The sequence below is a fragment of the Drosophila persimilis genome, unplaced genomic scaffold, assembly GCF_003286085.1.
Source record: "Drosophila persimilis strain 14011-0111.01,24,50 unplaced genomic scaffold, DperRS2 tig00000653-arrow-arrow-pilon, whole genome shotgun sequence".
In the NCBI taxonomy this organism is placed as follows: Eukaryota; Metazoa; Arthropoda; class Insecta; order Diptera; family Drosophilidae; genus Drosophila; species Drosophila persimilis.
This window is the reverse complement of record NW_020825330.1, coordinates 295353-433910: the sequence shown is the minus strand read 5'-3', so window position 1 is coordinate 433910 and position 138558 is coordinate 295353. Positions and strand designations below refer to the sequence as shown.

The following is a 138558-nucleotide window of genomic DNA, read 5'->3' as shown; positions in this document are numbered from 1 at the left end:
TTCGGCTTTAATTCGTTTCCCCTTGAACACCCTACCAACCCAACCCACACAGCGTTCTTTCCATTTCCATGTATTACAATGTATTCAGCAAAGTCCAGTATATACCGACCACACTTTATTGAATTGGAACTGACGCGACGTGTTTTATGAGTGCACACGTGAATTGATGTGAATGTGCCGCCGGTACAGTAAATCTCCCGAGATTCCAGTCAACGATTCTCTGGAGAAATTTTGGCAAACTTGTTGCACAGCATACAACGAGCTGTCGTCATCAAATATTACCAGCTCCTGTGCATCGCCGCCCCACAACTGTCCAATTAACATCTTAGAGATCTAAAGGCTTGTGGCTCCGGCCATCAACCGCGTTTTGGGCACGTGATGGTAGCGACCTCCCACAGGGGCTCATTTGCATGAAGGGGTTCCATGTTGAGTCCTCAAGGAATAGCAGGCCAGACTCGATAAAGTCTCTGTATGTGGGTTCCAAGGATGGAAAATGAAAATTGCGCATTAGCATAGGACCTTACTTGTATTTCGGAGCTGTGTCCTCCCTCGGAATTAGAATGAATTATCGCAGCACATGAGACACAGGACAGTCGGTTGAGGTCGTTTGAGTGCTGCTGGCTCCGCTCGTACTCGTATCCTGCTTAGGTGGTTGACCTCCTCTTCCTGCTCGGGAAGGGACCAGGACCTTCACAATCGAGAAGCTACCATCGCCTCGGTCTCCTTTCTCCGTTCTCCGTTCTCCGTCCCAAATAAAAAGGGTCAAGTTAAGTGCTGTAAATTATGCACGAGACAGCATTTAAGCGCTCGTTAAGGGCCTTCATCCCGCTGCTGGGCATCCAAATTTAGGGGTTGCACATTTTCACATACTTCCTTCAGACTCGAATGGCGACTGTTGAATGGCGAATGGCATGTGACAATAAATTTGATTTAATTTTTAATCTTTTCGCTTCGTTTACGGGCACTGCCTTGATAATTTCGCCGTAAATTGCCATGGTCTGGGCCCGTCCCGCGAGTCAGTATATGCATCGGCAGATGCCCCCCACCAGATCCGAGCTGGTAATTTGCATATCCTAGTGCCATGTAATTAGAGCCAGCCCCGTATTGCTTGCCACTGCGCGCTCAAACTCATTTGTGCCCCCACTTCAGGCTGGCGTTAGTATAAGTTTTGGGGTCCCAACCCAGCTGATCCGCCAATGATTTCCTAGAGATTGATTTATTTAATTGGAAGAAGGACAGACAAAAAGAAAAAGGAGTTACGCGGCACGGCGCGGCGCGGCGCGGCGCTAGCGCTTTTGGAGCTGCAGCCAAATTCCGTGCTTACTGGCCGTCAGGAAGGTGAGCGGCGAGACCTGAAACGGATCTTGAGCTTGATCTGCGAGAGAGAAGGAGTAGTCCCGGAGCAGGGTAACCAGTGCCGCCTTTGTCTGGGCCAGTCCCAGCCGCATACCCGGGCACATACGAGGTCCGGCCCCGAAGCCGAGGAAACGGCAGCCCATCGGAGACGTGTTCATAAAGCGCTCTGGCTGGAACTTTAGCGGATCGGAATAGAGATTCGGGTCCCTGAGAAAAGGAAAGATTGCTGTACAAATATCTAGATTGGTGCTGCTTGTGGGTTGAGAGACTTACATATGTATGGCCTGGACTGGGACCACCAAGACCGTACCCAAGGCAACCTGAATGCTGCCATGACTTCCAACAGCCGTGTCCGTGTCCGACCTTTGTGGTGGCAAGGTAAAGGATTTGGTGCAGCGCTTTTGCAGTGCCTGCATGGCCGGGTGCAGGCGCAGTGTCTCAAGGAGGGCAGCTTCCGCATACCTCAGCTCCGCCAGCGCGGCGTGCCCCATGAGAAGACCGCCATGCCGCTGTGCCACCTCCTCCAGTTCCGTCTGCACACGACGCTGAGCGGACTCGTTGCGAGACAATTCGTAGAGGGCAAATGCGAGGAGCATGGCCGAAGTCTCGTACCCCTCGAGCAGCAGGGTGGTGGCGTGTCCCGCCAGGTCTCCTTGTTCTCCCTGCTTGTCCCCGAGCCAGTGCAGAAAGTTGTTGGCTCCGCTCCTGGCTCGCACCAGATCACAGAGCCAGTCCTGCAGTGAAAGAGGCACGTAGCTGAAATGTTGAAGGCGTAGAGCTAAGCCGTGAGTGTGCCCCCTCAAATAATATCTCCAAACAACTAGTTGAATGAACACAAGATTTATGTCCTTACCCACCGATGTTGCAGAATGTTCGCGAGGCGCGACGAGTGCAACAGTGCAATGGTTTCTGGCAGGCTCCACGCACTGGGTTGAAAGAGCGGCAGCAGTCTCTGCAGCCACTGGCTTCCTTCCTCCTGATCTTCGTCAGAGAGGCAGAGGCAATGGGCATCCAGGCCAAAGACGGCCGAGGCAATCACCTGGAGCGTGTATCGGGTGGCCAGCGCCTTCGCCTCGAAACGCTCGCCGGTCAGACGCCTTGCGACAAACTCCTGCAATTGCTGGCAAGCTGCAGCTACGTGGGGGAGCGTCTGACGCAACCGGCTGGGAGTGAAGAGGGGCACCAGGTCGGCGCGCAGTATCCGCCAGCGATCGCCGCTGGCAATAAACGGATTGCAGGTGGCAAGGACATCGCGTTGGGCGTCCACATTAACGGCGTTGTCGGCACAGTGCAGAAAGCTGTTTCCAACGAGGACTTCCCGCACCAGCCGTTGGTCCCTCACCAGTATGGCGGGCTCATTGAACAGACGATAGAAGCCCACGTAGCGCAGTTCTGGATGCTGTCTGATCCGATTACGGCTAAGGTTGATTGAGTCACTTGATGCCGCTGCTGCTCACCTGTATATTTGTTCGTAGACCTCGCCATATGACCGCTGACCCAGAGCAAAGCTGGCCATGTTGCCCACCAGCGGGCAGCCTTGGGGACCGGACACTACGCGGCGTCGCCAGTGGCTGTTTGACCAGGCCAGTCGTCGCCACAGGGTCCCCAAAAAGAAAAGCAGAAGCAGTAACAGGAGTAGCAGAAGCAGCAGCATCGAATCGATTCCAGATGGGACTGAACACTCAGCCGAGCCTCGCAGTGCTTATACGTGTTCGCTTCAAGCACCAGACTGCCGGATTGTCGGATTGTGGGATTGCATCGTGACTGCACTGATTGCATGTTCAGTGTCTTCACATTTTGGTTGCGTGCTGGAGAACTTTCCACTTTCGTGGAGTCGTTAGCCGCATGCTAGTTTCTACGACTATATTCATTCATTAAGTGCTGTGATTGATGTACTGTAGGTACATGCAATAGGCATACACTTTGTGTAAGTGATTTAGGCAGTTAACTATACGAGTATATTCTATATTCTTCAAATCTGATTCTTCCGCAGCGGACAGCTACTCCCATGGCGGCAGCAAGAGGAAGCTCCTTGGGGGCGCCTGCGAAGGGCGCAGGCATCTCTACTGCATGCGCAGTGCATCCGTGAAGTCCCTGCGGCAGCAGCAGCAGCACTCTCAGCTCCCGCCGATCAACGGGTGTGCCGGCGGCGGGGGCGGTGGCGGTGGCGGTGGTGGAGGTGGAGGCGACTGTTGCAGTCGGGCCCAACGGCTGCGGCATCAGTTGCAGCACCAGCAGATCTGCATGGGCATGGGCAATGATGAGTCGCGGCGCAAATCGCTGTCGCAGCCCAGCCTGCGCATCACAGAAGCGGGGCTGCGAAGGTAAGTCATCCTCCCCTGCATCCTCTTGAGCTGCACTAGCCGCATTAACCAATTTGAATGTACCCCTTTACCTTTAGCATCGTGCCACGCCGCTCGAACGAGAGCAAGAGCCTGGAGAGTAAGAAGCGGGTAGTGAAGATGTTGTTCGTGCTAGTCCTGGAGTTCTTCATCTGCTGGACGCCGCTGTACGTGATCAACACGATGACGATGCTGATCGGACCTGTGGTGTACGAGTATGTGGACTACACGGCCATCAGCTTCCTGCAACTGTTGGCCTACTCATCCAGCTGTTGCAACCCGATCACCTACTGCTTCATGAACGCCAGCTTCCGACGCGCCTTCGTGGACACCTTCAAGGTGCGGATGTGCGATGGGGGCCGCCTATGCTTCTGGCGGCGACGTTCCAAGAACGAGACCAACCTGTCCGTGGCCGGAAACTCGATTGCCCTGGCCAATTCGGTCATGTCCAGCCACACCATTCTGGAGAGTCCTCGCCTCTGAGCCGCCGCTCGTTGCAGGGAGTCCGAGCGGCGCCAGTTAAAGGTAATGGAGACGGAGTCGCTGTAGGAGCGAGTACGAGTATGTCCCTACGAGGTGTCCACCCAACAGGCAGCAAAATATGTGATGATGCAATGTGAACGAAACTGAAACTGAAACTAAAGGAACTGTGGTTGTCAACGGCTCTACCGCGTTGTGAATGTAAATGTGCGTGGATAGACGGATGGATATCTTTTCTACGCATGGGCGTCCCCCCCCCCCTTCCCGCTGTTACTAAATATGCATACAATATGTGCAACTAATGTTTTAAATGTGAATCTAGAGTTACTATCATTCGAGTTGTTAAATGTGAATTGTTAGACTTAACCCCTGCTTACACCTGCTACACGTTTTCCTATACATTCATTAATGTATTTCGTATGTGTGTGTATGCAATCAATCAATCAATCAATAAATCAAAGGAAATACAGGACCCAAGGGTAATACAGCGTTGTTAAAGTGTCCTATTTAGCCACTAAAGGTATTGCTCTTACCCCGTTTCCCGTTTCCCGTTAACCGTTTCCCGTACCCCTTCCGCTGAGAGCGAACACTTTTACTTATTGTCACGCACAGCCAGGTTTCACTGAAGCATGCATTTGACATGTAACCAACCTCCAACCTCCAACCTCCAACCTCCGACCTCCCATGGGGGGTGGTGCAAGGCTGGTCGCAGGCTGAAATTACAGGGTAAACATAAACATAAATATTTACATACATATATAGATTCATGCATAGATAAATCACAGTTGGATGGGCCGCTCTAGGGTCAATCAACAGCAAAAAAAAAACCAAACAAAAACACAAACAACAACGTTTCTTTCGTTCAAATAAATGTCAAATTCAATTTTAAGTAGTTGATTGTAGCTGAAAATGCATTAAATGTAATTAGTATTCTAAAATAAGTGCAACCTGCAAGGAACATATACATACATATATATGTACATGCACACACAGACCCAACCACTGAACCACCTACCCCACCCACACAGACAGACACAAATACATATTATATAAGACATATGTGAATTCTTTTGCTCCTGTACACTTCAACGAACTTGACAATTGCAATTACGAGTATTCTAATATCAATATGGTCGTCTCTAAATGTTTTTATGCAAATAAATTAAAATAAAATCAAAGAAACCACACACCGAATTCACTTAATAATCACCACAGACGGCATTTGCATGGCCCAAAAACACCCCCGCTCCCTCTGAAACCGTAGAAGGAACCCGAACCCTGAGCCGGAGCCGGAGCCGGAGCCGGAGCCGGTGCCGAAGTCGAAGTCGAGCTCAGAAGTTAATTGATTACCTGCCAGATTGACTTTGCGTCGTCATTAGCTCAGAGATGGCCTCAGACGGAATAATGGTACCCCATACAGGTAGACAGCTATACAGCTATGCTTGTATAAATGGGTGGGTGTTGGACACAAGGCAAGCAAATGACCAGAGGACTTGGCTTGGCAGCTTGGCAGGAGATTACAGCAGTCCTGCACCCCCCTGAACCCCCCCACATAGGTTGGCCATTTGCAGCTAATGAGCTGGGAATAAATTTCCTTGCAGCATGCGATGAGCTCCAGCTCCGTAACCAGCGAGCCAGAGCAACCACCCATCCTGCCAGCCCTGCTCTGGCCTGGCCTGGTCTGGCCGTCACTGAGCTGTCAGACACAGAGACTGAAGACCTGAAGCCTACCATTTGCAGATCCCTCACATGACATGGGGGGACCATGTGAGAGGGAACGCGGTTAGCTAGAGGGGGACTCGAGCTAGGCCGATGCCACAAACCTTAATTAATTGAAAACGACTTTAAAATACCTGCTACTCGAAGTCTAACACTTCTACGGAACTTTTACATGAATACCACCCACTCACCAAAACACTGAGAAGAATCAGGAATCCTAAGAACTGAGTATTTTTTTAATACAAAATGTGACACAAAAATCGTTTTCAGATTTTTATTTAAATTGAATTGAAAATAAAAATTTTCCTCAAAATATCACCTCAATATCAAAATATCATTTACCTCAAATGTCCTTGAAGGACCCCATTCCGTTCAACAGTTATATGAGTTCAGTTATTATTTTTCATTTATATATTAATATTAGAAGTTTATTGCGTCTTTTCAGACGAATGGGTATACTTTGCGGTAAGAAATACTGGGTAATAATTAATAATGGCGGCCGAGCTACAAATGGCCCTGGGAGGTAGAATGTTTGACTGTTTCCGTGCTCGTACAGGACACAGGATTCCACAGAATTCCACGGATCGATGGAATGCGAAGGTAGTGGGTAGTGGGCGGGCAGTCCGAACATGCCAGCACTGCTGTATCGGTCAGGATAAATCAATTTCCATTCGGAGGACAACAAATGAATCGCACGCAATCAACCAACGTAACCACTGCGGTGGATGGTCGTGTTGAGGCACCACCAAGGAGAAGGAACTGAGGCGGCTCTGATTGATATACCACATATCGCAGCAAGCAAACTGCGATCCTTGTAGCATGGAAGCCCCTTCCAGGTTCGAAACTTGTCTGGCGAACCAATCACTCATGATTTTCTACCCCACGGCGCAGTGGCCCACCACTGACCAATGTGTAATTGCTGATAGTACCTACTGCTGATGGAGAATGGATAATTGCAGTTGGCGTTGAGTAGCCACCCAACTGCATGCGAAATCAAGCCAACAACGAGGCTTGGCTGAGCAGTAAATGGGGAGTGTGGAAGGATTTGATCGATTGAATTTGTACTTCCAGCCCCAGGGAGCACAGCACATGGCCTGGTCTCAATGGACGACCTTTCGTAACAGCTGCAGGGGGAATGTCCCACGAGGGTGGGCTTCGCGCTAGCCTGAGCGTTCTTAGTTGCTTTGCGCTCGTTGTGGCGCCCGTACGTGACAAATACCGCAACTATAACGTATAATGAGCGCCTCCACAAACAACAACTGTCCAGGCAACACATCATTCTTGTATTTCTATTCCTACGAGCATTAGTTCATCCGAGCCGGCCCCAGGAATGACTGAGAGAGAGAGAGACAGCCCTGAATGCATTCCAAAATCCGGACTGCCTGTCTGGCATCAGGTATTCGAGCCATGCCCTGCAGAAGTTTTGCTGAGGGCGTAAGCCCATTTTGACTTTCAATCAGATCATGGTCAACTGCACTGACAGTCATCCACTGACCAAGTAGAGCGTGCTTGTCGGGTCACGTACGCCTTTCTTGGCTTGGACGATCACTGTCGGCTTCCAGCCCCCATCCCCCAATCCCCCCGTCCCCCAACCCCCTCTGTTCGTCTGTGCCCCAACTGCCTGGCAATAACCAACAACTGGTCCGTTGGCGAAAATTCCCAGGCCATTCCGACAAAACTGCCAACTGCCGGACATGAATAGAAAGAAATTTATGAAGTATTTATTGCTTACCAAGTGTCAGAGTTGCTGACGGCCCCAGGTCCCAGCTCCCAGGTCCCAGGTCCCAGAGATTGATGCTGGGGAGTTTGGGCTGTGGGCTGTGGGCCCTCGCTCACAGAGGGGTTTCTAACAAAAAATTACTTCATCGATGACTCGTCGGACAACTTTATTGATGTACGAGGGAGCTGTCGTTCCTAAGCTGAGCAACATCTGTAGAGATGCTCGAAGCATTGACTTGACCCATTTAATCAAGCCAGATAAATGATGGTTCGATTAAGCAGTACGTAATATTGCGGTTACTCCGTAGGGGAGCTTGTGGATTTCGTCTTTTTGTTTAAACAATTTAAACTCGAGTGCGTTTCCTATGTTCAGCTGCTAGATTGCTAGATAAAATTCAACTACGAACTGAATCGTAGAAGCCCTTTAAACTCCGACTAGAACCCGCTTTTCTCATCATTATTCAGAAGCTCTGTCGACCTTTCACTGTATACGTATACACATTGTACATATGTATGTACTGCGTGTACTCGGACATATTCATGTTCATCCTCACTAGCCCTCTTTCGGACACTCCTTCCTTCATAACGGATCCAAATACCATTTCGATAACTCCACCGCTGACTCTGGGGGATAGCACACGTGCCCGACCGAAAATACAAAAATTAAATTACATTTACAGCCAAAGAGCTCGGCGGCCGGACTTGGTTATTTGGTTATGCAATTTGCCCGACACTGTCACTAAGCCGGGACCATGACTCGGGGTACACGGTGAGCGTGGGCATGGACATGGGCATGGGCATGGGCATGGGCATGGGCATGGGCATAGGCATGGACATAGAGTACGCAGACATACATTGGGGAGCTTACACTAGAAAGGAGCACATTCATTTTTGACCATTTTCGTGTCCATTTTGTATTTTCCATTTCTATCCATCAGGAATCTCCAACTGAGACCCTGACAATAGAACTGTGAGATATCTTACATGCGACACAATTATACTTCCAATAACGTAATGAAGAATAACGTTTTAGCGTAACGGTAGATCCCTTCCTGCATTGTCCGACTCCTGATATAGGGTATTCGAGCATCGGCACACCGAAACCAGCTGCTGGGTAGCGACGACAACGGACGTAAAGGCAACGGTCGCTTTGGATGTGGTGTGCGGCGGCGGCGGCGGCGGCGGCTAAAAGGCAAACAAAGCCAGATAGCAACAACAATGACAGCAACAACCAACAACAGCAAATACTGTGAATATTAAAACCACAATCGAATTGGAGTTAATTGAGCTACTGAGCCGAGTGCTTAGCGCTTAGCGCCAGACGCCTAACGGTGTGTTTGTCTAGGCTATCATCAAGTATACGCACAGTGGCCCAAAATCGAATTGGCATCGACCTTGACCAGATTTCGGTCGTGGTTTTTGTATTTTCTTGTTCCTTTTTTATTTTTTGGGGATTGTAACGTCTGCGATGGCATCGCATCGATGTTGGTAACGGCAACGGCAACGGCAACGGCAACGGCTGCTTTGCGCAATGCACGCGCCCTTTTTGCCCAAAAATTATACAATTGTCGGCGAGCGGTTTACTTAACGGGGTCTCAGCCGGAACGGGTTTCGTATTGGATATTAATTTTGCTGATTATCTGGCTAAATTTCGAAATGCTCCGCTACCCTGCGATTGGGTGAAGTTTCGCGACTTGGCTGCTTGTTCAGTTGACCTTCGCTTCGAGCGAGGCAGGCGAAATTGTCGACAGCTATACAACCACATATAACTTTGGATTTCTCGAGCGAACTCGAATTACTCCAATTTGTCGCCTGTGATCCATGAATTTCAAGTGCTTGTCACTCTGCAAATGCTTACAAAATTGGGTGAAAGTTTTCGGGCCTACTCGAAAATGGGCCTGGCAGATACTCGCACATATTTCGACTCGCATATGTGGCAACAGGCACATTGCATAAAGGTGCGAGTGGGTGCGTACTGTCAATAGCAAATCATACAATATCTGGGGAAAACGGTTACGGAGCCCAGCCCAAATCGGCCTGAATATAGGCAAGAATATACGACACATGGCAATTCTACATATTTCTTACAGCCGCCCCAAGCGGATGTTTGCGGAACCCTGTCTTGGCTTAGCCGAGACCAGAACCTTAGAGCAGATCAGCGATCACCTGTAGAATGAATTTCTGAATGAATGACTTCATATCGTGTCGTTTCTGAGTGCTTCTTGAACCATCGTTTTAGCACATTTTGTCTGCGACAAGTAATAATTATCCAGAAGCAGACCGTAATCATTTTGGAAACATAGAAAACATAATAAAACTTAAGTTTATGTTTTAAGGATATTCTTTGGACATAATATGTAATTATTAGCACGCATTATCTATAATAGGTACAAAATATAATAGGTAAAACAAAACAGAAATACATCAGAAAAGAAAAGATTAGTTGATGATGCCGTCGTTCATCATTGCGTATTAGTAATGTTGATGAAGGTCCTTCGTCCCGTCAGACCGACCCTTGCTGTTCTTATCACATATTGTACAAGTGCAATAGCATGTGATGATGGCATTTGCAATTGCAAGTGCAGCTGACAGATCCACCTAATCAAATCAGATTAGAAGCACCGGTGCGCCTGCCCTTTGGGGCTTAAAAATGCTAAATTCCCCAAAAATGCTCAAATTGAAGTATAAATTCAATTAAATGGCTGACTGCATGCAAGGCATTTTTTATGTTGTTCGTATTGTGCTTATTGTGCGGGTGCACATGTCGACTTAATCCGATTAGGGAGAACAAACAAATTAATATGGAATCCAGGCTCAGCCTCTTCCAAGAGGCTGCAACATTTCGCACTGGCTGCCCGCAGAGAACATTCAATTACTTACATATTTCTTTCTTATACGAGTATGTTTGGGCAATGGCAATGCCCACCCTCATTTCATTTAAGGCTAAAAGGATACTATTTGCCCAGCTTTCGCTTTCGCTGTCTCTCCAGCACCCGATGGATGCTTCAGGCAAATTACTCAGGCAGTCTATGACGCAGTTGATGCGATTTGTTTGCGCACTCGTTGACCGGCCAATCGGCCAGATAAGAGCCATTGGCTTGATAGCAGCATTTCCCACCGAGAGTGTCGCAACTAACCCTGGGGATCGAGTAGTGTAGTGGCGGTTGGGTTGTGGCACTGATCTGGCTCGCATTATCCTCCAAGTATTGGCTTCCACTCAATTGGCACTGGCTGTGCGCTATTGTGGGGTCAACGGTGGTGCAGCCCCACACCCACACACACCCCACACCGGAGCCTCGTGATTTGCGCCCCGTCTGCGAGAACGGAGCGACGTGCCTACGGTGAGTGAGTGAGTGCAGCTTTATGTTGTGCTGGGCTGTGCACTTTGCTCGGTCCCCGCCTCCATTGCATAATCCACTGATTGACAACGGTGACTAAGGGAGCACCATTTCTAGAGCCAGTACGAGTCTCAGTCCCAGTCTTGGACTAGAGCTATGACTCATGCGAGGCTTGCGAAATGCGTCCTAAATTCGCAGTTGCAATGCAATGGGAATGACCATCCGTCCAGTTCTCGCTGATGCAGCAAATGGAGGCCCGATAATGGTGTAGGGGAAGGCATTTCCAGCAAACAGCCAACAGATACGATTCCTTTGACCGTTTATTGGCCCCACGCAGTGGCAAAGGGGCTTCCAAGGCGGCTTCCAGAACGCAACCATCAAAGCCCGAAAACACCAAAAACTGACAAAAGCAACGCCTCTAGCTCCCCCTCCCGACCAAGCCGAAGCTCATTTGCATGCTTGTAAAACCAAATAGGTCAATGGACATGAAAACAAGAGTAACCTTGAATGCCAAAATCTACCTATAAAAAAAAAACTATCAGAAGCAAAACGTAAACACTTCAGATACAGATAAAGATACTCGTATCCGCAGCCGTGGGGGAATTGGGATCGATTGTGATGTGGCACGGGGCGGGGGGGAACACGCTACTGTCGTTCGTCCACGCGGCCTCTGTTTTGTTCTTGTGGCAGTTTGATGTTCCTCTCAGTTTTCTCTCTCGGTTTTTACAATCTGCCTGATACGAGAAGTTTCAATGGAGCACGAACACTCAAGAAGTCCGATCTGGTTCCATGCGGTTGTGGGATGGGGATGGGGATGAGGAACGAGCACTATACCATTCAAAGAATGTGGCAAAAAACCCAGAGAACATTTCAGTCATGTTCATTTTGGCGCGATTCAAAATTCGAACGATAGAAATCTGCTGATGGCATTTCGCAGATGGCTGGCAGGTCGGTCGTAATCCGGAAATCTACGAGCGGGCTGGGGCTGGGCTCATTCACAGGTGCCAAATCAAGTATGCCCGATCTGCCCCGATCTGGCCAGCAGAAGCTAGCAGAAGCTTGTTTTGTTTTCGACTTTGGGGGGAAACAGGAATCTGAAATGAAATTGAATTTCATTTGTTTTGCCAAAAAAAGAATTTGCATTCTATACTATTGTTATTATCAGTGGCCCGATCGCGATCGCTGCCTTTGATCATCGCTACGAAGATGGTGATGGAGATGGGGATGGGGATGGTGAAACCCCTCCTCCATTAGCCAAACCAATTGACGCAAATTGAGCGGACTTAGGACTTGGGCAGATACAGATTCGATACAGGCACAGGTACAGGTATAGATACATATACAGGTACAGGTGGAATATTTAAATTTATTCTTGAGTAAGTTCCAGCGGCAGGCCAGTTACCACCCCAAAGGTGCTTGAACCCACAGCCCCCCACCCGAGAGCCAACCCACACCAGACCACCCCATTCCAGCCCGCTATGGCGCAATAGCCAGAATAGCCACAGCCACAGCAGCAAGAATGATCAACGAAACCGCTTGGGATTGAAGCCGCATTGACGTGTTGCCAATTCTGGCCACTGAAGCTCATGCTCATGCTCTTGCTCGAAACCGAAGCTCAGCTCAACGGAGCCGTTGATGATGATGATGACGATGACAATGATGATGATGCCTGGGCCGGAGCGATGTCAGCGTACGCGCTCAAGGTTGCTCGTCTATGGAGTGGCGCATCGCTTGGCATTATATAATCGGCGGCAGCTCATTTGGTAATTATAATGAGACTCTTTCGGAACCACCACCACACACCACACACATGGGGATGGAGATCACAACCGGGAATGTTTCGTTGAAATCGTTGGAATTTTTCGAACCCGTTCGAAAAGTCGTAGTCAAGACGCACCAGCCCAGAGGTCATTGCCACCACCACCCCATCCATCTCATCATCTGTAGGTGGAATACTGAACATGCTTTGCTGGCAGAACGAAACAGCTTGACATCTGAGAAGGTTAGCGCGATCCACCTTCCCTTTCTTTGCTTTCTTTGCTTTCTCTGCTTTCCTTTCAGTCAAAACAATTTTTTGCTGAATGCCGATGCCCATAACCCGAAATCCCATAATCCCAATAAAAGATATACGAACAGAACTTCCGTGAACTTCCGAAGCTCCAGCTTCTGCTTCAGCTTCAGCCGCGTGTCGTACGTAGTAAACACGCACAGCTGAGAGATTGCGTAGGACTGGGAGGCTCCCCCATGGCATGAGTCAGCCGCAGCCCCAGCCCCAGCTTCAGTCACCAGGCTGGCAACAGGTTGAACAATGTTCCGCCCCTGCCTGCCCTGCCCTGAACTTCCCTACCATTCTCCTCCGTTCTCGATCGCAGCCCCCGATCGGCGAGCGAGCGGGTGGTCGGGCCCTTTGGCTCTGACCCTTCTGTTGTTGTCGAACGTTTTCTGTGTTTATCGATCGATTGAGAGCGTTCGGTAGAGCACGAAAAGTCGCAGTTTCTTGTTTTCGGTTTCAGCCGGGCCCTTACGAACCGATCGTCAACAGTCAAAAATCGATCCGTTGATGGTTTAATGAACTCCACTCCCCGACAGTCGACAGCCGACGGCAGCACGCACATTCTGCGCATATTTACGGTCATGCTACTGTGGTTGTTCTTCTTGCCTCCTCCTCCTTCTCCCCTTCCCAGGGCCTCCCAGGCAACAAAGGTTACATCATGAAGAGCATACTATTTTCCAGGTTTGTTTCCCGCCATTACGACGGGTTCAATGAATTCAGAGAATTTTCGCTTTGAATGGGGCTGGAGTAAGTGGTGTGTGGTGTGGGGCTCGTATCCGAGTTCTCTTGATTCAAGACAGAAATCTGAGCAGCTGGGAAACGTGATGGCAGACAGGAGGGGCCTACGCCAGCGAAATCTGCTAACACTGCGCTTTCCGGGTGGGTCTTTCACGCCCGCCATGAATGACTCCACTCCAGTCCCCAGTGGCCACAGTTTTTGGACAGGCACTTACGTAAAACAAAATTTTTGCCCTTCGTGGAAAAATAGCCGCTCACTGGAGGCTCGGGCACGGTACGCCAGGGTCTCCGTTTCCGTGTCCGTTTCCGAGTCCGGGTCAGGCTTCCATCTTCCAACCGAGTCTTAGTAGACATTCTGGCATATATAGACTCATTTCAGAATCCGATCTTGAGATACAGGATCTTCGCTGGAGTGCATCAAGTCTGTCGCGAGAAGAAATACAAGCAATGTACGTCTGAGATAATCCATATTCCGAATAGTTGTAGTTGATGGGTTGATATTTATCAGCTATTACGGTTCGGTGTTCCGAGTATCGCACCTGACAAATAGACAGAGGGCAGGCATGCCAGCACGAACCAAACCGAACCGAACCTCTTCACATTGCTGTTGTCCCCTCAATTGCCGTGAAATTATCAAGCTGTCTCGAGTGGTAGTGTTCTTTTTTTTTGTTTTTGTTTCTGCTTCTGTCTTTCTGGGTTCTACCCCCCTCCCAGATTCTTCTGCGTCGTCACTCGCGATATCGCGACATCCGAGGGTGAATGAATGCGAGTGAATGGGAACTAATGAATTTTCAAGGCCAAAAGGATGAACTGAGCCGGGGGCGTGGGGGAAGAAACTCAAAAATATGTAGATGATACGCAAATCGATCGATCCAGCGCCGGAGGGCCGGACGAACAGACGGCCAGTGGTCAAGATTTATGTTTGTTTTCGTCGCAGATTTCATAATATTCCACTCCATTCCATTCCCGTTCGGCCGAGTCCAGATCACAGGCACCCGACACCGACACCGACACCGACACCGTTCATGGGAAAAGGTGGGAGCGAGGGAGCATGGGAGCGAGGTGCAGAAGCACGAGGGGCGCTGTGACGGTGGTGTGACGGGGGTGGCACAATGGCTACTGCGTCGTCTTCTGGCCAAGTTAGCCAGTAGCTGCGTTGTCATGAGGCTCGCAGTTATTTCTATATGTGGGTATCCGTACATATGTATGTATGTATTTTTTCTCTTTTCTTCTTTGTTGTTTATGATTTCGTGGCTTACCAGGAATTCGTGTAGTTTTTCAAGTTCAAGAGCACCATAACCATAAGCCATAGCCATAACAATAGCCAAAGCCCGATGAAAACAATCTATTTGCTGTTTTTGTTGCTGTTTTGCATATTCATGTGCCACAGCAGCAGCAGCAGTAGCAACAGTACCAGCAGCGTGCCTCTGTGGGTGTCTGTGTGCTGCTTGGGTCTGCTCTGCTCTGTTAGGACTATTTTACGCATTCTTTAGCGTAGAACTTTCGGGAAGCACAGCAGGAATTGTTTACACCTGACCACTGAATGTTTTCGGAACACAGAACAGCGCAGAACATTCCCCAGGCAGGGTCCAAGGGTTCCAGAGTCATCCCGAAACATTGTGGAGAGCTCTGCCAGGATTAACGCTATCTGCCACGCCACTGCCTCTGCCCCTGCCACTGCTACGGCCAGCATGCGAGAGTGCTTCAGAGCGACTCCATTGCCTGCATCATTTATTCATTAAACCTTAATTGTTTTTTCTAATTTTAAATGGAATTAACCTTGGATGACATACACATGCAACAGCAGCAGCAGCAGCAGCAATAGCAACCGGCACATTCGAGTGGAAAGTTTTCATTGTACGATAAATAAAATATGCCAATGTTTGTCCTGTCCGTCCTGTACTGTCGTTAAGCTGCATTTTGTTTAGGTAATCATAAATCATAAAACATGAATACAAATCTCTATTAATTACATATGCCAGGTCTTTCGTCCTGCTCTAAACTGCGCTTCCCACGCCCACGCCCACGCCCACGCCCACGTCCACGCCCAAATATTCATTAGCTGCATTAACGAGCAATTCCTGCATACATATGGAATTAATTGGCGAATAATGAGTATCGTATCCCTTAATAATCGAAATGCCTATTGTTTGGCTATTTCCGTACTGAAACTACTCTAAGCTCTCTCTGGGATGGATTGCAATTAATTGGCATGTGGGGATATTCGTCAATCCCCATTCCCCCATCTCGAGTCCCATCCCGTTCGCATCCCAATCAAGTTTTGGTAGTTAATGCCGGGTATTTTTTGGCTGATGCCGGTGCTTGTTCTGGTGTTGGTGCTGCGGCAAATTTGTTATTTATTGCGTTTTGTGCTTAAGTATAGAATGCTGCTTTGTTCGGCTGCCCAAGGTCGCGCCGCGCACTAAAACAGCGCGGACAGCAGCGGAAGGTGGGTGGGGCGAGGGGCGAGGGGGCAAAACAATTCTAAATATTGCATCACGAGTGGGAAGGAACACAACAAGCAACGCGTGTGCATAGGCGATAGACAGCCGATAGCGAAGAGGCGATACTCTCTCCGCCATCCAATTTCAGGCAGCGCGGCGCATAGAAGGCTCCGTTTTTGGTTGGGGATCCCATCCCACCCTTCCACTCGATTTCGATGCTTCAAGGAGGCAAGGGAGACCCCCTGGAGAAGGGCTGGAGATTTCAATCGCAAAGAAGAGTATGCCGCTTTGTCGGAATGCGCCACACAGAACAGTGCACAGAAATGTAATCAGCATTGGAATACGAATAACGAAATAATTGCGTTCACAATCGCTGGCTGCGCCACAAGGGGGATAGGGGAGGTGACAGCAGTGAAATCACGTTATTTATAGCACATACATACACATGTACATATATGCATATCAAATTAAATCAAAAATTGCGTACTTAGAGACAGAAAGTGAGCAAGTCTCGTTATCAATCGAAAGTGTGGCCCCACAAACGATGATCAAATGATGATTTTTCTTATTTTCGACTCCTGCGTGCAGCGAGTGCGAGTGCACGCGTCGAGTGCCTCAGGGAACGACAGCCAGAGCGCCAAACCAGTCAGTCGATAGCAGTAGTGGGAATTGCCCACGACGATTCCTCGAACCGATGACTGGTGACTGGAACGGAACGGAAGCACAGCACGCACTCGCCGTTTATCTGCTTGCAGGCTCCGCATCACCGCAGCACCGCATTCCAGACCTACTCTGGTGCCCTGCCATCACTAGAGCAGTCTTCAGATTTCCTGATTTTATACATATTTCTGCACTGAGTCATATCCTTGACGTAGACCCAAACCCAAACCCAAGCCCAGGCCCAGGCATTTCGTGACTGTACGCCCAGACCAGTGCCCATGGAAACTACTGCTGCCGCCTGCCGCCTGATGCCTGACGAGTGCTGCATGCTGCCTGTTGCTGCTTGCCTGCGTCTGGCTCCACCTCCACCTCCACCTCCGACACCATCTCAACCGAGTTTCGCCTCTCGCATTGCGCATCTCTGCGGCATCTCGCCTAGCAGTCATTAGCCTTTCGGCAGCAGTTCCTGGAAACTTCTTCGGAGTCAAACCCAGCGCCATTGACCGCACTCAAGGCCATGGAGAGAGAGAGCACGAGGCATGATATGAAACAATTTTCCTGTTCTCGTTTTTCATTTCTCTGCTCTGTTCGTTAATCCTTACTCCGCTGAGCGCTGCTGAGTGGACAGGTCCTGTTTCCCCCGTGTCATTGACCTCCTGGGCCATTGTCTCTGTTTCAAGTGCTTTGTTTTTGATTTCCTAGGCAATATTTTAGCTCTACTACGACTGCGGCTGTTGCTGCGGATGCATCTCCGACTGATGTTCTGGCCTGAGCCACTTGAAGTGTCCTAGGCTGTAACTGGAGATCGAGTTCAATGACTGTATCTCACAATCTCGATCCCAGCTTGTATCTGTATTTGTATCTGTACCTGTATCTCTGGTCTCTGGTTCGGCTGCAGCCATTGCCCTTCCCTCTGGGCTACGTTCCCTATCCGCTCCTTCCACAATATCCAAATGGAATATGGACGGCATATTTTGGCTCGTGTTGGCCTTGATACTAGCAGCTCACATTTGGGACTGCGATTCTCGACAGGCCAAGCTGTGAGCCCCAAGACTTCTCTGGCGATCACTGACTTCTTTCTAACGAACTCCGATCTGGAAGTATCGAAGCATCTCCTCTCCCTCTCCGAGCATTATTTCGCTATGCTCGATGCCCAATGACCGATGACCGGTGCCAATGATGGGCATTCTAACGAAAATACAAAAAATATTAGCAGATGCAAATTAGTTCATTGGCCGCATTCAAAGGCGATGCGAAAAGTATATAAATTGTTCAGAACAGAACCAACAACAGAACCCATACAAAAAGTATAATCTGTTGCAATTTGCATAAATATTTTGTTGAAATTTTTCTGGATATTGCGACCAGTCCGCAACCACAACCGGATCATAGCTGTGCATTCAGCCTATGCTACTTGGAAGTCAGTATTTGAATTCTGGAACACAATTGATCCACTGACAACGTACTGAATCAACATTCTCAAAAAGGTGTTGGAATTTTGTAATATGCAAGATACAGTGATCTCATAATTATGTACCTTTCGATTACTGATGCCCAAGCAACCAATCTTCGATCCAATCTTAGCTTTGCCTCTGCCTCTGACTCTGCCTCCGCCTCCGATTTCTCTTGAGAGTTTGAGAATGGGGCCAAAGGCACAGAAATTTCTAGGGCTTCCAGAGAGACACGACCACGACCTTCGCAACATCATTTTCATTCCGATAATGGTCTTGTCTTGCCTTGTCATGTGTTGTTGTCCAATCTCTTGTCCAATCCAATTCCAATGCCAACATTTTCATATGCATATTCGTACAAATATTTCGAAATTTCTTGGCCTGTTGGCTGTACCGCTTTTTTCTGTGCGTATTTTCCGTATTTCGACGTCAATGCTGAGGGTTGGACCTTGTCCTTTAGCCAAAAGAACCGGCATCTTTATCGCTCTGGTTGTTTCTTTTGCTCTTGGCTTCGCAGATGAATATTTAAACCCAATCCGAACCAAAATAAAATCCAAATCGAAGCAACAGAAACTTCTGCAGAACTGATAACAAATGCATGCATTTTAATTTCAATTTCGAAAATAAGATCTTTCGATTCTTCGATGGGACTGTGCAGCGGACTAGGGGGGACTGGGATGTTGTTTGTTTCAGATTATTAGTTACGTTTTGAGCTTTAATGCGTTACGCATTTGACGTCAGAGTCAGATCAGAGCCATAGCTTCAGCATCAGCCCCAGCCCCAGCATCAGCACCAATTTTAATTGATTTGATTGCGTGTAGGGGAGTGGAGTCCACGTACAGCCCTAACCTGCCGATCGGATCCCAGTTTGCAAGTTATTTTCAAGCGCACCGAAGAAGAGTCTCCGCTCTAGATCTTAGATAACTCGATGAAGGCTTCGCTATTGACCCAAAATGCAAATTTTGCATCGGAATTCTCTGTGTGTTCGATTCCGACAACAGATCAACAGAAGCCACAACAACAATGAGCTGCAGACAGTCTTTTGGTGAGACATCCACAGAATGAACGAGTGCAGCAGCTTCCGCCTTGTGGCCCGCGACAATTTATAAAGAAGTCAATTCACCACTGGACGCCAAAATTCAATCCAGATCAGATCGGATCGGATCAGATCAGATTAGAACGAATCGAATCGGCCAAGAGCAAGAGCAGGTGCAGTGTGGAGTGCAAGTGTTGAAAGTGAGTCTTCTCCGTCTTATCGGAGTCATTCGTTTCATTGATAAGTCAGCGATGGGCTGGAAGAGAAAGAGAGAGTGAGAGTGGAAAGAGCGCGGGCAAAAGATCGGAGCATGTGTAGCGTCGTCTCTCAAACATGTTGGCTCAAGCATGTTGCCTGCGGCTCGATGCTTGGAAACTTGTTGAACCGTTGGCGCTGCTTCGTCTGCAGAGCCCAAAATCAGCCAGCGAGTGGATGGGGGAGGGAGGGGGCCAGCATCAACGGTTCAAGCACGGGGAGGTGGATGGTGGGAAACCGGGGGTCGGATAGAAGAGAGCCTTCTCTCAGGCTGACATGAGCACGATGTTGGCATCGGGAGGTGGGCGGTACGGGGAGGTGAGGTGAGGTGGGCTTTGATATGGTGGGGGCAGGGCGGTGAAATTGAAGCTGTAGCAGCAGCAGAGGATAGACAGACGGGTGGAGCCCGGAGCGGGAGCGGAGCGCCAGCTGCTGTTTCTGTGGCCGCTGTCTTTGCCGTTGCCGCTGCGGCTGCTGCTGCTTAGCCTGCGTTGGGGCTTCTTCAAGTTTGGAGTTCTGTCGATGTCAGCGACGACAGCGACGCCAGCAGCGATGCTCAAGCTTCGTTTTCTCTCGGCTCAATTCGGTTTCTCGAAGTCATTCCATGAAACGCAAAACTGAGCATTCGGCCTCTCTTTTGCTGTCTCACTCAAATTGAGTGTGATGACTATGCGTCCCAATACAAATAGTCATAGCACTCAAAACATAAGAATCCCACTCAAAATCCCAATCAACAACGCCAACGACGACAGCGACGCCAGCAGCGATCAGCGATCAGCGACGGCGGTGGTGATATTGGTGGGTATAGGGACTGTGCATGCCTCAATATTTCAATATCTCGGCCGCGCGGACAACGAAAACAACAAAGGCGCTTGGGGTTTGGGGTTTGAAGCCGAGCCCGAGCCGCGAGACAGAGCCCGAGACCGAGCCGCGCCGCCGCCGTCGATCATTCGTTCGGCGCTCTGCCGCTCGCTCGAAGCGGGCTCGAATTGTTATAAAAGTGGCAAGGACATACGGTCGAGCCATTAGTCGAAATTTATAAACGCTCGACGCGAAATCGTCTCCGGGTCTCCGTCTCCGACCAGCGCCCCGAGCACGCAGCAATTTTTTGTTTTCAACACCACCAAAGCAATTCATATATTGCGATTCCAAAGATTCCCAAAAAGAAAAGAAAATTTAATTATAAATTTTTTTTGGCCCAGACATTACTTGAGAAACATTTTTTTAAGTGCCAAGTCGCAAGTAAAATACAAAGTGATAGACAGACAAATGGCCGAGCAGTGCAACAAATAAAAGACACTTGAACGCCCGCCGCCCGACCGCACTCACTGCAATCCTCGAGATCGAGAACAAGATCGCGCACCAAAGCCAAGATCCCAGGACCCTAGGATCTCCGTGTGAGATCGATCAACGTGAAATCGTTCGTCCAGTCAAGTCCAAGCCAGAGGCTACAGAGGCGACAAGATGCTGGCCGACTCGTATCTGATCAAGTTTCTGCTGCGGCAGCTGCAGGTCCAGCAGCAAGACGCCGGCGCCCAGCACCTGTTGATGGTCTTCCTCGGCTTCCTTGCTTTGGTCAGCCTGCTCCAGTGGATGCTGCGGCACTACCGCGAGCTACGCAAGCTCCCTCCCGGCCCTTGGGGACTCCCCGTCATCGGCTACCTGCTCTTCATGGGCAACGAGAAGCACACCCGCTTCATGGAGCTGGCCAAGCAGTACGGATCGCTCTTCTCCACCCGTCTGGGCAGCCAGCTGACCGTCGTCATGAGCGACTACAAGATGATCCGCGAGTGCTTCCGGCGTGAGGAATTCACAGGACGACCGGACACTCCGTTCATGCAAACCCTCAACGGTTATGGTGAGTGTTAAACACACAAAATCTAAAGGACTTAAGACCTCAGACTCAGATACAGATACAGATACAAGGGGGAATGAGAAATACAGAAATCGAGCTGTTTAATCTGATTGATCGAAAATCAGAAGGCCCTAAATCCCGGGCGACCTTTGGGCTACACTCTTTCGCTGATATAAGCGATATAAGCGGATATAAGGCGGCACCTACCTTATTTTACGAGTGCTCGTTCGCGTATTGTGGAAATGAGTCCCTTCGAGCTGAACCTTTACGACTGCTATACTACATACCACATACTACATAAAGAATCCCGACTACAGACTACAGACTACATATGAGATGATGGGGATATGCACCTTTAGTTGAGGCTTACAGCCTCTTCCATCAGGAAGAAGAAGACTTGGGGCCCTCTGCCTCTGCCACAAAGTGAAGGTGCAATTAAGCTCGAAAGTGCCACAGCCACAGCCGAAACAGCGAAACAGTGAAACAACGAAACAGCAGGTCGAAAATTGTAAAATAATAATACCACAAAATGTTTAATACTTGATTAACCGAAGAAATTCCGCGTGCATTTCTTTGTTGGGGCCGTTTACTTGATTTTATTTTGTCTTTCTTTTCTGTCTCTCTTCTTTTCGGCTTTTATTTGTAATTTTTAATTTTGTATTTTGATTTCGTTTTCGACTCTTTCCCTTTTTGTATTTTTGTTTTGTATTTTTTTTGTTTCGTTTTGCAGCTTAAGCTGCACTTATTTTATTCCAATGATAATGCATTGCAGAATTTTTCCCTTATGGTTGCCGATTCCCCATATAACCATATAGCCATATAACCATTTTTCTTTTTGTTTAATTTTTGTATTTTGTATTGGGCTGTGTTTTTTGTTTTTTTGGGTTTGCTTGAGTGTTTTTGTTGTTCATTATGTATTGATCTCCGGCTGGGATGGGATTTCTTTTCTGGTATTTCGTTTTGCTTGAACCCAAACAATACTCAAAAAGTAGGGCAACCATTACGACCCATCCTCCTCCCCACCCCCGGTAGCAGCAGAGGGGAGAGCAGAGCAGAGAGAAAGAGCCTACCTCAATTAAATGATAATAAAACACGACACGACAAAAATTACACAAATTAAGAAAAAGAAAGATAAGCGCTCTTCTGTGCCGCCTCCTCCCAAACCGATCATAAGACAATCACTCACCGCCTCAACCTTCCTCTCTTTCCGTCCTTTTCTGCGCGTAGGCATCATCAACAGCACTGGGAAGCTGTGGAAGGACCAGCGCCGCTTTCTGCACGACAAGCTCCGGCAGTTCGGCATGACCTACATGGGCAATGGCAAGCAGCAAATGCAGAAGCGCATCATGGTGAGTGTACCTCCCGACCCCTGCACTCCCCCACAGGATACCCGTAGCCTCCCCCCTGGCGAGCAGAACAGAAATCTCTAAAGATCCCCGCAACCCTTCTGCTTCTCCCTTCTCCTTCTCCTTGCTTCGTATAGACGGAAGTGCACGAGTTCATCGGGCATCTGCACGCGAGTGACGGTCAGCCGATTGATCTGTCGCCCGTAATCTCAGTGGCCGTGAGTAACGTGATCTGCAGCCTGATGATGTCCACACGGTTCAGCATTGACGACCCAAAGTTCAGGCGCTTCAATTTCCTGATCGAGGAGGGCATGCGACTGTTCGGGGAGATCCACACGGTGGACTACATACCCACCATGCAGTGCTTCCCCAGCATCTCGACGGCGAAGAACAAGATTGCCCAGAACCGGGCCGAGATGCAGCGGTTCTACCAGGACGTGATCGATGACCACAAACGCAGCTTCGATCCGCACAACGTCCGAGATCTGGTCGACTACTACCTATGCGAGATCGAGAAGGCCAAGGCCGAGGGCACCGACGCTGAGCTTTTCGATGGCAAGAATCACGGTGAGTGCCAGATCCAGACCCAGCCAAGAATCCCTGTCTCAGAAGAACAACTCCCGCCGTGCAATGCCCTGACCCTCCTGAGCATCCTTTCACGCATATCCTTGTTCGTTTCCTTGCAGAGGAGCAACTTGTCCAGGTGATCATCGACCTCTTCTCAGCTGGCATGGAGACCATCAAGACCACCCTGCTCTGGATCAACGTCTTCATGCTACGCAATCCCAAGGAGATGCGTCGCGTCCAGGACGAGCTGGACCAGGTGGTCGGACGCCACCGCCTGCCCACCATCGAGGACCTTCAGTACCTGCCCGTGACCGAGTCCACCATCCTCGAGTCGATGCGCCGCTCCAGCATTGTGCCGTTGGCCACAACCCACTCACCCACAAGGTAAGCACTCAAGCTCTCCAACCCCCAACCCCCAGTCCCCAATCCCCAGTCCCCAATCCCCAATCCCCAGTTCCCAATCCAATTCACAATATAAAAGCATCGACAGCCCCTTGGAAATGCTTACGCACTTACGCGAAGTCCGTTCATTCACACCAAGATCTCTGATCTACGCTATGCCATGCGATTGCCATTCATTGTCGTGGCTTTTCATTCAATGCGGAATTTTCATTGTCCCCCTTCGTTTCCATCACCAGTGGCCACCAGTGGCGCAGTGGCCCACTTTGTGGGCACGCACTTGGCTTAGCAGATTAGACTGTAGGCCCCCAGCCGCAGCCCCAGCCCCAGCCCCAGTCCCAGTCCATACCCTAGTCCAGCCTCCAGCCCCTCATAGCTCGCGTGTGGTTGCTTTGCTGGTAATCAGCAACCACCAGCGATTATCAGCTGGCATTTGTGGCACGCTCCTACTAATCACAATCTCCCTTTTCCTCTACTTGATTCGCTTTACAGAGATGTAGAATTGAATGGCTACACCATACCGGCCGGCTCCCATGTCATTCCCTTGATCAACAGTGTCCACATGGACCCCAATCTGTGGGAGAAGCCCGAGGAGTTCCGCCCCTCGCGGTTCATCGACACAGAGGGCAAGGTGCGCAAGCCAGAGTACTTCATACCGTTCGGAGTCGGACGGCGGATGTGCCTGGGCGATGTTCTGGCCAAGATGGAGCTTTTCCTGTTTTTCGCCTCGTTCATGCACTGTTTCGACATTGCCCTGCCCGAGGGCCAGCCGCTGCCCAGTCTCAAGGGCAACGTGGGGGCCACCATCACGCCGGAGGCATTCAAAGTGTGCCTCAAGCGTCGCCCCCTGGCACCCACTGCCACCGATCCCCACCATATGCGCAACGTAGGCTCCAACTGATTGGGCGCGCGATCTGGATCGGCTTGGATCGGCTTGGATCGGCCTGGATGAAGAGCACGGTTTTGTTCCTATATAAAAAAAACCACAAAACACACACACAAAACGCAAAAGCAAATGCCACCCACGGGAAGCACGTTAAGCCGCTTCCATCGATGACTATAGCTATTGCCGTATAAATTAGCTAGTAATCTGTCTTCACGACGTGACCCGCCTCCCCCGTGTGGCAGGAAGCCACTCGAAGGATACTCGCGTGTCCATGCAGAAGAGAAGGAAGGCGCCCGGAAGTGCCCGGATGCCCTGATGCACCCACCATCAGATCGACGACTGCAACCAATTCTATTCTTTCACCCCCAAGAAGCTGTGTTCAATTAATTGTAATTCTACCCCCTAATGAATACCTTAGTTACGATCCACTATCGTTAATGTTTTTTTATTATTATTATTAATTAATATTAATTAATATTATTATTATTATTATTATTATTTGTATGCTATTGCTATTGCTATGTTTTGCTGTCGTCCAGCTGGCTTAGGCAACCTTAGCTGATGGGTTAGCTAAGGTTCTTGTTTATTTCATAGCATTAGTCCTAGCTTAATGTCCAAACAACAAAACAAACTGTGGTTTAGTCTTACAAGCTCACAACAAAATAGGAAACAATTCGAAAATAAATCAAATAAAATACAATTATACTATAAACAATTTTATCTTTCAATGAAAGCTGAGAAGAAACACAGAAGCTTTAACCTTTTCAAAAGAGGCTCACAAAAGCCATTATTCGGTCCAGAAACGTTCTGTGTTCTCACAACAGAACACAGATCGGAAACTGTTGGGAAATGGGAAGAAAAGTAAAACGGAAAATTCGAAGAAATTTCACATCCCTGAGTAACATTCTTTATCCTTATTATGCATATTCTTCTCTGATAATAATTGAATTTTTAGCAAGCAAAACAAAGCGTCTCTATTTTATTTTAATATGAAAATATGCAATGCTAAAAATCCCAACTCCCCAAATTTGCGGACATTAATTCGTGAACAACATTCCCGAGCCCCATTAGTAGAATATTTATACATTTTGTATTCTTTCCTATAATATTGTATCCCCAGAGCATTTAATTCTGCTGCAAGGGAATGCATTCCAAGGGAATGATTCTGCGGTCCTTGATGATTGTTCCCTGGTTTCTTATAGTATTTTAATGAAAAGAAAACATTGATAAAGAAGGATAACATCACCAATTAGCAAATATATTTCAAAAGATTCTAAATACAAAATAAAACACACTAATATGTATGCATAAAAGGGAAAAAGAGCCATCACTCCATCTCACTCTCGCCTAGCCCTAGGCCTGTACCAGTGGCTGCTCCTCCACTTGCAATTCCATGGGCGGAAGCTTCGTGAAGCGCAGCTTGTAGGGGGCGGGTGCCAAGGTGATGCCGCACTCGCCTTCCATGTCCGCATCGCAGCCGGGGACCATCTCCACGTGAAAGCGTCTCAGGATGCGACCAGCGAAAAGGGTTAGCATCATGCGGGCCAGCTCATCGCCAGGACACATGCGCTTGCCCGTCTGGAAGGGGATAAACTGGGGCGGCGCCGAGTAGTGTCCTTCGGCATTGAGAAAGCGATCCGGACGGAACTGCTCCGGCTCCGGCCACACCGCCGGGTCCATGTGAATGGCCCACTGAAGTGAGACGATCATGCTGCCGGCCGCGATTCGGTACTTTCCCACAGTGAAGTCCCGCTCGGCTCCGTGCGGAATGCCTAGCGGCACCACGCTGCGTATACGCTGCACCTCCGAGATACAGGCCCGGAGGAAGGCCAGCGGCTGCAGCTCCTCCAGTGTGGGCGTGGCACTTAGGGGAAGGAGTAGCTCGTGCAGACGGCGCTGGGAGCTCTGCTCGCGGGCCATGTAGAGCAGGAACCAGCGGAGCGTGGCGAGGGAGGTGTCCACACCGGCGCCGAAGAGGTCGGCGAGGAGATGGCGCAGCTGCTCGTCGCAGTATAGCTCCGAAAAGGGCACTCGGTTGATAAGAAAATGCTCCAGGATACAAGTAGGTTCATACACGTCGTCGTCGTCGTCGTCGTCGTCCTCCTCCTCCCCCTTCTGATCCTCTTCTTGCTCAGGGCCTTGCTTCTGTTCATGCTCGGTGACCCGGTCCCCTACTTGGTTCTGTTCTGCGTGCTGATTCGGATCTTGATCTTCCTTCTTTGCTGGAACTTGTTCATGTGGCACTTCTTGTGCTGCTGCTGCTGCGGCTACTGGCTTCTCCTCTTTTTGTTCTGGGCTCTGCTGCAGACTCTGCTCCGATCCAGATTCAGGCTCTGGATCCTGCTGTGGGTTCTGCTGTTGGTACTGCTGTAGATCCTGCTGCTGTTGGCGCTGGCGCTGCTTCTCCTGATATTGCTCTTGCAGCTCTTTAAGCTTATTCTCGCAACTCTCGACGATGCGGTCGTAGATGGCGTGCGTCCTGGACTTGCCTTCCATCAAGAAGCATATGTTGCGCCGATTCCACGGCAGGCTTCGCAGCCAGGGCAGGAAGTTGACCACGCCCGAGACGCCGATCAGTTTGACCCCCTCCTCCTGCAGTCGTTGCAGGTACAGCCAATCGGGGTCCTGCCGCTCGTAGGTGACACCGAAGACCAGATCGTTGATGATATTCCCAAGCGTGTGCTGGAGGGCGGGCACCGGGTCGAACTCCGACGAAGGACTCACATCCGCATCCGTTTCGTACAGCTTTGATGGAGAGGCAGAGTCAGAAAGCGAAAGGGAAAGAAGAAGCGAATGAAGGAATAAACAAATGGAAAGCGGGAGAAGCAAAAAAGCACGCAAGAAATTAGCAAGTGATAGCCACAGCAGAAAGTGAGTATTCACTCATTCATTCTTTTGGCATTCACATTTACACATTCCCCGCCGAAAGAACACACAACACAGAATAATTGATCGATCTCACTGTGCCCAGGGGAAGGACCTGGACATTCGCCTTCTACACTCGAGGAACTGGCCGCTTAGTCACTCTTAGGCTTAGGCACTCACCTGCACACACTCGTCCACACCCCTCCCGATCCGCTGCTCGAGACGGCTCCGCGTCTCTCCCGGTCGCCGCGTCATCCCCAATGCCTTCAGCCAATCGATAAGCTCTCGACGCTGATGTTTCCAAATGGGACCCGCGGCGCAGATGATGCCTGCAGAACAGTCAGACGTTGGTCAAAGTCAAGCGCAAGGCAGATGTTCATATCCATATCCTTACCATATCCGCCCATGATGCCGTGTGTGAGGTAGAGCGGCGCCCGAGCCGCCATCACCTCGTGGCGGAAGAACTCCCGGACCAGGGTCACGTCCGAGAGTATCACTGCCTTTACGCTGCCCATGCGCAGTTGATAGATGCCCCCGTAGCGGCGGGCCAAAGCCTGCAGCGATTTGTGGGGTGCCCGGCGGCTTAGGAAGAGCAGGTAGCCCAGCCACGGCAGACCCCAGGGCCCTGGGGGCGGACGTCCTAGTACTCTGTCGTACTGGTGGTCGCACAGCCAGAGGATGATCAGGATAAGCAGCCCGGGCACCACCAGCAGGCAAAAACTGTGTCCCGACAGGGGCAGCCAGTCGAAGACGGAGGCGGAGGCGGTGGCGAAGGACGCCGACATCGTGGATCACTTTTGTTTTCACTTGCTCTCCAACAGGAAGAGGTGGTTCAATCGTGGCGCTCAATCCCTCTCGAATCCACGAAACGTCCAGTCGCCAGCAATGCTCATCATTTACTGGAATTTCTTTAGAATTTGAAACGAGTCTCGGCCAGAAATGCAAACGTCTGCGTCTGCGTCAGCAACGAGGAACAGAGGAACCAAAGAAACACAGAGGAACGAAGGAAAGGAGGAACGGAGCAACGGAGCAACGGAGAAACCGGCGAAGGCCATCGCCGGCAACATCAGCAATATCTGACAATAACAAAACAGTCAGTCCAGAGTTCCATTCGGGTTCGCTGCGGGATAGGCGGCGATAGAAAGGTTCGGCGGGCGGGATGTTATGGGATCTTCCAGGGAGCGAAAGTAAAATTTGAAAATAAAATCAATGCTGGGAAATCAGATGCACATACATTACACCCAACAGATGTCGCACACACGCTGAATCGGATTTGGAATCCGATTTGGAATCGGAATCGGACTATAGCGGCGGAAGTGATGATCTCTCCGGCTTAGACCTGCTAACAGAGGGTATTCAGCAGCCCTTCTGGCCTGTAGTAGACCGCTGGCCTTTACTTACGATCATCTTCGGGTAGATCGGGTAGATATCGGGTTTTCCCCAGTCCTCATGAGAACATGCATATAGATGGGACACACAGCACACACCTCAGGCAATCAGTCAGACAGACATAGGTATGTGGGTACAAATATATGCATATTAAGGCCGATTCGATTTGGAAAGATACATTTATTCCATTGGCTGCGGCTGCGGCTACCCCTGTCACTGCTCCCTTTCCATCGGCCATCGTCTATTTCTGCGAAATTTGCGTTTTTGTTCTTTCGAATTTCTTGCTGCTGCTGAATTTATTAGCTTTTCTCCTAGCTAGCCTACCAGCGAAATCTCCAAGGGCATTCATCAGAAGATTTGAAAATGCCCACAGAAATGATTGCCTCAAAGAGTGTCCCCAAGCGTTTCTTTCTGGATGTTATTCTGTTTCCTCAATGTCATGACGGGATTTTCCCTGCGAAAATTCGAGAACCTGTTACCTGCAACGCGACGCTCGATCGATCCCTTGGGATCCCTGGAGCGGCAGGGATTTCCAGAATCCAGAACTGAGTCATGGCAGGCCGACAATGGGAGATGGAACTATGCAAGTGGAGTGGAGTGGAGTGGAGTGGAGTCACAGGCCTGGACAAGGGGCCAGGCCAGCAAACAAGTTCAGGGCCAATGGCATGTGCTAAAATAGACCCGCAGGCCATTGACTCCTCCTCGCCATGCGACCGGCACAAAGGACCGGCAGCACCAGCAGCAGTAAGAAGATGTACGACCGCCATGGCAACGACTCTAGAGCTCCATTTCCAGCTCAGATACAGCTTTAGCATTTAACTTTGAAGTTACCTTTACATTTTAATGACCCGCCGGCAGTGGCAGTTGCAGTGGCAACAGCCCCAACAGTCTGCCCTGCCAATGAACCGCAACTGCAACCGCCGCTGCATCTCTCGGCAAAGGGCCAGCCTGCTACAGAGGAGCATCGGGATAGCAGATGGAACTTGGCAGGGTACGAGGGCGAGGGCGAGTGCGAGTGCGAATGCGGCAGTCGCCGAACCTTTTTATTATTGCTGTCCAGAGCAGAGCAGCCTCTTGCAACCAATCTAGACACTCAATGCTCCTGAGGCCCAAAGGCGAGTTCAACAGACGACAAGATCATTGGCCTGCCAGGGCAATATCCTATCGAAAGGACATGAACCTGAGCGACGACCGACGAGCGGATGCTGGCTGTCAACGCCGCCTATACAGGGCCCCCGCACCAGCCCCAGCCCCCCTCCTCTGACTTATTTTTAAACCTTTTCGCAATCGTTGGCCTGCCAAGTGGCCGAGTGGCCCGTTGGTACAAGTATGTGATCGCGCGTCTGGTCAATAAACCCAGTGGCAATGGTGGCACCCGAGGATGGTTCTAGCAGATGAAAAAGAGAATGGAGATTGGATTGGAAATGGGAATGGGAATGGGAATGGAGAGGGCTCATGCTGATTGCTGCGCAAGACGCAGTTTCCTCCGCCCCACCCACCACTGGGCATGACTTGCACTTGCACTGATACAATATTGCGTATAATCAGCGGACCGCACACGAAATTTTGGGATGGTATTGGAAATGAAATTGGAACTGGAATCGGGGGCAACTATTGATGTGGGTACGGGTATGGTCGGAGCCTACAGCTCACGTGGCGTGTATTCGCGTTCCCTTATCATTTCCAAATAGAGACAGACGGACACACATTGAAATATATACTCGTATATTTCGTAAAGCTATTTTTATTACAGTTGCAACAGATTATTGATATGAGGTACGGGACACTCAGCTCGACTCTCTGAATGCCGGATAGATGGCCAGACCACACCTCCATCTCCACCTCCACCTCCACCTCTACCTCTGGCTATGTTCCTGCTTCCCCTCTGCGCTTCCACTGTTTGCTTTGTGCTTTCGAAAGAGTCCAGCGCACATCCAGCCCCAAGCCGTACTCCATGCCATACCATCCATTGACCACTCCACTCCACTCCACTCCGCTTCGGGGAAAATGTGTCAAGGTAGTTTGCGTGCTTTATTTTTTAACCCAATTTTCACACTGCGCTCTCGCTGATGATGTTTATGCCCGAGTGTAAACATCTCGTGTGCCTGTTCATGTGCCTGTGCCTGTGCATGTTCATGTGAATGTGCCTGTGTGTTTGATTGGCTTTTTTTGTGGCGTTGCTGCTGATATTGCCGCTTCTAGTATGTCGAGCCATGTGGTATATGGCACACAACCTGCGAGCGGAATGGAATGGTGCGAGTAATTCAAGCTACCCCCTAAAAAATGTGCTGCGTCCGATCATTTTGCGCCATTAATGGAGCATCTCCAAGGTTGAGCCCCAGAACCAGAACCGCAAGACTCATTCCAGAGTGCCCTTTCACCGGCTGTCAGCTATTTCCCACTCGGATTCCCACACACCCAGAGAAAAAAAGAGCCCTGAGAATTGAATATTTATGCCATTATATTGTCACCGAGAGCGGATATTGTCAAAAGCTAAACTAATTTCACCTACATTTGTACACTAATATATTATCGAAATAAACATATATTTTTCTTAGTTCGATTAATTATCAATTCCTACAAATTGAATATATTAAAGTGTTTTTTACTTAGATTCGACTATTTGAATTCTATTTATTTTCTTTAGATTTGTATTGAAAAACCGAATATTTAATTGAAATACGGATGGGTGTGTATGTTTCCCCATTCTTTAGTACTCCAGTTTTTTCTCTGAGTGTAGCTGACAGCTAATTTGTCCCTATGCCATGCCATTGTGGAATTTGTCGAGCTGGACGAAATAAAAAAAAGACACCGCCATATACATATGTACACACACACAGTGGGGCGGGGATAAAGTCCGATCCCGTCCACCAGCCTGCAGACCAACAGACCCACACATGACCCAAAAGAGTGTGCGCTGGAAAGCTCCTACTCCTCCCCCCTCCCCTGCGACAGATCTTCCTCCACCTCCATCAGACGTATGTATGTACATCGGGTGTCCAATTGCCTAATTAGTCGCTTGGGATTGCTTTATGTTTTTTGTGTGTTTATGTGCATGTGTGTTGTGACGACTTGTGATTTGTGTGTGTCTGTGTATTCGAGCTGCGCGGCTCCAGTGTTGGCGCTCGTTTGTTTGTACAAAGTGGATGTGATTGGCGTACGAAATCAAATACAAATTTTACAGATACCTTGACATCTTTCATAGACCAAGCGAGCGTTCATTTAACCCCTCCAACACAGCGCAATAGCAATAGAAATAGCAACAGCAGCCGTCGTCACAGTCACAGTCACAGCCAAAAGAACGTGCCAGTGGATTCCAGTAGCTGCCAGAATCTAAGAACAGCAGCACCAACAGCAGCACCAACAGCAGCACCAACAGCAGCAGCAGCGGCAATACAATTAAAATAATTTACATTTGGTCACATTTTCATTTCATTCTCGATTTCAACGGCCACAGCCGTAGCCACAGCGACAACTACAACTACAGCCCCAGCCACAGCCACAGTCTCAGCCGTAGCTCAGGTCTTTTAGCCGGACTTAGAAGTATCACCCAGTCAGAGGGTACCATGAGCATGACCAGACCCACAGAGGGGAGCGCAGAGGAGAGAAGAGTAGATTAGTGATGATGAAGGGACAGTTACCTCTTCGTTTCCCCATTTCCTTCCCACTTCAAGGCCACGTCCCATCGAATGTGGGGTATGGATGGGTCGAGTCTTGGCCAAGTGTTCTTAGAGCCAGGTTCTTGGGTGTCTAGAGTTTTTGCGGGCTGCTGGAATTAGCATACAACATTTTGAGCAGCAGCAACGGTCCGGAGACTGAGGCAGAGACAGGCCGCCGGTCCGGCTGTTGAAGTCTAAGCAGTAGCCAGCAGTTCAACGGCTTTTGAGCCATTTTAAGAGCAATGCACCCCACGGCTGCTGCGGCTGCGGCACCGGCTGCTGCTGCTGTCGCTGGTAGCGGGTGGCCAATGGCCATAGATCAGTTGCTGCTACTGACTCAAAACCGACCCGATCAAAAACCTTGCGCATGAACGGATCCATGGACACACCAGCCCACAAGCCCACCGACCCACTAGTTGGCCAAGTGGGGGGCCTGGGCCCGGTCCAAAATCAAAAAATTTGTGAGCTCACGGAAATTTGTGTCGCCTGGCGGTTGAGTGTTGTTTTGCCTCTGTTTTCGTTTCTGCTCAGTTTTTTTCGGTTTCTCATATGCAAGAAAATGCATTTCGAATGCAAAGTGGGGGCATTGGGAAGGGGATGGGGCGACGGGATCCGGCCGCGTGTCTAGCAGCCGGTTGCCGGTTGACAAATTGCCTCCTCAACTTGTTCTGACATTTTTATTTGAGAGATTTTGTTGCTGGCTCTACACACAAATGTGGCAACATTCTAATTAAGTTGCGCTCCACACATTGTTTCGACACCTGCCCAGCGCGCACACACACACACACACTGCCTGCCGCTCACAGATGCAAACAGTGGCTATGGCGATCTGAAAGATACGCGTTCTGAGGCAACATCGAGGTGCGTTTTGGCGCCTTAATGAAGTCATCGCAAAGAATACTCGAATAAGCGCATGTGACTCTCTCAATGCGATCCAATATATGATTGCTGCGGGGATTTCTGAACTGTGATTTGTGATTTCTGATCGAAAGCGAAAGAAAAACCAGCCAGGGGGAAGTACATAGATCTTGGCCAGGGTCCAGTTTAAGCCGTTAAGCCACATGGGAGTACTCTGATCGACACTGATACTGATCCGTCTGAACCATTAGCAAACCATCCCCATGGAGTCCCAATCCCCTATCCTCAATCGCAGTCCCAGTCCCAGTCGTCAACCAGTCAGAGCTGATAGAGAGCAACAGTAACGTTTTATGCTAATTCCAAGGTTCTGCATCGCTTGGGTCAACGAATCGAGTGGATGCCGCGTGCCGCGGCAAATCCAAACGAGAGCTGAATGGAACTGAATGGAATCGAAACTGAATCGAAGTATTATCGCTAATAACCAGCCCACTAATTATGGCATTTATCAATAGCAGATACCCAGATACCCAAATACCAGATACCAGAGATACTTTAAACAGAAACCAAAATACGAGTAGCAATGGAATTGGAGACGAGCGATGATGACAACGAAGCAACAGAGACAGACACAGAGACAGAGCCGTGATTTCATTTCATTTTTAGATTTCGATTTCAATTTCGATTTCCTATTGAAAGCGTTCATTGATCTTATGAGCTCTGCTCTGCCGTGTCTCTGCTCCATTGGCAGCTCGCTGGAGTTCTTGGATCTCTTCTCGGATGGGGCAGCCGGCAGCCAGCCTCTAAAGCCACCTCTTACAACAAGAAATGAGAAATCCCCCAAGGTTGTAGCGTCATTGTGGCTCAGCAGAAAATTTATGGACATTTCCTACTGGGGCAGTGGAAAATATCCGAAGGTCAGTCGCGACGAGGGCAAGGGCAGGGCAGGGCGCTGCCGGGCATTAGAAGATCGAGATGGAAAACTACCTACCCAACGCAGTCGCAGTCGCAGTGGCAGTCGCATCCAACCAAACGGATCGGATCTCTCTTGCGGATTACGCACTCGCATAGCTTCTATAATAATAATATGATAATTTCGAAATTGTAAATATGACTCAGGCCTTGGACTAGGCATTGGATAATGCCAGTGCCAGTGCCAGTGCCAGGATCGATCGGTTGAGCGATCGATCGATCTATCGTGCGAGCGACTTGCTGACTGACAAGCTCAATGAAACTCGCCGATTCTGATTCTGATTCTGACTGTGTAACGCTCCACGGACTCGCATTGAACACGCTTTGAGGGCAGAGGGAGGCATAGAACATGGGGGTGGGTGTGTTTGCGAGAGACGGGGGCGGTTCGACTAATGAGAGGGGGCGGAGATTAACGCATCTCATCTCGATCACTTCTATTTCCATTTTTCATTTACATGAATTGCGCTTGAGCAATTACAATGCCACCGATTGGCAATTGGCAATTCAATTACGGCGACAAATTTCGATTTAAATGGGAGGGAGACGCTTGAATAACTCAGACAGACAGACGGACGGATAGACGGCACGAGTCAAGCACGTCCATCCATGTAGATGGAGCTGCTCCTACCCTAGCAAGGGGGTCTCCATCGAATGGGGAGAGTAGATCGAGCTGCAGCCCTGAACTACGGGGAAGCACTGAACCTCTGCCGCTGCTTCTGCTTCTGCTGCTGCTGCTGCTGCTGCTGTGGCAGCAACAACAGGCGTTGACAAATGCGTCGCATTATATAAAGTGACAAACATCAAACGACGGTCGACTGTCGACTGTTGACTGTCGGTCGGTGCATGCTAATCAGCATCAGCATGCAGTTGGGATTCAGCTCGATTCATGCCCCGCATGCAAATTCTGCAGCCGCAGCCCCAACCGCAGCCGCAGCCTGGACAGAATTGTGGTGGGTGCTTCGATGATTTTGACTGCTGCTAGCCGTATGACCGTTGCCATTGCCAAAAACGTAATGTCCCACAGCCCGTCGCAGACACGTGACCGCATCAGCATCAGCAGCATCACCATCGCTCCTGCCACAGCCGTGTTAGGTGCGGCTCTTCACACCTGCCACCGTGAGTGGGTAACGCACGCATCTCTGACTGGCCGCGTGCCGAGCCGACCGGAGCGTAATGCAAAGTGGCAAAGTGGCGCAGTAATTGATACATAAGGCAACCAGTTCTGCCGCTCCGCCGTGCCGCCATACCGCCACACCACGATGGGGTTCCCATTCTTGGGATCGCATGGCCCTGGGGCTTCAACAATGTTGCATTAAATGCATAGACGCCACTGACCCCAGGCGGAATTTTATTGCAGTTGACCCCGCAGTGACTGCTGGGGTTGGGGCTGGAGCTGGGACTGGGACTGGGACTGGCAGCCACTCCAGGTTTTCACTTGGTCGCAGAACTAAGGCTTCGATGTTGCCACGCTGCTTTTTTGAGGCCAAATTTAATAGCCACAACAGCGGGCACCGGCAGCGGCTGCATCTGCAACTTCATCGTGAAATGTGGAAAATTGGTATTGGGGCAAGGCTGGAAGGCGCGAGTCGGGAGTCGGGAGTCGAGAGTTGGGAGTCGGGAGTCGAGAGGAACAGAAGGTAAGAACGGCACCCAAGTGGCAGGCACCCGAGTGTCCACCGTTCAGTTTCCAATATCCGAATCTCTGAGTCTGAGCTCGATCTGTGTTTATGCCCGTGGTTATGTTTATGGCTTTTGAGCTCTGATTTCTTAAGGTACTTTCCCTCAAAGCCTTCCCCATCTCTCAGAGCTTTACAGGGAAGAAAAGCACCACAAATTGAACTGGAGCTCAGAAAGCACATCCCGCGGATGAGCGCCAAGAGGTATGCTACGGGTCCTATACGGGTCCGTATCGAGCTGCATTCAAATCAGACTCCAAGCAGACAAGCTGGAAAGGTGGCAAGGTGGCGATGGCACTGACAAATTGCTGAAAGGCCATTAGCTGGCTCCGACTCCGAGAGGGATGCGTGTGTAATTGCCTCTTAACGGTAATGGCCAAAGATGCCATGGGGCAAGCTAATTATGACTGCCTCCCGTCTCAGGATATGGGATTGTGATTGGGGATCGGCTGGAGCAATGGAATCGGTGTTGGCGGTGGCGGTGGCGGTGGCGGTGACGGTGCAGCAGCTCTCGGCGACATGGTCAAATGACAAGTTGGTTCAGTGGGTCGTTCAACTGGTTGGAGCCGAGCTGCTGTTTTTTTTTTTCTGCCGCAAAGCGGCGGCTGCTACTTTTTGTCGTTGCCGCTGTGGCTGCGGCTGTGTCTGTTGCTGCGACTGCCGGTCGTTGACCGCTGGCCTACAACCGTAGGCTATGGCAGCAGCAGCAAAGTACCGCCAGCTCTGCCTCGCCGCCGCCCACACTCATCTGAACGTATGGGATCGAAAAGAGGGGCTTGACTCGGCCTCCACCAGCAGATACTTGGCTTGCATTCTAAGAGCAGGGCATTGGCAGGGGCCTGGGAAAGGGCAGGGGCAGGGGCGGGCTGGGCAGGAGGAAGCATTGATTTTGAAAAACAAAAAAAACTCTGTCATTAAGTCAATCTGTTTTCCGGTCACTGTGCCAACGACATTGTGTCATGCAATCCCCACACACACACACACACACAAAAGGCACACACACACACACACACACTCAGAGAGAGTCAGTGGCCGACACGGACACGCACACACGCGACCATCCGGAGTGAAGCCAAGTATTCGCTTGGTCGGACTCAATGGCGAGAGATCAATGCACTTAAGCGGGCCACTATGGAGCTGGAGCTCTAGAGCTGCGCCAGCGGGGGTAGGTGGGGCAGGTGTTGACAGTGAGGCGGTTGCCTAATGCATTGCAAAAAGGTTAGAAACAGCAACAACAATCCGGCTGGCTGGCTGGCTAGCTGGCAAGTGGCTTACCTACATTCCCAAATGCATCGGTGTTGGTGCGAATTCCACACACAATCAGCAGCAGCATCAGCAGCAGCAGCAGCGGGAGCGAGAGCAACGTAGCCACAGCTACAGCAGCAGCAGCAGCAGCAGCAGCATCGGCGAGACGCCCCCACGGCAACTGCTTCTCCGCCGCTGCAGGCAGATCCGATCAGATCCGATCCGATCCGATCCGAGCATCAGACGGGAGCGGGAGTTCATTGACTTTTGCGCAAACGCAAACGTAAACGCACAAGCCTCCAACTCCAAATCAATGCAATGCACAAAACGCGGCGAACACTCACGTAGGCCGTCAACTTGTCCAACAAGTTGGGTAGACGACAACATCGCTGCTGTCGCTGCAGCTGCGCAGAAGCAGAAGCAGTAGCAGTAGCCCCGGCAGAAGCAGAAACAGAAACAGCAACAGCTAATGTTGTCGTCATCAGTGCTGGGCCGTCGTTTGGCCCCCACTCCCTCACGTGTCCATCTCTCTGTCTCTGTCCCTGTCTCTGTCTCTCCCTTTCTCTCCGGCAGCTTTTGCCCAAGTTAGGTGGCAGGATAACAGCAACATCGACAGCTACGCAGCAGCATCTGCAGCAGCAGCAGCAGCAGCAGCAGCAGCACATCCGCGACATCGACCATGCCAATGGCAGCGGCGTCAATGCGTCTCAGCCGCAACGGTCAATGACCGACCGACTAAAAAACAGCATTGGTATCACATACGCAGACACGCACACACAAACACATTTGCTCAAGTTTCTTTCGCTGTCGCTGTTTCTGTTACTGCCAGCGTCGCTGCTGCTGCTGCTGCTGCTGCTGCTGTCACTTCCGAGGCGAGTGCATGGCGGGGCCAAAATCCTTGCTTCAATGCCAAGGAAGTTGAAGCACCAGCGCCAGCGACTTCCTTGTGCACACACAAGCACGCCACTGCCACACGCCGCACACTTCCACGAAGACTCAATGACTCAACCCCAACAGCCAGGCAGTGGCAAAGTGGGCCCTGGCTGCGCGAACGCTGTACGCAGAGCCCACATTTTGAGGGAGTGCGCACTGGTCCCACTGTACGTTAGCCGCCAGGTGGGTTCGTGCCTTCCTTCCTTCTCCCTCCCTCGGCCCTCTGTCACGGTTTGGCCTCTCTCTGTCTCTCTGTCTCTCTGCTTTATCTGTCGGCCCGTGCGTGTGTGTGTGTGAGTATGTGTGTAAGAAGCATTTGAAATGTGCGCAACAGTGTATTCGTCGTCGACGCCGGCGTTGCCGGCAACAGCTACGTTGACTTGTAAACAGAAAAGTTCGTAAACCTTTAAAAGTGAAAGTAAAATCGGACGTAGACCTACATATACAAATGCAGAACCGCGGCGACGAAGACAGCGCGATGACGGAGCTGGTGAGCACGGCCTGCGTGTGTGTGCGTGAGAGTGAGTGTTCCCGAGAAGCAGCAGCTGCCAAACCAGAAAACTCCACACAGAAAGCGGGAGCTGGCAGAAGAAGGGAGATGGAAGATGGGATAACACCGCAGTGGAGATAGAGCTGGAGATGTTGATGGAGACAGCGACGAAGACGGAGACGAAGTCCATCTGCGTTGGCAACGGGCTCGAGCTGATTCGACATCTCCCTCCCTACCTCCCTACCTCCCTCCCTCCTATGGGAGCTAACGCTCGAGAACATTTAGCGCTCCGCTCCCAGTCTTTTCGCCATGCAAACGAAAGACTTCAATGGGACGAACTTGCCAAACACAGCCACAGAGAGCAATATGAGCGATATGTCGTGTCGCAATCAGAGATCTCAACGATATAAGGGCTGCCCTATTGGAACATCCCGTATGGCCCCAAAGATTATTCAACTTGGGGACTTCCTCGTGTGGCGCGCTCGCCAACCTTGAGGCCGCTAAACAGCCAGCACGCAGCACGTGCTGCATGCTGGCCGGAATCACAACAAACCCGGCAACGACCCCGATCAAATCAAAGACCGACACGGCGACGGCAACGACAACGACAACAACAACAACAACAACAACAACAACAGCAACAGCACGAAACTGGAACCGGGAGCCGGCATTGAATGAACTCCTGCGACAGCAAACCGCATCCACAGCAGCGGTAGCGGTAGCGGCAGCAGCAACGACAACTTCCTGTCGATACCGTTACGTATGCATTATGAGCAGCAACAACAACTGCAGCAGCAAAAAGCAGCAGCCAGAGAGAATGGCAGCAACAAAAATACAAAAACACAAGAAAACTGGCAAAAAATGCAAAGAAACACAAAAAATAACCATTACCCACCCCAACAATAATGCGTTGGGATCAAAAGTCAATAAACTTTATGCCGTATTCAATGAATTTTTCGACTGCTGCCGCTGTCACAGTTGTAGCCTGTTGTTATTGTTGCTGTTGTTGCTTTTGTTGTTGCTTTGGTTGTTGTCGTTTGTTAATATATATCGGGTAACTTTCTCGCTGGACGGGCAGACAGGGGACAAGGGGATCGGAGATCGATGATCGGGAACCAAGACCGTTGCCATCCGAGGGTCGAAAACTTTCATCAATCGATGGTCCAGCGCCAGCGTCGACTTCGATGCCTGCAGCATCAGGAAAGCCGACAAACAAAAACAAAAACCCCCAAAATAACACACACCGAACTGTGCAGTCAATAAACTTAAAAAAAATTCACACTCTGGATTGCGTGGACTTTTTGAGTTACATAATAAGCAGAAACGAAGCAGCAGAAACGATGGCGAGCAAACAGCGGGCACAAACAGCTGATCGCAGGTCCGAGAGAGCGCAGGGTTTGTCAACCCCTGAAACTGAAAATCGAAATCAAAAATCAAAAACCAAAAACCACAAAAAAAATCCCATAAAAAGCGAATACAAATTGTCACATTTGTGTGGGTGGGTGGCGAGGCAAACACAGGGGAAGTAAATACCAAAGGGCCGTCGACGCCGCGACGCCGCCACCGGAAGAAGAAGCGTGCCAAAAATATCTAAGCGCCGCCTCCAAAAATAGCCACCGAGAAGCCACCACACCGCACAGTTTGATATTGTTGATCGTTCATTGAAGAGACGTTCATTGATCTGCCTCCCTATCTCATCTCAACACGATGTCCGGTCCAGGTCCGGTCCGGTCCGATCTTAGCGCCGCCCGCCGCGAGTGTTTAGTTAGGCGAAAGGCAGCGAGCGGCCCAGACGAGGCATTGAACGGAGCCAAGGCGGAAGCAGTCGGCAGTGTTGGTGTTGTCGTCACTTAGAACAGCTGACGGAACAGCTGAGCGGCTCATACGAGAGAGCAAGATGTCCCACAGGGGGCAGAGAGAGTGAGAGAGCTACGGCAACGGCTACGGCTATGTTTTGTGGACTCTCTGTTCCTGGTTGCATATTTGCCATGTACCGAAAGCGGGGCCAAGCGGACAGCGACCAAACGCAGCAATAAACTTCAAAAACTTTGCCGGTCAACGAACCCACCTCATACGTATACTTATTCAACGCTTGGCTCAAAGCCAACACAAACCCAGCAGCAGCTTGCTGCCCAGTCGTCAACGTGCAGTCGCTGTCGCAGTCGCAGCTGACGTTGCCGCTGCCGCTGGCGTCGCTGTCGTCGTCTCAGTCGTTGGTGAGCGGCACTTTTGCCAATCGCTTGGGCTGTCTGTCTGTCCGCTGCTGGAACTTCTAATCAGCTGCTCAGCTGCTCAGCAGCTCCCAGCTGGTGGTGGGCTAACAGCAACAGCAGCAGCAACAACAATTAGAAAGCCAAGCCGCGTCAAGAGCCCCGTCAGAGCCAACGTCATCGCCAACTCTCGCTTCTTCACTTTTTAGTGGGTCTCGGGTTGGTTTCCAACGAAACTTTGAATATGAAAGCAATCTGCCTCTCAGCTTTAGGTCAGCCGAATTGGAGCACGATCGGGGGACTGTGACTGTGACTGCGACTGCGACTGGGACTGGAAATGGGACTGGGACGCAGAGAATATTTTACTCGAAACATCTGTGAGCTTGGGAGAGCAGCCGCAGTCAAAGCCTAGGCATATGAAAATATCATTTAGCACCCTTCTAGAATTTAGATACAGCCCCTTGGAAATCGATTTATGGCCAATAGAAAGCGTCCCAGGCATAAAAGCAGCAACCATTGTCAGTGCCGCTTCATACAATACTCGAATACGTATAGAATCAAAGTCAAAATCAGTTTGAGCTGGAGCTGATGCTGGAGAAGGCCGACAAAAACGAAAGCTAAAGTTCAAAAACCTCTAGAGCAGCAGCGGCAGCAGCACCCCCATCTCCAAGATTCTTTGTGGAACCATAAAGGTTGATGGGTTGTATGATGATGTCTTTTGGTTTCTGATTACTTATTGCCGGCGATGGGTAAATGGGTAGATGGGTAGAGTGGCAGTAAGCAGTATGAGGCATTTCACCTGGCGAGAGCGAGAAAGTTTCGGCTCGATTCGGAATCGGAATCGGAATCGATTGTGCACTGCCACTCTGCCACTTGGCGAAGACAAATGACACTCGAATGGGGTATCTGAACTGAGCAGAGCGGAACTGAAGTGAACTGAACTGAACGACCAGACCGCTGAACCGCTGGCTGGACCATGTGTATCCTATCCTGTGCAGGAAGTCAATGGTGGGGATGGCTTGCCAAACGGGTAATCTCTGCCAGTCTCAGTCTCAGTCTCAGACTAGTGTCTTTCAAAATGTGCGCACAGCTGCAGCCCACCATGCGCCATGCGCCGGCGACTACCAGTAGAGGGTGGACTGGGAGTCATTGCACTCGCTGGCCAGAATGCCATTGCTCGACTGCGGAATACCCCTTCCAGCCCAGGCCCCGACCCCAATCCCGCCACGGTCACGCATCTTGTGTTTTGTGTGGGCTATAGACACTATATACATCGCGCATACGCAACGTGGACTCGGACTCGGACTCGGACTCGAACTCGAACTCGAATTTTGATTTGAATTCGGTCTTGGATTTGGGTTCGGATCGATATACATATTATTCTCATTCTCTGGGCTGTTCGCTCGGCTAACTCGAGGCTGTGGCTGTGATGGCGGTGGCGACGAGTGGAGCTGCTCCCCCTGCAGCTTGCTTGACAAGAACTGCATTTTGCCTTACACCTTACTGCAACAGCAACAATAGTAACAATGTACACACATGTCAAGCATACATACCGGGTATATCTGTCTATCTGTCGCTGGGTGTGTGTATGGTGCATGCGTCTGTGTGTTTACCTGTTTTAAAAGACACTTTTTTAGTTTATTGAACTTTTGTGCACTTTGAGCGTCACCTCGCAGCACCTCCACCTCCACCTCCACCATAACACCGCACCGCATCGGATCGCTCTCCATCGACTTCTCACGCGTTGGCGTTGGCGTTCACGTTCGCTCAATGAGCGGCAAGCGGCGAGCGAGTGGCCAGCAGCAGCTCCGCTATTGCGCATGCCTAGCCTCGTTCGGCGATCATTTTCATACCGAAATGGCCTTCAAAACGATAATTCAAGCGCTTAATTTGTATCCACACTCTTTGCAAAGTTTGTTCAACCCGCTCTGTGCTGTGCTGTGCTGTGCTGTGCTGTGCTGTGCTGAGCCTTGCTTGGACTGACTCTGACTGTGACTGTGACTGTGACTCTGACTCTGACTGTGACTCTGAATATGTGGAATGACTCGGAATGGAAATAGGAATGGACTGAGATAGTCATGGGATCCTGTCTCCTTACTGTTCCATGTGTTCCCCTTGGCAATGCCTTTCACTGGGTAGAAGACAGACCTTCCAACCGTTTGCTGAAACTGACAAATCATAAATCATCATAAGAGCCGTGCGACAGACTCAATGCGGATGTGGGTCAGTCAGTCCCTTGGCTTATTGCTGTCTGGGATCTAGGGTTCGCCAATCTTTGCGCTTTGATTACTCGAAAAATGTATAATTTCGTCAAACAAATATCTCAAACCCAAGATATCCCATCTGCTGCTTGTTAAACGGTTTCGTTTTGCTCACACATGTGGCAATATCTGGCACATTTCCAATATCCAATACCCTTTCAAAGTTACACAGTCACAACCCGAAGCGATTATTTAATTTAATTTTAATTGGAGAAAGTGCAAAGCCCCTTAATATATGTACCTATATAAAAAAAAAGCCAAAAATCACATGCACACAGACAGAAACTAAAATTAAGTCGGCCGAAACCCAAAAAAAATTAAAAACCAAGCCAAACAAACAGAAAAAAACAAAAAAATCAAAAAACCAAAAAAAAAAACCAATGAATACAAAAATGCTTAATCACTTCAAATTACAAACGCATTCGATGACAAATTATGAATGTTGACAGCGCCCCAAACCCAAACCCAAAACCAAGTCCAGGTCCAAGCCCAAGCCCTGGCCCAAACCATGGCCCAAACTCAAGAGCAGTCGGGAGACTCAACGACAAACAACAGCAAACACTCGCCAGCGCCCAACAGCCTAACAGCCCAACAGCCCAACAACCAGTTTTGATTTAAAAACCGAAAATAAATAAAATTAATGACCGCAATGGCAACGAAATGCAAATAAAACACAAAGGCAAACCAATCCAAGCCAAACTACAAAAAAACCAAAAATTTCTACTTATGCAAAGTAGAAATATTGCCTAAAAAGCTGCCAGTGCCAGTGCCAGTGCCAGTGCCACTGCCACTGCCGGGGGCGACCCTAAAAGCATGTCACAATCTACTACCCGAAAAAGTGCCCTGGCGGTGGAGGAAGGGGGAAGAGGGGAAGGTACGGACTGCCTGATACCCTCTGCCTCTAGGTGTCCCGACTGTACCGATGCACGGTGGTATTTTTTCCTGGGATATAGAAGAGATCCGATCCTGCTTGGACATTGGTGATCCCGATCTTCCCACGTTCTTGTCGTTCTTCTGGGCTTACGATCGGGTGGATATACCCTTCAAACAGCCAAAGGCATAGGCATTGCAGGCGCGCATCCAAGCACCAGTTACATTTATTTCTGTCTAATGATTTGTCTGTCGTTTTGTATCATTTCGTTGGTAGGCATTTGTATTATGCAAAACATGGAAAATACTGAATTTTAAATCGTCAAACTATAATTTAGTTTTTTAGATCCAGTTCGGCCGTTGATCTGGCACTTGGAGACCAGCTTGGAGCAGCTTGGAGCAGCTTGGAGCTGCTTGGAGCTGCTGCTGTGGGGGTTGTGCGCTTAACGATATAATGGGTTGGGATGGATAGCTAGCTGCTGGGGCGTTGGTTGGACAATATCCAACAATCAAATTAAATTCATGCGCATTGTGCACAAAGGGCTCTAAGCCTTAATGCGGCCGCGCTTCATTATTGTTGGATCGGATCGGATCGTTTCGTTTCGTATTGGATCAGTCTTTACGTAAGGCCCTTGAACGTGCAGCGATCGTTAACGTTAAAGCGGTGAAATTTTTTCTACTCTCTGTCCGTATGTCCGTATGTCCGTTTGTTCGTGTATGAGTGTGTGTTCAACCTTTTTTTTCTTTTTGTCTGTAACGACACTTGAATCTCTGTCCGTCCGTCTGTTCCGTCCGTCCGTTCCATCACTCACTAGTCACATAATCGATTGCGGGACAGACTGTCCGATATCCAATGTCCAGACCTCATCAGACCGACATCCGACTGCTGAATAGGCTCTGATCCTCATCAGATACTGAAGCAGCGGCTCTCGGTTCCTGTGCCCTGCCCCCCACAATCTGATCGCGAAAACGGTCACGTGGATGCACGCAAAGGGCCCCTGTGTCACGTTGTGTAATATGGAGGAGAGGGGGAAGCTCTCTGCTTATCACGCAGACAAAAGCTTAAATTACTCCCTTCCTGGGGGCTGGGGGCTGGGGGCGGGGGGCTGGGTGCTGGGGGCTGCGACTCCAACTCTCACGTTGGCCAGCTCAAATATTTGTGGTGAACATTTTGACCGACTTTTTGGCTGACAGTCAATGGAGCGTTCACTTCAGTTGGGCACTGATAGCAGCTGATAGTAGCAGTTCCGAACAAACAACAAACAAGGAATTCCAGACCGAAGAAGGCGCCAGAATCAGTCAATATACAGCCTTCCACCCCCACTGCCACCCCCACTGCCACCCCCACTGTCATCCCCACTGTCCTGCCACCGATCTAGATTGAATCGATAAAAACTGCAGATTCTTCTACGACGCCAGTCCACTCCATTCCCGGCAGGGGGGCGGGGCAGTAGGCAAACACTCGGATACTCGGCTGACGACTGCGGAGAAAGTCTCGTGCGTGATGTGATGTGATGTCTGTCGTAGAGCGTACCGCGTAGAGCGGTAATGATAATGAGTATGGGGTCGGTCGGTCGGTAATAATGATGAATGATAATAATGATGACCAGAGCAGACCAGCAGAAGCAGCAGCTACCACCGACCAGCTGAGAGCCAGCCCAGAACCGTGAAAGGTTCAATAAACTCAAAAGTTTGCTAAAAAAATACACACACACAGACACAGACAGACACAGAAAAAAGAGCCGAAAATCCAAACCAAAAACCTCAGCTGCGGCGCATGCGTCGACCGAGCGACCGACCGGGCAGCGGCGGCACCATGAGGCAACGTGCAACGTTTGTGAAAGCCGCAGCCAGCGCAAAAGAAGCGAAGCAAAACAAACCCAAACCCGGTCCCCAGTCCCCCATCCCCCATCCCCATCCCCAGTCGCAGTCCCTAGTCCCAGCAACAGCCCGGGATTTGAGCCAGGCGGAAAAGTTGTAAGTGCGTTTATATTGCAATGCCGACGACGACGACGTCGTCCAGTGACAGTTCCCAGTTGCCAGTTCCCAGTTCCCAGTGCCAGTGCCAGTTTGAGTCAAAGCTTTTTCTTGCTGCCACAGCCAAAGCCACAGCCAAAGCCGCAGCCTCAGCCTCAGCCGCCGTCGATGTGGCCGCCGTTGCCGTTGCTGTCGTGGCCGCTGTCGGCGTCTGCGCGACTGCGTTCGTTGACTTAACGCACTACTAACTCAGTGCCACAGTCACCGACTTTTGAAATGTGTGTTGTAAACACACACAGATACAGACAGCACACAGGCACGCAGCCACACAGCCACACAGCCACACAGCCACACAGGCATAACAACGGCCAGAGAGACAGAGCCGCAGAGACAGATACAGATGCAAAGCCACAGAGGCACACACCACACAGATACACGTAGACAAGTGCCTGTGTTCCCTGTGTGTGTGTCTGTGTGTTCATTTTTCACCATTATTTATGCTAATGATCCACACATTCACGTTTTTGCTTTTGCTTTTGCTTTTGCTTTTGACTGTGGGCTCTGAGCTTTGCCTCTGCCTCTGGGACGGATTTGCACCTGCCCCCCTACCCTGCCTTCAGGCGAGCCCTCGTCTTCTGTGGCAATAGAAGCCCACACACACGACCAATTGCTGCAGCATCATCAGAATAGGAAGCCGCTGGGAAGCAGCTTCCTATCAGCATATGGATGGATGAATGGATGGATGGATGGCCGCGTGTCAACACTTTCGTTGCATCTCAGCCAGTCAGCCAGTCAGCCAGCCAGCCAGCCAGCTTGTTAGCTGGACCATCCAAAGTGCTAGTCAAACAGCGTCCATGCGGATGCAGCATGCAAATGCTGCAGCTGAGACTCTTCTGCTGCTGCTGCTGCTGCCGCTGCTGCCTCTTCATACGGAAGAAGCAACCACTGGGAGCGGCAGGCAGCAAGCAGCTGCCAAATTGTTGGCATGGAAGTGAAAGCATCTCCGAAAGTTGTTAAATATGAATGTGCTGCAGACTTGCACAGCGGGTGAGACTTTCGATCCGATCCGGGTGCCAGGAGAAAAGGCTGCCAGCCGTTTCATGGTATCGTATCTAGCTTGGATCGCATGGATAGAATACGATCATTTCCCACAGAGCAATCCAGAGAGACTTAAACACTCTCGCTCTTGGGAGAGCGCTTTTCAGCTCGAATTCATTTCATATTCAGAATATACATATTTAAGTCGGTTTAAGGCCTTCTTCTGAAGGTAGGTCATGACGATGCTTTCGCTCTCCCGCACGCACACACACACCTACACACATGCCGGGAACACAGAAGGAAGAGAAATTTCGCGCTTCGCCGCTCCGCTACCCCCCACCCCACTTCTGTCCGTCTGTCTGTTTGTATCCGCCTCTCACGCCCTCTGCGCCATCGCCTCTGCCACTGCGCCTGTTTGTGTTGACCAAATAAAAACTGAAGCGCCGCACAAACCAAGCAAAGCAAAAAGCAAAAAACATTTCAATTCATCTCTCGATTCAATTAAAGCAAATCAAACAAACCCCCAGCCTCCAGCCTCCATCCAGCACCCGGCACCTGGCACCAGAGGGAAAACAATTTTCCGCAATTTTCAGTGCAAATTGGCAAGCAATCAGCCACGCCCACTTCACACTGATTGTGCAAATGCAACAGAGGAGGCACAAGTGGCACTCGAGTGTGGCACGCTTTTTCCCCATGCCATGCCATGCCATGCCCTTTGCAACGAGCGGATCTGATCGAGCGGAAGAAAGCCAGCGCCCGCGGTCTGCGGCCCAACCCGATCTCATCATCTCACGATAGGCCTATACAAATCAGGGCCCACATACACATCTGGCCAAGAAGACAACGGTACATTTTTGGCCAAACAGAAAAAGCCGTAATACAGTAATACACACGACGGACAGACAGACAGACGGACAAAAAGACAATCGACAACGCAGCTCGACAACTTTTAAATTGCCCTCAAAAACCCGACTCCAAAACTCAAAATCTCAACAAAAAATAAAATTTACAAAAAAATTAATAAGAGAGGGGCACTTAGAGGGGCCGCGGAGGAGGCAGCGGCTGCGGCAGCTCCGCATCGTAGACGGTGGCCCTCAACAACGACAAGCCACAGCAACAAAAACAACAACACCGAAAAAGCCATCGTTTCAGATAGGCCGTACAAATTTCTTTCTGGTGTTGCCTGCCCCTGATGCTCCTGCTGCTGCCCCTGCCGCTTCCGCTGCTGGAGCTGCAGATTCTCCGCGCAGCAGCAGCCAACAGTTTACGAGCCGCACCGCGAGTTCTTGTTTAATTTTAATGCTTCTGATTTATTTTTTTCTGTTTCATTACTTTTTCACACTTTAGAAAGTTTGCTTTGCTTTGCTTTGCTTTGCTTATAAATTTGCCTACAGCTGTCAGCCGATGCCGATTCGGATGCTGATCTTTCCGTTTCGGAAGCAGCTAACAGTGTCCTAAAAGTAAAAGTGGCGTCGCAGATGATGGACTGTTCATTGTGGAGGCAGTGTACATTATACAACCGCGCTACGGCATGTCCTCGTCCATTTCGACGTCCAAATGTTGCACCTCGCATGCAACAGTGCTACAGCGCGCACCACACTACAGCGCGGCAGCGGCAGTATGTTTATGTCAATTTTTATTCGAATTTGAATACAAGTAGGTGAAATGTCATTGAACTCGCAACCAGCACCAGCAACAGCAGCCAGCAGTAGCACCATCGGCACCTGGCTGGCTGGCTAGTGTTGCTGCCGCTGCTGCTGCTGCTGCGTCAGCGCTAACGCCGGCAGCAGTAACAGCAGGGACAGGGGCAGCGGCAGCAATCAACCGGCATGAAAACCGCTTGAAAAGCGGCAGGATGCTCTGCCCCGAAGTTTATCCTGCTTGCCGCCGCCGCTTATCCAGCTCTTGCTGCCGCAGTCGCAGCTTCAGTCGCTGCCGCAGCTGGCTTCGCTGCCAGTGGCACTACCTCTGCCTTTGCAAGCAGCAGTCGTGGCCCCGCTCGAGTTCAATGCACTTGATTTGGCATACATTTGGCATTCGGCTTGTTATCAGACGCAACTGGTGGCAGCGGCGACAGAGGTGGCAGCAACCACCGTGGCGGTGCAGTGCCTGCCTGTTGCCGATCTGTTGCCGAACGAACAGCCCGCTTTTGCATCGTCTTATCAACGATATACATATGTATATGTATTTATATACATATATTGTTCATCATATATTTTTAGCTGAATGGGTATCTTGTTTTTGAATAGGGGTTTTCCTAACTGCAGAAATAAAATTCAACACTTTTTTGCTGTGGTCCCCAGTGTTTCCACATTTTCACAAAGTTTCCCATATAGCCGTCCGCCGTCCGGCGTCAGCCCGTCAGCCATTCAAGTCGTCGAGTCTGAGTGTGATTGCTATTTTTTGAGTGTGATTGTTATCATTCAGCTTCGGCTGACTTCGGGTTTGATGATTTCGTATGAACTGCTTCGTGTTTGATGTTGGGTTTGTTCGTTCTCTTGGCTCTTCACTCTCAAGAGAGCGTCAACACGCTAAGAGCGTAGCCGAAGAGCCAAAGAGCCCCAGAGACCGACTTGCCAGATCTAAGAGAGGGAGAGCAATCGCAGCAGCAGGCGAAACAGCTGATCGCCGGAGCACGCGGCGTATGCGCAATGCCTGGGCCAGCCTGGGGGCAGCCGCCGAAAAATGCACAAAATGGGGCAGACTCGGGTTCGGGCTCGGGCTCAGACAATGGCCATAGCCCGAACGATGGTTAGGTAAGGTGAACTTTGCTGCTCATTTGGGAGGCAAGTGCAACAGCAACTGCAACAGCAGCAGCAGCAGGCGCCACGATGTTTCAATGCCAAATGCCCAAAGGAGAGCCGTGTGCCACATTTTCAGATTTGGCACAGCAGTACGAAAAAGACAACACAGAAATGATTGCCGTATGCAAAAAGCGAAACATAAAAGCAGCCGCTTGAATGGACAGTCACTGCAAGGCGGATGTGGCAATGCGATGCTGCAGTTGCTCCTGTAATTCATGCACGCCAAGTTCGTTAACATTTTGTGGCAGTTGCAGTTGCGGCAGAAGCAGAGGCCGGCACGTCAGACGAGGGGCACTCCCGGTACTCTCAGCACTCCGCACCGACTATTTCTATGTCTCCGTCTCTGGATGTGGCAGTGGATGTGGTTTTGGCTTCACTCGATGCCACAGAAAATGTTCAAGTGAAATGTTCTGCTTTCGCTCTGCGGCAGCATTTGAACAGCCTGCCTCCAAGCGCATGCTGCCTGCTGCATGCCCCATTCGGCTTCAGAATTATTTCCAAATTGCAGATATTATAATCTCTTTGGAGAGTAGAAAGTTGGTAATCAATCAATGGCGGGGATAACTTTCGCTCTGCTTGCAAATTGTTGCAGCTTTTCTAGCAAGTTCGTTGCCTAAGTCTTTCGTTTCGATTCGATTCGTTTCGTTTCGTTTCGCTGTGCGAAGCCTTCTCCCTCCCTCCATCCTACCAGTGGAAATTGAGAGAAATTCAATTGAGCAAACCAGAACCCAGCCGAAGTGGAGGATGGCAATCGGAAGGACTGTGGATGCCATATCGCATATCATATCCGACGTTCAAGATGACCATCAGCCTTGACCATGGGGCAGTTTGCTGCCACCCCTTTCTGGGTGGGGGAGTGGAAGTGGGGCCTGCACCAGATGCGTGCACAACGACGACTAATTAATCAGGCCCCTCGGGCCGCCCACATATGGGCATACATATACTTTCGCCGAATGCGTTTGGGACCAAAACAGAAAGAGCAGCAACAGCAGCAGCAGCACAAAGCAGAAACAAAAACCAAATCCAAATCCGAGTCCGAGTCCGAATCCGAGGTACAAACACAAAAATCAAAACCAATTTCACCAATTAAACTAATGTTAAATTGACGGTAGAAATTTCTTGGAAAAGTCTACCCAGTCCGCCAGTCTACCGGTCTGTCCGGCGTGGAGTCCGTCCGTCTGCCGTCAGCCAACCACTCGACCAAAATGTCACTAAAGCGGCAAGTGGCAAGTGGCAAGCAGCAGGCAGCAGGCAGCAAAAGCAATATCGGAAAAGCACTTGGAAAACAAGGCAACAGCCACCGCAGCAAACTGCATCGAAAAATGTGTAAAATTGCAGCGTGCCAGCAAACCAGCAGCAAAAAGCCAAAGCCAAAGCCAAATAGCCAAAACCAAAACCAAAACCAATCCCAAACTCAAACAGAAAACACACAGCAGCTCACAAAACGAGGCAATCAGAGTCGTGACGCCGCTTTTGCTGCCACATCCACAGCCACTACTGACACACTGACTGTTGACAACGGCCACTGCTGCATGTTGTTGTTGCTGCCGCTGCAAATTTGTGACCATGAACGTGAAAAATCAGCAAAGTGAAAAATAATTGATTCCGGAAGGAAACTGCCGCAACTGGTTTTGGGTTTCAGTTTGGATTTGGATTTGGGTTTGCTTTTGGCTTGTTGCTGCTGCTGCTGCTGCTGCTGCTGCTGCTGCTTGTTGCTGCTGTTGCTGCTGCTGCAACAGCAAGTGTTTCTTGTGGGGCCCGTGTGGCGCGTGATGATGTTGATTTCATTTTTGCTCCGCGCCTTTGGCTGCTACTGCTTCTGGGGGCAGCCCCCTCCTACTCGCTACTGTTGCCAATGCCAATGCTGCACTTTGCATTTGGTGCCGTAATAGTGGAAAGCTGCCTTTCCTGATGGAAAGCCAAACATTTCTGGTCTATTAAGCTTCCATCCGTCCACCAGTGTCTTTGCCCTTTCTGTCCCTCTGCTGATTGGATCTCGCATTGATGGGATTGGACTCTGGATTCTGCATTGCGGAATGGATTGGATTGCACTTGGCATGTGCCACAGCCGCAGCAGTCAAAGTCGCAGCAGTCACAGCCGCAGCCGCAGCCGCAGCAGAGGCAGCTGGCTGATATCTTGATGACAGTTTTGTGTCAGCCAAAAGGAAGTGGAGAAATCGGCAACTCTTGAATGATTTTTGGCGAGAAGTTAACCCCTCCCCCCAAAGGAGGAGCTGCTAGTGCGCATTCCTGCAGGCTGCCACTAAGCTGCTTGCCTCCTCCTCCTCAATGGCTGTGCAAAGCGACTCTTTCTGGGTCATTGGCGCAGAAAGTGACTGCCAGCCTTCGGCCAAAAGTGAAAAACAAACAAAAAGCAAGAACAAACACAGCCCATGTCCATGTCCGTGCCGTGCCAAGACCAAGAGCACTGGAAAGATCAGCATCTGCAACAGCAACTGCAGAACCCCCACCCCCCATTGATGCATGCAACCATAATGACTGCAAACGTTCTCAGCGCCTTGCAGGAAGTCAATTACCGCCTCTAGGAAGAGGCTCGGTCTCGCTCCGCGGAGGCATCTAACTATGCATCTTCTGTATCTTTTGTATCTTCTGTATCTACATATGTATGTATCTAAGCGGCTGCATAGGGGATGCCGGTGGCCGGGCCCTGCTTGAGCGCTTGTCTCAAATTTGCAATCTCTGCCGCTAAACTTTCTCAATTGAAAATTGCATTTGAACGTTGCTGATGATGACGCGACTGCGTCAGCGATTTCCCTCGAATTTTCCGCTGTGGATTCCGCTGCTGCTTGGCTGGGGGGGGGGGGGGGGGGGAAGGAGGAGTCGTTGCTTTGCCAGCCGTTGACCGAAAAAAGTGTGTCAAGTTTTCGACAAAGATCAAGTACATCTCAGATAGTACGTCACAGTTGTTGCATCCGCCGCTGGCCGGGCATTTCCAGTTGCCATGACCAGAATGTTCTCAAAATCATTGCAATGTGTCTTAGATTTTGGTGCAATTTCGTAGTGAAAGTGCAGCCCCATCGGCTGCGGGCCTGCCTGCCTGCTGCCTGCAACTAGTTGCAGCTAGAAAGAAATGTGTGGCACTCACTCGCCGGTAATTGGAGATTGCAGATTGCAGCAGGCCAAATAATCATAGTCGTAGGAAGCCGAATAAATTAAGAGAGAAACGAAAAGGAGGCAGAATTTCATTTGGCCTCCTCTTCTGCCTCCTTTGTCTCCTTTGCGTCTGCCTTCTCTCCTCGTTAGTGGGTTAGTGGATTCGTTTTCTTTGGATCTTGTGGGTGCCAGTCCCAGCATCAAGAGTAGAGTTCATCGATGCTGTTGCCGCTGCTGCTGCGCCGACCCACTTTGGCTGCAGTGACTGACCGACCCACTGCTGAAGTGCTCAGCACCTATTCGGGTCTGGGTCAGAGAAAGGGAGAAGCCTCATCTCATCTCTGGTTTGCGGTTAGCGTTCACTTTTGCCACTGTCACTGTCACTCGTATCGACTGGTATCTGGCATCTGGCATCTGGCATCTGGTATCTGTATCTGGCAGATGCCACCTCCCATCACATCCCATCAATCGGTTCAAAGAACTTCTTCTATCCGCTGCAGGCAGGTGAGAAGCCACCTCCCTTTCCCACCTCTTTCTGCCACGGGCAAGAACCAAGAGCAAGTGGCATGGGCGCCGGCCAGAGGGGCGAATCGGTTCGGTTTGGATCGGGTGACTGTGCTATTTTCATATGCGCACACCGTTGCCACTGATAACCCAATATCCCAGTTAAATTTTAAAATCCAAAGCCGTAAATGCGGCCAATTTGAATACGCGGCGCCGAAAGAGAGAGCACAGCCAGTGCTCAAAACACGCCAGTGACAATAAATCCGTTATGCATAAATCCAGCGGCTTGGGCTTGGGCTTGGACTTGGGGCTTGGGCGTGAGCGTGGGCGGTTCCCTAGCCCCAAGCCCCAAAGAGTACGCGTACTTTCGATTGAAATTGCCCCAATCGACGCCGCCCTGAGCGCTGCGTGAGCTGGGGCCCGGCCCAAATATAAAAGCGACAGTGCGGCCCAGCCGGCGTTTCTTTTGGCCACACAATGCCGAGAAGCTCGCTTATCACTCGCTGCCTGACAGTGGCACTGATACTGACAGTGACACTGACCCTGGGCTCCTCCTCTGAGCTTGAAGCGGGAATGGTAAGAAAAGCAGCTCGCCCTCGCCTCAATCCGACAGTACCACCCGCACCGCGCTGGGGCGCCAATATGCAAATGCTGCGCAGGCACAACAGTAGGTCCGGGGACTGGGGGGGAAGTACCAGGAGATACCAGCCACTAATAGGGAAGGACCTCTTTCAGGTGCTGCCTTCAACTTCTGGACGGAGGAGAGCGACACGAACATCTGGGAGCACTGCGGCCTCTTCGAGGGCGACATAATGCTACACCGGGAGCTGCTGCGGAACGGGCTGCTGAACGAACGCTTGACCTGGCCCGAGGCGGCCATACCCTTCTACATTGATCCGCAGGATTTCAGTGCGTGCATTCGATCTTGAAAGAATATTCATTCCATTGATTTGAATTGATTCAAATTGATTCATTGTTCAAACAGCTGCCAACGAGACGATGGTCATACTGAAGGGCTTTAAGGAGTACCACGAACGCACCTGCATCCGCTTCCGGCCGTACGAGCAGGGCGATAAGCACTGGCTGATGATCAAGGGCAACTACTCTGGCTGCTGGTCTAGCGTAGGCCGGCGGCAGGGAGGTCAGGTGCTCAACCTGAACACCCCCAAGTGCGTGACCCACGGCGTGGTGGTGCACGAGCTGCTTCATGCCCTGGGCTTCTACCACCAGCAGAGCGCCACGGAACGGGACGAATACGTGAAGATTAACTGGGAAAACATCCTCGACGGGCATGCGCACAACTTCAACAAGTACGCCCGGACGCACATCACCAACTTCGGCGTGGAGTACGACTACCAGAGCGTCATGCACTACAGCTCCCGAGCATTTAGCAAGAATGGTAAGGCGACCATTGAACCACTGGTGAGTTATTCCTCTTATTTTTCTTAGAGAGCAACAGTCGCAAGTCAGCAGTCAACAGGAGATATAGCTTGTGCTACCCAGCTTCCCAGTACAGGACAGCTGCAGAGCTGCGATAAAGCAGGAAATAGATTTCTACCAAAAAAATCAAAGTCGAAAAAAGTTACCTACACTCAGTGAAAAATGGCAGTGAAATTAAAATTAACACAAAAATTTAATTCAAAGCGAAGAGGAAATTGTCATAGTCGGAGATCAGCTCCGAACTCGAGATATTATTCTCCATCGACGAACCAATCAATTGTTTGATATCCTCATTTCTTAGCCGTGCAATCACAATGTGGGCAGGACCCGCTAGTTTTTATTATAGAAAGCCGATATATTGTATATTTGTGATCTAAACTTCAATACCTTTGTTTGGTATGCAGTGTGTCCTTAAAGGACACAATGTATATAGGCCAAAAACTTTCATTCTGAGAGCTTACATTTCTCAACGTTAAGCTTCCATTAGTCGAATATTCGATTTATTTTTGTTATTTTAAACAAAATAGGATTCCAGTTTGCTCACTCACTCAGACGTAAAGGCGTCTTCTATATCGTCCTTTCATCATTTTCCGCTTCGCTGACAACTTGATCCATTAATTCGGAGTATATTATATTAAACATTAAAAAATAAATTACTTCTGATATCTATTATCGAATTGTATATAAATCGGAAATTAATTTCTGATTTCTAAAATTTAGAATCCCTACGATCTCTGATTTATAACATAGATGTATGGGTATAATGGCTTTGCTACGGGAATAACAGATGGTTGAATCCTTAGTTATTTATACTAAATCGCCACAAACCTATCCAAAATAGACCGCTCTTTATATGCCGATTGCTTAAATTCTAAATCAAGGGTATTCTATGGAAAGCAGAGAGTTAAGTAAAACCTATTCGTAGAGGAGCATCGCATAGAACGATGGAGGGGTCACAATCATTAACTGTTTTAGGGATTCCTTTTGTATTCCTTCTCTGCTTTTATCCTATCCTGTTGTCCCATCTGTTTTTAAGTCTTACAATTTTCCTGCAGGATCCATACGCCTCTCTGGGCCAGCGGCGTGGTCTCTCCGACAAAGACATCTCGAAGCTGAATGAGATGTACGAGCAGGACTGCAACGAGGGATATCTGCTCAATTTCGACCGCTTCGGGAGCTACATCGACGAACTGCTCGACTACTTCCAGGACGTGTTCGGCTAGGACGGCTAGGGCTAGAGCGGATTGATGGAAATAAAGCAGTGGGCTGCTAGGCCACAAAGAAACTGAATTGGCTCAGCTCGTCCAGTGTCTGGGCAGACTCTATACGGAGGGCAGGGCAGAGCTGCTGGTCGGCCAGTGCCTGCAGGGCGCCCCTCAGGTCGGCGCCCCACATGCAGTGCACACCGCGGAGACTGAACCGGGCCAGCAGCCGGAGCAGTTGGCAGGCCCGCTGGCGCAGCAACTGATGGCGGCTCTGGAGCAGCGTGGCAAAACGCAGTCGCGGATTGAATGCTATCTTCTCTACCAGCTCGGCGTTCTCGGGCAGTTCGCGTAGCACGCAGCTCATCAGCGCCAGCATGCAGCCCGCCAGCCGCACCGAGCTCGAGTCCGAGTCTGAGTGCTTGAATTCTGTAAAAGATTGGATGTGGATTGGGGATTACTTGCAAGGATAGGCGAATAGCAGGATGCAGAATGCGTACCGTGGGTGAGGAAATTGAGAAAGAGGTCGTTGACCCCCAGAATGGCCACCGCGTCGCAGAACTGGCTGAGGAACTGCTGCTGCTGATGCACCAAGTGGCATACCAGCTCGTACAGACTGCAGGCAGTGCTCATCTCCTCGACGCTCAGCTCCGGGATGCTTCGCATGGTGCGGCTGAGGGAGCCCAGTGTGAGCGGAGCAGAGGCCGCCGAATCCGAGAGCTGGCGGTGAGAGAGTAGCAGCTTGCAGGCATACATGAGGTTGGGCACGAGCTTGACGTCCACATAGACATTCCTGATCAGGTCGAGGTCCACCAGCATCAGTGGCTCGGCCAGCACGAAGGGCAGGGAGAGTAGCTGGGCCACGCTCTGCAGCACCTTGGGAATGGCTTTCGAGTTGCGCAGCGGCGCCACGATGATGCTGACAAGATTGTGCTGCTTCAGCGAGTCAAATTCCCCGTCCAACAGCTCCTGTATGGAGCGGTGCAGAAAGGCCAGCCACTCATCGTTCTCAATCGGTGGGCTCTGCGACTCGTCGCAGCTGTCCCAGCCCGGCAGAAGGCAGGGCGGGGTATTGCTGCCAATACAGACATAAGGCACAGACACAGATTAGAATATTCGTGCACTCATGGATCTGTTCACTTACTCGCTGCTCAGCTTTTCCTCGTTGGTGGAGTGCATCGATTGCTTCAGCTGATCCTTGTCGCGGGACTTCCTCTCCTGGGCCGTGAGCATTTCCGTGGTCTTGCGGTGCGCCTCAGAGTCAATACTCTGGCCGAGACGCAGCGAGAAGTTCTCCAGGTTCTGGCTGAGCTTGCGCTTCTCTAGGTCCTTGCTGCGCGACGACTGCCGCAGGTTGAGGGCAGCCTTGAGCTTGGCGGCCACACCCTTGGCACCTCCACCTGCACCTGCACCTCCACCTCCACTTGGAGCAGCCCCTGATATCTGCACTTCAACGGGAAAGTTGTCGTTCAGGTGGTTCAGTATCATGTTGGAGTTTCCGCTCACGAAGCAGGTCTGCGAGTTTACAAGCGGACCCCCGGCGGCGCCGCCGGCTGCAGAAGTGGGGGAAGCGGTGGTCATGTCCCTGAAAGAAACATCTGCAAAGGGAACGAGCACGCGATGCCCGTTGTCCTCGACGTCCGTTTCCAGCTGCTCGATGTCGCTGGGGGCAATGGCGTTGATGCTGTCGCGGGAGGTGCTCAGGTTCTCGTTGGCCATGTCACCAAGATTCAGTGCTGCCAGAACATCATTCAGGTCCGCCGTCCTCTGGCTGGACTGTTTGACACGCCTGGAGTGGTCCTTGACGGCCGCCTTGGGATTGATGAAGGGCGAAGCCTGGGCAGCCTCTGCCTGGACCTCGGCTATGTACAGCTTGCCCTCGACAAAGGGATGGCAGAGCAGCTGCGTCCAGGAGATGCGCATGCCGGGGTCCTTCTCCAGCAGGCCCTGCAGGAAGGAGCGGCACTCGCTGCTCAGCGTGCTCGGCCACTTGACGTCCTCGTGCTTGATCAACTTCACCAGATGCAGGATGGAGGTGGCGCAGAAGGGCGGCTGCCCGGCCATGCTCTCGTAGGCAATGCACCCGAGAGACCACATGTCCGCCTGATGGTCGTACGGCTGCTCGGCTAGCAACTCGGGGGCCATGTACAGCGGTGTTCCCTTGATGGACGTGAGGACATGGGTGCCCAGGGTCATGTTCCGTGCCAGGCCAAAGTCGCAGAGCTTGGCGTGCATGTTTTTGTCCAGGAGGACATTCTGCGGCTTCAGGTCGCGGTGCAGAATGCGATTGGAGTGCAGATAGTACAGGGCCGAGACCAAATGACCAATGACACGGCGCGCATGCTCCTCGGCCATGGCCCCGTTAAAAGACAGGTACCGATGAAGGTCCATCAGCGCGAACTCCGTTACCACGAACAGGTCAAACTTCGACTCGAAAGACTCGATCATCTCGATGACATGCGGATTCTTGAGGCGCGCCTGAATGTCGCATTCCCTGCGCAGGTTCTTCAGCTCTCGATTCGATCGCCCACGCTGGAATAGCAGCAGAGGGTGGGTGTGGTTACTTGTTGCATCCCACTCGATGCGCAGGGGCAGAGGCGCACAGGACAGGCACTTACCTTCGAAATGACTTTGATAGCCACAACCTTTTCGTCGTCTCGTCGCTGCGCCTTGTACACGCAGCCGAAGGAGCCTTGGCCCACCAGCGAGCTGACCGCGTAGCGGTTCATCGTGTTCCTTTCAATCCAATTAAATGTTTTTATTTCCAATCAATTGTTGATGCCGCCCCCGCTGAAGCAGTGTGGCCAGATGTTTGGCACTGTACTCGGATATGGCAACGGCAGCGATGAGGAACAACGGGATATCTTAAAATATGGCTCAAAAGCTATAATACCAATAATAATTGGAATCACGATCATTTGGAAAAATGGATTTAGGACACCGGGATCACAATTCGCAATTCCCCGCAGCAGTTTTTCATGCACAAGTAGGCGGCTGGACAAAATCGATAGCGAGGAATTGCCAGTGAGTATCGGCAGGTGGGCCACCTCTAGCGCACAGCTGATTTTTATTTTGTGTGTCTCTCAGTTTGGTTGGTAAGGAGAGGCGGCGGTATTGTGAATCAAATAATGATTTATATATTGACATACCACACAGATTCTGCAGCGACTCAGTAGTAGAAGATAACGAGATAACCGCAAACGCAGCACGATGCGCGAGCCCAATCTGTACATCATTCTCTCCACCGCGCTAATTGGTAAGTCAGTTGCACCTCTGCTCAATCAAAAGCTGCGGCCGGCCTAGGCCTTTGCCCCGCCACCACCCCTCATTGCAGCGAAGTCAGCCGAAGGTAAACCTTGATTTTTCCCTTTTCACGTGCAGGCTCGGGATTCTTCTTCCTGTATATGCAGCATGTGCGCGTAATCTTTGAGACTCGCACCAGCATCCAGACACTCAATCAGCTGGAGCGCGAGGCGCTGCTGCGGCGCGAGGATGCCCTTTACTATACGTTCTACAAGAAGCTGGTCGATGGTCCAGACTTCTGGCACGGCTACGAGCAGCTCAAGAACGTCACCGACATTGAGTATCCGAACAGCGTGAATGTACTGCAACGCTTCTACGTCCTGCCCGAGCTGGTTGCAGCGTAAGTAACACACCCAACACCACTTCCGACTCCGCATACTCATCATCTAATCTTATCTAATCGAATGTTTCTCTTGTGGTGTGGCAGCTACTTCTTCCACCTGGTACGATCCGGCTACAATCCCATACTCCAGCCAATGGAGTTCTACTTCGAGTTCGTTTGGCTGATGGGTGGCGTCACCCTGCTGGTCCTCTACCTGTACGGGACGCTGCTCAGCGAGAATGTCTTTGGAGGCATCTACGGGGTTATCTCGTATCTAATGTTCCACAGCTTCGTCTCGAAGATATACGAGCGGCCGGTGGCGCGCGAAAACTTTGCCTTCCCCTTCATATTCCTGCAGATGTTCTATCTGTGCATCTGCATTGGGCGTGTCATCCACAGGCAGAAGCACAGCTCGCGTTTGTTCATGGTACTGTTCGGCTTAACCGTATGCTCCGTATGCATATCCTCAATGATCGATACTGATCCGATTCTTTCAGATATTTGTATTGTCGATGTTCACCGCCTGCGCTTTGCTCTCCTGGCAGTTCTCCACGATTATTTTTGCCACCCAGATCATGATCGTGATGACCTCGTGGAACATCAACACGATGCCTACGAATGTGGCCAATGCGTTCGCCTTGGACTACTCGCTGTCGCACCTGCTGGGCAACGCGATAGCCTTCGTGCTGTCGCATGGGAACAGCCAGCTGCTGTTTACCTGGCAGCTGAGCGTGTCGATAAGCCTCTTCCTTATCACGGTGGTGCGGCAAGTGCGGAGTCGACGGCACGTCAGCGATCCGCTGCAGAGCGACTACTTCTCGTTCAAGTTCATCCTGCTGGCGCTAGTCTTTGCTGGCAGCATGCAGGAGAAGCTGGTGGACGTGCTTCGGCGAACTGGGGTGCTGAATGTGCAGGACAACAATTACGTGCACTACTGGGACCTGTGGGCCCACTGGGCCTTCCAGGTGAACGTCAACTTCGTGACGAACCTCTCGGCCTGCAATCCGCTGTATGCCCGCGTCGCCTGGTCGGAGCTCTGGCAGCTGGTGAAGACACTGATCGTGAAGCCCTACTGCATGTACGGCGTGGTCATGCTGGCCATGTTCTTCCGGAAGTGGCGCAAGAGTAACGTGCCGACGACAGCCAGCCAGGAGCAGCGAGAGCGGGCCCGCAACTACGTACTGGAGGATTTCCTCGAGGAGCACCACGTCTCGATGACCGACATGTCCAACAAGCAGACCGAGCAGCAGCTGCAGCAGTGCTTCAAGATGCTCGAGAGCTGCGACCACGACTACGAGCGTTACAAGCTCAAAAAGGCCAAGCTGCAGCAGCAGCAGCCTCCTGCCCGCGACGACTTCATAAAGAACATCAAGCGGCTGAAGGCCCAGATCCACCGCAACAGCGACAAGCAGCGCAAGGAGCGGCAGCAAGGCGCGACCGCTGCCACAATGGATACCAAAGAGGAGGAACCACTCGAGCAAGAGCCAGACCAAGATAAAGATCAAGAGCCAGATCATGTTAATACAGAAACAGTAGTCCACGAAGCTGACGAAGTTCACTATGAAACTGATGAAACTCAGCCGTCCATGTCCGCCACCGAAGAGAAAGCCATGCCGGCGCCCGGAAACGGGCGCCAGAAGGCGCCGGGGGCGGGAGCGGGGGCGGCGCCCAAGCCAAAGCCAAATGCAACTGCAAAAACTCCGTCACGCCGCAGCAGCAGCAGCGTGGTGCCCACAGCCAACACGCAGATCTTCAACATGCACTATATGTACAGCTTCCTGCAAATGCTCGTCTTCACAATACTCGGCCTGGCCGTGCGCAAACTGTTCTTCCTCAGCTTCACCCAGGGCTGTGTGATAGCCCCCACCATATGCTCCAAGGTGTGGTACCATCGCCAGCGGAACATCTTCTGGTCCGTCTCGCTGGCCGTCTTCCTTCTCAGCATGTTCGATCCGGGAATGGTGGTGAGTACAGCTCCTCCCCTCGAGCCAGTACCTCTCTGTCCCAACCATTTATACAATATTTTCATGTGTATGCAGAACATCCGCGAGGAATACTTCCCTACGAAATATGAGCACAACGCTGACGACCTGGAGAGCATGCTGGAATGGATCAAGCTAAACACGGAACGCGATGCTGTATTTGCCGGCCCCGTGGAGATCATTGGCACTGTCCATCTGACCACCAGGCGACCCATCGTGAATCATGCGCATCTCGAGATGCGACAAATGGCGTGAGTACTCCTTTCAACACCCTATCTGTCTCTATCTCTCTCTCATTGATGTGATCCCTCCTACTCCTACATTACTCCTACTTCTATTTCTACTCGTTTGCTGAACAGAGACCGGACAGAGCACGCGTACTCGGTGTACAGTCGACAGCAGTCGTCGGATATCTATAAGCAGTGCGCCGAACTGAAGATCCAGTACTTGATCATATCACTAGACGAGTGCACCAACGAAGTGCGGTAAGTGCTTCTATTTCCATCCATCTTATGATGATGCTGATTCTAATACGCATTTCTAGCGACGATTGCGATCTGTTGTCGATATGGGACGACAAGCAGCCGGCGAATCGCAAGTATCCGCAGTTCTGCCACGAGCTGCTGCACAAGCAGGTGCCAAGCTTCCTGAAGGTGTACACCAACGACAACTATGGAATCATCAAGATGTTCTCGCAGAGCGTGCAGATTATCCTGAAGCACGCAAAGATGCCCGAGATGGCCATGTGAGGTCGGTCTCGCTTCGGCTGGGAAGACTGGACGGGTTGGGTTGGGGAGGGGGAGAATCGACTGTGTTTTACATAGATTGTGACTAGGAACTAGCATTTTATTATGTATGAGTACGAGTACGACGAGTGTGAATGATTATCTATTATGTATTATGTATAACGTTTACGTTTAGTATTTCTATGGTTTGCATCCGTTTGCAGCCTTCTGCCAGCCCCAGTCCCTGATGTATGGATCGACAACAAAAGATAGCAAAGCACCTTCCGATAGCTAATGACTGGATTGCATTTAAGCAGCTTCGACTCTATTTCGTTTGGATCATTCCCTTGTGCCCTGTGCCCTCGTGCCACCCTCGTGCATAAGTTACTCTAGCTCTATGGACTACGACTCTAAACTTTAAATACTTTCGTTAAGTTTAAGTTTATGCTAAGCGTTTTACATTTAAATTTACGACAAAATTAGTAGATGTGGGGGACGTGGACACGCGCTGTCGAGAATGTAGTATATGGATGGTATATGGTAAGGAGTAGTAGCGTAGCCCAGCCGTGCGCCGAACTTAAACCCAAAAGCAGCCACAACAAATGTATTTGCCTGGCAGCAACAGCAGCAAAAAGTATAAGATTACAAATAAAATTGAAAATACATACCTATGTGCTTATTGTGCTGACAAAATGTTATGTAAAACTCTAAAGGAAATAAATATATTTTTGTTGTTTGGCTTTAGTTTTAGTTGCATTAAGTGTCCATATTTTGCTGCAAAATACTATATTTCTCTTTGGCGCGCACCGCTCGCATCTAGTCGATAGTATCGATGGCATAACTGCTTTCTTCGAAACGCTTTTTGGCTATTTTTTCTCTCTTCAAATCGGTTATGGCTCTCTTTTTCGCTCTTTTTGAATAGGTAGCACCATGTCTAGCTCACACACCTTGCAAATTGTGTACTTTTTCATAGTAGTTTTTAAGTATTTTCCAGTATATTTTAAGATGAGCTATGGACCCATCTTCTTGTCCAATGCACCAATGTAGAAGCCGTGTAGAAATGCCACTTAAAGCCATGTCCCAGGCCATATCGAATACAAATTGGTGATCCGCATTGAATTCATAATCATTTGTCATCAAAATCTCAATTTGTTCAATACTGTCGGAAAAAAGGGCATGTCAAAAAGTGGAAAACGGAGGCTTTTCACACTAGCGCTTTCATGGGGCTTATACTTTTGAAACATTTATCTTCTGGTGTCGCGTTCGGTAATTACATACAAATGTAGTTAATATGTAGCAAACCTGTCGTTAGCGTGTAGTTACAAGGTACAAACATTAATTTATTGGAAATCATTGTTGACCGTTTTAGCTTATACCTTATTTTATAAGCAATGCAATAAAGATGAAAACTTACATTTTACCAGTTTTGTAGGAAATTAATTTGATAATCAAATACAATTGTGAGTTCAGAGCTGAGAGTCTTAGCTAACTAGAAATATTCAACCGAATATCAAAAACGAGTCAGATGATGCAGCTTCAACAAAATTTTTCGTCAGTATATTTACGGTATATTTGATAGCTTGCGACAGAGTTTCGGTATATTTCACACTGCCTGTGAGACGCATTTTTTCTTTCAGAGAATACATAAATCGAAAATATTATTATTTGGGGGTATTTAAGAAAACAAACAATCATCATGCTATATCTGGAAGACTACCTGGAGATGATTGAGCATCTGCCCCAGGAGCTGCGCGACCGCTTCACAGAAATGCGAGAGCTTGATCTGGCCGTGCAGAGTGGGTAACGCAGAAAAAACAACACCCCACAAATTTTAAACATCCCTTGCCTTCCTTTGATATCCAGACAACATGGACTCGCTGGACAAAAAGTCGCACTTATTCTTCAAGCAGTGCAAGCGCGACGAGCTGCAGCACGAGTCCATGGACACCGAGTTTCACAGCCTGCGCGCCGAGTACTTCAAGGTAATGGAAGACGCCGACGAGAAGGTGGCCATTGCCACCCAGATACACGAGCTCGTCGAACGCTACCTGCGCCGCCTGGACAGCGAGCTCTTTAAGTTCAAGTGCGAGCTAGAGGCCGACAACAACGGCATCACCGAAATCCTCGAGCGGCGTTCCCTCGAGCTCGACGGCAACTCGACGGCCGCCACCGCCCTGCTGTTGAGCATGAACCAGAAGGAGAACCGCTATTACGGGGCCAGCTCCATTAACAGTGCCGCCGGAATCATCACCAGCACAGGCAGTATTGGCACGGGACCGACCAACTTTGGCCTCGCCAGTTCTGGCGTTGGCTCTGGCTCTGGCTCCGTCACTGGCGGCAGCGCCCTCACCAGCCTTGCCACCTCCCATCTGAGTAGCAGTCAGCGGCATCGCAAGCTGGAGAAGCGTCGCGAGACGATCTGCACCGTGCCCGTACCGGAGAAGCGGGCCAATCTCAACCACTCGTTGCCCACCGTTAGTGCCGCCTCATCCTCGGTCTCGGCAGCAACATCTGCGGCCGCTGGTCTGGCCGTTCATCCCGCACATGCGGCGGCCGGCAACCACGTAACCAACAGCATTACCGCCACGCACCTCACACTGCCAGTGGCCGTGGGTGTCGGAGGTGTCGGGGGTGTCGGAGGTGTCGGAGGTATCGGAGGTGTCGGAGGTATCGGAGGTGTCGGTGTGGTTGGGGCAGCCAGCAGCAGTCTGGGCAACAGCTCGCTGGTCAGCAGCGCCTCAGTGGTCCAACGTCAGCTGCCAACGAATCTCAGCCAGCACTCGGGTCATTCGGGTCACTCGGGTCACAGTGTGATCAACAGTTCGGCGGTGGCCGTTGCTGCAGCCCTATCATCGACTGGAGTAGCAGCAGCTTCAACCCATGGGCATGGACACGGCCATGGACACAGCCACGGACATGGCCACAACCAAACCCACATTCACAGCCACAGCCACAGCCATGGACATGGACATAGCCACGCACACGGTTCGCATACGACACAAAACAACACAACAGTCACGTATAATCTGCAGCAATTGGGCGGAGGAACAGCGGCTTCCAGCGCCATTGCGGCCGCCGCCAGCCAGGCGATCGTCGCCACCCAGCAGATGCAGCAGGGGCGGCGCACGGCGAGCCTGAAGGCCAGCTACGAGGCCATCCATGGGGCTGGGACCAACACCGATTTCTGGTCGAACGCCGGACAGAGCAGCCTGCAAACGGGAGGAGCGACAGTGGGTACGGGATCGGCACTGGTCACGGCAGCGAGCGGAGGAGGCGCCGCCACATCGCACCACCACCATCAGCAGCAGCAACAACACCATCACGGCAGCCATCATCACCACAGCAGCAGCAGCCACGGTAGCAACAGCCATCACCACCACCAGGACAAGAAACAGAATAAGAAAAAGCTGAGTGCCACCATTGCCACGATGCCCGCTTCAATTGCTGTGCAGACGGCTCTGGCCGGTTCTTCTTCGGGCAACTCCATTGCTTCTTCGTCTTCCTCCATGAGCGTGGACTCCGTGGACATGCTCTCGACTGCTGCTGCCGCAGCCGCAGCAGCCGCCGTTGCCAACGCCAGTATTTCCAGCATGGGTATGCCTCAGCATGGTTGCTCACAGGCCCTGAACACGCAGGCCGCTGGCGGCATGAGCGCCAGTCACGTGACCACAACGATGGCCACTAATGTGAGCAACGTGGCATCGGCCATCAGTCTGTCCTCCACGACGCTGGTGCCGGGCTCCAACCTCAACATCGGCGAGATTGGAATGGTCCTGGAACAGCCGAACGAAGGCGAGTGGTCGTACGATCCCAACGAGCCTCGCTACTGCACCTGCAACCAGGTGTCATACGGCGACATGGTGGCCTGCGACAACGACGCCTGTCCATTCGAGTGGTTCCACTATCCTTGCGTGGGCATCACCCAGCCTCCAAAGGGCAAGTGGTTCTGCCCCAAGTGCACCGCCACCATGCGGCGCAGGGGCAATCGCAAGAACTGAGGCTGACTCAGGTTGCTGGCGCCCTTCTGTGGTAGAGGGTGGCTGCGACGCTAGAGTATTTCAACAATGTCTACCAGAGAATAAATCGTACACAATAAAAAAAACTAGAACGTAGCATTAAACAACAATAAACAAAAGCAGGTGCGCAAAGGAAGAAGGAATCCCGAAGCTTGGTAGTCTCTTTGGCCGTGACTTTAATAGCGGTGACATTTTCAAACTTCCTTCTCCATCAATCGATAGCTATCGATAGGCTGCGCGGCCAGAGTGGCCACCTGGTTTCTGCGCAGTGCAGTCTGCACTGCCAGCCCCGACCTAGGTTTTCTTTTGTGTTTTGCTTGCAACCCCCACCCACGAAAGAAAATTTTCACTGTCACTCTTCTTTCTGGTCGCTTCCGCAGCAGCTTTGTCCCCGGAGAACAACAGGAGATCCAGTGGGCTTTACGTACAGCCAACGACGGTAGCCAGCAACGGCCTGAAAATTGTGAAGATACGCAAAAGCAAGAAAATGAGCTACAATGAGAAAACCGAAGCCATCAGCAAGGAGGAATGGCTCCAGCGCCTGGAGCAGTTCCCCTTCAAGCAGGCGGACATGAATCGCCTGATTATGAACTACTTGGTCACTGGTAAGGAAAAGGAAACTACGCATCGCATCTAAATTCCACATCCCACACATAACTCCCGCCCACGCGTTTTGTGCCGTGCTCGTACCACTGCATCGATTATTCTCGTTTTCTCCCGTTTCGTTTCATTCCGTTTCCCGTTTCGCCTGTGGCTGCTCCCTTGCAGAGGGCTTCAAGGAGGCTGCCGAAAAGTTCCAGCACGAAGCCGACCTCGAGCCGAGCGTGGAGCTGAACAGCCTCGACGACCGCATCCTCATTCGTGAGGCGGTGCAGGCGGGCCGGGTCGAGGAGGCCACCCACCTGGTGAATCAGTTGCATCCCGAGCTGCTAGGCGGCGACCGCTACTTGTTCTTTCACTTGCAGCAGCTGCAGTTAATCGAGCTGATTCGCGCCGGCAAGGTGGAGGAGGCCCTGGCCTTCGCCCAGAGCAAGCTTTCGGAGTCCGGCGAGGAGGCCATGTTCGAGCTGGAGCGGACCCTGGCCCTGCTGGCCTTCGAGAAGCCCCAGGAGAGTCCCTTCGCCGACCTCCTCGAGCAGTCCTATCGGCAGAAGATCGCCAGCGAGCTCAATTCGGCTATCTTGCGGTGTGAGCACAGCGAGGACTCCACGCCAAAGATGATGTTCCTCTTGAAGGTCATCCTCTGGGCCCAGTCCAAGCTCGACAGCCGCTCCATCAGCTATCCCAAGATGAAGAACCTCGAGACGGCGCACCTCGAGCCCAAGTAGAAAAATCACATCCCACATCCCAAGGAGCAGTAGTAGTCTCTTCGTTGCCGCCGCCGCCGCGCAGTTAATACACACTTCTATTGTATCTTTTTTTTAAATATGTATGTATGTATGCAGTATAGGATTTACGCAGTGTTTAAGAAGTAAATAAGTTAAAGGAACGGGCCGTCTCCTGGCCACAAAAAAACTCCAGTGGAGAGTGCATTTTCTGGGGAAGATCTGGATGGGGAGCATCCGAGCCGAGAAGGGGCTGTTCCTGCTCGAGCGCCTCACCAGCCAAAGAGGAGATCCATGGCCTTGTCAACCAGCCCATTGCTCTTCGTGGGCACGTCCTTGGCCGGCACAACCTTCGCATCATTCTGGGCCAACTTGTAGGATTGCTGGACAAAGGGACGGATTTTGGGTGATATCGGGCTCTGGGCCTGCTCTCCACCGTTGAACGACGTCGACGACGACGCATTGCAGTTTTCCTTGTCGACAATAGTCCTGTCCGTGCACCGGGTGACGCCCACCATGACGTTGCCGCCGATCACCTTCTCGTTGAAGTTCAGCGCCTTGTCGCTCTCGATGCGCGAGGAGAAACGCACGTGCATCCAGTTGCCGTTTTTCGGGGCATGCGACACCTCCATAATGGTCCCGCAGAGCGTGAAGTGTTGTAGCACCATGGAGCTGTTGCCCGGCACGTAGCCGAAAATGGTCACCCAGAAGTCGCCGGGCCGTGGGGTACCACCGCCACCGCCATTGCCTTGCAAACCGACCAGGGGCGACGTCCTGGCGCCCATCGGCGAGGAGAGGCCCCGAATTGATGCGTTGATGGTATTGCAGTTGGCCACGTACGAGTCGTTGTTGTGGTAGCTCTGGTTCAGGTTCAGGCTCAGGTTCTGCGACTGATTCAAAATGCTCAGATGCTGGCGGTGCGGTGTGTGCTGCTGCTCCCGGAGCGACTCGAAGAGTCCTTGGGTCGGCGGCCCGGCTTGGTGGAGGGACACGTTGCCCGAGCTTGAGCCATGGCCTCCGGACCCATTTGGACCACCGCCACCTGCCGGACCGAAGAACGTGTTGATCCCGGAGCGGTTGAAGTCATGCGAAGATGAGCTGGTTGGAGATGTCGCTGCAAGGGGGGAAGAGCTCCAAGTTAGGGTTTATCAATGCCGGAACTTCGAGGCCACTTACCGAAGCTGACGTTGTAGCGTCCCGGCTTTGGAGAGAGCGTGCTCTTGTGCGGCGTCATGGTCTGTGGATCCCCCATTAGGAAAGGGGGCAGGTACTGGCCCTGGTTGCTGTTGGGGCTATTGACGGGACTGCCTAGAGTCATGGGTTCCATTTTACGGGTTGGTTTAAACACAACACAAAAAAATATACACAAATTTACAAAGTTAGCCGCCGAAAGATCAGGATCTGATCCGCCGCTAGTCGCTAATCGATGGTTTCAAATGTATCGATAAGTCAAAAGCAGCTCTGCGCACCCAATGCACGATAGTGGCCAATCGATAGTGTGATCGGTGCTTGCGCACCACTTTATTGTATTGACATTCAATTCCGAAAAATTTTTAAACGCACTCGGTCGGGCACGCGTGTCTTTGCGCCTTCTTGCCTTTCTCCTTTTTTTTTAACACTTTAAAAACAAATTTACATTTTTCCACAGTTTCGTGGTGCGTGCAGGCAGCACAAAAACAAAAAAGACAAATCGTGTGCTCTGCTGTGGATGTGTCTAACGCCAGCCATTGTTATTTTTGTGTGACAGTACATAAAAATAGAAAACAAACACACGACAACACACGCTGGCAACAACTAAAACATAGGACATAGGCGTCACATTGGTCGAAAGAAGGTCCTGGGAAAGTAAACAATTTTCAGTGCATCAACACTCCGCAGCGAGATACAGGGTGCCATGTGGAGTCCCACACACTGCAATGTAACGGGTAAGTGGGTGATCAGATCCCAACTCCGATAGACACCCGTACTAGTCGTTGTCGTTTGTCGAGTCGTGATTTTGCCTCAATTTTTTTTTAGTATGGCAAATAAATCGCATTAAAAATTAAACTCGTTTCTGTGTGCGTGTGTTTGTGTTGGTCCGCTGCTTGCATTTGTTCCTGCATGTGTGTGTGTGCTTAAATATTGTCATGACGGAGAGACAACAGTTAAGTCGTTTCTGTTGTGCTCTTGCGAGGCCTTCAGTTCAGTCAGCTCTTGTACCTATTCCAACATCTTATTTGAAATTTCACTTTTTCTATCCCCCTCTGTCTCCGGTGCTCTCTTTCCACAGTTTGCCCCATTACTTTTGGCTGTGAGAAGCCACCTCTGGCTCTGCTTTTCGTGTTTTGTGTCTATCAGTGGAGTGGAGCGAGTGCTTGTCTGATAAGATTGTGTCGGTCCGTCCGTCCGTCCGTCTATCTTTCCGCTGCTTACTCATAGCCCAGAGAGCTGCTGTCATAGGGAAGTCTACTATACTATTCAATTCGCAACGAATCTCCCAATGTCTGCTGATTGATCATTCGGAATGGTTAATGGCTGATGGTGATTTCTCTCCCCCATTCCCCCTGTACCCACATTTGCTGATTCGCATTCTTGCGCATACACCTCTGCTGCTGCTTTCAATGCAGCCCTGCGCTGGTGCTTATGTTTTCATTGTTTTGTTTTTTCAGGGCTGAATTCCAATGAGAAATTTGTGCAAAAATATTCAAGCGCTACTCGTGACCAAAACAGAAAGAGCTGTCACTCTCTCTCTCTCTCTCTCTCTGTGTCGCGCTTGTTCATAATTACGAAAACAAATATCGAGTAATTAACTACAAGTCAAATTCACAGGGGTATGTGTTTCAGTTTGTTTCTCTGTTTGTATAAAGTATATATGTACATATGTATGTGTATGTACATACATATGTAGCTAAATGGCCCAAGCAAATGATTCATAAATTGTTGCAAAAGCTTCAGGAACGTAAACTATCCAGATAGTCAGAAACAGGTAGCGCACAATGTGAGATGAGCTTCATTTCGATAAATAAACACGCACAGTTAGCAGGTGTAGTGTGTGGGTGTGAGACATTGAAGCTGAATCAAAGTTTCACAAATAAACAGTTAGTTTGAGAGAGAAAGAGAGAGATGTCAGAGCGGAAACTGCAGCTAAATATGTACATATGTATTTATATATGTACATATATGTAGCATAACAGGGGAGAGATCGGCAATGGAGTCTCTGAGCTGCTCCCACGTCTGCCTTTCCACCTTGAACTTGTCCACCAGCTGTCAGATCTGTTCTCTGCGTCGTCTCTTTCAATCATGTCAGTCTTTTTGTCTTCTGTTGACTCTTTTCGCCGTTCTCGTTGCAGCACCAGCAGCAGCAGAGCATTGACGTCACACCTCGAATGGCAAACAAATCAATCTCTCTCCCTCCTGTTGCTGTTGTTGTTGTTGTCGTACGTTGGTTTCCTTCGTGAGGTCTTGTTTGTACTCTCTCTCTCTCTCCCTCTCTTTGCACACACACACAACAGAGTGGGACTTATCTGTTCTCGTGTCAATATTTGCACTCGAGATGAGCGCACGCCTCGGGCGCGGGAAAACAGCTGTTTCGCAGTCTGGAGCTTTTGACGGTTTTTGAAACAGAAATTCGAGTCTAAACCCTTCCCGCTCCCCACAAGGAAATTTGTCCGCCTGCTTTTGGGGGAAGTTGCGGCCCGGCCTTCTTATCGACTCTGCGCCCATGGGCGCCGGGCCTCCACCTCCAAGTTGTCTAATTGCGTGCGTTATTTTTAGCCGTAAATTCTTTTCGGCCACTCACTTAGCCACTAGCACGCACACACACCTGAATTTTTCCCGAGGATATTGTGCAATGCGGCGGGCAGCCAAGCAAACCCAAGCGAGCACATTTCCGTTTTCAATTTCGATTTTGTTCGGATTCGTTATACCCGATACTCAAAATGAGTATTGGGGTATATTAGATTTGTGGTAAAAGTTGATGTGTGTAACGTCCAGAAGGAATCGTTTCCGACCCCATAAAGTATATATATTCTTGATCAGCATCAATAGCCGAGTCGATTGAGCCATGTATGTCTGTCCGTCTGTCCGTCCGTCCGTCTGTCCGTCTGACCGTCCCCTTCAGCGCGTAGTGCTCAAAGACTAAAAGAGCTAGAGAAACGATGTTTTGGATCCAGACTTCTGTGATATGTCACTGCTACAAAAATATTTCAAAACTTCGCCCCGCCCACTTCCGCCCCCACAAAGGACGAAAATCTGTGGCATCCACATTTTTAAAGATACGATAAAACCAAAAACGCAGAATCTTAGAGAAGGACTATATGTTCTAGATCGTAAAATCTCAATCAGATCGTATAATTATTATAGCCAGAATCAGGAAAACAATTTCATTCTTTCTCGCTCTTTCTATAACACACAGGTTTCTCTGGTCGGAGCCAGAGCAACCAAATTTGGTATCCACACTCCTGTGATATCGGACCTTGACCGTTTCGTGTCCAAATTTCGCCACACCCCCTACCGCCCCCCCAAAGGACGAAAATCTGGGGCATCCACAAATCTCAGAGACTATTAAGGCTAGAGTAACCAAATTTGGTACCCGCACTTCTGTTAGATCTCACTATAAAACGTATATCTCAGAATTTCGCCCCACCCCCTTCCGCCCCCACAAAGGACGAAAATCTGTTGCATCCACAATACTGCACATTCGAGAAAACTAAAAACGCAGAATCATAGATAATAACCATATCTATCAGATTGCTGAATCTGATTTAGTTCGAATCATTTTTGTAGCCTAAATCAACAAATCAATTTGCAGTGGCTACGCAGCGCCCGACGTCACGCCCAGCCTGATTTTCTGTCTCTCTCGCACGCACTCTTTGTCGTGTCGCTTAATATTAGCGGCGTCTGCCGGAGGAGAGCCATACTGACTTAGTATCGGGTATAACTGTAGAGTTGCGGTCTCCGCAGCAACTCACAACGTTCCCCCTCGTTTTGCCACGTTTCTGGTTGCATCGAGCACCGTCTCGTCCATCCATATGAGAAAATGATAAATGCAGAAATGCGTTGTTGTTCTTGTTTATGTGTTGGTGTTGGTGGGGTGGATTGATAAGGAAATTGTTCTGATAAAGACCCTCTTGAAGAGGGAGAGAGAGAGAGAGTGCACTTCGGTCACGTAAGAGGGGAGATAGCGTCCTTAGATTGCTCTGATTTATATGCCCATCGCTTCCTCTGTGGCTTCCCGCTCCCTCCGTTTTCTCCGTTAACTCCGTGCCACTTCTTTCCGTTTCTACCACCACCACCCTGCTTTGTGGACCGTTTTAATGTTGCTCTCGCGATGCACTTGTGCGAAACAGTTACGTTTCATTGCCCGACCCATTTACCCGTGCCGTTCGCCCAGGGGAGAAGAGGGATAGAGTGTGTGAGAGAGAGGGAGATAGAAAGAGAACAGATGGAGGGGAAAAACAGGTCTGGGTTCGCATCTCCTACTCTGACTCTGACTGCGACTGCCCCTCTCTGACTCTACGATTGCTGGTCTCCAATTGATTATTTTCCAGTTTGCGTTGACTTGTAGCTTGTGAATCTGCTGGCCACATTCCTTGCGGCCAATTGCTGCCGCCAGCTGCCTGCCTGGGCAACGGCACCAGCACCAGCACCAGCACCAGCACCTGGACCAGCACCGCCGGTAGCCATCTCCCAGCTCTCACCTCTGCCTGCTGTTCCCCTCATGCATATGCATTCTGGCACTGGCTCCTCCACTGCGATTGGGATGGGAGCAGACGAGTCAAGATACTTTTGCCTCTTTGCATTTATATTTAAAGCATGCAATGATCCCCAATACCGCAACCCTCCACCCTCCACCCTCCATCGTGTTTATGTCTTTCATTTGGGGAGGGAAAAACTATGTTTACAATTTCAAAATCGCGCCTTGTCTTCGCTTCGGCCAACAACAACGGCAACGGAAACCGCACAACCACTGAAAAATGCAGCAAACGAAAGAAATTGTTTTTGCATAAAAATAATAATAATAATACTAATGCATGAGCAAATAGCGGGAATGAAATGCGAGCTTCATTGTGGGTGGGGGGAGATCCCCCGAAAAGCCGTTCCTATAGCTGGATCCATGGTGCATGATTGATATGTTATATTGGAATCGTCTCTGTGTGGTAAAATCTTTCCGTTTTTCCGCTGCAGACATTTTCAGAGAATCGTCATACCATTTTTCAGGGAATCGGGCGGGGGAATTATTCGGTATACATTAAACTTTGATTTTTTCGAATTTTCGCACGATTCGAACCATTTTTTGTTGCTGTTGGTGTTGCAGTTGCAGTTGCAACATTGAATGGCATTCGCTTAATTAATGGTGGTAATGCTGCAGTGTTTTTGTATCGGACTGTGCGGATTAGGCCACAGTTCGACGATCCCTGTGGAAAGAGCTGGCACTTGCATGACTCTCTTGGCCTGGCCGACCAACGTGTTCCGTTGATCTGAGGGGCGGCCCAGGGCAGGGCACGGCAGGGCAGGGCAACCCCAGAGACGAGCAGAGCAGTGCAGAGCAGAGTTCTGGCTTCAAAGTCGAATGGAAAATTGATCCTAGTCTTTCCGAAGAGAGGGTCTGCCAAGTGCGGAATGAAGTTGCCTCATTAGCATGCGTGTGGATGCCTCCGAGGAGCATTGGCCTCCGGCGGCAGCACAGCACACTGTTGCCGTCGTCTGTTTTGTGTTTTTCTCTGGCATGCTGGCATGCTGGCATGCTGCCACGCCCCCACACACACACACGCGTACAAAAAGAGGTAGCCCGAAAGCAGAAAAAGTGGAACATGAAAAGAGTCTCTCGGAAAGTGCGTGCTGGGAATTCCACATTTATAATGGGGCAAGGCAGGGAATGGGGGATGGAGAGATGGTTGGTTAAAGTTCTCTCCTCTCCTCCATTGTCCGCTCCCTATATAGCCATTTAGACTGATCCGATCGGTGCCCTATATTTGTACGTGTGTATCTGCCAAAGAGAGGGGAACTACAGATCATGAAAAATTTGGTTTCCTCATGGAGGAAAAATACTATCGCCATGACTCAGAGATGGCATGATTTGTGTTCGGAGATGAAGAAAACCGTTTTCCCATACCTTTGGATATTTTCTCTTTGGGGAAAATGAGTGGAGAATTGTGGTCACCTGCGGGTGAATTTGTTGCGGGGAATTACGGTTGCGGTAGCCCCAGATGCAGAAGCAGGGGAGAGGCAATCAAATGGAGAGCAAACGGCAGACCAGAGCTGAGCAGAGACTGAGAATGATTTCATTGAAATTAATTAACCCAACAGTTGACCTCTGCTCACACATAGACACAAAAACAAGCAAAAGCTACAAAGGTTAACAAAATGCGACGACAATGGGCCCACGACGACAAAATTGAGGTGCAGCCGACATCTACCTATCTATTGCTTCTATCTATGTATTTATAAAACAATAGTCGTCATCGACAGGAAAACGGAACGAAACCTAGCTTATAGATCTTATGTATATGTCAGTTCTTATCCATACGATACGATGATCGAGACATGTATTTTGTATATTCAAAGTTCCCGGGGTGACAAACGGAACACTTGAGCACTCCACTCCACTGGTCGCTGTAAATTTCTCTTTTTGCTGAGCCGCCGTTATTTTTGGAGTTTTCGATGTGAAATTTGGGCCACAAGAGCAACAAGAAAGAACGATGATGAGTCACCTTCCCCGATAGATATCGCTGTAGTGGTGCGGGGCTCCATGGGAATGAGTAATCGATGATTCCTGATCCCTGCACAAGAACAAGAGATAACACTGGAGGGGTTGGGACTGGGACTGGGACTCGTGTTGTCTTGTATTTCTATGTTTTGCTAGATAATTTCAATTGGATCAAATTTTATTTTTAATACTCGTAAAACCTTTTGTTTCCGAGTGTGTAATGGCTTAGGAATGGAACACGAGTGCTTATTTCCGGGAGATACTTATTCGGGGGGAAGGAGGATCCTCCAACATGGAAAGCAATTCGATTCGACCTTCTCGTATGAAAGCGCTATCGCTCCCCCTCCACCCCCCGTGTGAGTGTGGGAGCAACTACGTTCGTGGATGACGCCAGCCAGCCAGCCAGCCAGCCAGCCAGCCAGCGAGTCGGCCCTCTATTTGCTCTCGGACCAAACAAACTCTCAATTACGAAACCCCCTCCCCCTCCCCGTCCCTATCCCTCGCCTCTGCCTCTCGCGAATTGAATTGAGGAATGAATGAGTGCAAAAAGTGGTTGGGCTTCTGTTTTGGCAGTACTTTTATCGCGTCTCTATCAGATCGAAGCATTCACAAAGCTCTGGGCTTCGCGGCTCGCGGCGGCCCACATTGCTCCGCACCAGGCCGGGGTCCCGTGGCGCGACGAAAAGCGAAAACTAAATGCTAAATGCGCAGCAATGCCCCCACGTCTCGGCACACAGTGGGCCGGCATTAATCAGTTGGTTTGATCAGCTCAGCGCACACATTCGACAATGGTTCGAGGAGAGTGTCCGACCGCTGAACAGCACTCTTGACCCACTGTGCGGCGGCTGAGAGAGGTTGCCAGAAAAGCGGACCGACTTAACGGTGGATCGCGCCTCGCCCCTCCCTCAGCCCGTTCCATCTTCTGCCGTTTCTTTTTTGGCGCTGTTTACCATGTTTATTTCATTACCTTTTGCCATTTGCCATTTAGCATTTGGCATTTCTATTTTCGGGGCGGGGGGACGACGCGACGCCTTTCCATATTCACATACATACATACATTCATATGTAGGCATGCACTCATTTGTGTGTGTAAATATGTTCGTATGCTGCTCATACAAGAGTCCATCGATCTCTGGATTTGCATGTCTCTCGCGCTGATGAGCCACCGCTCTCGAAATTGCGGAAAATTGCAGCCGCCACCGCCGACGCCGTCCGGCGGGTTATTGACAGCCATTGAAAGCCCATCCATCCATCCATCCATCTTCTCGTCTATTACAGTTCACTCCGGTTACCGTTGGTCGGCGAAGGCAGTGGGAGGGAGAAAGAGCAAAAGAAAGATTGAAGATGAGCATGGGGCCGGTGCCGGTGCCGGGGCCGATTACTGCTGTCGATCGATAGTCTCTGCAAGTTGTTACGGGGAGGGGGAGTTGCGGAGTAGCTGTAATGGGAGCAGGGATGGTGGATTATCTATGGCGCCTAGACTTCTTGTCTGTTTCGGATCGTCTTTAACCTCAATTACGGAGACGAAGCAAAACAACAAAAAAAAAACAACAAGAAAAGGGTGAAGAGGAGACAGAAAACTTCCCAAATTGGCTTAAGTTATTCCCGCGACGCGAATTTGCTGGCCAAAGCAAAATGTCTGCTAACGGGCGGCAGATGGAAGGAAAAACTGTTAATGCGATAATAATTATGAGGCGGCGTACCCCCACCCCTTCGGGCCCCACACAGTCTCAAGAGGAGATGCAGGTGGGGCCTGCCCCTGCCCCTACCCCTGCCCGACCCGCCAAGTGTCGCTCCCCAAAATCCTAACGGAAATTGGAAAAATATTACGAAATCTGCCATCTGCTCTTCTAGTTTACATGCCACACATGCTTACATACATATGTACATATGTATGTACATACATACATAGTATGTGGCATGTATTTTATAGCGACATATTCGTGTCTGCTCATGCACACGGAGGTAAGCGCCGCCGCAAACGCTTTTCACTTTGCCGCTTTTGCCCCGTAATTGTTTTTGTTGTTATGAAACTTTGGCGCAATTTCTCCGGATAGAGGGAGGGAGGGGGGAGCGACATCGGATTGCGCAAAAGCATGATTATGCTCCGTAATTCAGTAATCGAATAATCGAATAATCGTGGGACTCCTCCTCCAGCCATGGGGAGGCTTTTAAGAGTTCCGCATCTGGAGTTCATTCCATTCTCGCCATTCCCGCAATTCCCGCCACTGCACAAGCCTAAAAATAGACTCGTTCTGGCCCTTTCTGGCGTGGCCTGGCCTGGCCCGAACCTCTGTGGCTGTCTGAAAGTCTGTTCTGGCAATGACTTAATTTGTTGTCGCCCTGCCATATGGCTGTCGTCTGTCGTCTGCCGTCTGCCCTCTGGCGTCTTCGTTTTCAATTTAATTTCCATTTCCGGCAACTGTGCAGAGAGCAGAGAGCAGAACACACACACAGCGGAGGCTCGCAATTGAATCGAGAGTCAGAGCCAGTGCCAGTGGCACAACCAGCGCGAGGTCTCTGCCGAAATGATGGCAACAATCTAAGCCAGCGTTTGTCGCAGCGCCCGCTCGAGTGATTCACTCCCCGAAACGGCACTGGAAATGGAAATGAGACCCGAAAGCAAACTTAAAGTTTCACTCGAGCGCCTCGTGACCTCGAGATTCGGCATCCGGCAGCGGGGCAGAGGCTGAGATATGAAAGCCACGCAACCGCACAGCCACCGCACAAAATTTGGCACCAACTCCCACTCGACGCCCCACTTCCATTGGCATTCGCATTCGCATTCCAAGGTTTCAATCCCAGCATTGTTTTTTTGCACCCAGCGACGATTCCTCCAGTTACATTTATGCATGGATCTCCTTCTCTCTTTCTGCACGAGATGCCATTCCATCCCATCCCATCCCAAATCCATAATCCAGTTGATTCCGATCCAGAGCTAATCTCCTTTCTCCCCTTTCGTTACAGTGCAGCGAGCGAGGGGTCTGCTCACCAAGGGGAAGAATGGCACCAACAACTGCTTCGTCACAATCGCCTTGGGTAAGGAGAAGTACCAGACGTCGGTCAAGGACAAGTCGGAGACGAATGTCAACTGGAACGAGGAGTGCGAGCTGTAAGTGGGATGACATCCCTATCCAGATCCAGATTCCTATGAATCCTTTATGCTTTATCTTGTCTTCTTTTTGTTTTGAATAGAAAAATCCCCGATCAGGGCAATCGGGCAGAGCTGACGCTCACCTGCTTGCACCGCAATAACCTGGGCATTGACGAGTTCCTGGGGCAGGCGACACTTCCCCTCAACGAGATGGACGTGTACGACAGGCCGCGCTCCAAGTGGTTCAAGCTGGAGAGCAAGCCGGGCAAGGAGAAGAAGAACAAGGAGCGCGGGGAGCTCGAGGTGCGCATCGGGTTCGTGGTCAAGTCCGGCTCCCTGACAGACCTCAGCAAGAAGGATAAGCACAAGTCTTCCATCGGGCAGCTGGCCAGCTCCGTGGGCGGCAGCCTCCTCTCCATCGGCAACGGGGAAAAGCGGAAGAGCATCAAGAAGCTGGCGGGGTCGCTCAGCTCCAAGCTGCATTTGCGCAGCAAGAAGAAGCACCCGGACGCCGGCGGCGACGACAACAGCTCCTTCAGCGGCTCCTTCGCCAGCATCGGCACCCCGAACAGCTCCACCGGCGGCCAAGGGGGCAGCGGCCGCCGCCGAGGCCAGCGTGCGGGCGAGGCCGATCCCGGCGTTATCAGCGAGGACGAGGACGAGTTCGTGTTCGATAATCTGTCGCACAAGAGCTCCGGTAGCTCCCTGAACATCCAGCGGTCTGGCCTCCAGCCGCCACCCACCACCATGGGTGGAGGAGCGCCTAACTTTGCACCACGAAACCCCTCGCCCCTGCTGAGCAATGGCAATGGACTGGGTAATGGTCTGGCAATCGGGAACGGCGTGGGAAAGGTCCATCATGGAGGTAAGCCCAACAAAAAGCCAGAGACGCTCGATGAAGATCCGCCCATCGATGCGGAGATGGAACAGCTTGAGCTCGATTTCAGTGTCCGCGCTCGCACCCTACCGCCTCCCTCGAAGCCGCCGCGCATCCCCCAGCTCCAGCTGGAGGAGGAGAAGGACGTGCAGTACCAGCAGGAGGCTGTAAAGGAAAAGGAGCAGCAGCAGCAGCAGAAACAGAAGGAGACGAAGATGGGAAGGGAAAAAGAGATGCAGAAGCAGAAGGAAAAGGATGAACAGAAGACGGAGAACGACAAGGATGAGTGGGCCACGAAACTGTACGGTGGCCTGGAGATCGGGACCAGTGATTCCCTCAAGCGCCGCAGCTGGGAGTCGCGTGTTCCGCTCCCTGCCAGCGTGGATGAGACACCGCCACCGCTCCCTCCTCCATCGATGTCCTCGTCCAGCTCCTCGGACAGCGATGAGGACGAGGAGGAGCCACTGCCACTGGCCAAGCCCAAGCCGAAGCCGAAGACAACCAAGGCAGCTGCTCCCCCAGTTCCGGTTTCGGTTCGGGCTCCAACTTCTGTCCCAGCCTCAGTCGCAGTCGCAGTCCCAGTACCATCTGTGTCCACTGTGACCTCCTCTTCGCTCTTCTCCCCAGACGTGGGACAGCGCAACTTTGACGAATTCAACGCGAGCTTTGCAAAGTTCGAGCAGCGCAATAGCACAGCCATCTTTGCGGATGAGCCAGAGCTGGAGGATCTGGATGTGGATCTAGAGGTGGAGGTGGTGAAGCCTAGCCCCACCCCCACGACCCGCCCGAAGCCGCAGCCTCGTTCTCTGGTGGATCTCAAGGCGGAGGCGGAGAGGGCAGAGAGAGCAGAAGAGGAAGCGCGTCAACAGCGCGCCGAGGAAGACGCCCGCCTGGAGGCAGAGCTGCGGCTGAATGAGCAGCGGCTGCGCGTGGAGGAGGCGGCCCTCAGGCAGGAGCTGGAGGATGAGCAGCGCCAGAAGGAGCTACTGGAGGAGCAGCGGCGGCGCGAGGCCAAACGGTGGGAGGAAGACCAGAGGCTGCTCAGCTTTGCCAAGCGATCCCCGTCTATAGAGGAGGCGGAGCAGCCGCACCAACAGCGGCACATTCAGATGGCCGAGGAGCAGTATGGCGAGCCAGAGCCAGAGGTAGAACTAGAACTAGAACTCGAGCCAGAGCACAATTTCCTAACGCCCGAACAGTCACCCAAGGAGTTTCAAACAAACGGCGGCGGCACTGGCAACGGCAGGGAAAAGCGTCTGGGAAAGTTCAAATACGGCAATAAGCGAGGTGAGCTGTTGTACCCCGAACCGAACAAATCCGAACAGATCCGAACCGATCCAAACCGATCCAAATCAATCCAAGAACAAGACAATCCGTTCCTCTGTTCAAGTGTTCCTCTCACTCTACGGCGGAAAGGCGGGCAGGGAGTACGATAGGGTGCAGTGCGACAAGCAAACGCTGGCGGATCCCGAAATCCAAAATCCAAAATGAAACCGAAACCGAACCAAGCTATTTCCAGTCAACGCTCTTGTCATTGTCGCGCGTCATTCTCCTCTGAAGCGTCATTTCCCCTTATCTTCCGATCATCCCATCGTCCTTTATATCCTTCCTCCTCCGTCCTCTTTGTCTTGCTATCATCTTTGTATTCTGTTGTTTCTGTTTTGTTTTTGCATCCGCCAGTGATTTTGCATTGGAGCTTATGGCTCCGAGCACCCGAAACCCCCCCACTCATCCGCGTGTCCTGCCCCGAGATCAGTTGCAAACTAACACTCCCTCTTTATCTCTCTCTCTCCCTCTCCAACACAGAAAAATATAGCAACGACAATGGGAGCAACTCGCCGAGTCCCAAGTCCTCAGAGCGAATCATCATCGGCCACGAGAAGTCCGGGGGATCGCACGCGGAACGCCGTTCGGAGATCTCGGCACAGCTGGCGAAGAAGTACGAGGGAAAGTCGCGGGAGGTAAGCTCTCTCTCTCTCTCTCTCCATCTCTCCCTCTCTCTTTGAACTCTGCAATCTCTAATCTCCGATCCGATCTGATCTGTTCCGCAGGAGCTGATGCTGATTGCCAATGGCATGGAGAACGAAGCTCTGCTGCAGCGGCAGCGCGTCAAGGAACTGGAGGATTATCTGGACAATCTGCTGCTGCGAGTGATGGAGACGCACCCGAAGATCCTGCAGAACCCTTACTCGCGCACCACCTCCGCCAAAAGGTTCGTCGTCCCTGTCTGTGGCCTTGCCAAAGCCCGCTCCTATACACTGCATTCATTCTCCTTAAAGGGCATCCGCCTGCCTTCTCTCCCTAGGAGGTAAAAGGAGTGCAGGACGATGCTACAGATCGAAATTTATATATTTTTGTTTTATTTCAAATTGATTTTGTGTCCGAGTTCGTTTCCCTTTGTACCGAATAAAAATGGAAAAAAGAACAATCCTCCCACGGGGACCTAAAGATCTCTTGGATCTTTCACTTGCTCTTTTTCGTGCTCTTTGTGTCTAATATAACCACCCACCTACCAACCCACTCGTTAACCCACCTTTCACCTTCCACTAGCCACTATCCACACACACACAAACACACACGTGAATTTTCTGTTCCGTTCGTTTCTTCTGTTTTTTTAACCGAATGCATTTTTGTGATTTCTCTCCTCTTTTAATTTAGTTATAAAAACTACATCAATATGAATGACTTTCTAAAGTAAGTGGCCGACGCCGCCGTGCATGTTGCAAAGTTGCATTTAAGTAGCACTTAAGCACCACGACCCCCAAAAACAACAACAACTACACCACAACCAGAACCACCAAACGACCCCAACAAAACAAAAAAGTAACCACCACAATGCGCGACACAAAGAAGAAAGCAGACAACCAGAAGTCCCGGCAGTACACACAGAAGGAACCAAAAAGATGGAGCCCCAGCCTCCACTGAAGTCCAGTCGAGGATGAAGTAAGCGTCCTGTCTGTCGCCCAAGTGTTTGTTGCACATTATCCATACCAAGGGGGCCACGATCCCCACGCCATCTCTCAGTCTCTCTGTCTAACATCTCTCTCCTGCATCTCGCATCTCTGTTTGTGGCTCTCCTCTCTCTTTCGCTTAACTGTTGTTGGTGGTCTTCTGATGGTTTCCTTCTCCTTCTCTTGTTCGTACTGTTCGTAGCATTCATCGATCCTGATTTTATCCGAACATCTGTGATATTAATTCCCGAATTTGGTTCTGTCTTGCAGTGGTTGAGAGTGTCGTCGCAACAGATACAGAAGATTCCAGTAGCCGCGTGGCGGGTCCGTGGATAAGTTGCAGTTGCAGTTGCAGCGGCGATTGCATATTAAATTTAAATCAATGAAACACCAAGTTGCCTTTGTCGCCAAACAGCGAAATTCAAGTGCTTTCTTACACTAATTTAAGTACTGCTCGTATCTGAGAAAAAGAAAAACTAAATTTTACACGTAATCACATAGATTTTAACCAGGAAAAGAGGGACACAAGGGGGAGGCGAGGTATTTTTAAAACTGATAATTGAATTGATTCCCCTCGTACTCCGAACATAAACATAAACTATAAACCATAAACTAAATTAAACTATTTGTACCATATACCATAACCTATGTAACGATCGCTAGAGACGGCAATTTTTGATTTGTTTTACCCCAAATTGGATTGTTTGTCCCCATCGATTGATCGATTGATTGAAATTATCCCAAAAGTATTTGTTTTTTTTTTGTCTGTCTGTTTGTTCTTATTTTTGTTTCTTCCTTTTATACATATGTAAGTCAAATTTTGTAAGCGGATGCGGCGCTACCCTTTTTTAGTGAAGTAAGCCCTAAATTATTTATGTTTTAGCGATTAAGTGATAAGAGAAAGAGGAGTCGCTGCAGTTGAAATATGTTGATACATAAAATGATTTTACCTATTGATATATACACCCCCAAACCAGAATAAAAACATTTTTAATATAAATATACAATCACCAAACTCATTCATTCTTACCTGATTTTGCTTTCCTTTTCCCTTCTGGAATCGTCCGATTCTTTAAAGTTTAAATAATTATCGTTCTGGCGCCCTCAGACGATATTTACATATACATATATACATACATATTTGCATTCGGGACCATCAGCCGTAATATAATCGATAAGCGCCGGCATACAACGCTCTTGTTTTTGCACATCCACTAAATTGGCGCGATTTTTCCATTCCTGCTTGTTTTGTTGTTTAATTAAATTGCTTTAACTTGCTGTAAATATGTTTCCGCAAAAATTATCAAAAGTATACCGTACGCCTAGTGACCATCAGCCACCGGCAGCCAAAAACCTGGCCGGCAACCTGGAGTATCCAAATCTTAATGCTGCCGATGTACGTGCACAGCCGGCCAATATTTCGCGCCAACTGCACGAATGTTGGGACAGCATTGCCATTAGTGAGGAGAAGGAGTATGTGCTCGCCACCAACCGTCGCCATGGATGCGATTGGCGGGGTATGTTTTTTGGCTACTCGGAGAGTAACGTCGGTCACATGACCGTCGAAAATGCGGACTTCAAGCTGCAATCGGATCACGTCGTCAACATTGTACGCTATGCGGACAACAATGTGCTGCTGGTGGCTCCGGGAGACACAGAACTGCAGGCATGGTCAACACGCTCGGCCGTCTATAATTCGAAGGACCCTTTCTTTCTTTTCGAACTGGACAAAGCCGTAGCCCACAATTCGCCGATTAGCCACATGAGCGTGTTCAAAGCGGATCCACAAAAGTGTGTGTCCGCGTGTGCCAGTGGGGACTTGAAAATGTGGTCTATTATCGAAGCCGGTCTGAAAAGCTTCTATCACGCTCGCTTCTCACATTCAGACAAATTTTCGGGCCTGGCCACGCCCGCTATCACTGCCAGCCAGTTCGTTACTTGCGATCGCAGTGGATGCTCCCGCCTATGGGATGCCCGTGCAGGATCGCCCTCTTCGACGACCCTCTTCAACGACGCTGCTCGTGCGCTGAGCTTCACTTGCGCCGCCTGGGCCGCTCCCTCAGAGCTCCAGGGCGAAAATCACGTTTATCTGGGGGACTTTGATGGAAATGTCCATATCGCGGACATTCGTGTGCCATGCAAGCTGCAGGAGACGATTCAATGCTTTGAGAACGGCGTTGTGTCACAGCTCGAGATCAATGGAGCTCATCTGGCGGTCATGAGCAATATGCCCGCTTCCGTGAAGATAGCCAGAGTAAACGGAGACGGAAAACCCGAATTTATCTACACCAAGGAAAACATCCACAAGCGCCAAACGGACGCCATATGGACCGATTCACGCACACTCCTCACCGTTGGACACGGCCGCAAAATGGCCATTCATCAACTGGAACTCGCCAACTCTTCTGTCGATTGCGGCGACTAAACCTGCATATTGCATTATCCCTACATTTTTGACGACAATTTTTAAGAATGATCCGTAAAAGCAGAGAGGAATCACTCAGCTTTATTTCTTCATTATTTCCGATGAAAACGGAACTTATGTTTTAATCGTTTCTTATAAGAGTACATACATATGTATATTAATCATTTTGTTCAATCGCAGGGAATGCTCCCTCAGAGTTCCAGCGAAAGAATCACTCAGTTATCATTTAGCAACGAACAGAGCTATGCTCTAAAATATGCCTGTGATCTGATCCCTCAGAGCTCCAGTGCAAAAACTATTTAGTTGTATCTATTGTGCCTTATCATAAAGAGTCAAACAGGGCTATGCTCTAAAAAAAAGGCTGATAAACTGGCTGTTTACATCAGGTTCAATAAAACTAACCCATGCTTTAATCTTTTTATGAACGACGGATGCGCCTCCTTCTATAAGATGGTTGTGGCTTGGTTGGCGACTGATCTGATATGGGCACCTGTGATTGGATCCTTACAGCCACCTTAAAAAACAGGTGCTGGTCATAACAAAATGAATAATGTCTACAGAAATCGCAAATGTTTCAAGTAAATGTTTATTAAATTTCAGAATATGTAACGTAACGATAACAATAACGATTAAAACTAGTTTTTGCGACTGAAATTAATTAAGGAAATTAAATATTTAAAACATTCTGATGAGTTCTGATTCTGATACTGTATAGCACTATTGCCGTATATAGATGTGCTAGTTCATACACCAAACCTATCGCAAAGGAACTTCCTGGATTAGATCCCAGGGTCTTCGGATCTGGCGTTCGGTTACCGCCACGTCATCATGAGCCATGCTCCGCGGGCGATTCCACCCTAGCTCCTCGTCCTCTCGGGGGGTCCATAGGATGTGATAGTAGATACAAAAGTCGTTCTTCTTATTTATTCATTTATGCCAAACTAAGTTTTGATGAATAAAACTATTGGAAAAAAAATCACCCTTGCTGTATCCTGTATGCGGAACACTATCCCGATTACAAAAAGCGTGGCACGCGTAGATCCAGTCACAAATAGCGGAGAAAACTAAACTTTTTGAGCGAGGAAAATGTCCTTGATGCTTAATTTGTGGCCCGATCGGGGCCATGGCTCACAGTGATCAGAAAAAGATCCAGTATTTTTATCAAATGGAAATCCTGACTTTAACAATGAGGCCGATTTTTGGCAAATTTAATGATGTAACCATCATGATTTTGTGCGAAAATTTTGAAAAATGGATGTCCTTTTTTCTGATGGCAGTCGATTGGCAAGACTCTCCCAATCACGGAAAGACATGGCTCTCCCAGATCGGCCACCCTATTGCAGAGATATAGTGTGCAGAAGAAACCAGTATTTCAATGATATGCCAATCTTCGGTAGGCTATATCTCACCGATCTGACCCTAATTATCTGAGATATAGCTACCGAAGATTGGCATATCATTGAAAAACTGGTTTCTTCTGTACGCTATATCTCTGCAATAAGGCGGCCACGATTTTCGCAAAAAATCATAATTTATCCTTAGTTCTAACAGCAACGATATTTAGCCATCCAGAAGCACATCTTTTGGACCACCCAAGGACGAAGAGCTATTGCAGAGTCACCTTCAAAAGAGAACAAACGATTTTTTTGGGGCAGAAATCGAAGGAATATGTAAGTATTATCCGTTTAAGGAGTTTAAAAAATGCAGAACAAGGACAAGTCTCTATTACTGAAAAAAGCAACCAATTTGATTAGTTGTTCAACAACTTTTCAGTGTAACCATGGGCAAAGATCATATATTAAATTGAAATAGGCAATAAACAATGTATTCAGTCACAATACTTGTAGAGTGGAATGAATAATCAATAAGAATTTATTCCCAGCGTACTAACCCTCATTTTACAAGTTAAACAGCCGATGTCGTGATTTTCTCTTGGCTGCTTATTATCGTCTGAACGGCAAAAGTGCTTTAGGAATGCTGCACCTAATATGAGTATAACTTGCGCGCGGGCTGCCACCGCCGCGACCGATATATCGATAGAATCATCGATCAGGCTTACAACTCAGCTCTATATCTGGTGGTGTACCTACGCGCCGCATTTCGAATGTTTCGCGTAGATGGGTGGGTGCATTCATCATTCAGTCATTCATTCTTCTCGATTGCACCGGCGCAGACGAGCCACGAACCGTGCGGATCGTTGACTATTCAGCTCATAATATTTTTCGAAACCATTCTAACGCGACGCCCTTTGAAGGGACCCCAGAAACGTGAATTGTGCGTTGAAGCTGCGATCGTCAGATATATACGTATATTTTTTTTCGTGTTGCCCCATAAGTGCGAAGCGAAGTGTAGCGGAAATTGTGCAACTAATTGATTGATCGCCTGACGATTGCATTGATGGATCGATATACGCAAGTGTGACCATAGCCACCAGCCATGTCTGCAGATCGGTGGAGCACCAACAGCAGCACTCACATCCCAATCGGATCCGATCCCCGAGGAAAATAGTATGAAAATATGAGGCACGCTGCAGATTGAAAGCACATCGCAGAAGAAAAAAACAAACAAACAAACAAACAAACGAGCGAAAAAAGCGACAAAAAAGTGAGTGATTTATTCGACAGCAGACCCAATGCCCCTACATCCATACACACTATCCACACACACATGTATCTACCAGAGAGGAGATACATATGCATATGTTCATATGGATGTAAATCCACGAGTACATATATGTTCCACAGAACAGAACAGAACATTATGTTTTGTGTGTTATGGTTTATGGTTTTGTGCCCGGTTCGGATTCGGTTCGGTTTCGGAAGCTGCCGCCGTTGATGATGATGATGATGGTGATGATGATGATCTTCGCCCCACTGTGATGGAGGGAGGGTGATGGGGGCAACGCGGACGCAAAAGCAGACGCAGACGCGGACGCGGACACACCGAAATGGAATGGAATTGAATTAAATCAAATGATAAAAAATATAAATCGAGTGTAGAAACAGAGGCAGCCCTCTGTGCCGTGCAGCAAAAACAAAAAGACACAAAACGACAAAAAAAGAGACGAAATCGGATTCAGAATCAGAATCAGACCCTGCCGCCATATACCCCCTATAGTCGTCTGACAAGCGACGAACTGATGAACTGATGATCCCAACCAGCCAGCCAGCCAGAGCGAGGCAGCCAGGCAGGTTCTGGCTCTGATTCCGACTGACTGAATGACTGACTGGCTGACGCTTGGCTGTACCATTATTGAGGGGGCTGCTGGCACAACAGACGACGCACCAAACTAATAACAAACTGGATATATGAATGTACATATACATATATGAATGTATGAATGTTCGAGTGTTTATGTAGATATATTTATGCTGCCATAGAAAACACAGCAGACCCCTCCTCTGATCCTCCGGGTCACAGCGCAGAAGTCAGCGGAGGGAAATGGAAGGAAAAACGGTAAAAGTGAGAGCCTGCACATGTTCTTGCAATGCTGATGCTGCTCCACCTTGGGGCTGCCTGTAAATAAATAGTTCTGTCCAATGTAAAAATAAGTCCTGTGCAGATGCCCCCTGATCTGTAAGCCTCAACTGTACCCGTGAAATCGATTCGAATTCCATTTTAAAGTTCTCCCCACAACCACATCCAAACCACAGTCCCCCCCTCGTCCACACTCGATAGCGGCTGGATCGGGGGGTCGGCCGATTCTCGCACATTTTGGCATATAATTGTATTTTTTCAGGGGTTTTTTTTAACGCTGATTTTTCAAAGATGATTTGCAATTCGAGTGAACGATGCGAATGATGCGCTGCTTGGGGCACTGCGGTGGGGAGTTTCAATCGCGTCACACTTTCTGTACACAGAGAAATGCTTTCAGAACAGGAACTGCTGTTCTGTGGAAAGTGTGTCTGTATTTAAGCAATTGTTGCTCCTAAATGCCGCCGCTTGATCAGGTTGCGGTTTTGGATCTTCTAATTCTGCTTCTTACTCTTTTCTTCATTGAATCCCGGCTCTACCCCCCCCATGTGCCCCATAAAAAGAGCTTAATGGTTTTGTCGCGTTTTTCTGAATTTACACAACAAACAGAGACAGAAAACGAGAGACAGAAAAAAACAAACAGAATCCAGAATCATAAAATTCGTGAGCATTCATTCTGACAGTTTAATAAATGTCTCTCAGCTTCTCGTTTTCTGTGCCTCTTTACCACCTCTCTGCCTCTCTTTCACTCCTAATCTCTGCCTTCATTTGTGCGATGGATGCTGCCTCTTGCCTATTGCCTTTTGCCTCTTCCGCTGCCCCTGGATTCTCAGTGGGATTCTCTCTGCTATGCTCTGCTGTGTCGAGTGGGCGGGCGGCGGCTGCTGTTAAGCCTCAGGCCTCAAACCTCAAATGGAAAAACAAAATTTTTGACGAAAATCTAAGAAAATTCAGACTTGGAATTTCTGAAGACAAATTTCCATTGCGTACTTTCCAATTTCCAGTAAAATGGAAAATTGGGCAATGTGTCTGAAAGATCCCAAAACCCAGTTTTCGATTCCCGATTCCCGATTCCCGATTCCCTGTTCGAAATTCTGCAACTAACCTCAGAGAAAATTCACTCTCTCGTTCTTGTTCTATAATTCTTTGTAGCCCCAATATCCACCCCCCCACACACACATATATGTATATATTTTGAATCCCCAATTTGCTGCTGATGCCTGATCTTTCTGTACACTTTTCTACACTCTCTGTTTTTGCACGGCGAATGAGAAATTCATTTTAAATTGCAAGTTAAAAATACACGCGATTTCCTCTCGCCTTCAGGCTTATTCTCACCCACAGCCTTACCCTCATCATCACCCTCACCCTTGGTGGATTTTCCTATTCGTACGAGTAGGGGCTCTCTGGGCGCTGGGTGATGGGTGCTGGGTGATGGGTGCTGGGTGCCAACAGCCCACCGCTGCTGTCGCTGTACCTCTGATTTCTGCCTGTTTTTTTGGACACTTTTTGGTAATTGCATTGGAAATGCGGCCAACGAGGAATACGACACGAATGACACCCAAATGCTGCCCCAGATGTGATCTGCCCCTCTGTCTTTGGCTGCCTTTTCTGGGATCCCATTCAAGTGACCCATTTTAGTGGGCATGCTCCTCCTCCTGCTCCTCCTGCTACTGCTCCCACTTTCTCGATCTCCGATGCGAGCCTCAGCCTCAATTAGTGGCAGCATCAGTACAAGAGGAAAAGAGGAACGCAACATGATTTAAATTGCTGTCACTGTCAGTTGTTGTGTTTGTCAGACAGCGGCGACAATAGCACCAGCAAAAAAAACCGTGGCACGAGCTACAGAAACTGAAACAGAAACAGAGAGCAAAGAACAACAGCCAGCAGTCGCAACAAAACGTATCTTATGGATACAGGGCGGCATAGTCACACAGCCACACAATCGCTGACATAATAATAATCCTACAAAAGTTGGTTCTTTCTTTCGAAAGAAGGATGCTACGATGCTACTGCTGCCTCCGTGTCTGTCTCTGGGCCCCATCCACCATTCTCCATTCTGCTGCTATTCCGAGCTCCTCTTTTGGCCAGAAAAGATGCCAAATGGTCTAGAAATATTGTGTGTGTGCCGCACCCGAGTTGGATCTTTCGACTGTTTTTTCTTTCTTTGGTCTGGGTCTTCTTTCTGCGTTCTTCTGGCTGCCGTCGTCTAGAGCTGCCGTCTACTGCCACTACATCACTCTGCTGTCTGTCTGTCTCGTCTATCGAAAAAACTGAAGCTGGGCCGAGAGTAGGCACCAATTGGCGATCGTTTTGTGATCGGTCGCCATGATCCACTTTTGAAATTTGAAATATATATTCCATATTCAGAAGCGATTCTCTGGCCGAGAAACCACTATATTTCTTTCCCATTGCGAATTCACTGCACGAGCCACACATGAAAATATTCTACGGTTTGGAACGTGCAGAATCATTCGAATTGATACGAGATATGCCGCGAGAGCTCTTGGATGAAATCCATCCTCCATTCTGCCCCAGTAGACCATCGCTTGGTCACGTTTTAGAATAGTAAGGATGAGGACGAGGAGGAGGAAGAGAAGGCGGAGGCTCTTGGCAAAGAAAGCTCTGCTTCTAGGGAGCAACGAAATAAAATCTAATCATATCGAAATCAAATGAGGTTTTTATTGAGGGAAAACAAAGGCTTACGATACAATCCGATACGACCCGATACGACATATTTGGAAATGGGACGGAGGAAATGCCTTATGTGGCTTCTGGTTTCTGATTTCTGGTTTCCGATTCGATATCCATTTGAAAGCCAATTGCTGACCGGATCCCCATCCCTCCACGGCACTTGTTGTTTAATCCCCATGGAATGGATATACTTATTGGGGAAACAATACGTCGTTTTCATGCTAATTAGCCTTGCTCCGTGCCACCGTGCCACTGGATTTCCATATCGCGGAGCATGTTCGATTGTCAATTGATCCGCCAATTTCACTCGGTCGATCGATTGATCCATCATATCTATCTCCTCCTCTTCCTCTTCTTCCTCTATCCTCCCTCCTCCCTCCTCCCTCCCTTCTCTTGCAACATCAACCCTTTTCCAGCCATGAACCTAACCCGCTGCACTCGTGCAGCACTTGCCACGGCCACCGCTGCTGACATGCCCATGCACATGTCCATGCCCCACCCGCTGGTTATGGGGACCATACGTGGTGGTCATACAACTACGATAATGGTTGATTTTAATTAAATATTTCTTCTTCCTGTTGCTATTCCTATTCTGCTGCTGATTCCCTCCTCGTTCCCTCGTTCCCTCGTTCTCTCGTTCACTCGGGTTACGCGTTTGCGCGGGCTGTCATTGCTTTAAGCTGCTCTATGGCTGAGGGTAGCTTCCCGCTTCCCCCTTTCCCCTTACCCCGACCGCTTCCCAGGGAACAGAGCGGACAAGTGACTCCCCCCGAAAGAGTTCGTGAATGAGTTATGAATGGAAGTGATTGCTGGCAGCGGGAATCAGTCAGGGGAATGGTAAAGGGAAAGGGGAAAGCGGGTAGGAAATCTTCTAATGAAGTCCCAGGAGAGGAGCCCTCTCTCTTAATGGATATTTTGGAATACTCGAACGAGACGCGACGAGACCTCTGATCGTCGCAGTCTAGGAACCCCCCGTCGAGCGGAAGTCAGGAGTGGATGGACCTACTATGTGTCTATACCAAAACCTCCTACTCTTTTTCCTTCTTCTCTTTCCCCTCCTTCCCTTCCTATTCCTTCCTTCCTGCTGTGGCTTGTCCGTCCCGTCCCGTCGCGTCGCGTCGCGTCGTATTCGCTGCATAAATAATAATTGTAGTGCCTCTTCCTTTGACTTCTATAAAATAGTTTGAATCGTTGATTGTCAAGGAAGGAATCGAATCGAATCGTTCGGTGGAGGAGGAGACGGGAATCTTGAGGGAGGAGAAAAGAGCAGATTAAGAAAAGAAGAGAACAGAGAAAAGAACATAAACACTAGAACATAAACAGAGAAAGAAACTTAAAAAAAAACACGAAAAAAATCCGAGACTCTCTTGAGCAATGAACCCCCCAATGGGGGGAAGCCGTCGCCAGGGCGGGACGCGAATGTCGAAGGCAGAATCAGAGGCAGAGGCAGGGGCACCCCCCATTAAAGTTGATTGCAAACTGTACGCGCATTTATGATCGCAATCATCATGATGATCAGTCGCTACTGCTGCCTCTGCTGTTGCTGCTGCTTCTGCTGCTGCCGCTGATGATGATGATGATAATGATGATAGCAGAGATGGCGTCGTCGCATTATCAGCAGCATTATCATTATCATGACGACGACCGTTGGCCGTTTATTAGTTTGCCGTTGCGCGAATTATTTTTATAGGCGCTGATGATCGTAGAACACAGAAACACAGAAACAGCAACAGACAGCACTCCACCCCACACTCAAGGGAGGGAGGGATCGGAGAGGGTTCTGCTGGAGATCTCCAGCTGTGGATCCAAGTGCCCCACGAGGATAGGATGCGTATAGGGGATGGTAGCCTGGGAAATTCGAATATTTTCTCATGAAAAGCAGCAATGGAACTTATATTTGCCTGCCCCTCTTTCCTTTTTGCAGAATGATGCCGCCAAGACTGCCCCATAGCTCTGGAGTAGCGGCAGCAGCAGCAACGAAACGAGTAACCACGAGTAGAAGTATTAGCAGCCACAACAACCACTTTATCCATAGCCGAAGCACCACCAATACAACATTTCACAAGCGCCGACGTAGGCGACACGACATCAGCAACGCCACAGATGCAACATCAGATGCCACTGTAGCACCTGCCCCTGCCAGGTGCAGCATCACGAGGAGAGCGCCTGCCATCATCTGTTTAGCGCTACTTCTTCTCTCCACCACCTGCTCCCTGAGGACTGTTGCGGCTTCATCTGCATCTTCTACATCATCATCATCTGCAGCTACTACATCTGCGTCCGCTTCAGGATCTGGATCAGCATCAGAAATCGCCTCCAGCTCCCCCTGCGCCCCACAGCACTGGTGGGACCCGTTGCGGGACAAGTGCACCGCCTGCACCGTCTGCCTGGGCGAGATGATCCCGCTCCGGCCCTGCCAACTGCACACGAACACCATCTGCGGCTCCATCTACGACTTGAAAATCGATTGGGTCGTCCTCGCCAAGACGGAGCCCAATTGGAAGGAGGTAAGTCCAAAGACTATTCCCTAAAGCACTAATTCCCTAACCTTGATACATGTGTCTTTCTTTCTTTCGCAGCGCCGAAAGTCTTCAGAGTATGAGCACTTCGAACAGGATGCCCCGCTGCAGCATTTGACCCACGAGCAACTGCAGCAGCTGCACGAGGAGGCGGCCGCTGCCTGGGTTCTCGACTGGCAGACGGGCGTCCTCTATGTGGCCGTCCTCACCTGCCTCATCTTCTTCTCGGTGGCCGCCTGCATCCTCATCCACCACATGCGCCAGTGGCGACGCATGGAGCGGCGCTTGGATCAAGGTGCGTTTTTCTATCTATTTTTTTGTCTCCCTGGAGTTCTGCATCAAATTTTTGTGTGCTACTTCAATTTTCTTTGGACTTTCTCACGCTCTCTCCCTTTTTCTTTCTCTCGGGGGCATATTGATTGTTGATGCAAAACGTGTTGCATTGCCCCTCTCCACTAAGGGTCTTTAAATCCCAATTCTCATTCCCATTCTGTCCATTCTGTCCATTCCAATGCCCAAATCCCGGCATGCTTCGCATTCCCAAGTGCGTTCGCTCCGCATCGCATTGTTGTTACTGCGGCAAAATAACTGCCGCCACCTGCCCCACCTGACCCTCAACCACAACAAAGGGAAGCCCTAGTGTAAGCCGCATACATATTTATAAGTCGACGGACCCCAGAACACGACACTTTGATGTATGTCTGCCCCCGCGACACCCTGTCCGCTCAGGGAATCTAAAATCTCTGCATCGGGATCGCAGAAGTCTCTTTCTCCGTCTCTGTCTTCGTCTCTGTCTTCGTCTCTGTCTTCGTCTCTGTCTCCGTCTTTGCCTCTGTGTCCGTCTGCGGGCAGACTTCCAGCGAATTATTGCACGAGCATCAGAGAGGCTCGGATCGGATCAAAGCTGTGTTCAGAGCATATTAACGAGCAGCGAGCCGCCAGTCAGAGGTGAGCGCGTGAATCGAAGCCTCCAATGGCTCCACTCCCAACTGGGGGACTGCGCCTGTGCCGCCGCCTGCTGCCAAAGTAGAACGAATCGTCCAAATATTTGGCGCATGTGCGTCGGAGTCGGCGTCAGCAACGACAACGACGACGCGATGAGCATGCAAAAAATTTAAAAGAAGCGAGTGCGAGTGCGATTGTGATTGCGAGTGCGAGGGCGAGGGCAGGCACACACAATTAGCAGGCACTGTGGCTCCATATTTACTCGTATTTGGATCTTCTGGCTGTCGCTCTGGCAGCCATTCCACCACTTGACCGCAACGACAATCGAAATGGCGACTAATTGCCCCAGAGGCAGTAGGCAGACACGAAGATGGCCACAAGACACAAGACAGAGGCAAAGCTGCCCTCCGTTTGGCCCCCGGGAGAATAAGAGCACAGAGTAGAGGAAATGGGGACATGAGAAAGAGGTGGAACTGAGGTGGTGGTGCCCTTGAAAATGGGTATTTCTTCAGCCACTCGAGGGATGGAGTGAGAGTGCGAAGATCTCTCTGAAGACATCAGACTCTGCGATGGAGTGCTGTCCAATCAATGCTAATGGAAAGACCTCCCCCTAGCTCCAGGACTTCGTTCTGCCATGTGCTGTGTAGGATGTAGGCTGCTCTCCAGACGGGGACCACATGTTGCAGCCACACATACTCGCAACAGCAACATGAACAGTATTAGGCGCAACAACAGCAGAATCCAGCTAAAAAGAAACAAAAAAAAAAACACAAAAAAACAGCATTGTTGAGTGGCAAGATGAACTTTCCACCGTTTTCTACAGCGGCCGTTTTTTGCGGGAAATTTATGGCGTGTTTTGATACGGAGAACTCTTGTTGTTCTCCGTGTAATCATAATTCAGAGCGTGTCGACGTCCTATGGCCCATGTCCCACGCACACAACAAACCCCCGAACACCGCGAACGAAAAGTGAAAACTGCTGTGTGTCCAGCGGGGAAAATTTATGGAGCTGCAGCAGTGGCAGCGGCAACGAGGGGGCAGAATCGGAATCACTTGCCACGGTTCTTTTCCTCGCCGGAAGCAAATCTTTTTTCTCAGGTAAAACTATCGGTCCCGTCTCCCTTCTCCGCTCAAGGACAAGCAGCGGATGTTTATGTGAGGAAATTTGAAAATCATGTCACAACGCCGGAAAAACATGTTTCCATGTCATTCCAGCAGGCAGCAAGCAGGAAATGCCCAATGACGGAAGGGGAAGGAAAAGACAGCAGGGAGAATACGAGGAGAATTTGGTGATCATCGACAGATGAAAATAGTGCGACGGGGAAATGTGTGTAGTCGAGGAGAGTACACTTGAAGCTGGAGTTTCCCACTCCGTCCACGTCCACGTCCGTGTCCACGCCCACGTCCATGGCCTTTTGCTGATGTGCCCTGCTTCCGCCTCGAGGGATCTATAAATATAAAGTCGTTGTATAGATCCATCCCCCCCCAACCCATATGACTCTTTCCCAATGATTGAACATCGACCAGCTGCTGCCACTACAGGAAGTTGTTGCGGCCCCGAAGGTGCCACTTCAGCAACGGCAACGCAGAAATTGATACTGTAACAGGCGGCATTCAAGTGCAATGTTGACAATTGCCCAACCCATGTGCAACCGCAACCTTCCTCCGACTACAAGAGAGACTTCTTCCACATGTAAGTGTGGCACGCGCTTATGGCTTTCTTCAACATAAGAGGAGACCCATCGAGTATGGGGCGACCAGGAGCAGGCGATAAATTTTGCAGCACGAGGCAACTGCCAAGATCCGCTGGAGATGAAAATGTTGCTCAAATGTTGCAATGTCTGTGTTTCCTCGCTCCGTTTCCTCGATGTTCTTGGCGTTTTACAGCTCGCATCCAAAAATAGATCCCGACATATCCATTCGGGGGAGGTGGATAGGGACGGGATGTGGATGGGTATGGAGATGAAGATCGAGTCGAAGTTGAGAATGGGAAATGGGTCGTTTGTGCAATTCGAAGATACGTGGTAGGGGCATGCTGTGAGTTGCGCCTACTCGTTGATTATCTGCTTCCTAAGATTTCGATCAATCGAAATTTCTTTTCAACTTTGATTGTAATTGCACGGTGGAAGGGGAGGCGAAGTGGAAGTCCACTTTGGGAGTAGTAACCCGTTCTTCTATTTATTTCGTGCTGCTACTGCCACTGCCAGGAATCAAAGTCTTCTATTCTTTGTTTCCTGGCCTTTATTTATTAATCAGCTGCCATGAGAGAATCTCCAGAGCCAACGGAGAAATGGTTTTCCATGGAAAACGGAAAGTTTTCTAAACAAAACTCTGGCACACGCACCACACATATGCCCCTCGGTCTTCCTCCTTCCCATGTGTGGTACTCGGTACTCGGTTCTCGGTTCTCGGTTCCGGAGCATTCACCATGGGGGCATCCACAGATTGGGAAATCGAACTGCGCAAAAATTCGGAAAAACGGTGGATGCTGCCGTTGTGCCGTTGTGCCGTTGTTTTTCCTGGCATTGCTTTTCTTGGCTCTGTTCTCCGTCCAAGGCGAGTTTTTCTACAAGATTTTATTGTTGCTGCCGCTCGGCAGCGATTGTTTATAATAAAAAAAGCGATGGACGAAAAGTCAGCCGAGATCGAGAGCATCGCAAGCGACGCCGTTGGGCAATGGAACTTAATTTTTGGGCTGCCCGAGTCTACCCCCGCATCAGACGATGCCAGCGGTTTATAAATAAATGATAAATTATCTGCTGCCACCACCCACCGCAACCCACCATGAGAGCGCCTCTTGTTTACAATACATGCCGAGCGATTTCCTGCGCCATTTAATAAATATTGAAGCATTGATCGGTCCCAAGGCCCTTCCCTTGGAGTCGACTAGAATCCACAGCGCCGCATAGTAATCCCTGGCTCATTTCCTTCTCTCTCTATCTTTTTGCAGACGTGGAGGAGCTGTCGACGAAGTTGATGGCCAAGCTGGCGGAGGTGCAGAGCCTGGACGGAGGAACCTTTTTCATTGGCAACGCTGACGCCTTGCGTGGATTGCCCGCTGCCGCCGCCTCGCATGCGGCCTCGGCGGCGCAGTCGGGGATCTTCCAGCCGCAACATGTGCTTCTGCCTGGTAAGTGTCCTTCGAGGCCAGCAGGCACTTAAGGGGCTTGGCGGGTGGCCGGTCGGTCGGGCGGTCGTCAGGATTCCGATTCAATAGACCCCTTGTAACGGCCGGAGTCAACCCGGAGGGATTCGGATCGGACGAGCCAGTGGGTGGGAGTCATACAAATTCCATGCCCTACCATGCTCTTGGAAGTCTCTTGGGGAGGGGGGTACTTTATATGGTGTATGCAATTTGCATATAAATCGATATCACTCCTGGGCGGCGACAATAGCCGCTTAATGGCCCCATCAACGTCCGTCCAGTGCTGTAGTGCTGTCCGACTGTCGATCGAGTCCAGTGCCACGGGGTAGCCGAAATGCAAATGGGAACGGAATCGGGATTACGACTGGGATTGGGATTGAGATGCCGACGGAATTTTAATGCTGCTGGAGGGGGAGCTGTCATTCAATTTTGACAGCCACGCTTGTGGCCTGCCCAACTCATTGCCGCTCCTTTCCCCCTTTTCCTGTTGCAGAGAAACATCAGGGTAAGCATCAGGAGCGACGGATTCTGAAGACCCTGCAGCCCGGTAATGTCTACATCGAGGAGAACAATGGGGGCATGATGGGAATAGGTGCCAGCTCCAAGGGTTGATCCGAGAGCACGTACTATCTGGGGAGTACCAGAGTACCAGAGAACCAGACACCTAACCGGAAACAGGAAACAGGAATCCGAAAACCGGAAAGAGACCACAGGACACACAAGCATCGGAGCAAGAGAGAATAAATGAGTGTACAGACAGCCGCTTAATAAAATGGGAATCGAACTATTATTATTTTTTCTATTATAATTATTAATATTAATCTTATTGTAATGATACACCCTTTTTTTTGTCCTAATATTTAATTCAAATGTTATGTTGACTTGTTTGTAATGCGAAGAGGAGCAGGAGCAAGAGCAGGGGGACCCTATCTGGGCGAAACTTGGCGAAATGTTTTGTATATAGAGGAGTGGAATGTGGCATGTGGCATCAAATATAGGTACATATATGATTAACAAATTCTACTTAATGTACATATAAAGGCAATCGAACTCGACGTGCAACGGAGGGGAGCGATAATAACGAATGGGGAAAGGAACGGAACCAAGCAAATATCGGGAGCATATCCAGTAAATATATATAAATAGATACTATATATGTAAAGTCGTGCAGATCAGATCCCAGATTAACCCATATACGATTATAGTACATACGCATATCAAAATATAACCAACCCCAAGTCTAATATCTAACGAGAGCTGCGCTAAAGAATATCTAATATTTAATTCGAACAAGCAGATCGGAGAAGCGGAGAATCGGTTATCGAGCTAAATGTAACGCCTAATGATAATGATAACGATAACGATCATAGATAATAATGATAACTAATGGTAATCGAAGAATCGAGAAGTGTATTATGATCTATTGTAAGTGCTATCAATGTACAACAACAACAACAATAAAAAGTTCTATGAATCAATCGACCGATGTCTTTGTAGTATGTCATATGTAGTTCGTATAAGAGATCTTCTAGGGGAAATACAGAAGAGTGCATCATGCGATGGGGCATCGCATCCGATATGGGCACCACAGTGTCTACAGCCTATAGCATCCACCCCGTCTTCTAACGCAAATGTCATAGGTACGCGAGACCAATGCTCCGTTGCTCGGCGGGGCGATTGGGGAATAAATGCCAGGCAAGGCCAGGCCAGAGATGAGGAGAGGCCTAATGGCAATAACGGGGCGGGGAGGCCAGGAAACGTCTTTCAATGGAAATGAAAATGGAAATAGCCCGTCGCTGCTGCTGCTCCTCCCCCTGCTCCCTGCTTCCTACTCCCTGCTCCTCCTTCTATCCAGCGTTGGGTGCACTTTGCATTTCGAATTTGCATGTTTCGATAGAATTTGTCTCCGAGTTAACATTGAAAATGTCCAGTCGGTGGGGGGCGGGAGCCAGCGACGGGGTCCGACAGTCCGTACAGAATGCCTTTGCATTTATTTATGTAATGCTGCTTGTTGTTTTGCAGTTACACAATCTTAAATGATTGTTGTCGCTACTTGTGTCTCGTACGAGTACTTGTATTGTGCTTGCTGTAGCTATGCCTATGGCTATGGCAAATGAAATTTGTATAAGTACAGATACGAGGACGAGTACAAGTACGTAACGACTGAAAAACGCGCAAAACACTTCCAATGAAAAGCCAGATCCACAACATCAACATTGCCCATTGGCCATTGGCCATTGGCCATTCCATGCACGGACCGCGAGAGTTTCTGATTTCAGATAGTTTTTGCCGTCCAACGTCCCTGTCCCCGTCCCCCGTAGCGTCCCGGCCGTGATGGCCTGCCAGCAGAAATTAATTAGCCGCGACGTGGCATAAATTAGCAGAGAGAGAGAGAGAGAGAGAGCGGCAGGGCAAATGGAGAGAATGCAGAGTGGTGGGGAATACCCCATCCCATTCCTTGCTGTATATCTGAAGGATAGGGATAGGGTGTAGGAGTGGGTGCTACCCGAAACCCATTCCATTCCAAATAATCCGCCATGCTCTGGAATGTAATCTGTAATCTGTATCTTCCACTCTCAGAGGCGCCGTCAGGTCGGATTTCAGCAGCTCTCCGCTGGGTGAGTGCTGTGGCACATGCCACACTCATTTGGGGTATGTATTTTTAACATGCAGCGTGCTGCGGTGACTGCATTGTCACAGCTGCTCGATGCAGAGGCAGAGGCAAAGGCAGATGCAGATGAAGACGCACTTGAAACTGATAAGTCGTAAAGAACGAAAGCGGAAGGAAGTGAGCATTAGCGCTAAGAGGTATCTGCGGTAGTGGGGGCACCACCACCACAGGCAGCTGTCCATAAATCTATTAATCCATAATTCCATATCCCATATCCATTAGGTGTGGGGATCGGTGTCGAAAACGAGTATATATTTTCGCCGCCTGAATGCGGCTCTTCTCTTTTTTTTGTGAGGACGTGATTCCAATTGCTCAATGAATCAAAAATAGCGCCACAGCAATTGAATGGAGAATGGAAAATGCTGAATGGTGAATGCCGAATACCGATTATACCGAAAGTTGAATGGATAGTACTGGAAGGGGTACTCGCAAGGCCGTGCTATGTGGGCCGTACTCAGGGATCAAGGGAGGAGGAGGAACAGCGCCCCATCGTTGGCGGCGTATTCGGCGTAGGCAAAGTGCTGGACATTGGAATGCACACGTCGCTCGTTTTTGGATTTCTGGCACTTAGCCATTGGGCAACCTGTCCAAATCTGGCCAACCTGGCATTTGATACGCTTTGGATGCGAATTTGGACTTTGTGATTGTCCGCTTTTTGGCCCGCTTCCGTTGGCCGTTGGCCGAGAAACGTTGCCGAGCTGGCAACAGGCAACAAGCAACAAGCAGCAGAAGCAACAGCACGTCAAATGCACAGCGGAAATGCGAAACGAAAAATTGCAAAACGATCGCCCAGCACCATTACGGAGCGTTAGTGGGGCGGTAATGGAAGCAATTTATGGGGAAAACCTTCGATTGCGTATTCCGGAAAAGCGAATGGATATGAGTTTCCCGGCTGCACCCCTCATTCGGCTACTACCGCCATGGTTAATTGGAAAAGCTACGATAAAGTGGAGAACTTGGGAACTTGGGACTTCCCACGAGAAGGACTCCTGTCCGAAAAATAATTCTTGAAAAGAATATGTCACACTTTAAAGCAATTCTGACTATGAAGGAGTAGTCACCTTATTTCAGATTGAGTATGGTATGTAATAAACCTATTTGAATGGATACGCTTTCTTTCCATTCTGCCGCAATAATTGATCTGAAAAAATGATGTGCGTTGGGCCAAAAATTGTTTGTCCAGCTAGCAGCTCTGCACATGGTTAACGTTTTGTGCATCAGATATCGCAGGTACTCGGCTTCCAAAAAGTCATCTCTTTCTTATCCTCTGTTTCTTATCCTTCCAATGACATCCCAACGGTGCCAATCGACTGCTCTACCGGTCTCGAAAAGATATACCATGCCCAGATCAACAGCTGTTCAGCCGAGACATAGAATTACGAAAAACAAGCATTTTAGTTTTTGTACAGCAAAAACTTTAAGGTGCTATATCTCAGGAAGGATCTACTATTTCAGGATCGGGAGGAACCAGTCTGTCGATCTCGCATACTACACCATGACTTTTCAGGTCAAGAAAAGACACGCAAAGATTTGCAACGCAAAAAGTATGGGGCGCAGTATTTCGGGCAGTATCTTTAATCTACCTGAAGTCAGTGAGAGCAAACGATGGGGGAGATCTTGCCGACTTCGACGACACGTACAAGGTGATCCTTGCCACGTAGAGATCGGCCGCTGTTCGGCAGAAATATATGTACATACATATAACTTCCGAAGGAAAACTGAAAATGAAACCAGACTTCAAAATGGACGAACAGGTACCAGGCTATACTACGCGTCCGTTTTCCGTAGGGACAAATAACTGTTTCAATGGGATTGGGTAATTTTAAATATTAAACGAGGGGGAACGTTGTGAGTTGCTGCGGACACCGCAACTCTACAGTTATACCCGATACTAAGTCAGTATGGCTCTCCTCCGGCAGACGCCGCTAATATTAAGCGACACGACAAAGAGTGCGTGCGAGAGAGACAGAAAATCAGTCTGAGCATGACGTCGGACGCTGCGTAGCCAGTGCAAATTGATTTGTTCCTTTTGGCTATACAAATTATCTGATCTGATCCAGATTCAGCAATCTGATAGATATGGTCGTTATCTATGATTCTGCGTTTTTAGTTTTCTCGAATCTGCAATATTGGGGATGCAACAGATTTTCGCACTTTGTGTGGGCGGAAGGGGGTGGGGCGAAATTTTGAGATATACGTTTTATAGTGAGATCTAACAGGAGTGCGGGTACCAAATTTGGTTACTCTAGCGTTAATAGCCTCTAAGATTTGTGGATGCCCCAGATTTTCGTCCTTTGCGGGGGCGGAAGGGGGTGTGGCGAAATTTTGACAAAAAAAAATTTTGGGTCCGATATCACAGGAGTGTGGATACAAAATTTGGTTGCTCTAGCTTTTATGAGTTCTGAGATCCTTGAACTCATATTTTTCAATTGGCAAAACCGACCATGAAGCCTGTGTGTTAGAGAGAGACAGAGCGAGAAAGAATGAAATTGTTTTCTTGATTCTGGCTATAATAATTATACGATCTGGTTCAGATTTAGCACTCTAGAAGATATAGTCATCTTCTACGATTCTGTTTTTTTAGTTTTCTCGTATCGTCGAAATTGTGGATGCCACAGATTTTCGCCCTTTGTGGGGGCGGAAGTGGGCGGGGCAAAGTTTTGAAATATTCTTGTAGCAGTGACATATCTTAGAAGTCTGGATCCAAAACATCGTTGCTCTAGCTCTTATAGTCTTTGAGCACTAGGTGCTGAAGGGGACGGACAGACGGACGGACGGACGGACGTACGGACGGACAGACGGACAGACAGACATGACTCAATTGATTCTGATCAAGAATATATATACTTTATGGGGTCGGAAACGATTCCTTCTGGACGTTACACACATCCACTTTTACCACAAATCTAATATACCCCAATACTCATTTTGAGTATCGGGTATAAAAAAGGCCAAGCGAACGAATTGATTTACGTGATAACTACACATTTGCTACATATTAACTACATATTGGATGTAATTTTGAACAGAAACACCTGAAGGGGATGTGTACGTTTGTTTAAATACTAGAATATACGCAGAAAATAAAAATAAAACATACCGTCGCCCCCAGAATATACCAAAATGCGCCATCTGTTGGTGTTATTAAGAACTCTGGAGTTACAATTTTATAGTGAAACAAAAATCCGCTAGAATTACATATTTGTATTATATTATATGTATACTATATGTTATTAATATGTATTAATATTATTAATTATCTTAATATTGATATTTTCCATTTAATACTGTTCTATATGATAATAAAGTGATAGTACTATACCATACTATTAAAAAAAAAAGTGAAAACAAAGAAATCATGACCTGTGATTGTTCTTTTATGGATCCATATCATAGGTGAATTCCAGCTGCTGGGCGTATTTAACCACTATGTGGGGCACCATCTCTTGCTGGTCATACCTGTGCGCCGGAAGAAGAGTCTGATCCCATTTGAGTTAGTTTCTACACACGGCCGATTCGTTCTGAGCAGCCATCAGCAGCGTTATCCAAGTGACATTAACTACATGACCATCAGATGGCGCCACGTGGTCGCCAACAGGAATCTCTTGAGCATTTTCCCTGAGCTGGCGGCCTACCTGTGTTCTTGCTGCCTCCTTTTGTGTACCTCTGACGTATCCTTTGTTTAATTGCACGTTGCGGCACGCAAAATTAAACAAAAATTCAGTCCTGCCGTGGGGGATATCTTCCCTGGAAATATAATGAAGCGGGTGATGGTGGATGGGAGGATGAAAGAGGACCCACAGCTCAAGGGGCTGGCTAAATTGCAAAAAAATGACAAACGCCCGCCGCCACACCGCTACTCAGCCACACCCTCCTCCTGCTCCTCCTGGGAGGCGGCAGGGAAAAAGTTTTGTCCCTGCTCCAGCAGGGCAGTAGGGTGGTGAGTGTCATATCGCTTGTCTATTGTTCCCAAAAGTGTTTTTATTCTGCCAAGAAGTCCCAAGGCCAAGCTGCTCCATCCTTTCCGCCCTTCCCTCCCCGTCTTTCCGTGGAGACTCCGTGGAGTTTTTCACAGACTTTACGTTTGTTTTATTATCTTTTATTATTTTCTTCTCTGTCTTTGTCTAATTTCGGTTGTATTGTTGTTTCTCTCTTTCTGGCCTTGTTCTCCCCCTGGCCCTCCTGGTCCTCCTGTTCCGTCCTGCTAAATTGGCCGTTAAGATGCTAAAGATGCGGATTTCGGTGATTTACCAAGTTGGTCGCCAGTTGAGCCTGGTCCCATTGTTCTTCGCATGTCGGTTTCCTTTCTGGAATATACATAGTTTGCTCTCGGTCCCTGCCATGCCCTGTCCCTTAGAAGCAGATCCCATTTAATGTGTATTTCTTGTGTGTTTGCGGCGGAAATCGCGCTAATTTCGCCACCTGCTTGGGTCACCGCCTACTCCATTTTAGTTTTTGGGGGGAATGGTATGCCACATAACGGTAGTTTGCGGCAGGGCGACGATAGATGGGATCAGATTGATTGCGGCCAGACGTAAGAGTGGGTGTGGATTCCATTCCAGTTTAGCTTTTTAGGGTTAAGCGGGGGAATGATGTATCCAGCAGATGCGCTTCCCTGATGGGGTCCTCATTTCGCTGCACTCGACGAGAATCCATTTCCCTTATCCGGGGCCACACCAGATTGAGGGAGAGGGAGAGAAAGGGAGGCTTCTCGCTAAGCCGAGCGCTTAAGCTTCATTAGCTGCGTTTTTCTGCGGGCTGCATTTTCCATTTGTCGACCCTTGGCTCCGCTCCTCTCCTCTCCTCTCCTCTCCACTCCACTCCCGTTTTCCTATTTCCTATTCACCCTTTCCTCTACGGTGGACAGTGGACGGTGGAGGTAATGTAACGGTGTTGATTTTCACACGACGCAGCGTGAAATTAGAAATCAACAACATGTCCTGTCACGACCACGCACTGGCTGTGGCAGTAGAAATCAGAGCGCAGAGGGGTGATGGGGTAACTGGATACCGGGTGCCAGGGTCGGGTCGGATCGGGTCGGTCCAGGTCAGGTGTCGTTTTTGGCAAATCAGTTTGGTCTGCCAGCGCTGCGGACTGCATTTTGACTGCTGCTCCTGATGTTCCTCCGCGCTGCACTCTCTGCGGTTCCGGCTCTCGTTTGTCGTCTGCTGCTGACAGACAAAATTAAAATGTCTCTGAATGCAAGTGTCGTGCCCCAGCCATCCTACTGCCGGGCCCCACAGCACCGCAGGGTGGAGGATTGGCCTGTCTGCGTGTCACTTAATGACCAATTTGGCAGGCCCAGTCGGGGACTCGACTCGAATCGGAGCGTGGGGATGCGGATGGGGATGAGGATGGAGATTCCGCTAGCAGCTGTTGCAATTCGCGTTTCGGGTTTTGCCACCGCATTCCTATTCGCATCCGCATCCGCAGCCACATCCACATCCGCCCTGGCATCCGCATCCATCACGTTTGACTTTCGCTGTGATAAATCTTCAAGTCACAGAAATTGGCAAGCAAACAGCAGCAGCAACAACAACAACAACAACAACAACAACAACAACATCAGCAACAGCAACTAAATGGGGCTTGATAAGCACAAATGACAACAGACAGACAGCGAAGCGACAAGGAACAAAAACCGCTAAGAGAATTACAACATGTCGCAGCTTGTACGAAATTTGAATAAATTTCAAATTCGTTCCTCGCGAGCCGCCGACGCTGCCGACAAAAGTTTGCGCTCGGCTACAATTAACTTTTAAGTATGCCATTTCACAGATACCACAGATATCGCCGCGATATAAAATGCTATATTTCGTGCACGGTTCCACCCCAACCCTAGCCCCGACCCCGAGCAGAGTACAGCAGAGCAACCACCTCCCTCTCTCCACCCAGCAGGAGTACGCGGCTGAAGTTGAGGTTGCCAGCAGCAGTTGAGAAATAATTTCATGCAATTTATCATGTCACAGGGAGCACAACAATGAGCAGTGGCAGTGGCAGTGGCAGGGGAAGGGAAAGGGAAAGGGGATGCAGAACGAACTGCAAACACTCTTCTACCCGAAACATTTTACTGGGGCGGTGCCCAGGTCGAGAGCAAATGTATTCAAACGAAAGTGCGTGCGATTTCCGTTTCCGCTCGCACTTTTGGCATCCATATCGAATTTTTGCATAAATACCGCAAACGGTGGAGTGGAAAAGAGTGGACAGGGGGAGACAGCCTGCTCTCTGCTAGTTAATCGCCGACCATTTATCTTGCTTAATGAAATTTGCGAAAAATCAAATCAGGCCCAAAGAACAGAGAATCTTGGCCGTTATTAGCCACAAACTACAATCCGCAGCTGATCCTAGGGATCTGCGACAGAACGGGACAGGACGGGACAGGACAGGACAGAACAGGACAGTTTCTCTGATGTCGTCACGTGGCAGGCCTTGAAGCAACACCGATACCCACAGCCGAACCATCACCACCCCGCAGTGGCTCTTGTCCTTGTTGCCATTCATGACCCGCGAGCGTCACGTGCGCAATTAAATTGACGCATTCTTGACGGATTCTCCACCCACTCGCAGCCATTCTTCCCTTTTGACTTGGGCTAAAGAGCATCCAGGGAATTGGCCATTGACTGGAGAGGACTCCCACTCCCACTGCCACTCGCAACCACAGTCCCACTCCCCGTGCTACCGTGTTGATATCATTAATCAACATGAACAAGATTTCATTCCTTTGTGGCTTGCCCTGAGTTTTTCTTTACAATTGTACAAAGCTTTGATAATAATTTCAAACTGTTGTTGACTATTGTCATATAGACATCGGAATTATTTCACTTTATTACAAGCAGCTATATCTACACATGTGTGTAAATCGATTGATTATATTTTTTGGACAATAATTTAATGTAGGAATAAGCGAACACGCACAGAATGCACCATTGAATGGATATTTAAAGAATCACAAATATTGTTTGCTGGTAAGTCACGAGTATTTTCTAAGAAAACGAGCGGCCGCGTTGTGAGATACAGTATATTGGATGGTTAGTGACCAGAGGCATTCGGGATATACCGACATAGAAAATTGAAACAGTGAAACAACATTTTGTACAATTCGAAATACGTAGTTTCGGATCAGTGAAGCTATTGCAAGTGAATGAATCACATATTCTTCAAATAGTGAAAGCAGTTCAGTTCAGAAGCTTGAAAATGGTTTAAAGACAGTTCACAAGTTACCCATATCCGTTGAGGCGCACATGCGTTGTTTAATTAGTTTTTACCTATTTTGTTTTTGATTTGTAAAGCTGTGACTAGTAAATCAATCACATCTTCTTCTTATATTTTCTGACAGTATACATGAGTACCACTAATCTGATACAAACTAAAATATCTGGCAGCACTGTGAAGTGCATCGGCCTTGAGGTTAGATTAGTAGTAGTAGGCTTTGCCTAATGCCGAAACTTTACTCCTTTCAGCAGTTTGTTTTTTCAGTCATTCAGTTTTCGAGTTTCGGTGTGCAAAGAACAAAAACGTAAATTTGTGAATCTTATTTTGTGAAAAAAACAGCCCTGGAAGAAGCGAGTGAGATTTTTTTTTTTTTTCTCTTTTTTTTTGCTCGTGGTTCTCTATGTTGTGTGTACGTACGTATGTGTGTGAATAAGTGGAGATTTTAACCTGCAAAATCTCTTTGCGACTCGTAGAAATGTCCGTCTGTCTTCCGACAAAAAAAGGCGTTTCGGGGCGTGTGCCCCTGAATGCCCAGGGATCGCGTTGAAAAGGAGCGAAGCGGAAGGGAACGGCAATTGCTTACAGCTTTTTCCACACAAAAGTCTTGCGTGTTTCAATGCATGCGTATGTGTGCAAGTGAACTTGTATGTTCAATGCATGTGACCGCGTGCTGGCAAGCGTACAAGAGTGTATGTATACGAATAAGTGTACGTGCATGTGTGTATAAAAAGCGAATTTTGTATACAAAATTCGAAGCGTCTTGGTGTGTGTATTTCCAGAATTAACGGAGAGGCGAGTAGGGTCCGACTAGGCGAGGTTCGCTCAGCGCTCGAGTGTGGAAGAAAACCACATAGCGTGCGTCTTTGTATATGTGTGAGTGTGTGCAAGTGTTTTTCTTTGCAGGCGAAGAAAATCGTTTTGCATGAAAAGTGTGTCAGTGCCTACAATGTTTTTTGAAATATCGGGATAAAATACTGCCCTGTAGTAGGCCTTGCAGAAATTGTGCATTGAAAGTTGAATGTCACATTTTTGATAATTTAGATTCAGTTTCAACTAATTGTCGCATCTGAATTTTGTTTTCAGGAGGAAATTAAACGACGAAACAACGGAAGACTGATCAGATTCAAGCGCTTTTTCCAGGTGAGTCTCCCCGTCGTTAGTCCTCACTATTGCACTCTTTGACGGCTCTCTCTCTGCCGCTGTGTCTCCGTCTGTCTGGCCACGCGTAACCGTAACTAAACATTTGCATTAGGCAGCAGCTTCCCAAAGTGGTGGCCGCAAAAACCGCTAAACAGAACAGAAACGGCGGCAAATCCAAACAGTTTAAATGACATTTAGAGAGCATGCCAGCGGATCAGGATAAGGGATAGGGCATTCGGCGGGGATTGGGGGATTTTTGCTTGTCGGTTAAATAAATTTTGCGGCAAATCGCAAAATCGCCAAAAGGGCAATCCACCCGATCCCTCTGGCTGCTTCTCCTCCTGCGATCCCGCAATTGGCAATCGACGCCACAAATCGCGTTTTAAACCCTGCGTGCGATTAGTTTAATTGCCACCGGGGGATGGTATGGGATGGGTTTGGGATGGTTGCGGATGAGGATGAGGTTGGTGGTGCAACAGGACAATGTAACATTTGCATAGCGGCGGCTGACGCGGTCGCGGTCGCCAGCACTCCTGTGTCCTGCCTCCTGTGTGTGCCTGTAGCCTGAGTCCTGTGTCGAGTGGAGACTCGCGCTTAATGCGAAAATAAGGATTAACCAATGAAATTTATAAATGCGCCAGCCCCAGAGCCTGCTCCAGCTCATGCTGCTGTGCATCTTTGCCCCCGCTGCAAATTGAGTGCATAAATTGACCGCACCATCCGTCCGGAGTGGAGAGGATGGGGATGGGGATGGGACAGGCCAGGACAGAGCAATCTATTTTGGATTAAATCAAATCGAAATAAACGATTTTTAATGGCCTGCCACTGTGGCCAAGTGCTGCTCGCCAGTCCTGCCTGCCCTGCTGGAGCTGTTGGCCCTGTCTGCCCCGTGTGGCACAGTGGCAAAAACGAGGTCATTAATTATTTCTTCAAAAGCAGAAGATAAGCCCAGCCAGGACGAGGCCCGGGCTGCAAAATTAACCCCTCCTGCCCAGTTCGCTCCCTGCGGCCGACTCGCATCCTTTTTTGCGTTTTATGTCATTAGCTTAAAACAGAAACCAGAGGCAAAGCCAAAGCCAAAGGATGCAGGACAATGGTCAGTCGACACACACGCTCACGCACACGTACGCACGTCCTGTGTAACGGCTGTTTGTGGCATCAGCCAACAGCTCCAGCGTTATCCCCGACTCGACCTCGACGGCGGCCGCATGTGGCACCAAAAGATTAATTAATCTTTAAGGACTCATTGTGTGCTGTGTTTTTGCCAAGAGCCGAGAGCTGAGACCCCAGTCCTCGCTCTCCGCTCATTAGGACGCTCGGACATTTGGAAAGTTGGACATTTGCATGTGCAGCGAAGCAAAATGAATTTATGGACCATCACCCCTCTAGGGCAAGCGGAGGGCAAAAAGGAGTGGAATGGAATGTAGAGGTATTCTTAGGATGAGATCCAACTTTAACTTGTCCGTTTTTCGAAATGTCCTCTGTAGCACTGCCACGGACACAGACTCCGAGCTCCCATCCTTGAGTCCTTTCTTTGCTAAGCTCAGCATTTGTCACATTCCGCCACTCCCTTTCTTTCTCTCTCTCTTCTGCCCCCTTCTACCCCCTGGGAGCCGCCTCAGGCATTTATTTTGATTAGCCATTGACATTCATTTCTATTTGTTGGTTTCTTATCGTAAGCCGCATCGCCATCGCCATAGTCCTCCCCGCCGCACATCATGTTCATCTTCTCGGAAGAGAGTGACCAGCAAAGCCGCTCAAAGGCGCTGCGCTGCTCATTTATCCATCCATACATCTATGTGTATGGCTGTGGAGGTGGAGAGCTCTATGGGCCTAAAAATTTCTGTGGCGCACAACAGAGGCATGCCACGCATTGTCGCTTGCTCCACGTATAAAATATTTACGGCTGATTATTCGCCAGGTTAATGTCTTTCCAAATGTGTGTGTGTGCATTAAGTGTGAGGCAGGAATGGAAATGGGGAAAAGGTGGTGTTAGGATGGGGGCGGCGGGCACTGGGGGTTACCAAAAGTTATCCTTTGATGCGCTCGGGCAGCATTCTCTCTAATTTATTAGCCAGCATACGTGAATTATTGCTGCGTCTGAGAGTTTTCAACTCTTTGACTTTGATTGGCAACTGGGGATTGCCTTGTGGCAGCCCCAGCCAGCTGGTGGGGGCACAGCGTTAACTGCGAGGCGGCTCAGAGGCTGAGTGGTACCAGCTTTAAATAAGAAACTACGCGTGAAAAGAGAGAGCATCGAGAGATCGGGACATCATGCAGTTGGAATCGAGGGAGAGCGGGATCACCTTCATCCACCTGGCTGGCTCTGATCACTTTTTCGGACTTTAATAGTCAAAGTTTATGGACATAAAGAGAGCGCTAAGTCGCGTTCGGCACGAGCTCGGTAACTAGACAAACACTTTCCGGATAGACAGTTAGACAGACAGACACACGTGGAAAGGAGTTGCTAGAATGTGCGGGCTGTTAAAATGATTAATGATGTGTGCGCGGCATGTACGTTAACGCCCCAACACACACACACAGTGAGACACACACATTGTGGCAAGAGAGGAAGTTACCGGGACAGATGTTGTCATAAATAAAAACGAAGCTGAAAAGAAGATGAAGATGCCCCACGGCTGGAGACGTCGAAAGGCAGGGCAGGGCAGGGCAGGGCAGGGCAGGGCAGGGCAGGGCTGTGGCATGAGGCATGAGGCAAGAGGCCAGAGGAGGGGCTCATGTAAATAAATATACATGTGGGCGCAGTTATTTATGCATGTGTGGGTGTGAGGCGTGGGCGGGTCTCTGTTCAGGCCACATTAATGTCAAATCAGGCGCATAAATTGCGTAAAACGCTCCATTTATTAAACGAAGCATACTTTCTGAGGCGTCTGCCCTGACAAGTGTATTTGCCAGTTAATAAATGTCGAAATAACTGGCTGGGAGAGCCACTCCCATCTCGGAGAAGGAGAACAAGAAGGTGGTGGGGAGCTGATTGCATATTTAAGTGGTGCCTGCGACGCCTCTGCGCATCCTTTTCTCACGGGTCCGCATCCGCATCCTCATCCGCGACTCATGTTTATGAGTCTGCTGCTGCCGTGCCGATTCTGATTTTGATTCCGATTCCAACAATGGCTCCGAGTGCCAATTGTTCAATTCAAAAAGTGGCCTGGTTGATGGCAATTGCCATCAATCGATTTGGCTTATTGTGTTGGGCATGCGGAGTGGGGCATGGGATCCCCGGGACCAGGGATAGTGACAAATACAATCACAACAGTGGAGATTCAGATATTCCCCGCCAAAGGGCTCATAAAAATTGTAAATCGTTTTGGCTTGGATATTTTCGGTCGCAGTCGGCCAGCCACATGCCCTAGCTGTCCGTGAAAGTCTTTTCAAATGTGTCAGCAGCGGCACCCCCCCGAGAGCTTTGCCAAGTCGCTTTTTCCCCGGCTACTCTGCACGGGTTCTGCTTGTTTCGCGTTTTGTTATCCTTTGCAGCTCCACAATTGCACGGACGACGACGTGCTGGGCTCTCTTTCCTGTCTCGCATGTGTGCGTGTGTGTGTGTGTGTGTGTAGGTGTCAAGGGTGCTGTACTGGCCTCGAACCCGCCCCATTCCCCAAGCCCCCAAGCAGGATTGCATATTCCGCTCCTCACGAACATGAGCGCTCGTTAAACGGATGAGTTAAAAGTCAAAAGCCCTAAAGGATTTTATTTGAATTGCGGTCTCGGCGGCCGCCACCGCCACCGCCACCGTTCGACGTTTGCCCGTGTTCTCCGTTTGCTCCGTCTCTATGGCTGTGTCTGCGTCTGCCTCCGCTTTGGTCTCTCTTCACACCTCCCGCAGCACGGCGGCACCCCTTTGTGTGCCATGTTTTATTTAAAGTTTATCTTTGCTGCCTTTTTTCCTCCCCCGCTCCACTCCACTCTGCTACGCTCTGTGTTGCTTCTTCACGCTAATTTCGCGCCAAGGCAGTAAAAAATATGCGCAAAATAAAATGTAGAAAAATATTTTGGCGCAAGATGGAAAACAAAAGGGTTTGCCATCGCTCCACTCCCGCCTTTGCTCCTTTTTTGGCCTTCATCTCGATGTCGGCACGTCGCCGTTTCCAAGCCGTGCTGAAAAATATTTGAAATAATTGCAAAAATGGTTTCACAGCATCAGTGCCCCTCTTGAGAGGCAGGGTGTTTGTGGCATTGCCTTACAAAGTAGAGTATCGTAAAGGGCGATTTCTAATGCGAGGCACGTTTGAGGCTGTGCGTAAATTCCTTTAAACAGGAGCAGACGCGTATCGCATTCAGCCACGCCACCAGCCGATGTTGGGTAATGAAACCATTCAGATTCCCTATCCTCTTTATTCCTTAGCATGACTCAACCGGTGGACAGTTCTTTTTCGTACTGGTCAACCAACCCAGGCGTCGGAGCAACAAGTGAGTATCCACGTGTCCAGATCCATACATCTCATCTAACATCTAATATTCTAATAATCGAATGCTAAACCCAGCAGACGACTCTCGTCCATCACTCCTCGAGACCACGGAGTCCAGTGGGCAGATGTCGCCCTACGCCCCGTCGTTCTATCCCGCCGGCTCATATGCGGCCCAGCTGCTGGCCCACGAGGAGTCGCAGGAGAACGGGAGGAATGCGGCTATACGTGCACAGAACCGCCACCAGGAGCGGACTACCGGCATGTCTAGCTTCTTCAATTCCGCCGCCTTGTCGGGCGATGGTCCACGATCCCCCCAGTCGAGCGGAGGCCCGAACAACTACTTTCCACGTGTCCCCCAGTCGAGCGGTGGTCTAAGTAACATCTTTCCACGTGCCCAGTCGATGTGCGTACGAAATGACACCAATAACAACTCACGTGCCCAACCATCGGGCCACAATTCACGGGCCCAAACAATTAGAGTCACCAATCCCTGCTTGCCGATTACTCGCCACCTCTTAAGTCCGGAAAGAGAGCCGCGCAGGGCAAATGCTACTCTACCGGCGCCAGTCCGTCCAGAGCAGGCTTCTCCGGCCCCTACTCGCACGCGATACTCCACAGATGGCGATCACTCAACGCTGGAGCGGTTGCCTTTATCCGCAGTACCCCATACTGATCCCACTACAGAGTACTGCGCCAAGCTCCTTAGGAACCGGCAAAACGAGTCCTCGAGTAACGCCGCTCGGGTGGATCCAAGGATTCCAGCAGCGAGGCCGCAGTCTTCGATAACGCCGCCGACGCCTACGGCGACGGCGAACTATCCCCCCTTTGAGGAATTTGTCGCGCAGTTAGACAATTGGGACGTACGTCGAGAGGAGTTCATAGGAACGCTACGGAATCTGATGGTGCGCGCCAACGACTTGTTGAAGCCATTGCTTGGTGGCCGCTTCAGCCAGATGACACCCGAGCAGATCGCCGCCTACACCTCTACCATCCTCAACAGTGGGCCACTGCATCCCAGCCTGTTCCTGCCGTTCGTAAGTGTCCACCATCATACGGGAATAATTACCTTTAACGATTGCCAACCCCCTCTCTTAGCATGCTCAGCGACCATGGGAGGGCGACGGCCTTGAACTGCCTTCCAGCCATCCACACAGTCTGACGCCCGAGGACTTGGCCCTAATCAGAGTAAGAATCAATCTCTAGACAATTGATTCTTGAGGAGGACAATCTAATCAGAGTAATCCTCCTCCCTCATAGGCTCTTTGCAGCAAGAAGGACGCCACCACACAGACAGAGTACGATTGCCTCTGCATGCTATTGGGCTTTCCGGGGATCCCGCCGCTAGATCGTCCCCAAGCTGGTCCATTCGCGGGACCGCCATTGTTTGAAATGACCCCGAACGGGCCGCGTCTCGCTCCATTGGGTGATGTATCGCCACTACAACCGATACTGAATTTTGCATCCGAAACTGGAGCAGGAACTCCTGGAGCTGAACTTGGAGCTGGGGCAGGGCTTGAACCGGGCACGGGATTCGCACCTGGAGCAGGATACGGGCAAACCGCAGGATACGGACCTGGATATAGAGAAGGATTCGGACCAGGCGCAGGAATCGGACCTGGCGCAAGACCCGGACCTGATCATATTTTTGGACCTGGAGCAGGATTTGGACCTGCCGCAGGGTTTGGAACTGGCGCAGGACTTGGAACTGGGGCTGGATTCGGACCTGGAGCAGAAAGGGCAGCCGGGGCAGCCGGGACAGGACTCGCACCAGGTGCAGGACTTGGACCAGCAGCTGGCGTCGTACCTGGAGCAGGATTTGGACCTGCCGCAGGGTTCGGAACTGGCGCAGGACTTGGAACTGGGGCTGGACTCGGACCTGGAGCAGATATGGCATCCGGGGCAGGACTCGCACCAGCTGCAGGACTTGGATCTGCTGCAGGCGTCGTACCTGGAGCAGGATTTGGACCTGCCGCAGGGTTCGGAACTGGCGCAGGACTTGGAACTGGGGCTGGATTCGGACCTGGAGCAGAAAGAGCAGCCGGGGCAGCCGGGACAGGACTCGCACCAGGTGCAGGACTTGGACCAGCAGCTGGCGTCGTACCTGGAGCAGGATTTGGACCTGCCGCAGGGTTCGGAACTGGCGCAGGACTTGGAACTGGGGCTGGACTCGGACCTGGAGCAGATATGGCATCCGGGGCAGGACTCGCACCAGCTGCAGGACTTGGATCTGCTGCAGGCGTCGTACCTGGAGCAGGATTTGGACCTGCCGCAGGGTTTGGAACTGGCGCAGGACTTGGGACTGGGTCTGGATTCGGACCTGGAGCAGATATGGCATCCGGGGCAGGACTCGCACCAGCTGCAGGACTTGGATCTGCTGCAGGCGTCGTACCTGGAGCAGGATTTGGACCTGCCGCAGGGTTTGGAACTGGCGCAGGACTTGGAACTGGGGCTGGACCCGGACCTGGAGCAGATATGGCATCCGGGGCAGGACTCGCACCAGGTGCAGGATATGGACCTGCAGCAGGCGTCGTACCTACGGCAGGACTAGCACTTGGAGCTGGTGCATGGCCCGTACCACTAACAGGATGGTCGTATGGTAAGTACCTTTGGAGATTTCAACCTGATGCGCACACGTGCGCATGTGTACGTGTATATATATATATATAAGACTTAGTAACTACATTATCTCATATATGTATGCTAATATATGCCATGTTGCACCTCTTTCTGCCTGCAGCTGGTGACACGCCTCCGCAACCTCATCAGATGCCTCCAGCCTATCCTCCTTTTGGGCAAGCGCCGGCTACCCAAGCGCCATATGGATATCCCAACATCAACATCAACATGCATCCGAGTTCGAGTTTGAATTCGAATCCGTACGCGAACATGTATCAGCAACAGCAAATGCCACCGCATGTGTATCCGCCTGGTCCGACATTTACGAATCAACAAATGAATTTCCTTCCCCCGATGAATGGACCAATGCCGCCACAGATGCATCCGTCAACGCATGCAAATATGTACCCGCACATGGCTCCGCCACATATGCCATTAAACACGGATGCACAAATGAACTCCATCGCGAATCTATATCTCTATCCCTACTATGATCCATACATGAACAACGCGTACTTATATCCGAACATGGATCCTAATATGCAGCCTAATCACCCGAACCCTCACTGGCAGCCACCACCCATGAATCATCATTCATTCTGTGCACATCCATTTCGAGCTCCACCTTCAATGGGCAGACCGATGCTTTATCCAGATCCTGGGTTGAACGCTAGTGGTCACCGTTTTGGTTACCGTTCCAGCCACGGCCACGGCACCGGTCAGTTCCACTTCCACGGCCATGGGCAACCACACGGCCACTGCCACGGCCACGGCCCCTTTAATGGAGAACCGACCAGACATGGATCATACAGCGGACATTCCACCTACAAGAAACGCGACCACCATCGCCAACGCTGCCAAACGCCACCTAACCCACCTGTGGAACAAGACCCCACCGCGGATTTGACTTCCGAAGCGAATTCGGATTCGGACACCGTAGTGGGAGTAGAACCAATGTTGGATGGCGAGGTAACTCTAAAACTACGGATGTCCGACAACGTTGAGATCATAGAGCAAGTTAACTGCACCGCCATAGTGGAAATCGCTGCCGGGGCCAGCGAAAGCGCAGGGTCGGATGGGATCTGCCCAGGATCTTTCAGTGGGGTGACAATCCAGCAAATTCCTGTCAGTAATACCAATCACCAGATCGGCGACAACGTGAGCCCGAGCAAAGACACCAACGAGAAGAGTTCTGTTTGTGCCTCCGACAACAATAAGCCAACAGACCAGCAGACGCAGGCCGAAGGAGAGTCTCGCAGCCAGGAAGATAACCCTGCCAACGTGGGTCTCGATGGTACACGGTTCATGGGCTACGCCGTACACACCGTCGGTGAGGACGACAACTCGGAAGAATCTAATCCCCCCCCGCGGGCCACTCTTGCCAGCCGAGCGAACGGTCCCGTACCACTTGAGCCGATCTCTGTACCGACGAACAACACAGGGCACGACTCTCCTCAGATGGAGCAATCCAATCGGAATATGCTGCCCTGCGCCAATGTGCCGCCGACCGTCATTGATGAGCTGCAATCATCACCGACCCAGGTGGCCGGGTCCGTTGTTCCGCCAAGACTTGTGAGCGGTGAGGACTCTGTAGCTGGAGAAAGTATGGGGACTCGCCCGCCAACATGGCCCTCTCCTCCTACTTTGGATCGCAGCGAGGAGTTCATCGGCCCCAGCTTTGGGGGCATCAATTTCCCCATACACGACAATAATCCACGCAGAATTAGCTCAACTGCCACCACAGAAGGCGACTGCATCAACATACTCAGCAATCTGCGAAACTTGAACTACCTGCCCGATCCAAACGATACCATTACCAGCAATCAGAATGAAAATCGACATGTGGGATCGAACATTAATTATACTTCGGATCCAATGCCGCCGACCGTCATTGAAGAGCCGCAATCATCACCGACCCAGGTGGCCGGGTCCGTTGTTCCGCCAAGACTAGTGAGCGGTCAGGACACTGTAGCTGGAGAAAGTATGGGGACTCGCCCGCCAACATGGCCCTCTCCTCCAACTTTGGATCGCAGCGAGGAGTTCATCGGCCCCAGCTTTGGGGGCATCAATTTCCCCATACACGACAATAATCCACGCAGAATTAGCTCAACTGCCACCACAGAAGGCGACTGCATCAACATACTCAGCAATCTGCGAAACTTGAACTACCTGCCCGATCCAAACGATACCATTACCAGCAATCAGAATGAAAATCGACATGTGGGATCGAACATTAATTATACTTCGGATCCAATGCCGCCGACCGTCATTGAAGAGCCGCAATCATCACCGACCCAGGTGGCCGGGTCCGTTGTTCCGCCAAGACTAGTGAGCGGTCAGGACACTGTAGCTGGAGAAAGTATGGGGACTCGCCCGCCAACATGGCCCTCTCCTCCAACTTTGGATCGCAGCGAGGAGTTCATCGGCCCCAGCTTTGGGGGCATCAATTTCCCCATACACGACAATAATCCACGCAGAATTAGCTCAACTGCCACCACAGAAGGCGACTGCATCAACATACTCAGCAATCTGCGAAACTTGAACTACCTGCCCGATCCCAACGATAACATTACCAGCAATCAGAATGAAAATCGACATGTGGGATCGAACATTAATTATACTTCGGATCCAATGCAGATGCCGTCCTCGATGCTTTTGCCGATTACAACTTCCAATTCCAACATGTTCATGCGGGCCCCGCAAAACACCAGTCCCATAAATCGTATGATGCGGATGCCGCTTCCAACACCAACTGCTGACTCCAATGTCATGCGATTAAATAATATGATGCCGACGCTGATGCCTATGCCCCGTCCAATGGAAATTTCTGAAACTGATCTCAGCGCCGTTTTCATGCAGCCGAGTAGTCTGCTGATACCGAGGCCAATACCGGCTCCGATGCCCACTCCCGAGTCCAATGACATGGTGATAGATGAATTGTCCATGATCCCGCTTCCGCTTCCGAATCCCCAATCCCATATCGTTGTGTCCGATAGTACAGGCGAGAGAGAATTATTCGTGCAAGCCACAAGAAGCCTTCCGCTTCCCATGCTTAGTTCCACTCACAATGTCATGGCGATCCCGGATAATGATCGTGGCGCAAGCAACGATGCCGTGCAACCCGATATCTCTACGAATCCTTCGATTTCAATACCAGTACCGCCCCACATGCCTCTTCCCAGGCCCATTGGCATGTTAATGCCTGAAACGGATCGTAGCGAAAATAACAACGTGTTCATGGATGCCGAGATGCCACTACCGTTTTTGATTCCACCACGTAATGGAATGGGGATGCCATTGCGTCCGGATCGGTCGCCTATGCGTCGGATCTTCTACCAAATGGCGCACAACCTAAATATTTTGAATTTGAACGGGACTGTGCAACCTCCCTCGAGGGAAAATTTCAACATAAACTTTGGCTTTGGCTTGAGTCTGGGATTGCCATTGGATATGGACGTAGGTGTGCCGCCTCCTGACCTGATGCCAGAAATTATACCCAATCTGAACGAGACGTTATCCATCGAAGGAGGAGAAGCAATCGTAATTCCAGATATCGACGTACCAATCGCCCCCGCAACAGAATCTTCAGTCAATTCTACCCATCTTGACCCAATGCTCCTGCCGGTGTTTGAAGAGGAGCAGAGTGGTAGTGATCCATCCTCAAGTGACGAGATCATCTTAAGCACAGAGTCCTCGCCCAGAACCATATCTTCTAGCTGGACGACTGAGGAAGAACGATCCATCACCGGCACAGAATACCTGGATATCAACGGGCCCACCAATACCAAAACAGAATCCCCAGTGAACAACACTACTGACAGCCCAATAGACCAGACGCTTGGGGGAGATCATTACAGCATTGATCATGGTGCCAGTAAGGAGTCAGCAGAGCACAGCCATATTGGTGAACACTTCAGGGAGAACTCAACTGCAATGGGTATGGCGTTGCAGCAAAAGGATAGCAACATTGTTCCGGATTTAACGCTAATGCCTTCGACGACGGAAGAATATAGGAGCAGCATTGATCAGGACTTGACATTAGTGCCTCCGACGATTGAAGTATATGGTAGCAGCGTTGATCAGGACTTGACTCTAATGCCTTCGACGACAGGAGAAGATGGATGCAGCATTGTTCTGGACTTGACATTAGTGCCTTTGACGATTGAAGTAGATGGAAGGAGCATTGAGCAGGTCTTGACATTAGTGCCTTCGACGACGGAAGAAGAGGGGTGCAAAATTGATCAGGACTTGACATTAGTGCCTTCGACGACGGAAGAAGATGGGAGCAGCATTGATCTGAACATGACATTAGTGCCTTCGACGATGGAAGAAGATGGGAGCAGCACTGATCAGGACTTAGCATTAGTGCCTTCGACGACAGAAGAAGAGGGGTGCAAAATTGATCAGGACTTGACATTAGTGACTTCGACGACGGAAGAAGAGGAGTGCAACACTGATATTGACGAACCCATCGCCACCGCAACCACAGTTGACGGGACCATTTACAACCCATCTCTTTTCAACGGATCCATGATAAGCACAGAATCCACGTTTAGTCCCACCTTTTGTAGCAGGACGACTGGGCATGGGCCCACCGATACCAGAACAGAATCCCCAGTGGATATCACTACTGACAGCCCAATAGAACAGACGATTGGGGGAGATCATTACAGCATTGATCAAGCCGCCAGTGAGGAGTCAGCCGAGCAAAGCCATATTGATGAACACTCCAGGGAGAACTCAATACCGATGGGTCTAGCGTTGCAGGAAGAGGATAGCAACATTGCTCTGGACTTGACTCGAATGCCTTCGAAGACGGAAGAATATGGCAGCAGTATTGACGAATCCTCAAGCGAGAGGTTTACTCCACCGGTAGAAAATACCAACATGGATCAAGCAGTAATTGGAAACTGCACTCAAGACTCCACAGAGGATTCCGCGGCTAAAAAAGATATCGCATCCCAGTAAAGACACGTCTAAACAAACACTAACATCTACAGACTGAACAACAAAGCGAGCTTACTAAAGCGGGTTACTATATTTTTAAGTTTATTTTCAAAATTTGTTTGTAGTTTTTATATCTCCATTTGGACTCGTACCACAATATGCCTTTTTATCTGGTGCACTATCCACCATAGGTAAGTTCTTGAGCTCTTTTGTTAAACTCTTAACCAACTCCGATAATACATTTCAGCAGCGAGCAAAAACAAGCGAGATCAGATAGATCCAACCTTTGAGACTGGCACCAGGGACCTGATCCACAATCGACACTCAAGACTGTTCAAAAGAATCTAAATTTGTGTATACTATTAATGTATCGAAACATTTGAAAACCTTTAGAATAAACACCAGACACCTAGCCACTAAAAAACTATTCATCTCTTTTTCTTCTCCACTTAATGGTGAATCATTTCATATTCATTTAACAGAGCGGGAATTGCAAGTCGCGCATTACTCGGGCTCAGATTCTGTACTATTTCGTATGATTATCCTACGCGTATGCGGAACGAAAGGAGCGAAACGAGATGATGAACTCGTTTCACGTTTGGTGGGGTGGGGACACCCCTCACCACCCATACAAGGAAATATCTTTTTACGCCATGGAGTTCTCAAGTGAAACCCTCGCCAGGAAAAGTGTGGAAGAAAACTTTGAACCCTTTGAACTCGCGGACGGAATTTCCGATGCAATGACTCGGCTCGGCTGGGAATGCCCTCGAGCTGAACTAATCGGGCTAATCTTTTACGCTGCTTGCATTTTAAAGCGTCCACGGGACCCTCTCTGGCGGAACTCCACTCCACACCGCGGACCGGGAGGATGTGGTGGTCCCGCATCCGTGAATTTGGCATGCATGCTTACGCCCGCTTTCATGTGTGCCCTGCGCTGCACTCACAGGGGGAATTTGAATGTGAATGTAATTAAATGCACAAGTCAAAGCAAATACGAAACAAATAAAAATTTAAAGGGCAAACAAAGCGCCATTGTTATGAGCCTCAGCACAGTGGAGGCTGCCTATCAGAAACGAAACGGAACCCTGGTCTAGGCTCCTCTTTAGATCCCCGCCTCTGTACGAGTGCTCACTTTCCGTCCGCCCGAGAGAGCTTTGCAAGTAGCAGTAGCCCACAGTTTGACCACAAATTTAACGCTTCCCTGAACCCCAGCCGCATTGGCTACATTTTTAATCTACAATTAACCGCTGCTGCGGTGGGGTGAGCGATTGAGGTTGCATTCGGGGTTTGTGTTGGAGTTCGTGGTCGTGGTCGTGGTCACTGGCCAGTATCAATATTGATTCTATTAATTATAAAAACATTAAGTGGCAGCCAACAAATGTAATTAAACGCATTAAACAATTGCAGTGTGCGAGTAATGACAGAAAAATGCACAGACCCAACTGTGGATACTGCCAGCACACCCAATACCAACACCAATACCAATCGCGCAATCTCAATCGCAGTCGCAGTCATCCAATCCCAATCCCAGCCAGGCTCCAATGCTCTACAAATGCTCGTCCATTGCTGATGCACCGCGATAAGCACGTTTTCAATTCACACAGCACCGCACGGCACCAGAGGAGCAGGTGGAAGCTGGACATACGGATGGCTCTCAGCGGAGGAAGGATTCCATTTGGTGTGTGGAGGGGCTGTGTGGGGCGTTGGGGAGGTGATCGGATTGTCGCACATTAATGACGAAATTATTGTTTCAATTGCTTTCAACTGTTGTCAATGCAAATTTTATGCAAATACTTTTCGCGTCCGTTTTCCACCGTCTACTGTCCACTGTCCGCTGTGCGGTTCTCGGTGCTCGGTGACGGTGGGGCTCTCTTTTAAATGCAATGTCATTATGGCCAATAAGTCAATAATAATTATTGCCTGATGCTGTCCATTGTTTGGGACTCGTGCTCCTGCTGTCTCGCCATCCCATCCCCATCCCCTTCAACTGGTTCAGTATGACCATTTCGGAATAGGCGTTAATTACTTTTATCTGTACATTGCCAAACAAACAAAATAAAAGCAACGGCAACAGCACCAGCAACGACAACGACAACCACAAAGGCCACGTTGAGGGATTGTGGCTCATAAATTCGCTTGGCATATATATTTATTTATAAACAATTATTATTATTGCTATTGTTCCCGATTTGTTGCCGATGTGGCTCCGACTGCGCATAAATTAAGCGCCACAATTGTTATGCAAACCCATTTTCACTTTCTATACGCTTTCCCGGAGAAGTACCGTCGCTGCGGCAGGACATCAGACTCCTCCGAGAACAGTACGATGGATAGGATACTGGTGTTCCGATAGGGTGTTCTAGTCTTCGACAAGGCCCTCTGGGTGATGGAACTCACCCCACTCTTCGGTTTTAATTTTTTTTATAGCGCCACGAAATATTTATGCGCTAATTTATAATTACAGCGAATGTGTTTGTTTGCATTCTAAATTGGACAGACAACGCGCGAGATTTTCGGAGGGTGGAGGAACTGAAACACCATCGCCATCCCCTGAAGCTCTCATGGATCTCAGTCAACAGCGAACAAGTCATTGTTCTGGCAGAGAACTGAGCTTTTCTCGGAAAGCCATCTGCAACATTTGGACTAGCATAGTCTTGGAATGTCTCCAAGGGTCATATAATATAATTAAGGCTATGAATTACTTGAGCGCTTCGCATCCTTCCTTCCAAGGTTCATGCGGGGCCCATATCACGATGTTTCTGCTCAGCTACGGCTTTTCGCCTGTTCCACAACGATGATACCCTAATGCTGGGAGAAGCATCAACAGGGTTTCAAACACATACGAGGCGACGAGACTGAAGTGGTACGTGGTGGGTCCTCGCAGTTGCGTCCTTGCCGCAGAGGGTCAACTGTTGGGGCTGTCCGTGCACTGTCCATTGGGGGGTATTCCAACACGTTGCTGCTTGGTCAGCCACATGCACTTAATTGCTTTATGAGACGGTCAGTAGCATGTTATAGACTTCAATTTGATTTTTCTGCGCGGCGAGAGGCGCGAGGGAGTGCAAGGAAACACACCGAAGAATGGGGCATGTGTGTGTCTGTATGACCCTGTGTGAGAGGCAAATGAGACATTGGGGATCAATTATTTTTTGTGCAGAGCAGGAGCTGGGCTGGAGGGCACATTGCCACAGGCTAGAGACGTCGGCGTCGAAGCCGTTGACCTCAAACGATATTTTAAATGTTGATTTTGGTATGCGAAAGTTTTTTAATCATTTTGATGGCTCCTCATTGCCCTGATGATAATGATGATGATGATGATGATGACGATGACGATGACGATGACGACGATGATGATGATGCTGATAATAGTAATTGAAAGACGAAGGCGAGTGGCATGGTTACTCCGATTGGGAACACGTCACTGCTCGACAACTTTTTTATGTCAGTTCTTCGCACTTTTTCCACCATGGTGCGGAAAGAAAGTCGAAATTTAGTCGAAAGTCGGCTCTTCCACACCCTTTTGTGGTTCGTATTGGATATATGTGGCATACCCCGGCTCTCGGGTCGAGGCATTCCGTATACCCCAGCGATACCTCTTCAGGTGAGGAAACTTTTCCGGGACGTTGAAGTTTGTAATGGCTTTTGTTTGCGACCCACGCACACAAATCATTGCAACCCTTACCACCTCCATGTTAGAGGAGCACGACCACCCCCGGAAGCTCCAGAGGTGGAAGTTTCCATGGCTTCCATGGCGAAGAAGGTCTTTTGATACAAGTTTTCGGCAGGCATTCCATTTTTTCTTATTCCTTGTACACTGCGAGGACATGTGCATGTCTGAGCCGGATTCCTTACGGGGTATTGCAAACACTTAACATAATTTGGTGCCCCCATGGCAATCGCAGGCTGAGTGTCTGCCGAGGCAGGGGAGACTGACCAGTGTCCAGGACAACGCCTCGGACATGCCAGAGACAGAGAGGGGGCCATTCACATTCACATTCTGATTATATTAAAATTGTTGCACATCATTTCATTTGCTTTGAGAAATGTCTCGTAAGTCTTTTCACGGCCCGGGGGATAACTAGAGAGGGGGAAGTTTTGGAAATTGGAAAATAGGCATAAGTATGAGAACTATTGCCATGGCCAGGTAGCAGTACATATGAGCATATGCCATTTTAAGTGGAGAGGCAACTCCCATCCCATCGCAACGCACCCCATCCCCCTCTTTCTATTGCTCTTGGCCCGGATCGATGTGAGAGTTCTTTCTTCTCAGGGTATGTGTGCATTATGGGGTACACGGTATTTCCATTTTGCCACTTAACTCAGCCAAAGTCAATTATAATCAACGCCTCAGTCTGCACCCTCCACCCTTCCAGAACTGGGACAAGGGAACTAGAGCTTCTTCGTCCTGACGCAAAAAGGATTAAAAAGCATCAGGCAGAAATGCTGGGAAGGCAATGGGGGGACAATGTATGGGTTAACGTTAACTTATGCAAAAGTGTTTTAAGACTTTGGCTGATTGCCACCCAATGTGGGGGGATAGCTGCTGGCACTCTCCTGCAGAACTGGGGAGGAGGTGCAGGCGCGGTCGATTGAGACTGAGCTGGGAACGGGCTGGTAACCTTCCCGATATATGCATATGGATGTCTTAATCTGCTCGACAGTTAGAGCACATTTTCGTTAGCTTTTTTGCCTGCCAGCCAGCCACCTCTCTCTCTCTCTCTCTCTCTCTCTCTCTCTGTCACACATACAGCTCCAGCCGTATCCGTTTCTCATTACCGTCCATAAATATCGCACCGAAAGTGTCAGTTTTCGCACTAGCCAAACGCAGTTCATGGCCTGCAAAAAGGATAACCGCAGTCCAGTCCTCTCACCTCCCTCTTTGATGATGCCCTGATATCCACCGCAAACTTAATTGCTTTCCTCCGTCCAGCAGCAGCAGCAGCAAAGCTGCAGTACCAGCAGTTTGGACTTCTTAATGTGTCCCAGGTCCAGTGCAGCGGGAGAGCAGTCGCTCCATTTCTGCGTTCTGTGTTCTTATCGCGGCAGGGCCAAAAAACCATCAAAAGCATCAACTGAGAGTGAAGAAACAGCCCAGTCCCAGCAGCCCAGTCCCAGTCCCGCTTCTCCATCTCCATCTGCCCAGATTCAGATTCAGTTTGTGTTTCTGTTTCAGTTGCGGTCTGTGGAACGCAAATTATATGCAAACGAGCTTAATATCCGGCCAAACAGAGCCACGGCACACACACCCAGTAGCGCATCCGAGGGGGAAGGAGAAGAGAGGAGTGTCCTGACGCAGGCATACTCCGTAGTTGGCCCCATGCCCGTCCCCATCCCTTTCCCTATCCCATCGCCACTCCAGCTGGCTTGCTTTCTGCTCCTGCTCCTTTTTGGTTTTTTGCAATTTCTTGCCATTTAACATCAAGTTTCAGCGCATATAACTCACTTGCAGTGGTACATGGTCCCCGTACCCGTACCCGTACCAGTACCAGTACCAGTATTCGTATCCGTGTCCACTCCCAACCAACTTCCACTCCCGCTCCTCTCTGCGGTAGTCAACTGATAATTTCTCTGCACTCGACTGATAACAACATTTAATTTAATGCCCGAGGTCAGCAATATTCCATTTATTATTGGATTAAATTCGGCAGAAAAGTTTTTTGCCCAAGCCAGGACTCATCCGGAGAGTGGTTCGGGGACTGGGAAGTGGGGAGTGGTGTGGCACGGGGAGTGGTGATACGGGGGTAGTAGGGACATGCGGATGCGGATGAGGATGAGGCCCGTCCACTATCAGGGCGTTTGGGATAAGCGGCTGTGGCAGTGCTTGTCGTTTTGTTAGGGATATAAATTGTGTGTGCACGGATCTTGCATCGCAGTTGTTGTTGGTGTTGCTGCTGTATGTGTGTATATTTGTATGTGGCACATGCCCCTCAACGCTGGGCACACACTTGTCGCACTTGTCGTCGTTGTCCCGGCATGTCCTGGTATGTCCTGACTGCTGCTGCTGCCACTGCTGCTCGTCCTGCCCTGCGACTAGACGACAGGAAATGTATTTAAACATTTTTTATGTATCGCTTTTTTCTCTGCGTGCCCCATGAAATTTGCATGAGAGCCTGGCTGCCTCTCGGCCTCACTGGCAGGACTGAGTGACGGGCAGGACGACTGGCCCGGCGAGAAAGAGCAAGGACCTGCAAGCGTACCGGGCTAGTCCTCGCTGGTCCTCGGCTAGCCGGCCCAGGACCAAATGCCCATAAGGGATTAGCTGCAAATCGCAGCCACGTCTTTCGTCCTCTGGTCCCTGGTCCCTGGTCCCTGCTCCCTGCTCCCACCTCCCCCACTCTCTGATTTCCGTTTTCATGTTTTCCTCTTTACTGTTTGTATTTTTTCCTGTTTTTTGTTGCCTTGTGTCCTGTCCGAATTTGTTGCAAAACTCATTTAAGCCAAGTTATGTCGAGTATGTAAATTGTTTTGGCCGCTTACCGATGCTGCGATGTGTGTGTATGGGTGTGTGTGCCATCTTTATTTTTTTTAATGAAACTTAATTGTTTTAGATGCAAAGTCATCAGCAAAAGGAGGGTAATGGAAGAGGGACGAGGACAGGGACAGGAAGTGGTAGTGAACAAACAACATAACGGAAGGAAGTATCTCACTCGAATCTCAGTCAACCATAAAGCCCAACCAACACACACGATGAATTTATGCATGAAATTGTCGACGCCCGCGTCCTGTCCCACATGCCTCCACTTGCTTTTTGGGATGTCTGTGGCCTATCGAAAGGAAATTGAAACAAAACCTCATTGCAAACAGTCAAGGGGTGGCTGGGCGGCAGAGTGGAGGTGGAATGCAGAGTGGAATGGCTTCTGTTGCAGTCAGACATCGCACAATTTCAACTTCCGTGTGGATGAGTGTGTGTTTGGATGAGTATGTGTAAGTGGAAAATTCCCATTCGCAGGACACTTTTTGCCCAAGCTGATAACAGTTCTCGTCTGCCACCGCTACCGCTCTACCTCCTGCTCCTGCTAATGTGTCACATGGTAGAATGCGGGTGCCAGGATCCATTCGCCTCTCTGTGTGTATATGTTTCCATGTGCATATGTGTATGTGTATGTGTATATGTTTCTGTATATGTATCTGTATCTGTATCTGCGTGTCCTGTCTGCTCTGTCATGTCCTGTTTGTCTTGTTTGTCTCTCAGTCTGTCACCCTGGCCTGCATCATCCATCCCACCCATCCCATCAATCCCCAATCTGTGCTGCTGCCTCGTAAATAGAGCATAAATGGTTAATTCAATCATATTTTTCGTCTGACAAGACGAATTACATTCGCAGTCGACAGCTTTAAAGTCAATTGTTTGCCTTTTATTGCTACTTACTCTCCACACATTTCCATTGGTGGCATGGCATGGGGGAGGTGCAGTCTTGGGCAACTAATTGAGTTATTCAGGGTTGAAAATCAAACTGAGTACCTGGCAAATGCACCTAACGGAAAGTGCATCAGATCATCTTGACCGACTGAAAGTCTCAACGGGATGGGTTTCTCTTGCTGGACAGCTTTCTTGCCACTGAGCGACTCCGAAACTCAATAGACAGGACAGACAAGGACGTACGCCCGATAGACCCGCACATCTCAGGTCCTTTCAAGCGAATCGCATTAAGGCTCATTTGTTTTGGCAGCTGCAGCCACACTCACCTCCTGCCTCCCGAACTGCCAATGCTGCCACACAAAACCATGAGCAACAATGAACGTTGAGGAACAAGGAGCAGGATAAATATACAGATGCCCTACTCCAAGCGAAGCATATAGTTTGGGTCCCTTACTCCGCTACTGAAGAGCTGGGCCGAAAGGAGATCACCGATTCCTGGAGACACTCGCTTTGTCCGCTGCTGCTGGTCCTGAACCTGCACATATCTGGCTGCTTTCGCCTTTCCTCAACCCTTTGCAAATAGGATGCCATACGTGGTTTCCTGATAACATCAGGCTGGCGGATGGCTGTCCTTGTCTCTCCTGCCCATCCTTGTCCACCATCTTCATCACACGTTGCGCCCACAAAAAGTTTCCTTCGTGGCCGAAAGAAAGCTGCCGGGATGGGGATGCGGCCGTAAAGTTCTCAACAAAAGTCTCAAATTTGTTCCAATGTAAACTGTCGCTTGGCTGGGCTCTTATCAACAATTGCCCAAGATGGAGACGGAGTCCGGAACCCTATAGAAAACAGAGACCGGAAGACGCAAGACCAAAGAAGGAGCCCTAGAAATGGGGAGAGCGTCGACCAAGGCTGGAATAGTTTTAAGCTGCTTAACAGCTTCTTTGCATGCGCCGAAAGTTTTTGGACGTTGGCAACTTGATTTAGTGCTCTCTGACCTCAGTTTAAATATAAACAGCCGCGTCCACCCACCTTCAACCCTCTCCCTTTCCTCTCCCACAACCCTGTTCGAGGAAGAACAAAAGTTTGCACTGGAAGTAAAGACATAAATGGGATTATGATCTTATCACGTGCCCAGCAGCCAATGCAGCATTCCCATCCACATCCGCACCCAAAGAACATCCTAACCCAGACATATTCTGGTGGATTCTAATAACACCTTCGGTGCTCCTGTTGGGCCCAACTTCATCCTCGAAATTCAGCAGGAGCTCCTGCTCCAACTCCAATTCCGATTGCGACTGCTTGGACAAACAAGTTTGCGGCGCAGCTTTGTCAAAGATTTATTCCTTGAGGTTAGGCGACGGCTGTCCAGGGCCCGGCCCTGCCCTGCCCTGCCCTGCTATGGACCCAAGCAGCAACATTTTAGTTTGCAACGACTTAATATGGAAAATTTTAAGTACATTTGGAGACAGAGTGCAGAGCGATGAAGGGCAGGCAGAGGAAACTTTGGTGGTGGCAATCTTTAATTAAGAGCGGATTAGTTTGGACATGGGTTCGATTTGCCTCAGACAGTGGACTGACTCTGGGAAGACCAAAGGACTGCCGCTCCTTCCTCGATGCTGCTGCTGCTGCCACTTGCAATCTTTGCTGTTTTTCGGTTTTGCTCTGATTTGCATCTGCGGTTTTGCAACCACCAACAGCTGGCTTCATTAGTTGGCCGCCGCTCCACTCCATCCAGGAACCCCTCGTCCTCCACCTCCTCCGCCGCACGGCATCAGGCCATCTTGTGGCAGACTTTTTGAGTGCGCCATTAAAATTTAATGCTTGTAAGAGATCAGTGGGAGAGCAGCCAAATGGCATCCTCTAGTTTCTTTCCAGATTCCCGATTAGCTGTCAGAAGTTGTTCAATTTAATTTCACGCTCTCCATGCCTTTCCCCTTCCCCTGCCCCTGTCCCATTCTTTCACTCCTCCATCCTGACCTGGCGCCATCTTAATGTTCGTGTTGCCAATTTTTTCGTCGCTTCCTCCAACCCAACACCCAATACCCTGCCCACTCTGCAGACTCTGCTTCCAGTTCGCTATCTATCTAGTTCGCTTTTTAATGGCTTTGGGAAATTGCACGCGCCGTTTACGCGCTCGTTAGAGAAGCTCCAGAAATGTGCCCATCTCTGTACATTATGGTTATTGATAAGCCAAGAGAGGGAGTCGCTCTGGCTGTGCCACGCAGGGGCAGGGGGAAGGCAAAGCCATCAATGGATGACGAGCGAGGCAAGATGCAGCGAGGGAGGCTGGGTCGGGGCACGCCAAGGTTATACAATTAACCCGAAACCCATCCAGACAATGAGGCAATCGGAAAGTCAAGTTTATGGAATGTGCGCTTGAATAGGGTGAGCAGATGAAATCGGAACTGGCCAGATCTTATACCATTTGTAATAGCAAGATTTGGGCTAAAACAACTAAGACTTCGGTCCGTCTTTCCGTAACGACACACTCTTTCTTTTCGTGTTATAATGAAGCCTTATGTCTGTATTCTGTTGCATCGAACTGAAACGCAAACAAAGGTTCCCTTTCCCATAAAAGTTGGTGAAATTCCTGCACTCGGGATACTTGTCTATGCAAAGTGCCATAACAACTTTTCCCTGGCTCCACACTTGTGTGCCCATTGACAATCCCACTTCAAGTTCTAGCACCAGTCTCCGTCTCCGGCATCAGCTCCGGCCCGTCTCCTTCGCCATGTCCCCTCCTTCGACCTCTTCGTGTGTGATGCGGTTACAAAAATGTTAAATACTTTCTTGTCATTTTTACAATTCTAATTATGCAGCCGCCGAATTACAACTTCTGCCAACAGCAGCAGCCTTGATGATGATGATAATAGCGAGCACTTGGCATAATGAAGGGATGGCGATGAGGAATTTAAAGCATGTGTATGTAAGGGCTGAGATTGTTCTCAGCATGCATAAAAAATAAGCAACAAGAACGACGACAGTGGTAGTGGTAGCAACAGAAGCGACGGCGACGGCGACGGTGACGGCATTTTAAAACTTTTACAAATTAAGACGAGCAGCGGAAGATGGGCATGGGCCCTTCTCCACCACCTCCACCATCCACTCCAATACCACACTGACGATGACTATTTTCGTCTGGGCAGACTCACCCTTACCCTTACCCTTACCCTTACCCCATGCAACACGGTACACCGCTACAGAAGCCATCCAGCTCATACCACCACCCCGCTCAAGAGCTTCAAGCGGAGCTCATGTTAATCAGGTTATGATAATTATTTGTAACAAATTGTAGCCAGCAACGTCGCGAGTGGCAAGCAGAGTGGGAAAGGAAGTGGGGGCATGGAAGGTGGGGCTTGCAATTAAAATGTGTAAAATCTACAGTGCGTCAAATCGGGGCAAAGCTGGTGGAAAACTTTATGAAAATGACAAGGCAGTGGCAGTGACACTGGCAGCACAAGCGACATTTTCATTTAGACAATTAAAATTTAAAGTGGCGTTAAATTATACAGGCATTAATGGGCAATGGGGAGTCGTTGCTTTAAGGGGGATCGGTTGCTCTAAGCCCTGAGCCTTAAGCTATGTCCAGGCTGGGGACCCAAAGAGTGGCTCCTCAATTATTCAGTGGCACTAGCACAAAAAACTTTTCCGACTCCGACTCCTGCTCATCGCGTGTCACTTTGTCAGTTCTGTAAGTTGTAAGTTTTGCACTTTGCTTGACACTCACCTTATCTGTCAAAACGGGTCAGGGGGTGGGTGGTTGGTGAAGGACACATATTTCAGGGGAAATGAACTGCCATTCAAACAGCTAACCATCCAACCACTACCCACTATCTCTCGTCACACAAGTCCTACAAGTCAGGCAACTCAGTCAAAGCCAAACCGCAGCTCAAGAAGCCATCCAAAGAAGTTCGCATTCTCCGTCTTTTGATAGTTTTCCCAGAGGGAGGATGGGATGGGGGCGACTGGGAGGACTGGGGGCAGCATAAGTTACAGGCAGGTGCCCGCCCGATAAAAGTTTTGAGTTGACAATTAAGAAATTAAGTTGCCACTTAGGCAAACTGTCAGTATCAGTTTGACAAGCAGTCACAGAAAGATACGGATACAAGCAGCCAGAATTCCGGCTTTCAGTCGGATACATCGTACACCGTGCATCGTACACCAGCACTCAGCTACAACTAAACTATTTTCCCGTGGAAGGGTATTTTGACTATTACTAGGAGGAATTTTTTCCGATAGATCTGCCTTTTCCTTTCCCTCTCAGGAGAAAGAGCACTCATGATTCGTTCTGAATCAGAAGGCCTTTCGAGTGGGTGGTACTTCGCTTACATTATCAACAGACTAACACCTTGCCAGGTAGCTCCATCTCCATCTCCAGCTCCATCTCCATCTCCAGCTCCATCTCCATCTCCATGCCCATGTGTGATAGCTCTGCTCTGCACTGCCGTTACCATTACCGCTGCCACTGCGGCTCTTAGCTATAAATGCCACTCATAATTAAATCAAATGTTTGTCTGTCTTCTGTGAAACTTTTGCCACTCGCTCTTTTGCGTGAAGCTTAAACATTAATTTCCTACGTGCCACGCCCCACTCCCCACGTCCTCCCCCAAGCGGTAGTTGCTGTTTCTGCGGCTCTTGTTACTTTATCATTGGCAAAAGGTAAATAGAAAGCGGCAAAGTTTTTCCCTGGGGGTAGCTTTTCATATGCTCCCACCATGCTCCATCTATCGCTGAATTATTCTGGATATGGATGAGGATCCCATTCTCCTATAGTTTCCTCTAATGAGCGTTTGTATGTGGCAAGCGTATCATTTGTTGCTGCTGTAAAATTCTATCCTAATGTCTTCATATGTCTCACTCCTCCACATATGGCAATGCTCCTGCGTGTTCGGATGCGTTTGGCATGCCAAAATGGCATTAGTCACACACCGAAAGAGCCGGGAGCCACGAGTCACGAGCCAGGAGCAGAGGCTTGGAGTGAGGTAAATGTAGAATGGGTAGAGAGATGGAGATACATTTACACAACAGCATCATTTAGCCATTCACCTCGATCCAGTCTCCTCTTCTTTAGTTAGTAGTTTCCAACAAGCGCTCCTGCTCCGACTCCTGCTCCTTCTGTGGATTGTTCACATTCCCCATCTGCAGTACCCGCCGAGTCAGATTCGGAGTCGGAGTCGCAGTCAGTCGCTGACATGGAGATGCCGTGGAGCATTTTTGGTGTGGCATATGAATTTCCGCGATTTGCCGGTGGATGAGATGCAGCTTTGTTCCTTAAAGTGCCCGATGCGCATATCAGAATTGTGTCTCCAATGGCCACGCAACTCCATTAGCCCCCATCTCAATCCCTGCTCTCAGCTTCCGAGCTTTGACAGCGGAGCACAAGTTAAAAAATTGAATAGCGAGTAAATGTTTGGCAACTTCCGGCTTAAAATGGCCATCCCTGGAGCCATTTTGACAAATCTACGGACCAACAGGGAGCCATAGCCATAGCCATAGCTGGGGGTCAGGAAAGGTGGAAGAGAAAGCTGCATAATGGATGCGGCGATAAAAGCCAGCGACGGACAACAAAGGCCAACATCGAGTGAACAGCCAGAGCCAAGGCCAGAACCATAACCAGAACCAGTACCATGTAAACGATACCTAATTTCCGTTGCATGTCGCTTGGTGTAGGGAGGAATGGACTAATGGCAGGTGAGGTTATGCCCAGGAATGGTAATGGGAAATGGGAAATGGCGAATGTGCGATAGGAAATAGAAGATGGACTGGCAATGCCTGTCTTGCATTTTATTAACAGCCCTTTGGACGCATTCCCGTTCAACGTTTGGGCGCAGTGAGCCGTGAGCTTTTATAAACTTATCTCATAACATTAATTGTGGTCAACACTTTTTGGCCATTTAACCCAGGCACACACACACACACACAGCCACGCACACGCACACGAACACGTATGTAGGTATCAAAGGGCAAGGGTGAGGGAGAAAGCTCTGCTGTGTGTTTACATTGTCAGTGATTTATGCAACTGCGCCACATGAGCCATAAATACCAAAATGCCAAAACTTTTCCCTGACCAGGTGGAGGGCGGAAACAGGGACAGAGCCAGGACCGCAGAATGTGAAGTGTGGGAGAGGGTAGAGGCGAGTGTGTGGGCTCCCAAGTGGCCAACTAAGCGGTCAAAGGATCTCCAGCCATGCAACGAGTCGCACAAAGGGCCAAAGTTAAATATTTAAGCAGGCCGGAGCAAAACGGAGAAAACAAGTCAATTAATTTGAAAGGACTCGCGCAGAGACGCAGAATGGGAAGGGGAATGAGATTGAGAGTGGCAGGGGGAGCGAGAGCAATTGAGAAATTTCGTGGGCGAAAACATGACATAAATAAAAAGGCACCTAGCCCCATTCTCCATCCCCATCCCCCGTTCGCTGATAATGCCCATGACTATGATATGCCATTATATCAATCGCATGACGCAACGGAAACGGAAACAGAAACCGAAACGCAGGAAGAGGCGAGAAAAACAAATATCGCTGCATACTTTTCGGCGGCGTCAGCACTCGAGTGTCGGAACGGAACAGTTACAAGCTCATTAAACGATTCGCAGCCCCGGGTCAAAGGATGTGTGTGTGTGTGTACGGTAGGAACAGCAACAAAGAGAGAGAGAGAGCAGGAGAACCGTTAATTTCTTTTTATGAACCAGCTGGGAAACATTTCTGAAACATGGCCAAAGGGCGACGAAACAAAACTGAGCACCGAGCTCAGGCAGCAAAAAATTAAGAAAATAAAACTTATCCTCAAGATAAATATCAGAGAGCTGGCCCGAGGCCCGGGGTCCCAGCCTCTCCACCGTCTCCAATGATATCCTGCTCCAGCAGAAGCAACAACTGAACAACGGAACAAGGAAACAAGGGAACAACTGCTGTAATCAGCAGTTAACGAAATATAAAAACAAAAAGGGGCATCAGCGATGGGAAACTGGGGACTGCGGACTGCGGACGAGGAACAGTGAAAGCTGTTCGAGTGCTGGACTGCTGGCTGTGCGCTAACGAGCAATTAGATTTCATTCTAAGCTGGGGAATTAATTGCAGTTCCTTTCGAGCTAGCCCAGCGGGAGACCCAAGCAAGGACCCAACCATACTCGTACTACCATTGCCATATGCTGTCCTCCTTGTGATTCATTGAGAAAATGGCCAATTGGCGTGAATGGCGCTGGGAATGGGTCTGGGGTCCGGGGTTGGGGCCTGGGTCTGGGTCTGGAAAAGGCTCGAGCTCATCTTCACACTACTTGACAACGTAAGCACCTTTCGGAATTGCACATTAGCACATTAGCTCGAGACCCCACTCCATCACTCCCCTCCCATTCACAGAGCCAGAAACACTCGTAATGATGCCCGGCTTTGGCCACAGTTTGGGACGCTCCTTGTGATTAATTTTTTATTGTGTGTACAAGTATGTAAGGGTTTGCACAGCCGCAAATAATTGGGGTTGGCTCGGCCATGGGATTCGTACTAGATGAACTCTCGAGTTGGCTTAGACGCTGGCTTGGCCAAACGAGCACCTAACGGCCTATTGAGCCATAACGAGCTTGCCCCAATTAGTGGTCCCGCCTCCTTCTGGCCGGTGGCAAAACTATAACCATGTAATTCGCGCCATGTGCAAAAGGATTCCTCGTTCGTTCTACTTCCCTGCCTCTCCTTTGCCCAAACACACCCACAACTGTCGCCAGCAATTTGAAACAAAATATGAGAGATACTTTAAATCCTTTCCTGCCGCCTGGCGCTCCTCCGAGCCATCCCCGCGACCGCCTGCGATGTCGGATATCGAAGTCATTTAACCAAAAAGCGATTAATCTATAAACACATAAACAACATGCCCGTACCGTCTACAGCCGTCTAAAGGGAAAAAGGGAACGAAAAAAAGCAGCAAACACACACACAAAAAATGAATGAAAAACAAGCAAGCCCAAACGACGGACACTGAAAAATGGCCAAAATCAACGGGAAAAATCGAAAATCGAGCATCGAGTCTGGGTTGGTTGGGTCCGGGCCGGGTCGCCACCGCCGCCGGCTCCATGACCAACTCAAACTCTTTATTGGATTGGCGTTCCCTCGTTCTTGGCCCCTGTATCAGTCCCTGGTGGTGGCCCTCTGCTGGCGTTTTATGCAAATGTTTGGCCACATGCAGTGTTGGAGGCGATTTCCGGCCATGTGTGACAGTGGCCAGTGGCTAGCGGCCAGCTCGGTGGCCAGAGGAGGACCACGCCATTCTGCCATCCTGCCATCCTGCCAGCCATCCTGCCAGCCATCCTGCCAGCCATCCAGCCAAGCAATAAAAGTAGCGGCCGCCGTCGTAAACAAAAAGGAAGCCACGCGGGAGCTTTGGATAGAACATCGAACGCTGTTATACCCTCATGGGGTGCGGTCCATGGAGGATCCTGCTGCCCGGTGATCTGTCTGAGAGAAGTCAGCATCTATCACGTCTTTTCCAGCATAGTGACGTCCCCTTTCTCAACTTATCTTCACCTTTGCGGCACTCCGATTCATCCTGTAGTGAATCAACACTCCCAGGATGAGGTGGCAGATTGGGTATATCCCTCGGATTCCGACTCTCTCCTGATGCTGCTCCTCTGGCTGTGGCCAGCGACCATTAAACGGTATTTGGCCATTTACAATTTATGAGCATCTGCCTCATCGACTGCCCTTCAACGGCTGCAGATCCGGTCAAGGGCTGGTTTTTGCTGCTCCGCTCCCCGTCCAGGCTGATCAGATGACAGTTGCATCGCCGTTTCATATGCACGCGATTATTGCTAAATGACTTTGGATGACAACAGCAACTGGAGCACTCAAGCAAAGGAAAGCCAACTCAAACAAAGGACATCAAGTAATTTACCGATCCGATATTGAAATGATATGTTCTTGACTTCATGAGTCGTGGCATAGCGGTATACCGAGTATGCGGTACGCCTCGGGTACTTTTAGTATTATTATAAAATTATAATGCGGAAATCGAAATTATTATTTTTCAAATTCATTTTAATTTTGAGAAGTAAATGCTGGAAAGTAAATTTAAATGGAACGCTAAATGCGCCTCAAAGGATTTAAGGTACTGAAGTAAGCAGAAGTAAAGAGAGAGCAAGAGAAAGGGAGAGAGAGGGAGAAGAAGTGAAAGGGAAGACAAGTCAAAAGCCGGATATATTTGGGGAAGCCAAACAGGGACAGTCGAGGCGGAAATCACAAAATAAGCAAATTGTCTGGCAAAATAAAAATTACTTCCGCAACGCACGGACGAGCTGTCCGCGTCAGCGGTGTCCTTCAGGACCTTCGACTGCGTACTTGTTGCATTTGTTTGCGACAGCCCGAGCAGCAGCCAGCGACAATTTCAGGACCACGAAGATATATCCTTTATAAATCTAGGCTTGGAATTTGTCAAAGAAGCCTTCCCGTTTTTGGTTTCCTTCCGTCTGTACTCGCCTGCAGACTCTATTCGCCCATGGCCACATCCAAGCAAGGATTGCTTGAAAATCTAAGATAATTTCTTGGCACCCCAACAACATCTCCCAATGAGGTTGGAGAATTTATTTGTCATTGAAGGCGGAATGTGCAGTTCCAAATTGGGCGGAGCACTGGATCCCATCTCCCTGCATCTGCCTGGGATTCCTCCGCCATGTAATTATAGCAATTCAACTGCTTCCACTGCTTCTACATCCTTGCCACATCCCTGTTCCCATTACCCAGTACACAGTGCGATGACTGACAATGGAAACCCTAGCACTGTGCTTTGATCTAACAAACAAATTGGGGCACAGGTGTAGCGGGGGATAATTGTGGCGAACGGTAAACAAGCGAACGCCAAAATGGGGAAAGGCACACCCCAGCACACCTCCAATTATGGCTGGCAGATGAAGGGGGAGGATAAGGCGAGGAAGGGGACTATTAGCACCCTCCTCCTTGTCGGGACAGAGGAAAAATTCTAATGAGTTGCCTGGCAGCCTTTGGACATTGAAATGCGAGCGCTGAAATGTGTTCGTCCTTTGTTATTTTAACGCCTAACGTTCTGTAGAGATTTCGGTGCGGGACGAGAGAAATACATGGATGGGAGATGCAGGAGGATACATGTGGGTGTTTGTCTTGTTTTTCTGGTTTATTGGGCTAATTCAATAACCAACAAAAGTGAGACAGGCATCCAGGCAGTAAAAAACCCGATGCCAGGCTTCATCGAATGTGAAGCGCAGGATGAGACGGTGCTGGAGCTAAAGCTGGAGCTGAAGCTGGAGCTGAAGCTGGAGCTGGAACATTGCGGGATGAGATTGAGATGGAGGGTTGCTGCTGGCTGAGCGCACACACACACACTCACATGGCAGTTAGCCCTAATGCATGACAGTTATCTGCCCACAGGATTTCCGTTTTAGATCATCACAGAGAAAACACAAACAAAATACACACACAGGCACATACACACAGAGAGAGAATGTCCTGGCAGGAGGAGCCCTCCTGGTGAGCGACGCAGAAGGCTGTCGAGGCCATTGGCTGGTGGCTGTTCGCACTCAATCCGATAACTTTG

At 49.7% G+C, this 138558-nt stretch overlaps 15 protein-coding genes across 24 annotated transcripts in view; 11 read left to right on the top strand and 4 right to left on the bottom strand.

Moving 5' to 3' along the window:
* LOC6601722 (gastrin/cholecystokinin type B receptor) overlaps positions 1 to 4542 on the top strand; it is a 19647-nt gene extending 15105 nt beyond the window's left edge. The window contains exons 4-5 of the mRNA XM_026991220.1: positions 3357 to 3680; positions 3758 to 4542. Coding sequence (XP_026847021.1) covers positions 3357 to 3680; positions 3758 to 4181 — 748 coding nt within the window. The 3' untranslated portion in view covers positions 4182 to 4542. The remainder of the gene's footprint in view (positions 1 to 3356; positions 3681 to 3757) is intronic.
* LOC6601723 (probable cytochrome P450 308a1) lies at positions 1207 to 3015 on the bottom strand. 6 transcript variants are annotated; one of them, XM_026991215.1, is made up of 4 exons: positions 2814 to 3015; positions 2210 to 2759; positions 1630 to 2090; positions 1207 to 1563 (listed from the first exon to the last, which is right to left on the bottom strand). In XM_026991215.1, the coding sequence occupies exons 1-4, from the start codon at positions 3008 to 3010 to the stop codon at positions 1287 to 1289; spliced, it is 1485 nt and encodes a 494-aa protein (XP_026847016.1). In that variant the 5' UTR covers positions 3011 to 3015; the 3' UTR covers positions 1207 to 1286. The 6 variants fall into 6 exon arrangements, with proteins under 6 accessions (XP_026847016.1, XP_002026781.2, XP_026847018.1 ...); XM_002026745.2 differs by having other exon boundaries at positions 1630 to 2112; positions 2214 to 2759; XM_026991217.1 differs by lacking the exon at positions 2210 to 2759 and having other exon boundaries at positions 1630 to 2112.
* Positions 4543 to 20603: 16061 nt separating the features above from the next.
* Positions 20604 to 25072, top strand: LOC6601724 (cytochrome P450 18a1). Its single transcript, XM_026991206.1, has 5 exons — positions 20604 to 21449; positions 22674 to 22795; positions 22930 to 23359; positions 23479 to 23743; positions 24251 to 25072. The coding sequence occupies exons 1-5, from the start codon at positions 21056 to 21058 to the stop codon at positions 24657 to 24659; spliced, it is 1620 nt and encodes a 539-aa protein (XP_026847007.1). The 5' UTR covers positions 20604 to 21055; the 3' UTR covers positions 24660 to 25072.
* Positions 25073 to 25867: 795 nt separating this feature from the next.
* On the bottom strand, positions 25868 to 28405 carry LOC6601726 (cytochrome P450 306a1). The gene is made up of 4 exons (XM_026991207.1): positions 27904 to 28405; positions 27690 to 27838; positions 26975 to 27389; positions 25868 to 26770 (listed from the first exon to the last, which is right to left on the bottom strand). Exons 1-4 carry the CDS (start codon positions 28292 to 28294, stop codon positions 25998 to 26000), a joined length of 1728 nt encoding a protein of 575 aa, XP_026847008.1. The 5' UTR covers positions 28295 to 28405; the 3' UTR covers positions 25868 to 25997.
* A 25578-nt stretch (positions 28406 to 53983) lies between these two features.
* LOC6601729 (zinc metalloproteinase nas-7) lies at positions 53984 to 56169 on the top strand. Its single transcript, XM_002026751.1, has 4 exons — positions 53984 to 54173; positions 54242 to 54415; positions 54492 to 54928; positions 56002 to 56169. Exons 1-4 carry the CDS (start codon positions 53984 to 53986, stop codon positions 56167 to 56169), a joined length of 969 nt encoding a protein of 322 aa, XP_002026787.1.
* Positions 56170 to 56200: 31 nt separating this feature from the next.
* Positions 56201 to 59140, bottom strand: LOC6601730 (serine/threonine-protein kinase fused). Its single transcript, XM_026991141.1, has 4 exons — positions 58767 to 59140; positions 57293 to 58680; positions 56649 to 57223; positions 56201 to 56577 (listed from the first exon to the last, which is right to left on the bottom strand). Exons 1-4 carry the CDS (start codon positions 58875 to 58877, stop codon positions 56216 to 56218), a joined length of 2436 nt encoding a protein of 811 aa, XP_026846942.1. The 5' UTR covers positions 58878 to 59140; the 3' UTR covers positions 56201 to 56215.
* Positions 59141 to 59211: 71 nt separating this feature from the next.
* Positions 59212 to 63224, top strand: LOC6601731 (C-mannosyltransferase dpy-19 homolog). Its single transcript, XM_002026753.2, has 8 exons — positions 59212 to 59243; positions 59305 to 59404; positions 59530 to 59791; positions 59879 to 60200; positions 60271 to 61737; positions 61813 to 62006; positions 62115 to 62240; positions 62300 to 63224. The coding sequence occupies exons 2-8, from the start codon at positions 59359 to 59361 to the stop codon at positions 62502 to 62504; spliced, it is 2622 nt and encodes an 873-aa protein (XP_002026789.1). The 5' UTR covers positions 59212 to 59243; positions 59305 to 59358; the 3' UTR covers positions 62505 to 63224.
* Positions 63225 to 64152: 928 nt separating this feature from the next.
* On the top strand, positions 64153 to 66631 carry LOC6601732 (inhibitor of growth protein 3). Its single transcript, XM_026991147.1, has 2 exons — positions 64153 to 64276; positions 64344 to 66631. Exons 1-2 carry the CDS (start codon positions 64177 to 64179, stop codon positions 66476 to 66478), a joined length of 2235 nt encoding a protein of 744 aa, XP_026846948.1. The 5' UTR covers positions 64153 to 64176; the 3' UTR covers positions 66479 to 66631.
* Positions 66632 to 66811: 180 nt separating this feature from the next.
* On the top strand, positions 66812 to 68059 carry LOC6601733 (glucose-induced degradation protein 8-B homolog). The gene is made up of 2 exons (XM_002026755.2): positions 66812 to 67101; positions 67265 to 68059. The coding sequence occupies exons 1-2, from the start codon at positions 66984 to 66986 to the stop codon at positions 67822 to 67824; spliced, it is 678 nt and encodes a 225-aa protein (XP_002026791.1). The 5' UTR covers positions 66812 to 66983; the 3' UTR covers positions 67825 to 68059.
* Positions 67908 to 69223, bottom strand: LOC6601734 (nucleoporin Nup35). Its single transcript, XM_002026756.2, has 2 exons — positions 68998 to 69223; positions 67908 to 68935 (listed from the first exon to the last, which is right to left on the bottom strand). Exons 1-2 carry the CDS (start codon positions 69146 to 69148, stop codon positions 68094 to 68096), a joined length of 993 nt encoding a protein of 330 aa, XP_002026792.2. The 5' UTR covers positions 69149 to 69223; the 3' UTR covers positions 67908 to 68093.
* A 179-nt stretch (positions 69224 to 69402) lies between these two features.
* Positions 69403 to 83432, top strand: LOC6601735 (rab11 family-interacting protein 5). Of its 5 annotated transcripts, none has more exons than XR_003409036.1 (7): positions 69403 to 69746; positions 78476 to 78620; positions 78704 to 80766; positions 81286 to 81440; positions 81531 to 81691; positions 82138 to 82422; positions 82701 to 83432. XR_003409036.1 is itself a non-coding variant. In XM_026991224.1 (7 exons), the coding sequence occupies exons 1-7, from the start codon at positions 69716 to 69718 to the stop codon at positions 82705 to 82707; spliced, it is 2598 nt and encodes an 865-aa protein (XP_026847025.1). In that variant the 5' UTR covers positions 69403 to 69715; the 3' UTR covers positions 82708 to 83432. The 5 variants fall into 5 exon arrangements, 4 of the variants coding, with proteins under 4 accessions (XP_026847025.1, XP_026847026.1, XP_026847024.1 ...); XM_026991224.1 differs by having other exon boundaries at positions 82138 to 82173; XM_026991225.1 differs by lacking the exon at positions 82138 to 82422.
* A 259-nt stretch (positions 83433 to 83691) lies between these two features.
* On the top strand, positions 83692 to 85512 carry LOC6601736 (protein valois). Its single transcript, XM_002026758.2, has one exon. The coding sequence runs from the start codon at positions 83716 to 83718 to the stop codon at positions 84853 to 84855; it is 1140 nt and encodes a 379-aa protein (XP_002026794.2). The 5' UTR covers positions 83692 to 83715; the 3' UTR covers positions 84856 to 85512.
* A 1479-nt stretch (positions 85513 to 86991) lies between these two features.
* LOC6601737 (tumor necrosis factor receptor superfamily member wengen) lies at positions 86992 to 99109 on the top strand. Its single transcript, XM_002026759.2, has 5 exons — positions 86992 to 87459; positions 92948 to 93530; positions 93603 to 93837; positions 97437 to 97616; positions 98125 to 99109. The coding sequence occupies exons 2-5, from the start codon at positions 92949 to 92951 to the stop codon at positions 98241 to 98243; spliced, it is 1116 nt and encodes a 371-aa protein (XP_002026795.2). The 5' UTR covers positions 86992 to 87459; position 92948; the 3' UTR covers positions 98244 to 99109.
* A 9487-nt stretch (positions 99110 to 108596) lies between these two features.
* LOC6601739 lies at positions 108597 to 115888 on the top strand. The gene is made up of 7 exons (XM_026991234.1): positions 108597 to 108654; positions 113021 to 113085; positions 113163 to 114118; positions 114180 to 114269; positions 114342 to 114512; positions 114562 to 115680; positions 115822 to 115888. The coding sequence occupies exons 2-6, from the start codon at positions 113022 to 113024 to the stop codon at positions 115630 to 115632; spliced, it is 2352 nt and encodes a 783-aa protein (XP_026847035.1). The 5' UTR covers positions 108597 to 108654; position 113021; the 3' UTR covers positions 115633 to 115680; positions 115822 to 115888.
* Positions 115831 to 120974, top strand: LOC6601740. The gene is made up of 2 exons (XM_002026762.2): positions 115831 to 120838; positions 120898 to 120974. The coding sequence occupies exon 1, from the start codon at positions 115851 to 115853 to the stop codon at positions 120666 to 120668; it is 4818 nt and encodes a 1605-aa protein (XP_002026798.2). The 5' UTR covers positions 115831 to 115850; the 3' UTR covers positions 120669 to 120838; positions 120898 to 120974.
* Positions 120975 to 138558: the final 17584 nt, after the last annotated feature.

Excerpts from the sequence above, each read along its gene's own strand:
- LOC6601723 (XM_002026745.2), bottom strand. The coding sequence starts at position 3,010 with ATGCTGCTGCTTCTGCTACTCCTGTTACTGCTTCTGCTTTTCTTTTTG. Across the intron at positions 2,760-2,813 it reads GTCTACGAACAAATATACAG|ACAGCATCCAGAACTGCGCT; the intron begins GTGAGCAGCAGC and ends TAATCGGATCAG. Across the intron at positions 2,113-2,213 it reads GCGAACATTCTGCAACATCG|CTACGTGCCTCTTTCACTGC; the intron begins GTGGGTAAGGAC and ends TCAACATTTCAG.
- LOC6601724 (XM_026991206.1), top strand. The coding sequence starts at position 21,056 with ATGCTGGCCGACTCGTATCTGATCAAGTTTCTGCTGCGGCAGCTGCAG. Across the intron at positions 23,360-23,478 it reads TTTCGATGGCAAGAATCACG|AGGAGCAACTTGTCCAGGTG; the intron begins GTGAGTGCCAGA and ends GTTTCCTTGCAG. Across the intron at positions 23,744-24,250 it reads ACAACCCACTCACCCACAAG|AGATGTAGAATTGAATGGCT; the intron begins GTAAGCACTCAA and ends TTCGCTTTACAG.
- LOC6601726 (XM_026991207.1), bottom strand. The coding sequence starts at position 28,294 with ATGTCGGCGTCCTTCGCCACCGCCTCCGCCTCCGTCTTCGACTGGCTG. Across the intron at positions 27,390-27,689 it reads GTGTGGACGAGTGTGTGCAG|CTGTACGAAACGGATGCGGA; the intron begins GTGAGTGCCTAA and ends TCTCCATCAAAG. Across the intron at positions 26,771-26,974 it reads CCCACAGCAGGATCCAGAGC|AAGAGGATCAGAAGGGGGAG; the intron begins CTGAATCTGGAT and ends GCCCTGAGCAAG.
- LOC6601729 (XM_002026751.1), top strand. The coding sequence starts at position 53,984 with ATGCCGAGAAGCTCGCTTATCACTCGCTGCCTGACAGTGGCACTGATA. Across the intron at positions 54,416-54,491 it reads CATTGATCCGCAGGATTTCA|CTGCCAACGAGACGATGGTC; the intron begins GTGCGTGCATTC and ends TTGTTCAAACAG. Across the intron at positions 54,929-56,001 it reads AGGCGACCATTGAACCACTG|GATCCATACGCCTCTCTGGG; the intron begins GTGAGTTATTCC and ends ATTTTCCTGCAG.
- LOC6601730 (XM_026991141.1), bottom strand. The coding sequence starts at position 58,877 with ATGAACCGCTACGCGGTCAGCTCGCTGGTGGGCCAAGGCTCCTTCGGC. Across the intron at positions 58,681-58,766 it reads CTATCAAAGTCATTTCGAAG|CGTGGGCGATCGAATCGAGA; the intron begins GTAAGTGCCTGT and ends CTGCTATTCCAG. Across the intron at positions 56,578-56,648 it reads TCTCAATTTCCTCACCCACG|AATTCAAGCACTCAGACTCG; the intron begins GTACGCATTCTG and ends AATCTTTTACAG.
- LOC6601731 (XM_002026753.2), top strand. The coding sequence starts at position 59,359 with ATGCGCGAGCCCAATCTGTACATCATTCTCTCCACCGCGCTAATTG. Across the intron at positions 60,201-60,270 it reads ACAGCTCGCGTTTGTTCATG|ATATTTGTATTGTCGATGTT; the intron begins GTACTGTTCGGC and ends CGATTCTTTCAG. Across the intron at positions 62,241-62,299 it reads GAGTGCACCAACGAAGTGCG|CGACGATTGCGATCTGTTGT; the intron begins GTAAGTGCTTCT and ends ACGCATTTCTAG.
- LOC6601732 (XM_026991147.1), top strand. The coding sequence starts at position 64,177 with ATGCTATATCTGGAAGACTACCTGGAGATGATTGAGCATCTGCCCCAG. Across the intron at positions 64,277-64,343 it reads GCTTGATCTGGCCGTGCAGA|ACAACATGGACTCGCTGGAC; the intron begins GTGGGTAACGCA and ends TTTGATATCCAG.
- LOC6601733 (XM_002026755.2), top strand. The coding sequence starts at position 66,984 with ATGAGCTACAATGAGAAAACCGAAGCCATCAGCAAGGAGGAATGGCTC. Across the intron at positions 67,102-67,264 it reads TATGAACTACTTGGTCACTG|AGGGCTTCAAGGAGGCTGCC; the intron begins GTAAGGAAAAGG and ends GCTCCCTTGCAG.
- LOC6601734 (XM_002026756.2), bottom strand. The coding sequence starts at position 69,148 with ATGGAACCCATGACTCTAGGCAGTCCCGTCAATAGCCCCAACAGCAAC. Across the intron at positions 68,936-68,997 it reads ACGCTACAACGTCAGCTTCG|CGACATCTCCAACCAGCTCA; the intron begins GTAAGTGGCCTC and ends CCCCCCTTGCAG.
- LOC6601735 (XM_026991223.1), top strand. The coding sequence starts at position 69,716 with ATGTGGAGTCCCACACACTGCAATGTAACGG. Across the intron at positions 80,767-81,285 it reads CAAATACGGCAATAAGCGAG|AAAAATATAGCAACGACAAT; the intron begins GTGAGCTGTTGT and ends TCTCCAACACAG. Across the intron at positions 81,441-81,530 it reads ACGAGGGAAAGTCGCGGGAG|GAGCTGATGCTGATTGCCAA; the intron begins GTAAGCTCTCTC and ends TCTGTTCCGCAG.
- LOC6601736 (XM_002026758.2), top strand. The coding sequence starts at position 83,716 with ATGTTTCCGCAAAAATTATCAAAAGTATACCGTACGCCTAGTGACCAT.
- LOC6601737 (XM_002026759.2), top strand. The coding sequence starts at position 92,949 with ATGATGCCGCCAAGACTGCCCCATAGCTCTGGAGTAGCGGCAGCAGCA. Across the intron at positions 93,531-93,602 it reads CGGAGCCCAATTGGAAGGAG|CGCCGAAAGTCTTCAGAGTA; the intron begins GTAAGTCCAAAG and ends TTTCTTTCGCAG. Across the intron at positions 93,838-97,436 it reads GGAGCGGCGCTTGGATCAAG|ACGTGGAGGAGCTGTCGACG; the intron begins GTGCGTTTTTCT and ends ATCTTTTTGCAG.
- LOC6601739 (XM_026991234.1), top strand. The coding sequence starts at position 113,022 with ATGACTCAACCGGTGGACAGTTCTTTTTCGTACTGGTCAACCAACCCA. Across the intron at positions 113,086-113,162 it reads CCCAGGCGTCGGAGCAACAA|ACGACTCTCGTCCATCACTC; the intron begins GTGAGTATCCAC and ends TAAACCCAGCAG. Across the intron at positions 114,513-114,561 it reads GTCTCGCTCCATTGGGTGAT|GAACTCCTGGAGCTGAACTT; the intron begins GTATCGCCACTA and ends AAACTGGAGCAG.
- LOC6601740 (XM_002026762.2), top strand. The coding sequence starts at position 115,851 with ATGCCTCCAGCCTATCCTCCTTTTGGGCAAGCGCCGGCTACCCAAGCG.